The sequence below is a fragment of the Neopsephotus bourkii genome, unplaced genomic scaffold, assembly GCF_033783945.1.
Source record: "Neopsephotus bourkii isolate Nb327-2 ecotype Australia unplaced genomic scaffold, CSIRO-AGI_Nbou_v1 NB_126, whole genome shotgun sequence".
Taxonomy (NCBI): domain Eukaryota; kingdom Metazoa; phylum Chordata; class Aves; order Psittaciformes; family Psittacidae; genus Neopsephotus; species Neopsephotus bourkii.
The window spans coordinates 432,324-573,759 of record NW_026900643.1 but is presented as its reverse complement, the minus strand read 5'-3'; the positions used below and the strand labels follow the sequence as shown (position 1 = coordinate 573,759).

Below are 141,436 nucleotides of genomic sequence, written 5' to 3'. Positions count from 1 at the left end.
ACAGCCCCATGGCACCCAGGTGGCTTTGCAAGAAGCTCTGTGCAGAGGGGGCTGCCTTCTCTTGGGAGTGATGTGTCCCTTCTGTCCCTGCTCCGGGAAAGCTCCAGGGTCTCACAGCACCAGAGCAGCCAGGACAAACCTGGGCTGCCTCATCTCAGCCACTGCCTGCAAAGACAAGCAAAGGCACCCTCATAAACTTGTCTGGTCTCCCATGAGGTCACCACCTTAGACACATAGGATTCCAAACCTAAGGTTTTCCAGAGCGATTACACTGGATACAATGAGGTAAATAACTGAGGCTTTGCTAGGAGCTCGTAACTGCTTCCTCAGTGCTTCCTTAGCGCAGCTTTCAGCTAAAATACGCTTCCATTCAGGGAGAAACGGCACAACTTGGTGGGCACAACAGTGGTGCTGTGAGGGGAATGTGTGTGTTGGAGCAGGTTTCTAAAATAAGGCAATACTGTCACCTTGATTATGTATTTTTCTATATATAAATACAGAAAAGGATAATGCCTAGAAATAAAACGGTATTATTTTTAATGGTTTATATATATATATGCATGCATGGAAAGTGAGCAATTTGCATAGTTTTCAGTCCTAGGCAGGAGACAGCATTGAATGTAGTTTCTTTGAGACTTTTGCTTCGTCAGAAGACAATACATTACATATGGATAATAACAGTATGTAAAAAAGGACGTGTTCTTGTATCTGACCAGCTAACAAAATACTGATGTGTAGGATCCGATCTGTGGCAGAAAAAGGGCTTAAGCACACATCTTGATCACTGCTCTAGAGACTGCCCACGGATGGGTCCTATGCCTGTTGCTGGCATGAGAACAAGAGGGCTGGGCATCTGCATGGCATGGGACATGTTCTGATTGACTCCTGGTTCCGAGTGCTGGAGCTGAAGTGTGGTTGAGTCCCTGTGGTGAAGATCAGCCTCATGACAGAGAGCAGAGCCAGAAACCCCACAGATCCCCCTGGGGCTCAGCCATGTCCAGAGCCCATCAGCTGGACAGGGAACATTAGGGTGCTGATGCCAGGCTCTACCCTAGGCTGCCTCTCCCCAGTTTCTTTTCCCTGTTCCTCCTGTTCCCTGGTTCAGAGGAGCCAGGAGTTCAGCATGGCTGGGGCTTGGAGTGCCTCGAGCCAAAAACTCTTCTTTTTTCCCCTCCAAGTGGTGTGAGATGTTTCAAAAGAAAGGTTAAAACCTTGCCTTGGGAAAGTGTTTGAAGACTTGGGCCCTACTGGGGCTCAAAATATTGCTAATGGGGAAACCTATGAAAGCTGTCAGCTCCAATTAACATCTTCATTTCCAGGTAAAAAGAACTGAATATACGTGACCTGAAAGTCAGGGCCAAAGTTAATAGGGGCTTTGTTTTGTACCCCAACTCGGCTTTCTTCCCTGACTGCAGGGTCCTCACTTAAAAAACAACCCTCTGTCCTTGATAGTGTCTTCTGTTTCACAGGAATCAAATAAAATCCAGAAAACAACAGGAGTTTTCACCTCCTTAATGAACTTCCAGTGGGTCTGGTGAGGTCAGTGCTTGATGGAATTCAGAATGTGCCCTTTCCCTCAGCATGGATGGTCCCAGACTGGGTGGCCAGGAGGAGCCTCTGGCTCTTCAGGCTGAACTTAACTTTATTTTTCTGTGCTGTGTGTCCCATAACCCCTGACTCCCCTGTTATCCCGAATCTCTCCATCCTGACTTGCCATATGGTGCGGACAGTGGGAAACCTGGCAGCGACAGGGCTCTCCCACAGCTCTCCTGCACATCACTTGCAAGCAACTGGTACCTGAGGGCTCTTTTATATCACAGTTCTTTGGGAGTTGAACATCTTCATTTGTGGTGCATGAAAGCTGGGGTAAGGGTGGGGAGTGTGTGATGTAGCCTAGGAGTGAACAAAAGCAATTGCTTATTGGTGACAAACACTTTTACCCTCCTATACCCCATTTCTAGGTCTATAGAGACAATATTACCCCAGCCCTTGCAGAGAGAGAGGCTTTGGCATGGCAGGCGGGAGAGATGGGCCTGCCTGCACCATTTGCTCCCTGATTCCCTTTTCCCCCTACTGTTATAATTCTTTATTCCCTGAAATATGCTGCTCATGTCCAGGGATGGGAGCTGCAAAGAGAGGCGCTGCACTGGTGCTGCTCAGCCCTGGTGCAGGCAGCCTGGTGATGGTTTTCCTGCCCAGTTTCTAATCTCAACAGCCCAGGCAGCTGGGCTGAGCTGAGTTGTACTGTCCTTCCCTCTGTTTATTCGGTATGATTTTTCACCCTGAAATTTGCTGGGAGGCTAAGGCCTGCACAGCTGAACTGTGAGCTCTTCCTAGTGCATCCCCTTCCCCCCTCCCTGGTTTCCCATGGTTTTAATTGCCTGAGTAATGGCGCAGCTCCTGCCCCAGGGCAGGGATGCTGCAGAGCGTTTCTCTTTGACAAGAGAACAAAAATATCTCAGGGCCAAAAAAAGGCTTCCAGCGGCTCAGTGAGAAAATTACAGACATTTACTGGCTGTGGCTGTGAGGTTCACCACCAAATAGAACCTTGGAACACAAAAATGTATGATGAATGATGCTGCCTACCTGTGTGATGGTGTTAGCATTGAACCCCACAGCTTCAGAGCATCCCAGATGTGTGTGGCAGGGCACAAAGAAGGCAGGCAGGATTTGGACCTGCGCTGTGCGGGTCCCAGCAGATGTTGGCTTAACCAAGATGTTCCTTCTGTTCTGCGGGAGGGTTTTCCCATCCCACCTCTCACCAGCTGCTCCCAGCTGCTGCCAGGGAATGAGCGAGATGGTGGGAGCCAGCAGGGACAAACCTGATGGGAAATGCATCTCCCGGGCACAGCTGAGCTCGGCCACCCCTCAGCTGGGCAGGGGGCTCGGCTGAGACGGCTGTCAAGAGAAGAGCTGGAGGTGTGATGGAGGGTGGGCTCACAACGAGCGCAAGCTGCTGGGGTGTGATGGCACCTCCAGCAATGACAAAGGCTCAGTGAAAGTTAAGCAGCACCAGTTCCCCCCACAGAGGGGGCTGGGGGACCCCAGGATGGGGCTGGCTCAAACAGGAGCTGCCTCATGCCAGCACCAGGGCTCATTTTGCCTCCTTATCAGCATCTCTAAAGCCTCTCCTTCTTTTGTAGCCAAGGATTCCCAGGCTTCCTGCTAGAACTGGCCATGGGTCAGCACCCCTGGCCGCCTTTTTGGTGCAGGTCTCCGTGGCACAGCTACCCAAAAAGGGAGGGTAAAGTTTTGTGTTAACTGCTTTTGCTCTTCGGGGACTTGGTAACGCGGCTGGGAACTCTCATTCCTGGGTGCAAATTGCCAGAGACACTGCTGGCCAGAAGTAAGGCGCAGATCTAACAACAGCGCAATTCCTGTTGTGGTTCCTGTGCATTAAACTGGGCCCCCTTGAAGGCCCCAGAGCCAAAGTGCAGGTGATGTGAGAGAGAAATGCATCCCAACTGGCACCGTGAGCGTGAATCCCCTGGAGCCAGTGACTGTGAAGCTTCTTCGGGCAGATTGTTGAAAGAGCTGGTACTCCTCAGCTATACCTGGTCGCTGTCCCAGAATGAGGTCCCTGGTGCTGCAGTCCTGCTGCGTTGCAAAGTGTAGCTGAATTGGGTGATGTGCAAAACCGTGCAGTCCGGCTCCTGGGGTTACCATGGCAACGGGGTATTTGCTCATTTGTATTTCTTAAAAATTATGCTGGGCTGTTGATTGCATCGTTTGTGGAGCTCTTTGTCAGCAGGCCGATAGATCATTGTCTGTCAGGCTGTACCGCAGTCAGCGGTGATGTTCTTCAGTTCCCATTAGGAAACCTGCCTTGCTGGAGTGTGGTGTGTGTTGTAACTGCATCCCTCCTGCAGAAACACAGCATAACCCGTAGCCTAGGAAGTGTGTGCTGGCTTTGCTCATCCCCTCTGACAGCCATTGGTACTCATGGAGTTGCTTGGGATAGCACAACACCTGAGTGGCTTGCAGTGGGAGACCTTGCTAAGGACGGGACAGGGGAAGGCTTGCAGGAGAAACTTTCTTCTTGCACCTCTGTAGCAAAAGGACTTGAGTAAAATATCCTCCTTTGGCTGTGCATGGAAACCTGACATGAGGTAGGAAGGAGAGGAGGTTTAACTAACTCAGAGCTAGTGTGAGGGATCACCAGTCTCCTTGTGTGACTGGGGGATGAGGTGGGAGCTCCGTGGCTGGAGGAGCAACACCTGCCGTCTGTAATGGGAAGACTGTGGTCCTGCTCCTGGGGGAATAACCACTGTCCTCCACTTCCAGAGTGCATGGAGACTTTGAGGTTTGGGAAAATGCAAGCTTAGATCAAATGCTTCCTGATTTGTTGTATTGCAAAGGTATCACTCGCTGCAGAGCACTGGGAAAGGTTGGTGCTGTGGGGCTGGCTTGAATTTCCAGAGGTGACTGTAGAACAGCTTAGGGAAAGCTTCTTTCTTTTTTTTTGAATGCTGAAGACAAAATTAATTTGATTTGGATGCTGTTCAGATTCAATGGCCATGGGTTCCTCAAAGTCAATTGACCCACAGTCCAGGAGCAGTTCAAGAGCTCATTGTCAAGTATTTGCTTAATGGCAAAACCCCACTTACCACTAATTCCTCTTTTATCTCATTGATATAATCAAATTAGGAAGCAGGACATTGTGGCAGGTCTGTAGACTGAAGTTGTTTGTGCAGTTTGTCTGCGTGAGAACATAGTACCTCTGTGGGCTCCCAGTCTGCTTAGCAGTGCTGGCAACAGTGTCCATGTGGAGCGCACGGGCTGCTGGACCTCATGCTCTCCATCATGGCCAGCCTCCCCCATCCTCCCACCACCAGCCATGGGCTGCACCCAGCAGACACCAAATGTGAATGTCACAGGCAGAGAGAGGGGAAGGAAATGTCAGGAGTGAGGGTTAGAGCAATTAAATGTGGCATTTCATCAGTGTGGAGAGCAAGCACTCACAGGAAAGGGCCATAGCCTTTATTAATCTCCAAAGCATCACATGAAGTCATGGTCCCAAATAAATGCTAAATGCAAATGATGAGTGTATTAATCTAGTATGGATAGTTACCCTGGATTTAGCTGGGTCATGAAAGTGATTAGTATTTGGTAATAGCAATAAGAGTAACATCTCTCATGAAATTTTAAATGCCAGCTTTGTAACCTGCCTTTTTTCTGCATTGATTCCATCAAGTGATCTGCTGTAGCTGCCTATGGGACTGCTTGTAGCTTTGCACAGGATCCCTCCAATTCCCCATGCATACCTGGCCCAACTGAGGTTTCAGTGTTATCTATTACCTGTGCCCCACAACCACACAGGTAACACAGAGCAGCTCCCACTCTGGCAGTAATACAGGCAGGCTACTGAAAATCCTTGCTTGGATTTGACATTTTTGGGTGTATTCTGCATCTACAGTAAATTCATCCTTCATTGCACCTTATCCTGAGCTCCTGGGTGCTGCCTGCTGCATCTTATAGGCAGCAATTGCCAGGACAATAGCCACTGGTCTCCCGCAGCATCCTGGTGCTGCTGGGCTTGGTGCCTTCAACCCTGGGATCCCCAGGATGTGACTTTTGGGGAAGGACTGGTGAGTCTGTAGCTTTGGGTGGAGCGGGTGAGGTGATGGTGAAGAGTGCTTGCAGTTTGTTCCACTCCCGCTTTTAGCATACAGCCTCACAAGGCACAAAATGCCTCTAGGGGTGGGGTTTTTAAACCTCCAGTTTTAGACTGCCCATATCATCTGGCAGCTACAGCAATCGCATCCTTTCCTGTACTGCTTTCTCCATTTTTCTGGTTTAAACTGAGCAGACCCAAAAAAAGCTGCTGCTTTGTTCAGGCGGCTCAGTGCAGTGAATGACCCATTTTTCTTCCCGATGAGTCACGGATCCTCCTTTGAAAGATCTCATTATTAATATGCCATTTGGGGGATATGTCTGAATTTTCCAGCATTGTCAGCAGCCTTGTCTGTGCTCACTAAGGGAACCTACACAATTAATGGCATGTGCCAAATGGCTGCACCCTAATGCAACGGATTTAGTATCTATGTATTTTTAGAGGATATATTGCTTCTCTTGTGGGCATTTTTGGGTACAACATTCTTAACGCTTTTTCCTTATTTGAAAGTCGTTGCAATTCTTCTCACACACAGGGTAAGGGGATCCCTCCCCAGATGGTTTGTCTCACAAAAGAGAAGCAGAAGAGGACAAGGGAGCTATTTTGGGATGTGCAGAATGGTCATGGAGTAGGACTGCGGCTCAGAGAGACAGTAACCATCACTCCTCAACTGGGCTGCCAGGGCAGCACATCCCAAAGCCCTGCTCTTTGTTTTAACACAGAGCTTGTTCAGCTGTTGGAGAAAACAAACCCTTGTGGCAGATGCCCCCTGCAAGGGAAAACGTAGAGTCAGACAGGAGGAGAACAGTGCTGAGTTTATTTTGGGGAGAGGCCAAGTGCACTGTCTGGGCTGTCTCACTCCCACCTTGGATGTAGGCAATATGCTCTGTTTAAAATGGTACCTCTATTTACAACATGAAATATGTTTTCCCTAACATTTGTGGAGCTCCTGCCTCCAATACATCACCTGAAGTGTGACTTAAACAACAACTCAGACTATCAGATAATACGTTAGTTCAAGGGTAACAAATGCAGGTTGAAAGAAGATAATGTTCCTCCCATTTTCTGTTTGTTGGTTTCCCCTGAACTGCATTTTCAAAACGACTTCTCTGGAGCATCCTGCAAATGCTCAGTCTCTAGCAAGCCTAGTGAAAACACTACACCACATACACCCCTTCCCCCATTGCATATGCATGTTTAACCGTATATAAATACACACATAGATATTTATGTATTACATTACTATTATATCCTAACCATTTCATGTGCAAACAGCACATCCTCTCCACATCCCACATAGAATCATAGAATAGTTAGGGTTGGAAAAGACCTTAAGATCATCAAGTTCCAACCCCCCTGCCATGGGCAGGGACACCTCACACTAAACCATCTCACCCAAGGCCTCGTCCAACCTGGCCTTGAACACCCCCAGGGATGGAGCATTCACAGCCTCCCTGGGCAACCCATTCCAGTGCCTCACCACCCTCACAGGAAAGAATTTCCTCCTTATATCCAATCTAAACTTCCCCTGTTTAAGTTTTAACCCATTACCCCTTGTCCTGTCACTACAGTCCCTAATGAAGAGCCCCTTCTGTGCAGTGTAACCAGCACTGAGGCCTCTCCCATGGACATTTCTTCTGCTGAAGAGCCCAATTACATCATTTTGAAGTTCCAAGAGACATACTTGGTATGATTTACACTAAAACCTAATTTCAGGCTGATTATACACTGTAGGCAGTCACGGTGCGTATCGCCTCATTAGCCTGATTAGCTGGCTGAGCTGAAGGACGAGCACTCTGTGCTCTCCTCAGAATAGCTTATAGGAAGAAGGCCCAATACCCAATAAGGTTTCTGGCAGTAATGAACGTTTATGGGTTTGGGGATAATTCTGTTTATGGGGATTTTGTGATCAGCCAGGAGCTGGGCACAACCCTGTGGATAAGTGACCATTTGTGTGGCTCAGCTCTGCTGGGAGACTGAGACATCCCCCTGACTAGTTCTGCATACTGAGCTCTGCCTTTTCTTCTCTTCTCTCCTCTAATCCCATGCCTATCATTGTGGATGTACTGGAAATGACAGGTCTTTGCCGATTTTGGAGCTGGGTGTGTGTGGGGACAGAGCCTGGCTGCATTTCTGCCCTCCTCACCCTTCCTCACAGGGGAAAGTGGGGGTGTGCAGAAAGGCTCAGTACCCAGGCAGTTGTACAGGGGAGCAAAATTAAAATGATTGTAACCTGTAGCTTGGCCACTCATTTTAGAGGCTTTTCAGTTTTAAATGGGGCTGTGCACGTGTGCCTGTCTGCCCCGAGGTTCTCAGTGTGTGCTTAAAGCACCACTGATTCAGTGGACAAACACTAATTCAGTGCATTTAGCAATGGTGCTTGCTCAGGCTCCCTGAAACAGCACCAAGCAGCTTGAGTGTGCTGGGGGCTCTGACCCTTGTTCTGATGTGGGGGGAGCTGTGGGATGGCAGCTTACCAGGCACATTACCTCTGAGATGTGCACGAGGTTTCTAAAGAAGTAGGTGACAAGGAGCCAGGCACAGAGCTCTAAGGGCAGGTGGCACCTGCCTGGGAGCGTGCTGAGGATCCATCCCATACAGCAGGCTCAGCCCTTCATCTCTTCTGGGAATACAAGCACCAGCTTTCTGGGGGCAGCTCTTGTTGGTCCCCTCCAGCATGGTGAATGGACCTTGTGCTTGTCCATCCTAGGAAGCAAAGCAGAGGTGATTTCACATTCAGCTGTATCAGACAGAAACTGATGTCAGACTTCATTAAAAGGTGGGCTTGAGCCTGAGAAATAAAAGAGCCTCTGTGGTGCTCATTACCCTGGGGAAAGCATCACTGGGAGTCTGCATCGCTGGTGCCTCCTGGAGTCCCAGGCAGAGCTGGACAGCAGGTTTGACACCACGTGCTTCAGGGATCAAATCTTGGCTCGATAAACCAGAAATCCAATCTGCCTGATCTCTGGTCAGGAGGTTTATCCAGGCACTGCTTCGTCTGGAAGCCTGGGTGGGGATGGCTGTGTGGTGCTCACCTCTCACAGGTTCAGTGTCCTCAGAGAAGCTGTGGTTGCTGTAAGTTACTGTACGGCAAGTTATCCCCATGCACATAGCACGGCACATCTCCACTGCATCCCTGGCAGTCTCTGGCACAAGTATGATTTCCTCTGGCCGCTTTCTGAATACGATTTCGAGCGATAAGTGTGTGGCTCTGCAAGAAGAATGCTAATTAAGTGCCACTTCCACAACCGCAGGGTTAAATTAGTTTTGGCCATCACTGATGAATTATTGAACATTTGTACTCCTGGACGCGCTTTGTGATTTTCTTCAAATGATTTAGTCCCAAACCCAGAGGAGTCCCATTTAAATGGGATTTGCCCCAGCTTGTGCTGATGTTGCACTGGGGCCCACAGTGGTGGTGCTGATCCGGAGCCCTGTGTGCTGCAAATGCAGTCCTCAGAAGAAGTCACTATGATGTGTAGCAATGATAGATCATTTCTGAATAAAAAGATTAGGAGAAGTCAGGCGCAATGACGTGCTGATAATTCATCCATCCCTGCCCATGTCCTGGGCCAGATTCTCATTTCTAGCATGCTGGAAGGAACCCAGAGCAACTCTGTCAATGGCAGTGAAATTGCTTCTGGATTTATGTTTGCGCAGTTGAAACTACAGTATGTCTGCTATTTGGGCTAAATCTGCCTGTCATCATCTCGGGAGAAGTGAGACCATCCAGGACAGGAGAAGGAGCCACCTGAAGACTTTTTGCAAGGTATAATCTCTCTTAATTTACCAAGAGATACATGGTTTGCTGTGGGTATCTTCTGGCTTGGATTCACCATTAAACAATCAAGCACACCGAGCACTATTAGTGCAGCTCACATGGGTGAGACAGCCGGGATGGAGAGGAGCTCTGGTGGCTTTCCCGGGGTCCACGTGTCCCTACCAGGCACTGAAGGATGCAGGGGCCCATCTGCAGCCACGTGCTGACTTCATCACCAGATGGGTGTCTTGCCACACTCCCTGGTTTGGCACGTGCTCTCTCTGCCTCTCTCTGTCCTGGGTTTCTAAAAAAGCATTGCCATATGCTGTATAGGCCATAGGGGATGAATCATGGCTCCCTCTACTGAAATGAGGCCGTCTCTAGCTTGGATCTTGCAGTTATCAATAATACATGACCATTTAGGGTGATGAGGTAGTGGTGGGACGGCTGCCATGGGGTTGGGCCAGGAAGGTAGCCCTGAAAGAGCAGGGATGGACTCGGAGCATCCCTGGTTGAGTGCAAGGTCTGGTCCAACAGCAGTTGAAATCCAATGGGCTTTGCTGGGGCTTGAGCCAGACCACAGGGCTGGAGGTGTCCCTCAGCTGGGTGGAAATCCAGCTACTGCCCCTGTTTGGTGGGTTTTCATAGTGTGGGAGAGAGAATCCTGCTTGGATGGCAGGTTTGCCTCTATAATAGAAGCCTTGGCTTTCAAAACTTCACCAAGCTATTCGAAGCAAACTGACCCTGAAATGTCCTCATTCTTGTGGATTATGGCAGTTTTGATGAAATCCACTTCCCTTCCCTGGTCTCTGTGAGTCTGAGAAATCAAGTATGGGGTCTGAGGGACTGGGAGTTGGTGCTAAAGCTGGCCCTGAATTTCATCCCAAACTTGATCTCTGTGGGGATTGTTTTGTGTGCGATTAAAGAGGGGGGGTGTTTTTTTCTTACTATCACCTTCAAGCAGCCATGAAAGGCCAGGAAAAAGAGATAGGGCTGATTTATTTTCCAATTCCTTTGCCATCATCCAAATTATTTGTGAGCTGAATTTGGCCCAGTGGCATCTTTTTGCTAAGTGAAGGCTCCAAGATAAGAAGCTACAGCTTCTTGACAGGGCTGTTACAGGTACCTGTGCTTGTATATGCCAGGCTGTGTAGTGCTGTCTTGGCAGCGACAGTGTAGTTCTCAAATGTTGGGAATGGCAAAGGATCACCATTTATTAGCATTTTCTTCCTTTCGTACAAGAATTAGGTGAGGGGCTAGAGTTCTCTGGCTGGAGTAAACTGAATAGGAGTGGTTTGGATAAGATGCTGCAGGTGAGAAATTGCAGCTAGAGGTAAAGCAAAATGGGAGCTCCATCAGAGCAGGGATGGGGAAAACAAACCTGAAAATTAAACCTGATTGGGATCTCTCCAGCAGAGAGAGGTAAGTACATGAAAAATGAAACAGAATTAAGCATTCTGCATGGGAAAATGGCCAGAGTGAAAAATCCCTGTGAGATGAGGAGTACTGGTGAGCAAGGGCAGAAGAATGCAATATAGTTGTCAATGAAAGTGGTGATTGAAAACCAAAAGCAGTTTCCTCTCCAGTTCTCTGAACTGCCCTTGCAGTGATTTCTTCTAGTTAAATGGATTGTCCCCACTAGCTGATTTGGGGAACTGAGTTCTCTGCTAATTACAGACTTTTCATGGAGTCAAGTTCTGCACTGATTAACCTCATACCCCTTCTCTGACTTACCTGGCAATGACCAAGATGCAAAAGAGCACAGCTTCCATATGCCAGTCTGGGAAAGATCCCTATTTTCATTATAAATTCCCTTCTGCAATACTAAATAATCAGTTTAAAAATGGAGCCTAAAATCACTGTTATTTAGCCATGACTGCCAATGGCCTCTGCCTTTTTTGAAGGTTATTGATTGCTGCCATGGATAACAATTTTGCCTGCTTGGGCTTTCTCTCTCCCCAGGCAGCTGAGCTCCCAGGGAACCCATATTTATCTGTGGCATCCTTATACCCAGGGCATGGTGCTTGCCAAGGTGTCCAGGATGAAGTGTGGGGTATCCTAGGGAGGATGCAGCAGCTCCTGCAATGGTTGGTTCAACCAGTACCACTTGCCTTCCTGCAGAGAGCTGCTCTGCAAAGCCTGAAACGCTGCTCAGTGCCTGCCTGGAGTTGCAGCAATGCCACACTGTGATCTGAGAGAGGCAGTTTCCATCGCTTATAAACATCCATCAGAGATTAGATCTGTTGGTCTTTCTTCTTAGGAGAGCAGCTCAGCTCTCTGCTTTGTCTGAACACTTCAGCACAAGCTGGGCATCAGAGGAGCCTGTAAGATAAGTTACAGACATGTCCTGTGATAATGTTCACTCTGCTCCTTGCAGCACATCTGAAAATACACAGACAATATTGCACTCCTGTTTTTCTATTATGCTCATTTTGCACATATAATTTCCAAATGGCTCTGTGTGTTTGTTTTTTTCCATTAACCCAGACAAGGCATCCTTGAGTACCACCAGAGACTAAATGAAACGCCTGCCAGCATAAGCAAATCGAGGCAATGTTATGCCTGTGTTTTGCAAGAGAGATGATAAAGATCCTATTTCCATGGCAGGTCGCTGTAATGTTTGTTGCTGCTCGTCCCCTAGCGATGCTGCTGAGGTCATTCTGGGGCTGCAGGCCAAATTCAGCCTGGGTGGAAGCACTGGGCTCTCCTTGGCTTCTCAGAGGGTAAGGCAGTGCCTGGTGTGTCCTTGTCACTCCTGTAAGTGCTGGACCAGTGCAGGGACTTTAAAGGAAGCCCAGAAATCAGTGGGGCTGAGATATTCTATACATTGCCAAAAGCAGTTCCCAGGTGTCATAGAGGTTGCCCTGCTGCTGGAGACATCTTACTCCCAGGCTGGTAGCACTCCATGTTGCACCAGAGCTACCCCATGGTGAGGCTTCCCGGATAGCACAGAGTGACCTGGCTGCACAGCCCCAAAGGGGAGCATCAGCTTGACTTGCCCCAAGTGGGGCAGCAGCTCCCGCAGGGACAGTACACAGATGCTGGACCTTGGGCAGTGTCCAGCTCCTAGGGCTGCTCAAACAGCATGGAAAATACCAAGGAAAAGGAGGAGAAAGGAGATGACTTCATGGAGTTGCAGATGTGGCATCTGCCCCCATAGCCTAGGGAGCCCTGTAATGGAAACTCATCAGATCCGTGGGAAACCAAGGAGAAAACACTGAACCAAGCACACTCAGCATGTTTGCTGACAGCTTTTATTTGCTGTTGGTCCAAATCCCAGATTCCTTGTTTTGTAAAGACTGGATCTGGGTTTTTAGCACACCTTGCTCTGAGTGCTTGCGCTGGAGAGCAGCAGCTGGGCTAGTAATGCCCTTGCAGAGCAGAGGACAGAAAGTAGTCAGGCTTGATGAGCAGCTGGCACATGGCAGGTTTTCTGTGCTAAGGAAAGCATTTGATGAGTTTTCTTTAAGCAAACTGCCCTGAGGAAATGCTTCCCACCCAAGCTGGCTCCCACAGACTGCTGGAGGAGGTGGGTGCCCTGAGGGAAGGTCCTGCCAGCTCTGCTCTTCCTTCCTATAAGTCAAGGAGGCTGTGGGACAGTGGCATTTGCAGGTGAGGCCACATTGTTGCCCCTAATTAATGCTGTCATTAATCAGTTTTTGTCCCAGGTGCTTCTCCACCCAGGTTTCCCGTATTGGTGGCAGTGGGCTGTCTGCTGCAGGAACTCAAGGCAGAGGCTCCCCAGGGTGTTGGAAAGGAGCTACAGGTCTTCCTAAAACCCAGCCAGTGCAAAGGAGCATCTCTGGTTGATGCTACCATTCCAGCAGACACAGCTCACCTCAGAGGCTCTTCTTCATAAAAATCTGTTGTAATTAGAAGGTATTTCCCTCCCCAGCTCCCAGAATGACACCTTTCAATGTTGCTACTCCTGACTGACAGCAGTAAGCAGAGAAAAATCAGGTCAGGCTCATGGTTCACACTAAGTCTGCCTGTGGTCGTGGTCAGCGGCGAGTGGGGGTAAGGGGTCTGTCCCTTTCCAAAGCAGTGACCGAGTCTGTTTTCAGAGAAGTGAAGATTCTTCTCCTTCATGTGGCACAAGCTGACTTGCAGAGCCAGGGTAGCTTCCCTGCTGCGGGCTTTCTGGATCTGCTGGTTTGGCCCCTGGGGGGCTGGGAATGCTCTGCTCTGGCTTCGACCTTAATGCACAGAAGATGTGATTATCCTAACACAGCACGGCTCCTGTTGCGCCATTATGGGCTGCTGCGGATGGGCTTCTCGCTATGAAGTGGTTTTCTCTGGGTGCAGGCACTCACATTGCCCGTGGTGAGGAGGGACTGCCTCCTCCAGCCTTTCCCCTGCATTCAAGTGCCACAATCTGCAAATCTGAATTTCCCTGCAGCTCTCCACCTCTCTTAGTTCCTTCTGTTTTCATAGGAATTATGAAGCAGATCTCTGAATCAGACTTACTGAAATCAAACTTTGGTTTCTTCTGTTTGCATAATGTTGGGAATGAAGGAGGGATGGCTGTGATCTCAGGCAGTGGCAGCAGCCTTGTGGGATCCCACAGGAACCAAGACTTGGCCAGGGCCAGCAGGTCAGTGCCCAGCAGGCTCCTGGGGGTGTGCGTGAAAGAGGTCAGCAAAGTCAGACAAGAAATAAGTGCAGAGAAGGAGGAAAAAACCAAAGGTAAGTGGGTGGAATCCTGTGGTGGAATCATCACCTTGGGAAAGGCAAAAATCAAGACTGAATGCTTTCCCTCAATTTCTCTGTTTGTGTGCACTGGGGGCAGCTGGGACCTGCACCACACAGGGTGGAGGGGAAGCAAGGAGAAGGAAGAGTCATTCCAGGTGCCAAAATCTGGCAAAGGATGCTGCTGTTCTTATTTTCTTCCGCAAACACCACTCAGAAGGTGAAGCACAAATCCTTTCACTGACACCTAGCAAACACCTTGGATGGACAGCACAGCATCCGCTCCATGCTGATGGGGATGACCAGGCATGTGTGAAATAATTGCTGCTGCTCCTTGCCTGCGTGGCAGTGCTTGGTGGGAGCAAGGCTGGGGTTGCTGTACAAGGCACCATACACAGGCAGCAGCAGCATCATCATCCCTGCCCTGCCTGTGACCGCAGCCCTGCAGCCCCATGGCAATTAGTGTGGCTGTGTGCTGCAGCAGACCAGACAGGACAATGTCCCTGTGATGTGCATCGCCACTGGATTAAAGTTCTACACGTTTGCGTTCATTTGCAGGGAAGAGGGAGCTTTTGCAGCAGCACATATGTGAGGGAGTGCTGCCATCTTTTGGCTATGCAAATCAGGAGAGGTGTAGAGGAGTTACAGTGGGCAGCTTGTATTGGCTTGGAAAATGTTGCTTATGAACTAGTTTCCTCTGTGTGTTTTTACCATTATCCCCATTACCATGTGTTGTTCCCTTTACCGTGTGAAACGACCTTGGGTGCGAGGGGAAAGCCATGACCTGTGCTCAGTGCTGGCTGAGGGGACACTGTGGTAGCTCCCAACAGCCCAAGCTGAGCATCCAAGCAAGTATACTGTGTTGTGGGGCACCGGCATCCAAACAAAATGTTTTATCAATGTCTGGTTTTAGTGTGTGAGCCCAATAAATGAAGATTTTTCTGTAAATCTGAGAATTAACTATTGACTGATGGAAAGTCTCAGGCTTATCTATTTGCTTCAGTGGTGCACTGCGATGTCTGCAGTCATGTAATTAGCATCTTCCTGGGTTTAAAAATGGAGCTTACAACCAGCAAACACATGAGCACTCTATTTTATATGCAGTGTTTACTGTATCTGTATTGCCCAGGATTGGATGGCAGCTGCTACCACTGAGCAAAACAGGTTTCAGAAAGAAACGTCATAAAATGGGATATCTGGTTCCTTTCTGGTGAGCACCATCCAGAGCTAAGCATGAATCATTCCATCCATCCATTCATCCATGACCACAAAATCCACCAGTGTGATTTCTCTCAAAGAAAATAGGTTGTGCCATGTCAGATCCAGGGTATCATCAGCTGTAGAACATATTTGTTGGTATGGCAGCCTTTCTTTCTCATTTGTGTGGGTCTAAATAGCTCATCTGTGGTCCCTTGCCTTTGGAAAGGAAAAGAAACTGGAAATTAATGAAGAAACATAAGTGAATACTCTTGGCTGCCAAGGCTGGATATAGTGAACATGACCTGACGGCTTGTTTCCCACCTAGGCTGGGGCCAAGCTGCCACCCCTGCTGCAGTGTCATGTTTTTAACCCCATTGGAGTTGCTTTGTGCTGTGTGATTCCTTCTCTGGCCAGGAAGCATTAGCCATGGATGCTTCATTCAGCTCCATTGTGGCCACGGTCCTGCCCAATGGTGTGGCTGCAGCTGTGTGGTACTGGGTTGAAATAGCTCCCTGGGAGCTCACCCTGACTTAAACATCTCTTCTGGGGTGAATGCTTTTGGCAAACAGCCCTGCAAAAATAGCCCTAAAAAGCTATCATGAGCACTTGCTCTAGAGGTAACTCCTCCCTGTGGTGATAAAGCCAGTGTCTGAGAAGCCATGAAAGAAGAAAGAAAAATTGCCAGGGGAGATTACAGGGTCAAACTGCACCAGGTATTTTGTTGATGCAGATATGATCTATTTGAATGTGACATCTGTGACAGTGACATAAGCTGCTTTCCCAAATATAAAGGCTTTCAATATATCACTTTTCCAACACAGAAAAAACAAATTTCAGTGGTGCTGCACTGAAAGAAGGTGAGAGGGTCGGGGCAGGGACCTGCTCTGAGCTAACAGCCCATCACTGACAATATGAATGTTGAACTGGCGTGTTTCAGGCTGTTTTTCTTGCCTCTGCCCAAATCAACAGCAGTGAGTCATCAGGGCAGACAGCATCAGCTGCCATGGTGCTTGCAGCGGTTCACAGCCCAGGCTGCCGAAACCTGCTGCTTTCCTCCCAGACATCCTCGGCATAAAAATGACAATCTCTCAGTGGAAATGTGGTTTCAGGAGCCAGAGACCCTAAGTTTTATTTTCAGTACCAAAAGATGCAGTGCCCTGCTCCCACACTAGGATGGGGATGCACCCCAAACAAAAGATTGGGCAGAGCCTGTTTAAGCAGACACTGGGGAAGAAGAGCTATGAGATGGGCAGCCCCATGATTCTGCCTGGCAAATCCCACAGACACAGTTCCCCGAGGGTCTAAGTGTCGTGATACCATTGGGATAGTGATACGGGAAGTTTGCAAGTGGTAGCTTCGCCCCTACCTGCCATTTGGCCACCATGGCTGCTGCCAGAGCATCCCAGTGGATGCAGATCCAGTGTTTCCCCTACTGTATCCCAGCTCAGCAAGGATTAAAGCAAAGGGGAGCCACAGCACTGTTTTGGTCCCTGCAGCTGAGTGCCTGCCTCACGGAGACCCTGACTTTGGGCAGGGAATGGGGTGTTTGGCACCTTGGCATTCTGGCTCAGTTTGAATTTAAGAAAACTCCAGAGCATGTTCCTAGACCTGTAACTGGGGCTCCCCATATGCACTCACTTACGGGGAGCTGGTGTAAGGCTGGTGGGGTCCAACTCGCTTTGCCACCTGAAAGGAGGTTGTATTGGGGTGGGGGTCAGTCTCTCTCCCAGGAAACAAGTGACAGAACAAGAGGAAATGGATTCAAGTTGTTCCCGAGGAAGTTTAGATTGGATATTACAAAAAATTCCTCCACTGAAAGGGTTGTCAAGCATTGGAACAGGCTGCCCAGGGAAGTGGTTTAGTCACCATCCCTGGAGGGATTTAAAAGACACATAGATGTGGTGCTTAGGGACATGGTTTAGCGGTGAACTTTGGTGAACTTGGCAGTGTTAACAGTTGGACTTAATGATCTTAAAGGTCTTTTTTAACCTAAAGCATTCTGTGATTCCATGATCAGTGCCTGGGTCTCCCCATAGCCCTGCAGGTAGGAGGCACCGCTCAGCACCTGCTCTGCCAAAACTACCACTGCCCACCCCAAAACCTCCTCGTAGTGGCTCCAGGAGGGCCAGCATGGTGCTTAGCAAGGCAAGGCAAGCATCCTGGGGCGGTGCCAGGGCTCCATGGGCCATGCAAGCCCTCTCTTGCAGCCCTGAACATGCACCCAGCCAGGGACTGGGGAACACCTGGATATCTCCAGGAAAGCTGCAGGACGTGGATGTCACTGAGCAGCTTTTGCTGGGCAGCCTGATATGATTTAGAAGGAAAGCCTCAGTACTTAGAGTCATTTTCCAGGCTTGACCAGTGCAGCTTAGCAAAAGGTCAGTCTGTGGCTGGAGCTGACTGACAGTCCTTGGGGTGCAGGTACATACCCACAGCATCAGCAAAACCAATGAAACAGCTGGCAGGACCTGGGATGATTGAGCAGTTTGCTACAGAGGGAAGCATTTCAGAAGCTTTACAAGGTCAATAGAGATGCCCTTTTGCCTTGGAAATCCCTGTAGCCACAGCTCCTCTTCGCTTCTTGCTTGAGAATGGAAATGCAGTTGAAGTTAAAGGAGCAGAGCTGAAAGCCCTGCAAAAGCCCTGCCTGCTCAGGTCAGGCTTTGAGGAGAAGAGAAGCTTCTCTGCTGCCCAGGTGGCTCCCTGCACACAGAGCAATGGGATGGGGAAAGCGTGAGCCTGCATAATCACTGCTATTAATGCTGTCAGTCTCCAAAGGCATCTCCCTTGAACACCCAGCTCACAGATATCAATCGACCAGCTGGGCAGATTAGATTAACTGGATTTCTGCATCCGAAGCTGATGCTGATGCCCACTGATTGGAAACCACTCCAGAGCAGAGGCAGTTAAACAGGAAGGTGTTTCCTGTTCGTGCACAAGCTTTGCTCAAAGGAGATAACGATACTACTTGGTAAGAGGAGGCAGAGGAGACATGCAGCAAAGCTGAATTAGTAAGGAGTTTGGTATGCCTGTGGTCGTCTGATGGTTACTACAGCTTCAGGAATTTGCTAATAAGCTGTGTAGGACAGCTAATTATCCTGTCAGCCAGTAAGCCCAATAATAATTCAGTTTAAGCACCATTTACTTATTTGGAAGCCTGTTTGGCACTGACATCTCAATGCACTGCTGCAGTGCTGCACAGGCTGCAGGTAAGTAACCCCCTGGCTCTGCAGGAAGGGGGACTCACAGCCACCCAGTCTTTGGGGTGACATGGCTCACAGCCTCACATGCTGCTGCAGGAAAGCAAAGCAGGACACAACAGGAGGATTTGGGAAACAGCACTGGAGTCTGGGCAGTTTTGTCTGCTTGGCTTGTTTTTGTTTGGTTTGGTTTTCTTTGGGGGGGGGTGTTTGGTTTTGGGGCCTTTTTCATCCCACAGAACCCTGAAATACACCTCAAGGATGCAGCCAGAAGACAAGCCCAGGGCAAACAACAGCTTTCAGCTGGCTCTGTGGGGGCAGCAGTCCACAAGGGCCAGAGATAGCTGGAAAATGAAAACCTGACTTTTTAATAAAAGACTGTAAGCACTACAGAAACATTTGTCTCAAGCAGGTGCCCTGGTTACCCCGGGCCCTTCTTTCCTCGATCTTGCACTCTTCTCAGATGAGTATCCAAAGCTGAGCCCACTGGATGGGGCAGGAATAGCTGGAAAAGGCACTTTTTTCCACCTAGTTGGTAAACGTTTTAGCCTGTGGGGTTAACTGGGCTCTGAGTGACACCAGAGCAAATCTGAAGTTCATTTAATTTATTAGAGTTCCTCCAGGTGTAACGACCTGCAGAATTTGTTCCTGCATCTGATGAGGGATCCACACCCTGGCCAGGAGAAGGAGATTTTCCCCATCCCTGTAAAAGTTTTCTCGCCTGAGCCAAGAGGGGGAGGAGGTGGTGACTTACATTATTCATGAGCTGAGTCCTAATGAGGCTAATCACCAGGTAATGAACGTTCTCCTGTGTGTTGATTTTGGCTGGGATTGTTAGTTTACATCACAGTAGCTGGTCTGGGGCTGTGTTTTGGATTTGTGCTGGAAATAGTGGTGATAAACCAGTTGAGCAGTGCCTACAGAGAGTCAAGGCCTTTTCTGCTTCTCATCCCACCAGCAAGGAGGCTGAGGGTGCACAAGAAGGGGACACAGCCAGGATAGCTGATCCTGACTGATGTCACGGATATCCCATATCCTGTGGTGTCATGCTCAGTATATAGAGCTCAGGGAAGAATAAGGAAGATGGGGATGTTTGGAGTAGTTGGCATTTGTATTCATAAGTCCCCATTATGCCTAATGGAGCTCTGCTTTCCTGGAGGTGCTGAACACCTGCCTGACCATGGGAAGTGGTGAATGGATTTCTTGTTTAGTTTTGCTTGTGTGCATGGCTTGTGCTTTATCTATTAAACTGTCTGTATCTCAACCCACAACTTCTCTGATTCTCTTCCCCATCCCAATGGAGGGGTGAATGAGTGTCTGTGTGAGGCTGAGTTGCTGGCTGGGGTTAAACCACAACAGTCCTTTTGGCGCCCAGCATGGGGCTTGAAGATAATGACAGATTTGATTGGAATGTGCTAGGTAGAGTTTATTGCTACTACTGCTGTTTAGCTATTAATTGCCAAGCTGCTGTGTTTGCCACGGGGCTTGCTTGCCTTACTGGACATTAGAGTCCAGTGCTCGTTGGTGGCTGCTTTTTGCTTACATTGCTTGCTGTAGTGCTGCACTGCTTATCATCTTACTGTGCTGTGCCTGGAACATTGTGATAACAGGAATGGCCATGTGCTTGGGCTGGCAGACAGCCAGGGCATCCCTGCTGTAGTGGACAGGTTGGAACTACAGTGTGAATGCAAGCCGAAGGGACTTGACCTGTGGATGAGCCCATGTGGGAGCAGGACACCCCAAAGCATCTGCGCCTGTTGTTATGCCTGTGCTGCTGCAGGTGTACCTCTGAAGGGCTTGTGGCCAAAGGGTAAGTCCACATTGGTGAAGGTGCATCTCAAAGCATCTGTGGCTGTGCATGAGGTCATGTTGGAGCACCTCAAAGCGTTGGGTCATGGATAACCCCACAACAGAGCAGGGCACCCCTGGAGGGACTGCAGCCATGAATAAGGCCATGTTGGAGCAGGCTTACTTCTGAAGGGGCTGTGGCTGTAGGCAAGGTCCCAGTGGAGCAGGTGTATCTCTGAGCATTATGGCTCATGGATAACTCCATGCTGGAACAGCTACACCTCAAAGTAAGGTGTTTATCCACCACTTGTGGCTGTGGATAAGCCTGTGCTGCAGCAGGTATGCCCCTGAAAAGACCTTGGCCTATAAATAAGGCTTCACTTGAAGCAGATGCACCCTAAGGGACTCCAGAGTGGATAAGTCCAAGTCAGAGCAGGGGTGAGGGAGGGAGTTTATTGCAATATTAAATACTACAACCTGACCCACAGGGACATGTGGTGGGTATATCCTGCACTGCTTTTCCTAACACAGGGAGTTAGCTGAAGAAGCTGAAAACATTTCTTTGGAATACATTCCAAAATCAATTTAATATATGATGTCTGCTGGGACTGGGTGAGTCAGAGCACTGTGATGGGCCTGTGAATATGCTGCAATTTATTTGTGCTGAAGTTTAAGCAAGATCGATGGAGCCATAAAAACATTATTGAAGAGACTTCATGGTGGAACATAAAGCACAGTAACAGGCTCTTGGTTTTGTGGCATCCTTCCACCTCACTATGGGGTTGTGATGGTGGTAGGTCGTTGTTAGCTGGGTTTAGGTCCACGGAGAGCTGTGGATAGCTGTAGGTTGGGGTGGATGCCTGGGACTTGCAAGAGCCACCAGTGCTCTGCAAGGAGATTTCTCAGGAGATGAGAGACGGTTTGTGGAGCTGTACCCAGTAGAAGCTTAAGGTCAACCTGAGTTTTCTGGTTTAGATCTGAGCTTTTGTCAGAATTGGCCTTGAGGAAGAAGGCTTGCAAACCTGCTGAGGTCAGGGGCTAGTTTGGTGCGGAAACCTTGGTGGGAATGCAGAGGCCCAGGCTGATTTGAGTTTTTTTTTTTAAAGCATCTCATAAATAGAGAGCTTGAATCTCTTCCTGTATTCCTTGAAACAGTGATAGTAAAGTAGACCAGAAGTAGCCTTCTGGCTGCCTGGGATGAGCCAGGGCCATGGCAGGGAAAAGTGTTTTGGAACAGAAACCAGAAAATCCAGAACTGCTGCAGGTTTTGCCGAGTGTAACTGGTGCTCGGACAGTTCAGAGGTGGCTTGGGACTGTAGCAGCTCCTGGAAAAGGGCATTCACACTCCTACAGGAGAAACTGAACCCTGCTGCTGGCTGTGGTGCCTGGGAGAGTCTTTCCAGCAGCAAGCGACTGCAGTTAGGAAGAGAGATGCTTTGAGGGTCCAGGCACCTCCTGCTGAATCTGAGGCTCTTCCTCCACAGCCCTCTCCTCACCCCACTTCTCCTCAGTGCCAGTGCCTCTGCCTGCAGTGCTGTGCAATGAACCTCACCAGCAAACCTTGCTGGGCTGGGACCTGGAGCCGGCCCATCTGCCACAAAGGCTTTTGGAAGCAGAGCAAAAGAAATTGGATGGATGGGATAATAAAACTACAAAGGCTTATTGCCTTTGGTTTGCTTTTCAAAGATTAAGAACCTCTTTCAAGTGTCTTGGGCTTCATTTATCACTTAGATGTAGACCAGCACAGGCAAGTACATTTACGGTGCAAGATACCTCTAAAGGTCTTTCTTTATACTTCACAGCTGTGAGGTATCAAACCCTCAGCTCTTTAATGATAATTCAGTCCAAGAAAGAAATAAGGAGCACCAGCAAGTATATGTGGAGCTGTGCAACCACAGGCTGGGCATCCATGGGCCTCAGGGCAGCTCCACTTTCCCAGCACTCATCACACTGTCACATTGCCACCATGCTTCATCACGCATCAGGCTTCCAGGGGTGGCCTGGGAAGGTTAATGAAAAACCTGCTGTCAAATGTTCACAGGCTTCCAATTTTAGCTGAACCCTCTCCATTTGGGCCTGTAGAAAGGTTCAGTGGTGGCTGCTTCCTTGATGTTTTCAATGCCACATGTGCAGCCGACATGTACAGTATTTATCACTTGGAAATCTCTTTCCAAAATGCACTTCTTGCTTAAGGGCAAGAAAGACCCAGGACACACCAGGATTTCCAACCGGGGTATTTCTATTGCTGCTGGCTAAAAAGAGCTGAAGCAGAATCCTTCTAAGTAATTCAGAGTCTCCCTTTGCATCTGGGCATGTGAGTCATCAATGTGTTGACACGTACTCATTTTAGTAAAATCTGGTATTTGTTTCACTAGTAGTGTTGATGTATAAAAGGCATTGAAATTAAGTGCTGCATGTTAAAGATCAATTAGCTTCTACTCCCACTGAAAACGACATTGGTATTTGGAAGACATATGTGCACACCCACATCCCTGCTTACGCTTGCTGGGAGATTTATGGCCCTCTCCCCAGCTGCAGAGAGGCCATTTCCTCTGCAGTGAACTTGACACTTTGGTTTCTAGCTCTGCTCTTTCTCCACTTGAGTACGTTTGTGTGTGCAGGAAGGAAAGCCCTGGAAAGAGTGAGTACTGGCCAGGAGAGGCTGAGAGCTCCCTGCTGCTCTTCAGACCTCGTTGCCTTCTCACTGGGGCTTATTTAGGGTAACCAAAGGAGCAGACTTACATCATGTGTGTGGGCTGCATGTGGAAACCCATCACCTGATGTGAAAGCTGCACCTCTGGGGTCTTTAACAGCAGCTTAAGAGGAAAGGCTATCACAGGTACCTGCAAGGGAAGTGCTGTGGGGTCTGATGCAGAGGTTTGCAAGGTTGGTACCAAGGGCTTTATGCTGCTCAAAACCAGAAGAGATGAGGTAGGAGAAAGTATGCTAAGGGTGCCTGCCTGGGTTACCAGAAACACTGAGTTAAGGTTATTCCAGTCTCCACAGGCATCCCTATGTGGGTGTCATGGGGCCCTGCTGATTGCCGGGTTGCTCCTCTGCTGATTTGAACGGGGGGGCTCTTGCTGCTCTTTTTCTACTCAAGCAGCTTGTTTTGTCAGTTGCCTGTGGTCTTGGGGCACTCTTTTGAAAGAAAGTGTTATTTTGAGGAGCAAAGCACAACTCTTGGATGCAGTATCTAAAGCAACAGCCATCCTTAACATGTGCATCTGCCTGGACTTTCCTGTTCCTGTGGCTCGTGTTGCAAGGAGGCAGTTGTTCAAGACCTGTAAGTAACACACCCCTCCCTGCCCACAGCTCTCGGGGGAGCAGGCACCCTCCATCCCACCCCAGCCCTGCTGGAACCCGTGATGGTCAGCACGGGGCTCTGCTTGAGCAGACCTGGGCCAAAATACTCATGGGGAAATGGAGTCGGGGGCTCTTTTCAACCTGATAATTTCCTTGATGTTGCTAAGGGGACTGCCATTCCTCTCTCTTATGGACTTGGAAACATTGCTGCATAAAGGATATGGACACCTTTTCTTGTGTTTTGGCTTATATCCTCTTCCATCCCTGTGTAAAAACAGATACAAACTGAGTTTAGTACGGACAAACTACAGAAGTGATTTCAATTGCTGAGAGCAGGCTGGAAAGAGAGGGGCATGCATGCTCTGCCTCTCATTGATACCAGAGTTGTAGCTGTTATTTGTCATTTCCAATTGTGTGCATGACTTTGTCAGTTTAATCAAATCTCTCCTTTTAACACCAGATTTGCTCAGGGGCTTCTTTCCATTCCCTTCTGTCAGATGAGGATCCAGCAAGGGCACAGCAGGGGAAAGCCATCCCAATGCCCTGCAGCCTCCCCAGAGGGCTGATGGCCAGGGATGCTGCTGAGGGCGGGGGGGCTGCCCCAGGCTTTGGGTGCAGTCTGGGGCTGGCCACACAAAGGCAACACATTGGGGACCACCAGCAGCGTGATCCCTGCTGTGATGATGATCCCTGGGGAGACCCAGAGGAGCTGACCTGGTCATGGAAGGCTGTGAATGATGGCAGGGAGGCAGCAGTAAGAAACGTGATGTCACCGCTACGGTTGCTCGCTCCGTCTCGCCTGCTGGGGACTATTTTTAGCATTATCTCAGAAGTGCCTCCTCGCCAGGGTTTAGTTGCTTAGCAGCGCCTGGCGGGGCGTGATTTGGATGCGAGCAGGCGGTTATTAACGCACACGTGCAGAGATTACCTTGCGGCGTCCACACGGTGGCTGCCCAAAACCCTGGCAGCTCTCGGGTCCATGGGGCTGGAGACAAGGGGTTTCGGCCCCAAAGGCAGATCTCCCCTGTGTGCAATAGTGACAACCGCACTAGGACGGGGGGCTGCCTGCATGCTGTCCTGGGCTCATCCCTCCAGCACAGCGGACCCCTTCCCTCTGGGTTCGCCCTATTTGGGAACAGGCATCAAAAATGGGATTCAGGTTCAAAATACGCCTCTGTGGCACTTGGCAGCCTGCAGCCAAGAAAACATGGTGCACAAAAGATTGCCATGATGCTTTGTTTATTCTTCGGTGAGCCATTTTACTTTCAGATGATCTGTTTTCTCTGACATAGGTATACAATTGCATGTTTCTAAAACAGCCTACCAGGATCACTGGTAGAATTATGTTTGCTGTTAAGTCAGTGATACACTCAGTCAGCATCGGGGCTCTTGGAAGACAAAAGAAGTTATTTTCTCAAATTGAAAAGTTTAGTACTTAAATTATATCTGCTCAATTGGATTGAATCAGATTGCTGAGACACAGGTAACTTTATAAATACATTAAGCTGAAGGAAAAAAGTCTTAAGTTTCCATGCACTGATAAGATCCTTTTAAAGCTGGAAAATCCTGAAATGAGTTCCTGTAGGTACAAATACAGTACACAGACAGGACTTTAAGGGACTGGTTCCCAAAATGGCAGGAGCCCAAGCTGGTGCACAACTGTAAGCATGTCCCAGCTGATGGCAAAGTGATGTCTGCAAATGGAGACCACTGCAGCCTCCCAAAGTCAGAGCATTGCAGCTCTCCTAGGAGCTACTACAAAAGGTTATTTAGACAGCAAAGTTGTCCTTCAGCCTCTGTTCAGGGTTGGTCTTGCTCAGTGGCAGTGTTGGACAGTGCCTCTGGGATGGCCACTGTGCAGAGGGACAGTCAGCATGGCTCAGCCAAGGGTCTGCTCTAAGGAGCCTACATAAGGGGACAGACAGGCCTTGGAGATCAGGTGGCAAAGACAGGGGCTTTTGTGGGTGGGCAGAAAGAGACATCCACCACCTTAATGCCATCCTTGACCATGGTCTGGCCCTCAGTGCGCTCTTTTTGGGAGTGGTGTAGATCAAGAACTTCCTCAGCAGCTCTTCATTGGCACCTTTAATCCTATTCAAATTCCAGGATAGTGCAAATAATATCCCTGAAGAGTGATCAAAAGCTTGCATGTTGATATGGAGCAAAACTGGAGATTGCACAAAGTGGAAAATTGGGCATAGTCTGATAAACCTAAAAAGTCAGGCCCAGGCTGTGTGTGCCTACTGGGACCCATCCTATTCCTGTCTGCCCAGGACCTTCAGGGACATACTGTAGCTCCTGGTTCCTCCACTTGCATCTCCTCATCATGTATGACTAGATATGTCGAGGAGTGCATCCAAGCTGGAGAGTGGTGATGCAGAGCCACAGGTCCCTGAGCACGGGCAAAGGAGGTAGGGGGGAAAGGAGGTCTGGGATCTCCTCAATAACCCCTGCCTGGTTATCAGGGAGGACCATGGCATTGGAAGGACAGGTGTTGTTTCAGGAGTAACACTGTTTGTGAGACAGTTCTCCATCAGGCACCAGGGCATGAATGCTGCTGGCAAGAGAGGGTTTCTGTTGCATGTCAAAAGCTGTCAGGAGAAATCCTGCAGCGTTCAAACCGGGGATCAGATTCTTACTCAAGGGAAGTGATCTCTGGATATCATCCCCTGTTTAGTCCAGGGTAGGTTATGCCACTGTGTGTATTATGCCCAGGATCTCATCTGGAGCATCTCCACCTCTCCTAGGCAGTGGGTAGGGATAAGAGGTAGGAGCACTGGATCCCAGCATGAACGCCCTGCATGCATACCTGTAGTCCTAGTGATTTAGCATAAAAGGCAGCAATCAAGTATGATTTCAGCCTTCTCTGCCAGCTTGATTCACAGATCATACATTTTTAGAAAGCCCTCCTACATCCTTCATGCAGCTGAGAGCTATGGACAACCACTCATGATGAATGTCAGCCAATTAAGCAAGGTACAGGAATGGGGCAGTCATGTCCTTCCTGCTGGTGACAGTGACACCAAAGGCCTTCCTGGTGGCCTGTGCTAGTACCCAGCTAGCTGGCAAGCTGGAACAGAGCTCAAACAGTTTGAGGAAAAGTAACATACAGTACTGCACAAGAGAGGAGGCATTTTGGTCTGGCTGTGGTTGGCACCCTGGAGTAATCTTTAATCACTTAAAGATTAAATGGCAATTCCTGAGCTACTGTAAACTCAGCGTTTCAGAAAAACCATTCTCTTAAAGCATGCTTGAGTGATGGAGCTGTTTCCTCTCACTTGTTCCTCTTTAACCTATGTACAGTGAAGAATGCAGAGCCAGTTACTAAACTGGTTTTTCCTGACCAGCCCTGGGTCAAGCAGCAAAATGCAGATGTGCGTTTCTGTCATGGTCCCCAAAAGGCAATGGAGAATCAAGTATGGCAGTGCCTGTGCTCCTGCTCCTCTGCAAATACAGCCGTCTCATTTCCACCGTCTGGCACGTGTCCTGGCTGAATCAACCCAGTGCGCACCCAACTGTCTGCACAGGCATGCCCCGAGGTGATGCTGGAAAGGTTATTCCTTGGCTTTTTGCTTCTATTAGTCATGTCAGCACTTGTGCCTGTATCGATCACTTTCAGACACTATGCAACATTAAAGCATGGAGCTGAAGCTCCTTTGCCCGGGTGAGGCAGCATGAGAGCAGATCCGTGTGCTTTGCTTCAAAACAGCTAAAGCCATAAACCCGTGTGGCCACAAAACCAGCCCTCACCCGGCCTCTGAACGCTTTTAATGAAACACTTTCGGCATTCGAATTCTAGTTGCCTCTGGCTCGGTGTGACAGTGCCTTCACTGCCACCTGCTGCCAGCTGCTGTGGGCACTAGCTTCATTGCAGCCAGGTCTAGGCCTTGGGTTCTTCTTTATTGTAAATCGAATTTGAGCTAAGAAATACTATTTGGGAGGTTTAGGGCAGAGCTTTATCCTACTACTTGTTTGCTGGATGCTTTTTACTTCAGCAAGCATGTCAAGAGTGGGAAAGGAGTGTTAACATTTGTCACACGTTTGGTAATATTGCATATAGAAAGGTATATGCCAAACGTACATATGCCATTTTATAAATAAATGCTTCTGGCAAGGAAAGGCGTTTTCTACCCAATTATGTGGCCTTTTTGATGTAAATGTTATGAATGTGTGGTAATATTTGGCCATCTGCTGATGACAGTAAGAATTGCACTGGCATGGCTGAAGGAGTCGTGGCTCTGTGCCGCTTCAGGCAGGAGGAGAGATCACGGGGACCCAGCGCCCCACAGAGGTACTGAGATCTACCCCACATAACGAGATGCGGTGACAGCCTCACCCAGAGTTCCTGACATCATAAGAAACCCAAATTCAGGTTTGGGATCACCACCTTGCTCTGTAATAGTACCTGTGGGTGGCAACGAGCAGACGACCCTGCTGGTACATGGCAAGCTTTTCCCACACTGTTAACCAGTCGTTGCTTTCAGTCACTGGAGATGTTTCTAGAAATGTGTTTGCCTAAAACCAGGGTGCAGTATCTGAGTGAGAGGGGAAAAGGAAAGGAGCAAGAATAAAGGGGAGATGAGAAAAACGCAAAGCAGGAAAGGTCTAAATCAAAGAAGTCTTTGTGCGGTTGAGGCTGTGTGAAGGAGGAGACAGAGGTGGAGAGAGTAAGGAAAAAATGGTGAGGGAAGACTGGGAGACAAGAAAAAGGCAAAGGGAGGTTAAAGTGATGAGCTCTTCTTAGATGAGAGTTTAGGATCTGTCATCCAGGTCCTGATATATAGAAACTTGTTCCTTGAAAGCCCCCTGTGCTCCCCCTCTGTATGCACAGGCTGTGGGACAGAAGGCTAGAGGGGAAAGTGCAGGACTTCTCTGCTCCTGTCCAAACCCTGCCAACACCAGTGTTTCACACCTTCTTAGCTGATGGGCAGTGGGATGTGATACCCCTGCATGTGTGGGCTGGGATGTTTCAGTGCCCTTCCAGCTCCTGGCTTTCTCTGTGGACTGGGGAAAACTGGGGGTTCAGGTCTTGCACTCACAAGCTGGAGTCTGGATGGAGGAGCTGGGGCAAATGTGCTGTGTGCTGGGGTGACAGCAGGGATGCAAAACTGTGACAGCAGAGGTACAATGTAACTTTGCCTCGACTCCAGAACCGAAGGAAGTTGGTTAATGGTTTCATCACTGTTTTTTTCCTTTTATTCTCTGACACTGGCCACGTTTTGTGTGCCAGCACAGACCAGCACTGTGTCACCCTGGCCAGGGTGGCACAGGGACATGACTGTGTCACCTAGAAGACACCTGGTGCTGAGGTCTCCACCGTCCTGTCCTGCTCTATCCTCCTGACATGCATGTATTGCAGGGTATTGGTACTGTGCTTTACAAGAACGGGTTGTGTAAAGAGATGTGATTTTACAGTCTGCCCAGCAGAAGGCAGTCAGGTGAGCTCTGACAGCTCTTATCTCCTCCTCCTCCCATCAGAGGGATCTTTCAATTCTTATCCCTGCAACCCCACAAAAGGTACCGAGGAGGTGTTTTAGGAGGTGAAAAAGGAGGACTTGCTTTAAAAACCCATAGAAACATAGTGAGTCAGGAAAGGTTTCTAAAAGAGACAGATAGAATAATAGTACAGCCGTTTTCTTCTGATCTTTCCTAGACGTCTTAAATACATTTTTTTCTGCTGAATTAATCCTGAATATTCTCAGCCCACTCCCTCCAGACAGAGGGGTACCTGGCATCATTAGAGGACCATGTCCTAGAGCAAGAGCTAGAACTGGGTAAGGGAAGGTGACAAATACGTGGTAGGGATGCTGGATTAATGGAATTCAACAAGAGTATGGTCCCCAGGCTGGTCAGTGCTGAAAGCCTCCAGCATGAGGAGCGGTCCTTGGGTTGTGCAGTGCTGCTGGTCTGGCTTTCCTGGAGGAGAAGGAAAAATTCTCACCTGTCAAAAGTCATCCCCTGTAACCTCCCAGTGCCTGCTTCAGCCCTTTGGTTGTTCCACTGCTGCAATGAATTTGTGCCAGGTAGGAACTTTGTTGATTGCACCTCTAAAAAAGACATGTTTTTTTTTACTTTCATCTACCATGACTTTGAAAAACACTTCTGCATTTGACAGTCAGTGTATTCACTTGCCTCTGCCCATTGGCTTTCCTACTCTATTTTTCATTTCACATTTCTCAACAGCTCACCATAAGCTATTCAAGCTCGTACTCTTTCTGTGACAGGGCATGTCCTCAAACTGGAAACTGCACATGTTGGACAAGAGATGTCTGCTCCAAGGCTTTTAGCTTGGCTTTTTAGAAAGACCTGAACAATTTCCAAAATCTGGATCCAGCTGTGTTTCAAATGGATGCAGCCAAGACAGTATTAGGGAGCTCAAGTACAGCACTGCAGCACTATGATTTTGTTTCAGCTTAGAGTAAAAAATACATCTGATATATATATTAAAGAAATTTATGGAGATGTCATGCAGAAGAGTGAAGTACTTGTTGTAAGAGGTATGGGGACAAATTCCCTGTTAGGGGATCCTACAGGGGAGAGCTTGACTTCCAGGGATGGGATGCTCCTTTGGCTAAAAATCCTGTGCAATTCCTTCACTCTGTTAAGTGAAAAGCCATGTGCACTCTCTCTCTCTTACCACAGGCCTTGATTGTAAGTGAAAATCTTTCCACATGTGGCTGATATCTTTCTGTGGCCGATATCTTTCTGTGGCCTAACAGCATTCATAGCAATTGTATTCCAATTTCCTCTCTTATGTGACAGTTTAATAATATCCTGAGTGGCATTTAATGGTACTGTTATACTTGCCCCATCAGGTACAGAATGAGTATCGATCCCTTACAAAACTGGAGGTTGGGATATTCATGAAAGCTTTCTTTAATGCCAAGTTCATTGTTGATTTGTTTAGTGTTCTATTTTTATATCTTCTCTTTCAATTAAAGGAAAATCAACCCTGAATAAGAAAGTAAGGAGAAAAGGCAATTTCTGTGGGCTTATGTTAGAGTTCCTGACCTACACCCTCTTCGTCCTGCTTACCTTTAGCGCAGCTGAAGTCAAGCTGACATTCAACCCCTGTCGCTGTATCAGACTGGGCCACACAGATATTTTTGTATAGATATCCCTTACTTCAAGGGGAATATTTGCCTTCTGAAGCACCTGAGCAACCCCCATTGCCTGGAATGATAAAAGTGTGTTTGCTAGGAGGACTCCTTGAGCTGTATTTCAGGCTACTGCTCCCTGCTCCAGAGGTGGCTGCATTGCAGTAACAGTGAAAGAAATCCCAGGTTGGAGCACTGCAAGGTTAAATTGAAGCAGACATGGAATCGTTTCTTGCCATGAGACAAATGGTATTACTCACATTATGTGAACGAGATCTATCCCAGGACTTATGAAGACTGTCAGCTTTGCACACACAGATAAAAGGCATTAAGGAAATCTCTCGTATTTTTATGATGTGTTGTCTTTTCTGGGACTTGCCCATTTGCTGGGTTTATGCTCATGCTGAACACAGTTTGAAGCTCTCAGGTGCTGCGTATTTAATTGGCTTCACAGGCAGGCACCTCGCGCGACACAGGCTGTCTTGCTGGCAGTCTGAGAAATATTTTGCTATTGTTCTTTTTCATTTGGCACACGAGGATCTGCACACGGTGTCCAGGATAGCCAGGTCCAAGTCACTGATGACATCATGGCCTCTGGAAGAAAAACTTCCTCAGGGAGCCGGGACAGCGAGTGCAGCTTTCAGCTAACTACAAAGCAAATCCATTTCTGTTTTTTTTTCTGTAGAAAATGAAAAAGATGTTTAGAAATACAAAAGGAAATTATAATTACTAGCAGAGGATGTGTTAGATGAGCCCAAAGTTGATGTGATTGTACTTCACACTGTATCAGCAGTTGCATCTGTAGTGTGAGCCCCAGCTCCCAGTGAATTCATCCTCATGCCTTGGTGGCCTTTTCCCTCTTACAAGGGGCAAACTGGGGTCCAGATGACCTACCAGGATTCAGCAGCAGCTGACCCAAGGGAAGCCTCCTGTCTTGGGAACCTGTCACTTCCACTTCCTGCTGGGCCCATGGTTTCCCTTTTTTCTTCTTTTTCTTTACTTTTTTTAAGCTGATTGCAGGTAACAAATGGTAAATCAGCCTTTGCCAACACTGATGCAAATTCATCATTCCTCCTGGTTTCCAAGAAATGCTGAAAACTCCAAGGCAGGGAAGAGTCAGTTTTGAGGGAGAGGGGAGGAACACGTCATGAGCTATTCAACTGTCCAGGCAGATTTGCATTGTTCAGCTACTAACTGAAGTAGGGAGTAAAAATGGAATCAAATTTAAATTGCCTAAACAATCAAAGACCAATTACTTCCTTTCATTATAAGCAAGATGGAGAAAACAATGGGGTTTAATTTCAATAAAATCTCAACCAACTCAGCTACGATTTTTATTTAAAACAAAAGTGACAGAACTTCCCACTTTGCAGTACTCTCTGTGCCTGAAAATTACCATGCTTTATCTTCACCATACACAATAAACCATGGTATGGACTTTGCTTAATACTCAGCACCTGACTGAAAAATAAATCAGGGCCCTACACTTTGTTTTTAAATTATAATCCCAAGTCTGTACAGCAGTATCTGCTCTCAGGGCCAAAGTTCAGTGGGAGAACCCAGCACTAAGTTCAATGATGCCCTGTTTGGTTTGGTATTACTTATTAATTATATATTTTGAGACCCACCCAAGTATCGTAATTCCTTTACAGAGTACACAGCCAACTCAATCTCTCCCTGGAGAGGCTGAGGGCTCAGCAAGGGGGATGTGAGAGGGACCTTTGGGTACTCTGAGCTGGAAAAACTTACCAAAATCTGGGTAAACAGAAAGGGAAATGAGAGCAAAAGTAACAGCTGGATTAGTTGGCCACTGGAGTGCTGCAGGCTTGCTGGTGAGTGGCACAGCTGTAGAACAGTTTTGGCTCGTTTATTCCTGCTTTTTGCCTTTGTAATTGCAGATTATTTTTTGCTAGTATTTTTAGCATTGTTCCAGTTTGGTAGCATTTAACCTTGCTGCTATGATAACTGCTGCAGAAATTGTCATGAGGGAATTTATTCTGTCTTGGTGAATGCGTTTGTATAGCATGAAATAAAGAAGGCCTGAGGCAAGCTATTGAACTACAAGGAAAAGACAAAATATTGACTCACCAATTCAGTAAGCATCATTTGCCTAGTGTGCTGAATAAGGCAGGGGTCCTGTAAGAAAATTCTCCTTTGGCCATGCTATTAAGGAGTATCTTTTAAGGCAGAGAAACTGGAGGACTGGAGACCACTGCATGGCCTATAGTAAGACTAATAATTTTTGAATACTTGATTTTGCAGCATGTGACTATATAAAACTCATATATAATTCATATAGGTAGGCAAAGGAACTGATATGCCCAGACATATATTTCCAGTTCATGTAAATCAGTGGTAGTTTCATTCCTGATGTTCCTGGTTCCATTTATTCTCATCTTAGTGCTTGTTCCTTTTACTTAAGAGTTGCCCCTTCTGACGTCCTGAGTCACTTCAGAAGAGGAGGACATGGGGATCCAGCTTTAGCTTCTCCAGGCAGCTCAGTCCCATGCCTCGGTTGTTGTCAAGGAGACATATCTCTGGCATACATCTTCTCTGTGGTTTCTCTTCTTAGTATGCTTTTCCATTGCTATGGAGACTATCAAAACTCATTTAGCAACTCCCAGTGCCTCAGGAGGAATGTGTATTTCAAATTCACTGCTCAGAACGAGGAGTGTTGTTTAATTTTTGGCCTCTCACCTGCACTGTCCAGCCTGGCTATGCCAGGGACTGTCTGTGCCAAGGCCTTCTGGACCAACACAGCACAGTTCTAAGGGCAGAGCTATTAAAAGGTATCTTCAGTGGGGATGGTTTTGAAGCTGAGGCAAACCTTGCATGTGGGAGGTAGCCAAAGGCCTGCCCTGGCTAGTTGGCATGGCTCTCCAGGTCCCAAATCCTCTTATTCTCTAGTTCTTCAGCTTGTGTTCTGCTGAGTTCCCATGCCATTGTTATCTCTCGTAGAGACCACTTCAGATCAAGGATTGCATGTTGTAGGTGAAATGTAGCTTTGGATTCAGTAAGGATTTCATAATAATTTATTTTGAAGAGACACAATTACAGTAAGTCTATTAAGAGACAAGTCTCCAAACAGCAAGAGGGACTGAATTTGCTGGGATAAGAGCAGAAACAGATCAGAAATCTGAGAATCGGGGCAGAGAACACAGGTATGGTGGTCTTTCATGGATACAATCTGAAGCAAAACAGTTGAAACCAAGGAAAGTGCCTAACTATAATGGTGAAAAAGAGAGGGAAACCTATCTGCTCTTGGCCACCACTGCAGGGCAGGAGAGAGGGTACCATGCAGTGGGGCTAGCAGTGTGGAGATATAGAGTGAGATGGAATCTGTGATTTGGTTCAATCAGTTCCCAAGACTGCCAGCATCCTGATACTGCAGATGAAGTTGGCATCTTCCTCAGGGCAGTACCTGACTTTGCATCAGCCAGGTGGTAACACTTTGACTCCTAGAGAGCAGTGGGGCAGTTGTGTTAGAAGCAGCAGCATTCCAACAGTGGAGATGGCAACAGCAGGCTGGAGGAAACTAACAGTGTACTGGCACCATGCACACAAACTGCGCTGGGCAGTACAGAAGTACAAGCTTTACTACAAAAACCAAGACATAAGAGAAGTTATCATTTGGGGTTTACAACAGCTGGTACACAGAAAAGCAGTCACTGCTGGGCTGAAGGGACAGAAAACAGTGGGCAGAAAGAACACCAAAGCATCTTCCTCCTGAGATAGGAGAATAATCCTTGCAACCCAGTCCAACAGGGGCTCAGTTCCATGGGAAGACCCCTTTCAAAGTGGATACAAGTGAGCAGGCAAAAATTAGAAATAAACAGGGCAGCCTATAAAATAAAGAAGTTTCACGTTCAAGGTGGGAATTACAGCCCTGCTCATGAGCAATGTGGTTCATGCTGAGATGGTAGCTGAGGCTGAAGTTCCCAGCTCCCTGCCCTATTTCCCCACTCCAGTGTACAGTCTGACATATTAGCATAATCCTTAATTTCAGTTTGCATTAATATGTCGGTCTATACCCTGCAGTAACTCAGGAACAGATACACTATCATTCAGCTTCCACAGCTGGAAGGCCATAGGAGGGATCTGAGATGGGGATAGTAACTCCATTACCCTCCCAGGGTAAATCAGAGCCCATCCATACACAGAAATCTGTAAGTAGCTGGATAGTCTCCAAATCACCACCTAAATGCCACACAGAGCCATAAATATTCATCAGGTAATAGGAACAGCTGAACCCAACTAAAAGAATCTAAATATATTTTTAAAAATGAGGTAATTAATCAATTCAGGCATTTTACAAAAATGTACATAAAATTTACATATTTTGCTAAGGCGCATGATTTGTAATGAAGTCGAATTTGGGGAACTAAAAGGAATCACATATAACCTGTCACTTATGCAAATCATTCTCTATTCAGTGATCTTAAAAATCAGTTACATGTGAAGCTGCCTTAAGATGCTGACGTGCATCTCCACGATGTACTTGGCCTCTACATGTGCTGAACTGCAGCTGGTTCAGCACAGCTCTGCGCTGTGCCAGCACAGGAGGCACACCCTCAAAGTACCCTCAGCATTAGGAAGCCAGCATACTGCATCCAAAACATTCACGGGCCATAAGCAATAAAAGGAGGGAAATGCATCAAAAATCAACCCTGAACGATTAATCTCAGTGTACCTTAGAAGAGAGGGGTTGGTTTGTAATTTGCTTCAGTGTCATTTTTAACCTTATGAAGTTCAAAATTAAAAGGATATTTTTCATTCAAAATTAGGTGTTCTTTTTTTCAACTTGGATTCCAGATTTAAAGGAAAACAGTTATCTTGATCCAGATAGTATCTGTAGAAATATATGTGAAGGCACATACACACCATACATGCAAATGCATTTCAGAGGGGTACCTACACCCAAATTGCAATTACCTGTGCAGCTCTGGTTTGTACCGCTGCATTTCTGTGTCACTTTTTTGTCTCATCATGGGTTTTCTTCACAGCGTTTAAACACTTAGCTTGTTCTTTAGCTGTGTGCTGGTGAAAGTATACAGCCAGGATTTATGGACTTGCAAACATGTGATTATGGGGCTGGTGGACTGGGTCTGCACGCTTAGATCTAAACTCCATTTATCTGGAGAGTAGGTGTTTAACTAATGGGCACATCAGACATGGAATAAATGCAGGGCAGCTTCTAGTGCCAGTGTTTTACAAAAACATCTGAATTAATCGGCTGAGAGAGCAAAACACTGACTAGTTTTATGTTCAGTGAACAGAAATAATAAGAAAAAGCACCATGATGAAGCACTATCCTGGTGGATTACTTATTATTTCAAGGTTAATTTTAGTCACTCTGAATGATTGCTGCATCTGCAAGACTAAGTAACACGAAGTTCAAGGAACAGAGAGAATTAAGTACAAAACATAGGCTAAAACAAATCTAATTAATATCTCAAATAAGAACTTAGAGGAACTTATGTGAAAGACACCAATAAATTTATGTCACTTATCGATTACTTTCTAGCTGAATGATAGGCTGATCATGCTTGTTGAAAGGCCTCTGGGTTAAAGGATTGTAACACTTCTGTGTGCATTGGCTGTGTGAGCTGTGGTCTAAGAACAGCTGTGCAACAAGGAATCAGGCAAAAGTGTGGTATAAACTGTGGTCTAGGAAATACAATGATAGAAAGAAGAGAGAAATGTGCTCTGTTAAAGGGCTCATTCTGCTTCAAATAATGAAGCTCCCACCAACTTCAGGCTCTTGAATTCTTCTATAGCAGAATTATTAGAATTTTAACATTATGTTGTGCTCCAAGATCCCAACTAGATCAAGGTCCTACTGTACTAAACATAAGGAAAGATGTCATTTCTGCCTAGAAAGCTTTACAATGTACAGGGTTTTATATAAACATGTTTTTTACAGGAGGAACCACAAGTATTGGGGACTAAAAAGTATCAATTATACGTAAATCACAAAAAAAGGTAAAAGAACATGTCTATACATCCTGATGAGATCTTCTTTCTTCTGTTTATCTCTGATTAAATTATGGAGTTTTCTCTGTAAACATGAAAAAACTGAATTAAAAGAACTTTATGAAGGCTGCCAAAGCCAAAATTCAGGTTGACTAGGAATAACGTATGCTTCTTATGCACAAGAACACGTACTATTTTTTCGTCCTGGCCTGGAGATGAGTCAAAGCTGCTTGCTGAAGGAAGCTGTGGTTTGTGAGGCTGTTGTTAGAGAAACTGGCAATTGTAGTGATTTAGATAGGGTACAGGAAGATGATTTGGTGGTTACGATGCATGTATGTTATTTGGGAAATCAGATACTCTTTTACATAACGCTAGACAGCCTCCCACACCAAGCTTTCCAAAGGCTCAAATTAATACCAAATCTTCATGCTGAATATATCTGAAAGTAGAAAGCGATTTATTCTCATCTGATTCAGCTGGAATTGTGTCATTATTTCAATAATGGACACAGGCTTTCTCAGAAATAACATGCAATAACAACTATGCAGGTGCGATTTCAACCAAGTAGTGCCTGAGACCTCAATTCCCCATATAGAGACTTTGAATCCTCCTGGGTTTGCTCTAGATAGTGCCAGGTGACTGCAGCCACAGGGATGCTCATCCTCTGCAGTGCCAAGCAGAATAGCCATGGCTGAGCTGGAACAGAGCAACTCCTGCCGCTGCTGCTCCTGAGTTTACCCCAGCTTTATCCATACACCATGAGTGAAGGAGTCCAACTCATACTCTGATACTATGTTTTTTCTCACAAAGGCTAGTTATTGAGCTGTCACTTGAAGTATGACCCAAGTGACATCTCTAACGATATCATCAAAATCTTTTCCAGAGACTTCAAGGAAAGATAGAGAGGTAAGGATTTCGTAATGCTGAGACCTGAAACACTTTCAAAAACAGGTAGGAAAATAAGCCTAGAAAAAGCAGTTAAAAGTAGTGGAGATTAAAGCATAAATACCCTGTGGGAGTTGCAGTCACCTTCTAACTGTTAGACCTCTTAGACCAATCTTTCTTTTAATTTTCATAGCACTCCACTATCAGCAATAAGCACCAAACTGAGATAAATTAGCAAGTTGGATTCATTACACCATCCAAACAAATTCTCCTGGGCTTATTATGCCTTAAGGGCTTGACACTTTCCTGGCAGCCTCTTTCAAGTTGTCCCTTCAACAAACACGACATAAACTTGGGTCTGCAGAGCATGAAAATTTATGTGAGAGAGCAGCTATTTTAAGAGATGGAAATTCTCAGATTCACCAGAAAGGTGAAGTATCAAGTACATGATTAATTTGTCAAAAGGACTTCACAGTATAATAACCTACTGGCATCCATGGTAAGATAACTGCTTCCCGCTTCAACTTTGTCTTTTTCTGCAGTGCAGTGAATGCCAGCTCCATTCCAGCACTGTGTAACATTTCATAATACGCAATTGCTTGTGAGTCCTGATTCAGCTTTTGCTCTTGCAGGATGCAGTGCTTCTCATTAAGCTTCTGCCCAGGCTCTCCAGAAATAATGCAAGCAGCACAAATTTCCCAACAGCTGCCAGTCAAAACAGGGAGCTCTTGCAGCAACATGAACTAATCTGCAGCCACACTCCTTGGCTTGCAGGTAACAGAACATCTCGGGCAGGACCTTGGGTACTCATTGAACAGAGGGAACTGCTGCTTGTGGCACACATTTTATTCAGTATGAGTAAAAGCATACTTGATTCTTGGCCAGCACTGTCTACCAATCAGACATACAACTGTTCCACAAAGAGTCTGATTTTCAGAGATGTTGAGAATTTTTTTTAACTGAGTTGCTATGATGCTGTCACTTTGACTATGTAACACACTGCATGCAGACTGTGACTTTCCTCCAAGGCATTCTGTGTGGCTTCCAAAACTCGTAAGAGGATTGCTACAATTTCTGCTCTCCTGAAGACCAGCAGGGAAACTACTGCTTTGGGCTGTCTTGCCAATTTTACTCTGGCTGAGATTTAACAGGTGTAATATGGCTGATTTTATTGACAAAAGAAATTTACTTTCCTACCGTTTTTTCCTTGGACATTTCAATACCTAAATATTTAAAGACCTAAAACTGTTTTAGGCTATGTATTTGACAGCTCAAAGTAACTTAAATGACTACTTGCTTAGGGACTAGCCACTTAAATGGACGCGTTCAGTTTATATATTATATATAACTGTTGCTGGTAATATGTAAATGTTTAGAATATTTAAGGAAGCACATAGTTAATAAACAGAAAATGAAAAAACAGCTTATACACACAACCAAGGACTTCTGTAGTCTATGATGTAATAAATCTATAATGAATATCTGACAGGAACTCAAATATTTACTCATATATTGTACATAATGCTACCTTACCTAAGAGATGTAAAATGTCTTAAAGATGCAATAGCCTTAAAGAAATTCCATAGAGCAAAAATACAAGTTCTCAGAAAGCTACTGTATTTGTTGCACTTTAGCGGAATACTGTTCAGTAGAAGTTATCCTCTAAAAGACCTTGAGGAAATGGAGCAGATGGTTCCATGTCCTATCCCACTTAAATTCAAAGGGGGTTTATAAACACCCAGAAAAAGCAAAATATTATTTCCTTCAGTCTCTTAAGTAAAGAAAAGAAGGTAAAAGATGTTTTTTGTTAGTATTCAAATCACAGTGCATTTATTATGGAATTCCAAAATACCAGATTGACCTCTTTTTTTGCATTAAAAAGATTTTCAACACAAAACTGTAGAGTAGCTCGATATGCCTTGCTATTAGGACTATTTGTAAGTTGGATTTCTGTACTGATACACCCTATAGGATATGGAAAAATTCCAGTTCAGGATAAAATAAGGTAGACCCCTATATAGCCTGCAGCATTTGTCTGTGATAGACAGTATCTGTGCTCGGCAGTACAATCTACATAGATCATTACACCTGCCGACATTTTTAATGAAGAAAGCAGTAGGAGTCCTGCGGGACCTCCTGTGCATGCACTGTTGGCTGTGCCTGCACCACAAGTACAATATGTTCTGGACACCCTGGGCTCTCTATGCCTGCACAGATTGGCCATATGTCACGTGTGTTTTGAGTCTGCTGTGTTCAGAAAATAGGGTATGCGGCCACCCAACTGAAAATCTGGTAGGTTACTGATAAAAATAGGATTCTGCCATCCAAACAGTAGAATTGGCAGGTATAGGGAATAACTGTTCTAGGAATCCTTTCTAGTTCTTAAGAGGTATCCATCTGCAATATACAAGCTACAGGATCTTGGCGTCTGGTACTTCTCTGATCTAGTTAAATACTCTTTTGCTCCTTGGCTTCTACCACATTTCCAGAGGAGGAAATAGCATCCCTTTCCCTCTCATGGTTGGTGATTGTTTTTCTCTCAATCTGTAGCTTTGTTATGCATCAAAGCGAGCCAAGGGCCAAAAGTGATTTGTAATCCTCAGAACATGCTGTTTTTTCTAGACATGCTGCTTAGTAAGGAAATAAACTAGTAAGCGATAAAAGATGCAACATGGTGCTTACGACCCTGTTTCAGCACATTAAATGTATACAATCTGCACTTCATTCCAACTAAAAATAATGCTCAGATTAATACAGCTTTCTTTCATATATTAAATGATCATTACCACAACTTACAAAGTGGGAAAAGTGTGGTTCACAGTGTCTATCACTCCAGAGTTCTGCATTAGTATAGATGTGGACAGTTTGATGGAGTGGACTGAGCATACCCCCAGCAGTGAGAAGAGAGGCAGACCTCTGTGAATGTCATCCACTCATTCTGAGATGCAAAACTCGTTTTTCAAGTTCATATAGTTCTATTTTGAGAGGGTTCCAGATTTAGACATCTTATTTATTCATTTTTTAACAAGACTCAAGAATCTACAGCTCCGACTGATGTCAGTGCCAGCCACTGAGTATCCAAAATTGAAGTCGCAAACTCGAGGACAGAAAATCAGAAGGTAGTTTTGAAAATCCTGGCCTCACCTTCCCTGGGCTTCTTCATTCAGAGTGATGTCTGAATGGCCTTAACCATATTTGCAAAGTGGCTGTAACTGAGAAAGTGTTATATAAATAATTATTGCCCTATCTCGGAAATCTTGATGAGCATTTTCACTGTCAATAACATTCAAATTTCACGATATAATCATCCCTGTAGAAACAGACCAAGTATGTCTTCTTATTTGGCAGCTATAGAATATTTTACAGTTTTAAGGCTGTGCACAACAGCAGTTCAGAAAGCTAAACATCACTGATCCATTTTGCAGAGACAACTGCACTCGAAAGAGGGATCTGCATTATACCTCACAGACTGCACCAAATTCACCACTAGAATACAAGATTTCTGATACAGAATTTCCAATACCAAACACTAAATCAGGCAGTTGTTTGTCATAGTACGCCAGCTTTAGTTCTTGCTTTCCTTTGCTAAGTTAATATGAAAGGTAGTTAAAAATACATTCCTAGTATTACCTTGCCCCTCAAGTGATTTATATTGTTACTGTTGCGATACAACTCAGTCATCAAGTAAGAAAAATCACCTGGTACATCACCAACGGCAGGATCTGCTAGACTTTGTTGGAAAGGGTGAACAAATTTGCAGCAGGTATTCTTGCTACTCTTATAAACACATAATTTAGCTGCATACTGTGTAATTCTGAATCTTGATTATAAAGAAGGGAAAAAGATCTATAATGGTTCGTGGAATTGATTGTTTTTGCAAAATTGAATCACTTAAGATTCACAAGTATGCGTCCATTGAAACAGCCCGATGGGCACTGGGTCCTAGCACATTAAAAAGGCATTGTGTTGCAATGAAGCCTCAAGATACTATTATTTTGTTTTAATCCTAGAGCTGATTTTTAAATCTGTACATGTCTTACACACGTTGCTTATGGACTCTAAGCCAACAAGAGTGTACCAGCAGGATGGTGGCTGTCCAGGAGAATCCAAGGGAGGCAGCAGGATGCCATCTGTCTTAGCCAAGTCACCACAGGACCATGGCACACAAGCACAGGGGAATTTTAACAGTCCCCTTAGGTCTTTCAGTGGTCTCAAATCTAGGATAATGTAATTAAAAAGAGGTTTTCTGCTCAGGTCTCTTTGCTGATTATCTCACTAAGCTATTCTAATTTTTCACAACTAAGGAAATATTCTGCAGTCAGGAACTGGATTTATCAAATCAGCTAATGTAAGTTTCTGGTGTTGCAGGAAAAAATATGCTTGACACAGTCTTCACATTTTTGAAGGGGACAGAATACCTACCAAATTGAGGAGACTTTTATTTTACTCCCCTCACGTTTCCTGCCTTCCTGTTTACAGATAGGTTTTCCCCACAATGGGCATCTAGCAATGTGGTGACTGCTTTACATAGGAAAGTTATCTGGGCTTAGAAAGACATTAGTTCACTATTTTGCCTTGGAAATGCATTTTAGCAGCCGTGAGGAAGAAGGTAGGAATGAGAAACCTTTGGGGTTTAGTTAGTGTTTAGCGTGGGATTAGTATGCTTTTTGCTGACCTTTGCCAAAACATTAGACTTCTCCTTGGCAGTCATATATAGGTGACATGTTCCAGTGGTAAGAAACGTGGGAATGAGGATCTGAAGGACACAGCTCCCCACAGACACTCCAGCAACATTTGGGGCAGCACAGACCCACATCCTCCTAGCAAAAGGAGTTGGGCCCCAGACTCCTCTCAGGCCCTAGGGTCCTTGGTCCCCTCAGCGCCCAGGGGCCCAAGCTCCCCTCAGGACCCAGTGTCTGGGATCCTCTGGCTGCCCTCGCAGTTGGGGCAATGGGAGCCCCCACTTTCCCTCATGCTCTGCTGACGCTAGTCCCCTCGGGGCGCAGGGGTGCCGGGATCCCCTCAGTGTGAGAGAACCCCCACATCCCTTCACGCTGGTCAGCCTGGGATCCCCTGGCCGCCCCCACGTCCAGGTTCCCTCCACAGCTGAGGGGTTGGGACAGCACACGGCCTCAGGCTCCCCTCATGTCCCGCAGGCTGGGAACCCCCTCCCCGCCTCTCACGCCCCGGGGAGGGTTGGCGATGACGGCCGCCCGCTTCCCACCGCCCCTCACGGGTCAGGCCGCCGCTCGAGGCCCCCCGGTGCGGTCAGCGGCGGGGAAACCCCTCCCGCGGCTGCCGAAGGCGGAGCACCGCCCCCCCCGCGCCCCGTCCCCCGCCCTCCCGGCGTGCCCCGCGGAGGGGGCGGGCGGCCCATGTCCGTGATCCCGGCATGCCGTGCGGCCGGGCAGCAGCCGGAGCAGCCGCGGCGGCCGCTTCCCCTCCCTCCGGTGTGAGACAGCAGCCGCCTGCGGAGCGCGAGTGAGGAGCCGCCGCCCACGCCTCAGCTTCGCCTCTCGCCGCCGCCTTCTTCGCCCCTGCCCCGCGCCGCTGCCCGGCCGGCCATGCCGTCTCGGGCAAGGTAATGAGCCGCAGAGCCCCGGGGTCTCGGCTGAGCGGCACCGGCAGCAGGCAGCACTACCACCCGCGGGGCTGGAATGACTGGCAACCCAGGTGGGCAGGGCTGGGGTAGGGGGCGCGGCCTGGCCGCCTGCGAGGTGTGGGGCAGCGGGGTTCGGCGGCTGGCAGCTCGGCCCGGCCCTGCCGCCGGGCCTGGGGAACGGAGCGGGGCTGTACGGGCCACGGCAGCTCGGGGCGGCGGCGGCGGCGGAGCCACTTCCTGGCTGTTGGGCCTAGTTTGGGGCGGGCCGGCCGCCGGGCCTAGGCGGCGGGGAAGGGGTCGGCTGCGGCCGTGCCACGGCGGGGCGCGGAGGGGGATTTCCGGATCCGTGTCTGCCGGCGGGGCAGGGACCGGGGCAGGTCTGTCACCGCGCGGGGCTCGGCGGGACCCGGCCAGGGCTCCGAGCCGGCGGGTGCGGGTTCCCCTTCCTCCCCGCCCTGTCCCTTCGTCCCCGCGGTCAGCCTCGGCTCGGTGTAACGTACTGGGCTGATATCCGGTGTGTGTCCACAGGCAGCGGCTTCCCTCTCCCTGCGCTGCGCGGTGGGAGACGCTTCCCTGGGAAGCTGAAGCGCTGGGGGCCTGCAGCGGGGTGGAGACCGGGGAGTGGGCTTGATAGCCGTGTTCCTTCAGTCTAGTTCTCAGCTGGCAGTTTATCAGAGAACAGAGGCTGCAGGAGTACCCCTAGTCTTCTGAGGGTTAATAAAATAGTACGGGATTATTATCGGGTTTGTGTTCACCTGGGGAAAGTAGTTGAGCTATAAGTAGGCTGGGGTGAGAGCTTATACAGTGTGTTAGGTTTTAAAGTGTGTTTATACGTGGTAAGTGACATTCAGAGCCAGCTCACTTCAGTCAAGTAGAGATAGTGTATTTCAGGTCCTGACTGATATCTGGTAAATAAATCTGATGCTGATATATTTGCTGTACTGCTCAGCTTTGTTACTTTAAGAGTCTAAATTGTCATGTAGGAATTGTAAATAGATTTGGTATTTCTTTCTGGTGGAAGACTTGGGCTTTTTTAGTGTTTTTGGAAGTTTAACATAATATGGCATCCTGCTTTAAAACTTCCCACCAAAGACCAGAGTGCCACATGTTTGGGAATGTATTTACAAATGACAGTTGCTGTGTGTGTGATTTAGACTAGGAAAATTGGGTGGATGTAAAGGTAAATCTTCAGATGAAACAGATGTAACTGCAGTATTTACTGTGAAGCAAGCTTTGCTGTTGCTCAAACAGCAGCTCAGCCTCAAGGGTTAACACTAGAGGCTGTTCAGTTCTTGGTGGTGTGTGGGGCATGGTTGTTTAAGTTCTAATTTCTTCCATTATTGAACTGCTTGGTTTAATAACTTACAACTTGAAAACCTCCTTGGTGACCTTTTCTTACAACATCTGGATTTTTTGGGGGGAATTAATAAGTCTGATCTCTTTATTACTCCTTAACTACTACCTTGCTTCAGATTTCTGGGCTGCAGCCTAACTCTTGATCTTCCAACCTGGAAGAAATTGGATATACATCTTCCATCTTTGCAGTGAGGAGCTTCTATAAATGCTTTCTGGCTGGGGTATATTAATTTGTCACATGTTCTATCCTTTAGCCTAAAAAATTACATCTTGCAGTGTCTAGGAAGTTGACCTTTTCCAATACAGCATTGTCTTCAATAGGTTCAGTTGTGTTAGGGGGGAAAGGAACAGTGTAGCTGCAGAAATGCTTTGCTTGGTGATAAGCTTGGTTTAAGAAGTTACTGTTAGCTTGATGTCTGACTGGTCCATGCCCCATGATGTAGTTTGGTGCCTCCTTAGCTCTCAAGTACAGCAGCTGTAAGCTGGGCTGCTAAAAGTTATCCCAAAAGCCACAGCAGGAAATGAAAATCTGAAAGCACTAGAGGAAGCATGGCAAACAAGCGTACCTTCGTAGCATGGATGGGGCCTAGTTCTGTTTCCATCATGCTGTGTGTTAGAGCTCCTGCTAAGAAATAGGTAACACCTCTTCGCTGGTCCTGTCATTTGTAAGGATTTAACTTTGTCTTTTCCTTTAAATAATATTAATCTGGTGAGAAAGCCCAGGAATCAGGAGTGTTCACACAGTCCCAAACACAGAGCAAATTTTCCCTATATGCTATGCTCAGTTTTTTTAAATCTCAAGAAGATAGCTTTGGTGATACACAACATGTGAGTCTCCATTAAGATCTCACAGAGCTGCGCAGCGATTAAATCAGTCTTTGTTGTTTTGGCTGTAACTGATTTTTTAGAAGTGATTCAAGTGCACGGTAGGAAGATCTGTTACATAAAACTGGCAGTGAGTGTTTCTTTTTCGTTGATTGTTTTGAATGTGCTCTTGGACAAACCCCACAACACAGAATATACCCACTTATTCTTCCCTTCCCCTTTCTTTTCTGTTAGTTTCGTTTACCTTAGGTGATGTTGCTGGTAAATGCTTTCTTGCAGGGTGTGGAAGAGGGAATGCACGTGGCCAGAGTAATGAAAACTGCAGTAATGGTAGTTGTTTCAAGTTCCTGAAAGGGAAAGAAGGAACTACTAATGCACAGGTGTATCATCAGATGGATTGTGTTTTCAAGCACACATTTTTGTCTGTGTAAAGAGAACTAGATTGATTGTCATTACTAGGTCTAGATTACTCTCAATTTTTAATAATAATAATCAGCACTGGGACTTGGGGGGGGAAACACTGTGAAACTGAAAGCTGGAGCCCACATTCTTCTTTAAGGGAGAGTAGTTTTTAATTGCAGTCTGATTTTTTTTTTCCTTTGTACCTGCATGAATACAGTAATATCTGTGAGATGCACATGAGCTGGTTTTCCTATAGTATGTGTATCGACAGTGTATTACAGAGGAAGCAGTTGTCCTAATATATATGGGCATATTAGTTTGTGCACTGAGGTGTACCGGACCCTAAATTAACATCAACACTAAAACCTCCTGGGTAAATGTTGGATGTATGTGATAAAGAATAGTGAGGTTGGTTTTTTTTTGGGAAAGCTTGATAAGATCTTGTTCCCCCTTCTTCTAATCTTTATGGCTTTATAGACTTTTACTTCTTTTTTTTTTCCTTTTCCTTTTGTTTGGTAAATTTCACTGCATTTTCCCTGATCTGACTTTTGGGGGAAAAAGATAAAATCATATCAGTGTGTAGGTCTTGCATGTGAGCAGAGTTAATTCGGTAGAGTACTGAAGGCAAATTACATACTGAAACAAGCAATACTTCCCTTTGATAGGGAATGCAAGTTTCACGTGCTTAGGTGGTGCTAAGCAGGAGCGTGTGTTCAGAGTGGCAGGTTAGCAAGTGCAGGGTGCATTATGGCTTTCTTATTCTTAGGCAGAAGTGAGAAAAGGAAGATAAGATTTTAATTAACAGGACCTCTCCGTCTCTCCTGTCATAATGTAGGTTAGCAGGGGAGTATACAGAAAAGAGAAAAATCATTTACCTCTGAGAAGTTCCAGAAGCACCTTACTAAGTTCAGTACTGAAATTCGTTCCTGAAAATAAAATGTATTGTTCTCATGCAGTGTGAGTGTTATGAATTACTAATTTCTGTTGGCATGGTGCCTGCCAAGCCAAGTTACCGCCTAGGTCCCCATGGGTCTAGACATGATGAGACAAGACAATGAAATATGTCTCCTCTTCTAGGTAGCTTACAACCTAAGCAAGAGAGCGGTATTGGCTGGCACTTCATAACTGAGGACAAGTACCCCGTCTTTAATTAAAGACAGGACAGGAGGCATTGGCAGAGAGCAGAGAAACTAATCAGAGCGAATGGGCTAAGAAAGTGATGGGTAGAACAGTCCCTTTACATGGCTGTAAAGGGCAGAGATACATTTTACAGAAGGCAAGCACTAGTTGTTGTGGGTATTGTCTGTTTATAATGCTGGATTAGCACATTGAATGACAAGCAGAGTGACAGTGGAGGAGACAGACTTTAATTCTTTTCCATTTGCATGTACAAGGAGCAAAAAAAATGTTTGTCAGAAATCAGCTGAAATCTTAGTTTGAACAGGTCTGTAACTGAAAGATCTGAAAGCTGACAGCATAGAGGTGTTTGAAGATGCCACTGAAATTAGTTGAGAATGGGTGTAGTGTTATGAAGGATGAAAGTTTGTAGGACTTCTCCATGTCGTCAGGGGTAGTTGAGAGTGGAGTGTGCAGTGAGAGGTGCATGGGGGCAGAGAGATGGAGAAATAATCTGTGATGTTGAAGGCAGTTTAGAAAATGAGATACGATATTAATTGTGAGGTGCCATAATGAAGAGGTCAATGGAAAGCTTGGGAAGAGATTCAGTGGACTGCGTGGGAGGTGCTGAACAGGAATGGGTTCAGCTCTGAGCTGGCAACAAGTAATATTTGATCTCCTTTCACATGTGAGTATGTTGAATACGGTGATAAAGTTGGAAAGCTATGAGATCAAAAAGGGTTTTTGGGTTTGGGTAGAATGGGGGAGCCTAAGTTTGTAATGTGAAAGCTGTTGTTTTTAACGTGAGGACAGAGGAAAATGAGATGTGAGAAAGATGAAATAAGGTGAAAGTGTGTCAGTGGGAACCAGAAGGAACTTAGAGAAGAGAGTCTTCCATATAAGAGCCGTACTAGATTGGACCAGTGACATAGCTAGCATATTATCCTGTATCCAGACATGACTATCAGAAGATGGCTATGGAAAAATAAGGACAGGATGCATATGTGATACACCTCCTAACATTCCCTCCCAACATCCACCACAGGACAGAAGGAAACTGGTGAGCTACTGTGTAAGAAGGGAGTGATGCAGAAGCAAGAGGTGACTTAAAAAACTACTGTGACTTCAGGTAGTTGTCCAGCAGTGGAAATGGCAGAATTGCAATAGGAAAATAGTTGTTATTTTACTCGTGGGAAACACTAGTAGGCTACTTCCATTTTCACTGTGCTCTTGCAACACAGAAGTTGAAACAGAAGTAGGCTTTGAGGTGGGCTCAGCACGCATGGGTGGGCAAGATGGACCAAGTGTTGATAGAAGAGCATGGCAAAAGAAGGCTGTCATAGCTCTGCATGCCAGTGGAAGAAAGGCTGAAAACTTGGTTGGAAGCTGTTGAGTGGATACAGCAACTCTAAGTTTTAAGTGTTTTATTGATGAAGATTTTAAGTAATGAAGAATTTTTCTGCATTATAGCAAATAACCTTGTTAAATAGAGCAATAAGCCTGGAAAATTGACTGGCTTGAACAATAATACAACTCATATGGTGGTTTTCTCAGAATAAATCTTCCATGTAGATTCTGTACTTGGAAATAAAATTAAGTGATTTGTGTCTCAAAATAATATCCATATGGCAGGGTCACTCTGAAAGAGCTGCAGATAATAAGTAGTATACACCAGATTGTTTGTAACAAGTTTCTTGGGTAAAAATTCTTAAGGCTTCCATTTAACAGAAAAAAACATGATATATTTTTGATTGACCTATTTTTCTTAGAGACTTTTTTAAAGCCAATTGGTCCATGCTTTCTTCAGTCATACAGGTTAGCTAATCAAATCAGGCTGATGCTTCTGATGGAATGAGTAGACACCTTTGAAAAGTCTAGCTTTCCTTTTGTATGTGCGTCCCCCACAGAAAGAAAAGTTTTTGGTTTAGGGAGAACTAGTGCCCATTTCTGCTTATTTACGTAGGTGAATTATTTTCTTTTTCTGATGGATAGAGGCACATTAAAAACCACCCTGCAGAAAACTGAATGCAGTCTCTTCTGTATAAATGATATTGCTAAACCAGGGTATGCAGGAAATTGGTGGTGGTAATCAGGTAGTCTCCCACCCGGAACCAGGCACAGATGAAAACTGTCATGAGAGCTCTTGAAGTACTTTGTTTAGTCCCCATCAAGGAGCTTTTCAGGTGGAAATAAATCAGAGTAGCATCGTGAAGTGGCAAATACACTTTTGCAGCTACAGTATAAGGTAATCATAGACATGTTCATCCTTTCAGTTTCCCATTCCCACTTTGTCTAATATCACATTTGTATTTCAGCTTATCTGTTGCTAACATTGTACCTTGTAGTTTTATTAGTATACAATGTTTGCTTAGGTCTGTGACTATGTCAAGGTATGTAACTGACAGATTTGTTGTTACATAGACATCTTTTGAAAGATGATGCTTTAGGTCTGTGACATAACCTGCCATCTGCTTGGCACAATGTAATTAAGATGCAAATACTGCCGTGTGAACAGATAAAGGCTCTCCTGAAATGCAGGCATGAGTTGGGGTAGCTGGGAGTACAGTTCTTCCCGTCACCATGTGGGAGGGCTGCAATGTACCTTAAAGGTATACTGGAGGGAAGTTGAAAAAGTAACTTTGACAAGTACCTGTCCGTAGAGTGGCTGCATTTTGAGTTCTAAGTAGTAGTCTTTCAAAATCATGGGTACATTACTGACATGAAAAATGGTATGTTTTTCAGAAACACATCTGAAAATTCAATGTGACAGGTACTCTGGTTGTGTGCCCAAGTCTTGACAAGCCCACACCACGAACTCCCAGCATGCTGAGGCAGGAGCCTACAGTGCGGTTTGCTTTCCACCTAAGACATAGTGTGCATCACTGAACAGCTAGAAATGCAGAGGCCCAAGAGGTGGTAGGCTCTGCTTTTGGTGTGAATCATACTGCAAACTTCCTTTGGTTCAGAATCCCCCTTCAAAGATGTATGGGTTTAGCAGCCAGTTGGGTCATGAAACGTAGTCCTCTGGAAACAGTATCTTTCTACAAAGCAGTTTTTTCTCTGCCTCAAAGAAGGGGTGGAAACTGCTAAATATCTAAGTTACGCATTTATTATAGTGGGAGCAACATTTTCAGTGGGAACTATTGTGTCTTGTTTTGATACATAGGACAACAATTACACATTTTTAATAAAATTGTGCTTCCCTTTTAGTCAAGTGATGAAGTGTGAGCAGGTTAGCCTGCTGAAAGCTGTTCCCAAAGACAGAATGAAACGAGCATGTGGATTTTCTCAGGGAAACAATAGGCTTATGTATTTTTACCACAATGGAAAATTTTCCTAACTGTTCAAAGGCTGTGCTGCAGGAAGGGAGGTTAGCTGATGAGAACACGTGTACTCCTTCAGTTGATTGGGTTACACAGAACAGTCTTAAAAATTGTACGTTTAATCAGTTTGCCTTCAGACTTAATGCTTGACAATTGGAGATGGTACAGTCTACAGCACGTTGCCTTGAAAAAAGCAGTGTTCTTTGGGGAGGTACACTATTAACCCATCAGTTCTTAAATTTATCATTTGAAACTTTGTCAGTCTGTTTCATTGAAAGGCTAAAATAATTTTAATCCTCTGTAATAAACTCCACTGCTCCTCAAAGTGAGCTGGAAGTCTGCTCTTTTACAGCAGGGAGAAAATCTGGGGGCTCTAGCTGACCGGAAAATTTGCACACGGTTTAGGCACATTTAAAGTTCATATCATTTGAAGGTATGGTGCAGAACTTTACTGTTCAACATTACTTAGGTGAATGATGAAGGTCCAACTGTATAAGTATTGCTGCAATCCTAGTTGACTGTCATAAGCAAAGATTTTGCCTCTTGAGTAGCATAGCCCATTTTATAAAATAGGCCAAGCAGTGCTCAATGACAGTAGATGTGATGCCACACTGAATACTGAGCAAGAAAAAGTCCTATTGTGTGTATCTAGAGATTAATTTGCTTATAGAGCAGAAAGGAATAATACCTGCCAAACAGACCTGGTGTCAACCTTTCACTGTAAGAAAGGGCAAAAGCACAATTTTCTTCTTTGGAACCTTGTTTTAAATGATAGTATATTGTCTTTTAGTATTCACATAAAATATGTGTGTGTGGGTGTTTTCTATCCCAGTTGGCTTTGCGAATATCAACCCTCATGGTATTACTCTTCCAGTTTTACTGAGGGCAAACTGTTTTTGAAAATAGCAACTAAACAGTATTTAACTCCTTTTCCCTGAATTTGTCTACCATTTCTAGTCACAGTGTTCTTTTGAAACCTAAAAGTGAAAGGTTTCTTCCCAAGAACATGTGGTGTTTGTCCTTGCATGAGTTGTAGTTAACTTACAAGAATAAAAAGGAATGAATGGTCTGTCCTGCTTTTTCTTAAATAATCAACTGAACTATCCAAAGACTAAAATAAAAATAGTAGGTCTTTAAAGTTTGCTTAAAGGAGACGGCCTCTATAAATAATTTCAACAGTGTGATTCCAAATATATTTGAGTCAAACAAAATTCTGTGGATGTTTCTGTTGGATGAGCATTGTTTCACTGGTTTCGATGTAAAACCTCCAGTACTGCTTATAAGAATGTGTTTAAAGTAATTGGTTGAATGTGGGTTCCAAATTTTCGTGTGTGCATGTTTCATGTACTAAAGTTACTGTATGTTTAAAAATGATATTACATAGGATATCCAGTGAGAGTTGGTTCCATAATTTTCACGTTTTTCCTTAAAAGCTTATCCTGGGATATAAATCAGTTTTCTAAGATGAGTGATTTTAACTTAATATTGATTTCTTTTTAACTCTGGTTTCATCTGCAAACATTTACTCTGAAGGATAACAACTCTTAACTTACATTCCAGGTTTTGCCACAGTAAAGCCCATTCTTCCGTTTTGCACTTTTTGTTTTACAAAAAATTAATGTAAGATTCCTATATTGATTACCAGTGACATGTTAGTGATACCTCCATTTAATAAGTGGTTATATTGCTCAGTAAGGCCCATAGCATATTATGTACATGTTCATGTGTGGATTAGTAATGACTCACAAATGGTAGACACTGTATTGCGTAGCTGTGATGTATACCTGTACATAGTTGTGTATTTATTTTTCACTTTTGGGAAGTAATTTTTCTTTATGTAGGCCTCCAGCTGGAAGGAGACTTGATAACATTCTGAGAAAAGGCACTGGCCCGCTAGAAAACATTTCTTTTGCATGTTACTGTGATGAGTCAATTGAGTGAATTCTAACCCCAGTGTGAATTTGGGGTCTCTTTTTAAGCAACAGGTTAGATGTATTTTCCTGTGTCAAAAAGCACATTTGGGATTGTCATTTAAGCATGTTGCATTTATAAATGAATGTGAATCCCGCTCCTGTTATACCCCTACATAAAAAAAAATATTTTTCTCTTTATAGAACTGACAGTGCATCAGCTGACCAGGACAATTTAAAATACTCTTCATCCAGAGATCGGGGCAGTTCTGCCTCCTATGGATTACAACCCTCAAATTCAGCTGTGGTGTCTCGACAAAGACACGATGATATCAGAGTCCACACTGACATACAGAATGAAGAAAAAGGTATACAGATTGCTGTTTCATGTAAATTGCGAGGGGACATTCAGAAAAAGGCAGTAAACTTGAAATGGTGGAGATAACTCCCCCCTTCCCCCTCCCCCCCCCCAAAAAAAAAGAAAGGAAGAAAAGGATAGTGAACTGATAAAAGCTCATTGCCATAGTATTGCTGTGCGGAGAGATTTATCAGGGATCAAAGAAATGTGGTTGATATGAATAGTGAGAAAAACATGCAGTTGCATTAAGAGAAGAATGTAAGAGAAGACTTAATACATTAGCAGAATAAGCAGTCTTCCCCTAAAGAACAGGATTCTGGATGTGTTGGTCTGCAGGCTGTAATTTCTTCCTGAATGCTGTCTAGTGCTTCTGGTGTTGAAAATTGACTGCTTGACTAATCTGACACATTACCTACTGCAGCCAACTGGAATCTTTGTTTGGAATAAAATCTATAGTTTCTCATTAACGGGAATTTCTACTTCTATATGCCTCAGTCAGACTTCATAGAAATCATATGATGGAGGGTTAATACAGACTTTTTCCTTTTTTTTTTTTCCTTTTATTTTTTTTTAGTATGGAAATACATTGCTTATAAAATAGCTAAAATTCAGAATCATCTCTCAGCTTTATTAAAAAGAAGTCTATATTCTGATTTTTCTTTTTAAATTCCTAAATACAGGTATCAAATAGGAGGATTTTTTGCATGCAGAGTCACTTTTTTGACTATGTAAATCTTAAGGCAGGCCAGACTCAGAAATCTCACAGGAGTATCAGTGTGGGAATCTTTGTTCAGGAACAGAAAAAGCATTCGCATTCCCCTACTTCTGTCCTATAACTACCTATAAAGAGCTGTTGCATCTTAAGGGAAGTTACAGCTGGGTGTGCTGCTGCAAATTTATTTTTTATAAGAAGTAGGTGTTATTAGGACGCAGGAGCATGAAACAGGTACTTGTTTGTCTGCATACCTTGAGAACCTTAGGATTTGGTTAACTTTAACAGAGAAACTGCTCAGAAAGTGAGTATATTTGTCAATGTGCCTGCTAACACGAAGAGTTTCGCTGTGTTTCACAGACTAGCATAGTAGGTTATTCTTACGCTTCGAAGTATGCTAGTATTTAAAGAATGTACTGGTAATACATAGTGAAATAGTAAGTTTCAGCTAAATTTAGCAAGGTAGTCTGTAAAGTTGCTGGGAAAGTGCCATTTGAAAAGAAAAATGCACCTATCTCTCCCTGAAATACTGTATCTTAAAATGCTGAGCTAGCAGAGACATGCCCTATAACTATGCTGTTTTGTTCAGGTGTGACTTTGAAAAGAGATGATTAGGACATTCTGTACTATAAAACTAAATGTCAGGTATTTCTAGTTCATTTTTATTTTGGCAGAAATTGATAACCTTACAGATGCAGAATAGTTTCTTTGTTTACTAAGATTTTTCAGTTAATCAGTTGCAGTCTGCCACCATGGAATTTTCGTTTTAAGAACTTCTAGCTTTTCTCTCCTGGATAATCATGTGCTGTAAGTACGCAGAATCCTTGAGAAGAGGTTCCACACATCCCCTATTCCCCTTCCTCCCTGTTTCTGATACTGATAATAAAAATGACTTCTCATTTGATAATTTCTAGAAGTTGTTCTGGTTTGAAAACCTCCAAGGATGGAAGGTTCTATAAAACCTCCCTTAACAGCCAGTCTAGGGCTTTGCCCCTCTGCTGGCAAATAATTGTTTTCTCATATCTTTTGAATTTCCCTTGCTGTAGCTTGTGACTGTTAACTCCTGTCATTTTGCTCTACACCTGTAAGATTAGTCTGGCTGGTTTTCCCTTTTTTATTACTACGATTTTTAATAGCCCTTCACAGCGTAACGTGGAAGAGGACAGTTACACCTCCCCCCTTCGTCTTCTTTACTCTATAAAACAAGACACAGGAGTTAAAAGTTTTAAGTTTTTAAAACTAAATAGAAGGCTCTTGGGATTTTACTTCTCAATGAGATATTCACCCTTCCTGCAACACTTTCCTCCCGTTTGATTTGTAACTAAAGTGCTTAGAGTCCTTACTGCTAAAAAGATACTGCACTAGTATTTGTATGCCGTGGTATCTGCATTTTTATGCTAAAATTATTAATAGTGACATAGCTGATCATATCCTTGTTTGGCCTCAGATTTAACACCTAAAGAGAAGTTAATAGAATTTGTATATGTCAAGAATTTAAAAAACTTTTTATACCAGGAGATAACTGAAGAGAGTTCTAACATTTACAGCCTTATTGCTGAAAAAAAACCCACTTTTTAAATTACTGTAAATGACAGTTTGTTTTACATTGTTGCCAAAGATGTACCATTTACATGTCAAGTGGGAGAATATAGGTTTGTGTTTAACTCATTTAAGAAAATGACAAATATGCTGTAGCAAATACTACATGCCTTTGCAGAAAACCAAAAAAGCTGGGATATTTTTTGTGCTCAAATATAAAGTAACTCTTAAGAACTCCAGTAGTATATGATAGTCTGATTTTGATAGTTGGTGTCTGTGGTCTGAATGCATGATTAGCTGATGTCTTCAGTTAAACTAATTTCTTTGTTGCTTTGAATTTTAGTGGTACACTTCTGTTTAGTCATAATTCTTGTTGTTAGAAATAATTTTCTTCATAGGACAATGTTGGTTTGTTATGGTAAAATAATGTTAATGTGTCATACGTATTAGTTTATGTTTAAAAATTGGGTTTAATTTTATAAATGCAAATAACCACAGATTATCTTTACAGTAATTGTAACTAATTACAACTGAGACTCTGGACAGGATTTTCTGTAATGGTAGGATAGTCCTGTTTGTTTAGAAATGCGAACTTCTACCAGTAGCTCACAGCTTTTTATCAGAAGTTTTGCTTTCAAGATGATGTTCTTTACATCTACTAAGGTCCAGATTCACCCTGATATTTGAAATCATTTCTTTTTAACTATCCTGTAGGCTGCCTCTTTTTACAGAGACTCTCCTTTTTCCCAGGCTTTCCTTTATAAACTGATGCAGGTGGAACTGTGGAAATACCGTTCCTGAAAGAAGCCTTGCATATCTTTTGTTGTTTTGGGTTGAATTTTACCAGTTGATTCTTCCCTGTCTCAGGCAGGGAGGCAGTTTAGAAAGCCTGCCTGCACAGCTGCCTTAGAAGTGATCTGTAGTACATTGAGTGAGGTATTGGGCAGGCTCAGGGGACAGTTTCACTTCTCCACAGTACTGCACAGGAAGAACCGGCCCTCACAGTGGTGTGGCAGACTGGAAAAATCTTTGGTTTCAACATTTAAGCATATAAAATCTTGTGGGTCTAGTTGTAAAAATAATTGAATTGCTCAGAATGACACTTCTATTGCTGTTTTTTATTGTTACCAAAGATATACTATGTGTATTTCAAGTGGGAGAATGTAGGGTTGAGTTTAATTAAAGTATTAGTGTGTGAATATATTGAGTGTTGTATGTTTAGGGAGAGTTGTTCAGTCTGTACAGAAAATGATCTGTGTTTTTTCTTAAAAGCTTTTTTTTTTGTTGACCATTTTACTGAGCCTGTGTGGTGAATTTATAACAAAAACTTGAGTAAATAATTATTCTGCGTAATCAAAAGGGTTTGACAAGAAGGGCCCTGTAAAACACAGGGTCAGAAGTAATAATAAGAAAAGCCCAAAATGCAGAAAGATCAATGTTAAACTTTATTGCAATGGAGATTTTTTCATATGCTTCAAAAAAAGACTGATAGATTCTGAGTATCTGACCTCTGGAACCTTACAGGGTGTAACAAAAAACATTTCTGCATGTGAGAGTGAAGAAGGTGGTAGAAGTTAGAGCTGCCAATTTGCATATGAATTGAATAACTCATACTACTAAATATATGGTCTGATTGCCTGTTCTAATCTCCTCTGTTTTTTTCCACAGGTGGCTACAGTGTCAATGGAGGATCTGGGGAAAATACTTATGGTCGGAAGTCGTTGGGGCAAGAGCTGAGAGTTAACAATGTGACCAATCCTGATTTTACCAGTGTTCCGCATGGGAATCGTGCTTTAGCCACAAAAGACATGAGGAAATCACAGGGTAAGGATACCACAGATTTTCAGGAAAGAAGGACCTCTTTTGGCAACATACCTTGTTCTGAAAAGAAGAACTAGATGATCTTAAGGTCCTTTCCAACCCTAACTATTCTATGATTCTGTGATTAGGCAGTCTATATGGATTTTATTTTTTGTGGTAAGTGATTAGATGATGTTGATGGAAACTGTCATCTTGTATTTACTGTTCCTGTATTGTGACTTCCTCCACACATTACGCAGATCTCTCGACTGTACAGCTTATGCTGTCAATCTTTCAATTTTGTTTAAATAGCTTTTGAACCCTTATACAGGTGAGCCAAATTTGGCAAAGAGATCAAGGGCCTCAGGAAGAAGGTACTCTTAGATCTGTTGAAAATCAATACCTGAGTAAAAACTTGTTAATTAACAGGTCCCTAGTGTGGGAAAACCTGCAGTGGTGAGCTCAACAGTTATCTGTTCTCCCTAGCCTGCAGGTCAACTAGTCATCAGATCATACCAGCTGATTAGTCAGTAGATGTGCACTCCTGAACCAGCCACAATTCATGCTGCCTCTTGCTCAGCTGCGGATTAGAGGCCAGGAAGGAACTGGAGGCATCATAAGAATGTGGGCAAGGTCTTGAGTTGTAATGAGAGGAAATCTGGAGTTTCAAAAGGGTACAAGAATGCTGGGCACATTTTTGAGAAAGAAGGCTTCACTTTATCCACTATTTGGGTTTAATTTATAGGGTGTTTTTTTTAAAAGCAAAAGTTTTTCCGAGGGCTTTTGAATTAAAATAGAAACTTAGTTATGACTAAACACTGTCATTTATTGCATCATTTAGTATAAGTGGTAGTTGAGCCGCTGACAAAAACTGTGACTGCTTTATGCCATGCAAGTTATATACAGACATGGTGTTTCATCTCAGGAATTAGTATTTCAGAAGATACAAGTGAAAGAAGAGTAAGTGTGCTTTGCAAGTAGAAGAACTGAGGTGCAAGTGGTGACATTACTGTTGCAAAAGCCCGATCCTTGGAATGGATTAAACTCAAGACTTTGTAATCCCATTGTGGCATCTTGATATAAAAATTATTCAGTCCTTGTAGCGCCTTGAATTATGTCTACATAGAAGAAATAGGGAATTGTCTAATAGAGAATTATGTGTAAACAATATTTCTGGTAGTGGGCTTGTGCATGAATTTACTATTAATAGCAGCAGAAACTGTTCTCCTATGTATGAGAGCACCTCTTTAAGCCTTAAAATGTTAGGAACTATAATTTCAGATGATTGAAGCTGCTGCCTATGAGTTCTGTGTTTCTGTATGTGTTTGTGTCCTCTGGATGTTGGTTTTCAAGAGTTTCTCGTTTTTAACTGGGCTGTGTTTGTGATTGTAGGTTTTGGCAAGCCATTTTTATTTTTCCTATTGTCCTCAAAATACAGTGGGATTATGTTACAACAGGATCTTTTGTATTTGTTTATATTTTCTTGTTTGTTTGGTGTGAGCTTTGAGCAATTTTTATAATGGCTGTCTTTGAGTTAGCATGTGGCTGAGACCTTGCTGATATTTCATAAATGGAAGTTAGATAGGTGTTTATTAGCTAGTGCTTTGATTTTAGTATAACATCAGTTGTGCTCTTGGTTAGCTTCTTTTATTTTTAGGTTATGATTATGGCTCAACAGACATCTAACATTTACTCTTTTAGGGAGTAATGCCCATGTTCATCAGATATTAACTGGATGCTGCTTTTACTAGAGAGCTTTGAACAGTATGTCTTGTTCTAGCAGCAGTTAATTGTGTGTTTCGTACCAGTAGCCTTGGTAGTGGTAGCTTTATTTACGCAGTCCTGGTTTTAGGATTTTTTTGTATATAGAACAGCACAACCATATTTCAAAATAAATTACAGCTTTCCCTGAAGGGATTACAAACAAAAAAATAAATCTGAGAAGACAACAGTAAAAAGTTGCAAGTTATGGATTTAATGAATTCAAGGCTTTTATTTGTTATTGACTTTTCATCTAACACTGAAGAGTCAACATTATAAGGGATGGGAGGGAAAAATAATTAGGGACCTTACAAAGATCTAGAATACCTTTATTAAAAGTTATTTAGTAAAACCAATTTTCAGTGTTTTCCAAACCACTGCATCCTGGTTTGCCTTTCAGGAGCAGTATGTAGTGACCTAATCCCACTGTGCCAGTGTAGCTTCCCATGTGCTTGCTGAGTGGCAGAGATCAGTGCAAACTGGAAGTGGCAGAAGTGATGCATACTGTGCATTTCAGGTCACTGTTAGTGTTGGCAGAGTGCAGCTGTAGGAATATTGTAGAATAGATTTTTCTCTTTCTCATGAGGCACATCTGTTATCTTGGAAAGGAGTATATGTTGTGGCAAATGCATTGAATTATTCAAGGACAGATTCAGATTGCTGTTTTGCGAAGCTTCATATAGAGACAGTCTAACAATGAAATAAGTTTGTGTAGATTTGGATCAGCTTAAGCGTTCAAAATACATTCAGTAGTGCAGAGCACAGTACTTGCCTAGCAGAAGAGTTTTCAGATGGAATTATTCATGAATAGCAGTTGCACTTTTTATTTTGTCTGCTGTAGTCTGTATTAATTTCCATTGCAACCAAGCTTTAAAAGAGCTTCCATTTTTATTTGCATGTGTTTTGTTTCTGAACTATTCATTAGAACTTTCAAAAAAAAAATGTTTTTCCTGGTCTGGTGATCTGCTGCTGCCCAGGTTTTAAGGAGAATGGTAGCCACGGTACAGCCCCGCACAGGCTCCATTCTTCGTGGCAGTCCTTTTTTCAGTTCTCACCAAATATTCTGGGTGGGTAACTGCACTAGGTCCATCTTTCTGGAGCTTTGCTATGTACTGACTATTGTCAGGCAAGCCTTGGACTACACCTTCTAGCTCAGCTCTGGGCAGAAATAAAAGGAGATCTTCAGATGCAAGTGATCATGTATCAGGAACTGTAGGCATTAGTCTGGCACCATCACTCGAGAAGATGTCAGATACTTGCTTCGGAAGGTGTCTTTGCTGATCATGATTCCTTTCTCACCAGACACATGGCTTTTTGTCCCCTGCTTAAGACTGTGGTTTCCCCATAAAGAGGCTTTATTCTTCCTAAATGGATACATATGCCTTAGTCTCTTGTAAAATCAATAGCATCTTAAAAGAAGTGCTTGTAATACTTGTCACATAACATTTCATCATGTCTTGTGTAGTTGTGCTAGCTAGGAACAAAATGTAGATTTGACCCTTCAGACTTACTATTTTAATGTTTGCTAAGCCTGCCTAGTTCTTCAGGATGTCAGATGTCTTCAAAATTAATTGCTTAAACTGATGCCTGGCAAGAAACAGATTATCAAACCTATTTTACTCATACTCTCTTTTAAAAAATAAAGACATAAAAATAAGTTTGAGAATATTCTTTATTATCGTAATGCAGTAGATATGCTCTTCTGTAGAAGATGTCATGACTTATAAGAGTTACTGGTCTGTGTGTGGATTCATAGGATTCTGTAACATACAAGGACGCAAAGGTTTTTGTTTCTTAAGTTTCTTTACAGCAACTTACTACAAATGACCACTAGTAAAGGAAGTATATACTTACAATTAATTGTTTGTATGCACACCTATACATACTTTTCAGAACCCTACTGGTACAGCACTTGCCAGATATTTCCCAGGATTGGGGCAAATTGGTGACAAAGTCTCACTTCAGAGATGGTTTGCATCAGCCTGGAGTCAGTCAGGCATTCCCAGTGAGGGTCTGGTCTGTCCAGGAGATTTGCTTAGTGAAGTCCTTGCAGGGGAAGCTTTTGGAGAGAAGCTTCATTTTGGGTAGAAAGTGAGGTATGTTTATCCTGTTGGAGACATAAGGGGGTGTAGGGCACAACGACCTGGAGCCACCAGTAGCTTTTGCTAACTGCTGTTTTTCACCTGGAAGCAGGCAATAGATGGTGCTGTTTTCTGTTTTCTCAGACCAGTATTTGCTTTCTCAATGTGTTTTTCCCATTTGAGCAGCCAATAACTGTTGCTTTCCAAGGGTGTCTTCCACACTGCAGTCTATTTTTCACGTGTCCAGACAGTAAGTTCTTGCTGTTTCTGCGTTTGTCCTTATTCAGGGTATGTTGGGATGTCTCAGGTTCCTCTGCCCTTCAAGGATGCTCCAGGTTCCCAGGCCAGGTTCTTGGGCTGGCAGACATCATCTTCTGTCAGTGTTTTTTCCATTATAACCTTCCCATTATAAGCAGGTTGCCTTTATGGCTTTATCCCAGCGTAAGATTGATGTGTAACATACTAGCGAAAAGAGCTGTCTGTAGTTGTCTTGGTTGTTCGTATAAGAGTCACGGTGACTAAGAAAATCTCATCGTGTTCCATGAATTCTCTAATTTTAATCATCATGAAACATCTAATGTTAAACTTCCAACAGAAACTTCTTTCCTTTTGCAAATTAGGGAAATGAATTATTCATATGAATTCAGTGTAATTGGTACCTAAGGGAACTAAATCCAGGGGTTTGTGTAGAAGTAAAACAGTTCTGCTTAGTTCTGGGTGAGTTCTACCCAGGTACTGGAGAGTCCACTGGAAGAAATTAAAGATTTAGGTAGGTAAATTAGATTTTACATTTAATTTTCCTCGTATTAGCTTTAAAATAAACCAGGTTTTATCTTTTTTGCCTTTTTTTTCCTCCTGTTATGACTTTTCAAGTGCACAAATACATATTTCAGATAATACAGATCTTACTGATCAAGTACTGCAGACAAAAGAAATAAATGCCTTTTCTTTTTCAGAGCGATCGTTGTCTTATTCTGATGAGTCTCGACTGTCAAATCTTCTTCGGAGGATTACTCGGGAAGACGACAGAGACCGAAGACTGGCTACCGTAAAGCAACTGAAAGAATTCATTCAGCAACCAGAAAACAAACTGGTAATTTCTCGTTTTATAAAGCTGTATTTTTAAAAAAATCTATGTATTGGGATATGTTTGTGAGGAATATCTTACACAAAGAATTTCCTTCCATAACAAAGCATATTCCTGGATTGCATGTCCTTTTTCTGGCATTGAGGAAATTATTTTTTTTTGCTTGATTACTTGCGACATATTGCCTTAAAGCAGATTACTGAATGCATGAGCTGTAGGAATAAATATTGTATGCATTCTTTGACTGGTCTTAGCAGTATCTTCTGGATCCTTCAGCAAGGAAATAGAAAACTAGTAAAATGTGTTGTCTTGTTCAAGAACTGTTTCTGTAGTTTAATTTAAAAATAAGCAGATATTTAAATAGTCTTGTGAATAGCTCATCTTAGAGTTATTCAGCTTTCGAGCTGAACACCTTTGTATGTGGACTCCCTTTTGTGGGAGAGAACAAAATGAGTCTTTGTTTTCATTACATCTTTGTTTTGTTTTTTTTTTTTTAATGGGTTGTTGAACTAATATCCTCAAGTGTTTCTTAAGGGTTTGGTGGGGGAGAGTATCTTGCTGTGGATGTATGTTTTACACTACTTAAGTGAAGTATTTATTTTGTCTGACACATTTTACCCCCACTGTTTTGGAGAGCTTAGGAATTCTCCAAGTATTGAAAAGGCAGGAAGTGATGGTTTAGTATCCTGCCACTCATTTACTGGCAATGCTGTGATTTTTCTGTTGTGGATAATGTGTCTGTCCATATTTATAAGAAGTTGGTTCATTCTGTCATTATATATTGATTAACCAGTGTTAATTGTGCTCTTTTTCAAAAGGCATGATAGTCAAATACTGAGACTTTTATATTCTGTGCACCTAGGCATAAGCAGACCATGTGCAATCCTAGCTAATACTTCAGCTTTCCTCTGCAACAAAATCCTTGTTAGCACAAGTGCAAGTTAGTACTGTGGAGTAAGTGTGTTCCCCATTTTTCTTTTTATAACTGCATTTTATTTAGGTTTATTGGTATCTCAGATACTAGAATATTAATTCCATTATGTTGCAACTCAGTGGTAGCAATCTTTGTTAATGGTCAGAATGATGTAAGTTTTTCACTGAGAAATTTTTTTTAAACTTCTTCCAGTTTGGTAATGAGAATAAGATCAGATGCCAAGTTAATAGCCACCGTGTCAAGTCTAAAACTATAATGGACTATAATAGTAGTATAAAATAGCAGTAGCTCCTGCAGTTCTTGACACTGTGAAGTGTAGCTTCATTCTCAGGGTTGAAATGTGTGTTACACGAAGTGAAGTAGTAGAAGTCACTAGCCAGTTTCATTGTCATGTAATGGCATCGTGCTCCAGCTTCTAGATTGTATAGGTACTTCTCTTGTCTCTTTTGTGGATACCAGGCACATTTTAAAAACATCTTTGTGAGTTCTGAGGGGCCAAGCACGTGGACTTCTTTCCAACTTGTGCCTCCTGCCCCCTGCAAAAGAGTGATGTTGCTTAAAACTTGGCAACAAAAACTAGATATGAATTTTTAACACAATAGAGATGTTATCTTGCTGAAGAAAAGAGAACAAACCTTTTTATTAACTTGTCAAGAAAGCTTGTTGCTAATGTCTTAAGCAGTTGCAGCTAGTGTATTATTTTGCAACTCGACTCACTAATGTGGAGAGGGTTTTTTTACTGCATGCTAGGAAAACAAGTATTTCTGGTTATGTTTTCTGAGAAGCACTGGTTCATCAATAATGCTTCATCCCCCTAAATAATAATCCATTTCTCTGAAATTCAGGTTTGCCTCAGGAGAAATTTTACTACTTCAGATAGTATTATCTGATGAATTAAATATTTAGCTGACTCAATTGGCTATTAGTATAGGCTACTAGGTCTTCAATAGATGCTGCTGATGAGCTGTAGCTCATCAGTATGACATGTAGGATAATATTGCAGTATTGCTTAATATAGTTCATCCTAGTCTGGAATAGCCATGGGAAGCATAATAGCATTCTATTAGCAAACAGTAACATGGTTGTAAAGAGTATCTAGTTTGCAGAAGTTACCGTGCCATTATTATGCTTATGGCTTTTATGTATCTCATAGGTACTAGTTAAACAACTGGATAATATCCTGACTGCCATTCATGATGTACTCAATGAAAGGTAAGCTGGAAAAACAAGGCTTTTCTGAAGAGGGAAAAATAATGACAGTGTTAGGTTTGGATTTCAATATGGAAATGGAATGGAAGGAGGAAAGGTTGAAAGAAATTCATTTACTAATTTTGCGTGGATGTGACATTACAGTAACAGGACAGAACTGCAGGAGAGAAGAGGCATATCAGCAATACTGTTAAGACTGTCTAGAGTATACGTAACACAAGAGAATTTGAACGCACACCTGTGGCTTTTATGTTGTAGGTAATACAGAGTCTGCCTTAGTGATGTTTAGTCACCTGGGTGTAGTAGTATGCTGCTGTGGTTGTCTAACTGGCAAATTGACTATCATTTTTTACAGCCTGATCTAATTGATTTATGTGCAACTAAAAGCATATGTAGAGGGAGCTTTTTGGTGTTCACTGTTACTACTACGCAAAGTCATCTGTGTGTTAAGAATTTTCCTCTTTGGATAGTGTGTTTGAAGTAGAATAGCCTATTCATTGCATATTTTTATTCAGGTTGCTTCATTTCATAGAAATAATTGTTTGACAGGATTTTTCAGATTATTAATTTTCATTTTAGCTTCATTGCTGCTGCCATTAGGTAGGAGAGAAGCAACTTCGTTCATGCATGTATTTTTCTGCTTTAGAAATGTTCTAATTTGTTCATTGTTTATTCTGCTGTCATGTCTGGAGATTCCACTTGTTTTTTGTCTCCCAAAATACAGTAGCAAATTGCTGCAAGAACTGAGACAGGAAGGAGCTTGCTGTCTTGGACTTCTTTGTGCTTCTCTGAGCTATGAGGCTGAGAAGATCTTTAAATGGATTTTTAGCAAATTCAGCTCATCCACAAAAGATGAAGTTAAACTTCTTTATTTGTGTGCGACCTACAAAGCACTAGAGACTGTAGGAGAAAAGAAAGCCTTTTCATCTTTAATGCAGGTAAGACTACAAGTTAAAACAGGCTTATTAATGGTTTTTCCAGTGCAAGGATTGAATCAACTTTTTAATTGGAATGAGTGATAAGGCTGTGTTGACATAATGCGTAAATATAATTACAGCTGGGAGGGAACTTTCTGACTGCATGGGATTCTTTGGTTCTGATAACATTAGAAAGGAATGTCAGGTCTTTGTAGGACAACATGTATTTTGATGCAAGTTTTTGGTATATATTGCAGATTTAAGAGGAAGAGTCTTGTTGAGAACAAAAAGAGAATTTGGGTAGAATGTTGCACAAACCCCAACCTGATAATTGCTTTGTACTACCTCTTTTTTACAATTTCTAACTTGAATTGTGTTCAGATCTGAGAGGAAGTAGGATGTGTGCAGACAAATCTGGCCCCTGGTTCTCGTTCTAGGGTCTGTGATTTTGTATGTAGAACACCTAGGTCCAGGTCTGTGCTCCAATTTAATAACTACTTTACAGAGCCAAAAAGCTTCAGCAGGAAAAGCAGGAACTTAACTGGTTGGTCTGTGTCCCTAGTACTAGAACCTGGGTCTGCTGTATTTCAAGCAAATGCCCACTTTAAGTTATTATCTTCATGCAGTATATGTTATGCTTTTTACATTTTTCCTTCCTTCAGAAAGAGTATTACAGTGTTTGTGATGAGTTGAAATAATTCACTAAAAAGTGTTCAACACTGAATAAATCTGTGTCTAACACCGTAACTCTTTTGCACGCTGTTTAAAGGAAGTGAAATGCCTAGTGGCTTTGCTTTACTTTTTAGCTTGTAATGACCAGCCTGCAGTCCATTCTAGAAAATGTGGATACACCAGAGTTACTGTGCAAATGTGTCAAGTGCATCCTTTTGGTGTCCCGATGCTACCCACACATTTTCAGCACCAATTTTCGGGTAAGCTTACTTCATACTCTGTATCTTCTTTCTCACATGGAAATGTTGGTTCAGCAAATTGGGTAATTAATCTTTCTTCAAAATTGCTTTCTAGGACACAGTGGACATACTGGTTGGGTGGCATATAGATCACACTCAGAAACCTTCCTTGACACAACAAGTGTCTGGTAAGTCTGGCCAAGGAGTCACTAATGTAGTACCCTCTGGCTTGCGGATGATACGGGTTTACTTACATGAGTCTGATCCTACTGACATAGAAGTTAACGTGAAACCAAGATGAGTTTCTGGCTACGTAACAAGAGATTTTGTTTCTAATTTTTTTTTATTATAATTGCATTTGCCATTTTATGCTATAGCTGGAAAAATTGGATGCTTTATTCGGGCTAAAGTCAAGTATTATTAACTTTTTAACAGTTGTAAATAGGTTTATAGATCCTAATATATTTTCTCCTGTGTACTTCTAGAAAATCTGTGGTAGATACCGTACTGGCATTTAGGAAGCTGGGAAGCTTCTTCCTATAGCTAGAGGAGTTGTCTTGGAGTTGTTCACAGCAAGTCTGTTTGTCTGTTTCCTTACCACAGCCCTAGATTCCATCATTAATGTTTAACTGCTGTGGGACAGGACTGAACCTCAAAACAAATTTGTCAAAGGGATGAATGAGGGAAATACAATTTATTTTAAAAACCACATGTTAACATTTTGATGCAGATGACCTTCTCTTACCTTAGCAGCTTTTACCTCAGCAATATGCAACTAAAATTTAGTTTTCATGTTACCTTGTTCTGCTATTTTAATTGCCCTGTTTTGGTTTTTTTTATACAGGATGGCTGCAGAGCTTGGAGCCCTTTTGGGTGGCTGATCTTACTTTTTCCACCACGCTCTTGGGTCAGTTTTTAGAAGATATGGAAGCCTATGCTGAGGTAAACAAGGATCCATGGTATATACCAGAGTGAACTATTGCAGATTTCCTGATAAATCTGTAACTGTGATTCTGATGGATGTATCACATTTGTGGAAAATAAAATTACATGGTTTTCCTGGGGAAAAGAGGATCAAATTACCGAGTGTACTAAAGGCATGTCCAATAGCAATTGTACACAAATCCTCACGAACTACTTGCATAGGATCATAGCCAGGCTTTCAGCCATTGTTCGTTGAGAATAGGATGATATAATAAAAACAAAAACAACCAAGTAGGAACGCCTTCATTTTTAAATATCTGCAGTAAAGACATTTCCCAGTCTTTCCTGGGTGTTTTCTCTAATCGTCCAGCTTCAGAGTTTCTCAGAAGTAGTGAGGGTTTTTTAATGCTTCTGGAGATTAATGGTAAACTTGTCTTTTTACTAAAGTAACAAATTATACTGTGCAGGAAATAATGAGGCAGGATCTGATAGAGAACTAAAGTATATTGATTTAACATACTTTGTTTTGACTTTGTAACCTTTGCTTAGGTAACAAGAGTGTAAAGTTTATGTGACGCTGGCATTAAAGGAAGAGTGTTGGATTTTAGGGAGCAGTGTTGCTTTTTTCTTCAGGTGCTCATATGTATATATGCTTCTAACTACGTCATGCTGTATTATATGTGTTAGTGTGCAGTTCTTATCAGTGCAATTGTACATCCAGCTTAATCTATTTCATTCAAGGTAGAATAAATGATTCTATATTGTTAATGTACTTGTATACATAAGGCTTCTGATGGTACAGCTTGAATTAAGATGCACAGGCCTCTTTGGCATTGTCAAGCACGGAGAAACCTGTGTGTGACTGTAGGCAGAGAGTTGAAAGTGATTAGTCAAGGGCAGTACGTTGCTGCTTATCAACTTGTCTGCTAACTGGACAATGCGTGTATTCTTAGTCACGGAAGAGTTTTAAGATAACACATTAACTCAAATCATGGAGGAGGTGGTTCCTCCATGTGTGTATTTACCTCACACTGGGGTAGACCAAGGATATATCTATACTAATGATATCAGTACGTCTGGAATGTTCCCAGGCACTGATGCCAGCTGGCACGAAGTAGCCTGCCAGTAAACTCATGATCTCCAGATCAAGGTAGCTACATGTAAACAGTGTGATGGGAATGGCCACTCGAACGTTTTCACTCCAGTTTGTGGGTGGGAATTGTTTGACAGAGTGGTGAAAGTGTGCAGACAACTGTACGTGCAGCAGTATGAATGATCATGTTGTGGGGGCCAGAAGCATCATGAGTCTCTGCTTTAATTTACAAGATATGGTCTGAGCACTCCATTTCAGTGGGTAAACTAATGAGCAGAATCTCATTACTGCTCTGTGGCTTGCTCAATGTCATTGTGTGACTCTGTCCCATCTTCATATATATATATAAGGTTAGAGATGCTGGATAAATGTATCTATAATATGCCTGGAAAATAGATAAAATATTTTCAGTCTCATATTTTGATCTTTTATGTGTGTATTATAACTGGTAATGATGTGTACTGAAATAGAGAACTTGTGTGCCCTAGGACCTCAGCCACGTGGCTTCTGGGGAATCGGTAGATGAAGATATTCCTCCTCCTTCAGTATCTCTACCTAAACTGGCTGCACTTCTTCGGGTTTTCAGTACTGTGGTGAGGAGTATTGGGGAGCGCTTCAGCCCAATTAGAGGACCACCAATTACGGAAGCATATGTAACTGATGTAAGAATACAGTATTTCCTTCTGTTTTTCTTTGTTGCTCACATGATTTGTCACCATACAATGATGTTATTCGCTGTCGAGTTTGTTTAGGTTTTGTGACTCGTATGTGAATATGTATATGCTCAACTTTGAGCAAATGTATTTTAATTAAATGTTAAGGTATAGATTGTGGTAGTGGTACGTGGGGGTAGTATATAGCAGAAATCAACTTTTTTAGGCATTTTAACTTCACGTAGCTAGGTTTATGCTTTTGTTACGTCTTTGTACCTATGTTACCTTTATTCAGATTGCTCTGACGCTATGAAAGCAGGGTTCATGTTATGAGTTTGACTTTGTAAAACGCAGGGGCCTTGTCCATGCTGAAATTGTATCTATCAAATCTGATAGCAAAGTCCTCCTTTTGTGAAGTATGGGATGGTATAAACTTGGAATAAATATTATATAACATGCTAAGTAGCTGCTATACTTCTGTACCAGAAAGTGTAGAGGGATGGACGTTAAATGAGAGAAAATAAAAATAAAAAAGTAAAAATATTTGCAGTCAAATTCTTGTTGCTGCTGTGCTGCACAACAGGAACTTACACCTTTGCAGAGTCTCAGGTAAGTAAGTGTGTGGATTTCCCAGTTAAAGCCAAAAGAGTTATGTAACTTGTCTCTTAATCTGCAGGGGATTCTTGTGACAAAAGAAAACTAGTCTGTCTTTTACACGAGGAGTTCTGTTGACATCAGCTGCAACTGAACAGAATTCTGAATAATTAATTCAGTTTTTCTAGGTCTTTTCAGGCCTTTAACTGAGTAGGAAACTAGACAATTGAAGGTTTGTTTTGCCTTATACTTCTGAAGTGTAGTGCCATGATGCATTATTCAGAATATTGTATTGACGGAATTTACCAAGCTGCAGATTAGGTTATGGGACAGGATATCAGATAGATGTGAATATAATCAAATAGCATGCAGCCTTTGTCTCTTTTTAGTGGATCTTAATTGAGGTATGTTTTTAATTTTCCAGGTTCTATACAGAGTAATGAGATGTGTGACTGCAGCAAACCAAGTGTTCTTTTCTGAAGCCGTACTTACTGCTGCCAATGAGTGTGTTGGTGTTTTACTTGGCAGCCTAGATCCAAGCATGACCATACACTGTGACATGGTCATCACATATGGATTAGATCAAATGGAAAATTGTCAGACTTGCGGCACTGATTATATCATTTCAGTCCTGAATCTGTTGACACTGGTTTGTACATGTTTTTATTATTGTGGGGTTTTTGCGTTGGAAAATACTATTTTCTAAGCAACCTTGCTTTTCTTTTGTGCATATTAGATAAATATTTACAACTCTTCCTGACCACAGACAAGAAATTCCTCTTCTAAATGGTTGTAATCTCTAAAGCTTACGCTGCTAGCTTGTTTATGCATTTTTCTTGTTGATAAATTGTCATGTAGTTTTAGCCTGAGTGTTAGCATTTTGTATTTTTGGGTTAAGTTTTTGGGGGGTTTTGGTTTGGTATGGGTTTTGTTTGGTTTTTTCTGTCTGGCTTGACTGTTGAACAGTGGCACTCTCTGGCCTCTGCAGTTGACAATAGCACCTGATGAGTTTCAGAATCTTAGTGCTTGGTATGTTCTATTTATCTGCTTATGCCATGACCTGGAAAATCAGACTTCTTCAAAACATAGTTCTGAATGTACAGGCCACAAACTCCTAAACCCACAAGGATCTAAATTAAAAAAGCAACTTTGTCTCAGGTGTGCTACAAAACCCTGAAAATAACTAATTCTCTGTGAGCTAATGTTCAGAACTATTCATTAGAACTAATTCTCTGTGAATTTAAATGTGACTTTGGGAAAGCAAATACTAGATACTTGCATTACTGCGAAGCAGGGTTTTTTCCTAGATGTAGTGTATACAGGCTAGAAAAGCAGTATTTTATTTAGTCTTTAATAATCTATTCTAATAAAAATTAATTCAGGTAAAGATATTTACGGTTTTGATTTTTATCTCCAGATTGTTGAACAAATTAATACAAAACTACCCTCATCATTTGTAGAGAAATTATTTATACCAGAGTCTAAACTGCTTGTTCTTCGTTACCATAAGGAGAAGGAGGTAAGAATGACTTCTGCAGGTGTTTTACAACAGCCTTTGTGTGTTTCCTGGAATATATTAAGCTGTTCAACTTTGTTAATTTTAAATATATTTTTTATCATAGCTAGATATCTCTGACACTTTTGGAAAGGCAGATGTAGGTAGTTCTTGGTTTTGGCATTTAGATCTGATAAGGAATTGGTAAGCTGGCCATCATAGCAGGTAGATAATTCCTTAGTTAATGTGGTTTTCATACTCTGTGTGTTATATGGATGATCCAGAAAGTAATTAATAGGCTTTTGTAAGTAAGTAGTGTTTAATTACAGAAAACTAAATCAGATTAGGCTGTTTATAGGTAAAGAAGCGTAACTTTAAATTCTACAGTGGTGATAAATATATTTTAGGATTTTATGATTCTCACTTATTACTGTAATTATTTTATATTCTCAAGGTTGTTGCAGCAGCCCAGGCTGTGTACCAAGCCGTACTGAGCCTGAAGAACATTCCTGTTTTGGAGACTGCTTACAGGTTGATTCTAGGAGAAATGACCTGTGCTCTAAATAGTCTTCTCTATAGTTTACATCTTCCTGAGGCCTGTTCTGAAATCCAGCATGACTCTTTCAAGAAGCGGATACTCAATGTGGATAATGCAAAGTTTGTTGTTATATTTGACCTCAGTGCTCTAAGTACTATTGGAAATGCTAAGAACTCATTAATTGGGGTGAGTAAACCTACAGATAAACCTTGTGCAATTTTTGCTTAAAATATACCATAATGTATTTCACCATGCATGCACATATGTATAATTAAAATAATTGGTGTTTTTTTTCCTAGCTTGGTCATAGAAAAACTTCCAGTATTAAAACTTAGGTGAAACAAAATGCGTGGACTGTATCTCTGGTGCATAATGAAACACAGTTTTTAGGGAAGAGCATCTTGCTGGGGTTGTTAACGGGTTGAGTCCGATTGTCATAGTAACGTCTTTTTGAAAGCCAAGACAGATGAAAGCAGCTTTAGTGGTCCTTTGCAAGTGTCAGCCATGTGAAAACATTTATTCCAGATCTCTCCAAATAAAACAAACTGCTTTTAACAGTGTTTAAAAAAAGGGAAAGAAAGTAGTTACAATAAAGGCCAGAGAGTTAAATTATTTCCCATGGGAAGAGGCAAGCCACAGTAATTAAGGTTATGGAAACTGTGTTTAAAAATAGATCCTATTTATTATGTTTCTTGCTTATGTTGCAATTGTTTTATAGATGTGGGCCCTTTCGCCGACTGTGTTTGCACTACTGAGTAAAAATCTGATGATTGTTCATGGTGACATAGCGGTTCATTTTCCTGCTGTCCAGTATGCAGTACTGTATACATTATATTCACACTGTTCCAGGTATGAAGATCAATAATTCATCAGTATTTTAAGAGCAATAGGATGGACTGGTTTGAGTAGAATATAGTGTTGGAGGGATTAATTTAAATAGGCTTTTACAGTCAAGCTTTTGTCCAAACTTCCCTAATCAGTTTTTGCTTTCATTAATTGCAGGAAGTCTGTATCTCAGCCAAGAAAGCATATCCTGGCTTAAAATTTGGCATTTTATTCAAAAGCAGATTAGAAGTCTTGTGTCTGAATAGAGATAACTCAGGGAGAATTCTACTGAAAGTAAATAAGGGAAGATTATTTACTTATTTTGCTTACTTTGAGATCTAGGACAGGTAATGAAATGTAAACAGTAGATTAAAACATTTTGAACCTTACTGCTACCATATGTTGGCAAAGTAAGGGAACTAATTTAACTGTTACTCTGTACATTTCTTGGGTTTAAGGATTTTTCACGAGGCATTTGGTATCAGGCAGAGTTAAGACGGGGTTACTGGGCTGCATGGACTGATGTAAAATTGTAGTTTTGTTCTTTTAGTCCAGTGATTAAAATATTTGGGTTTTGACATGATGTGGTTACTCTGTGAGTATACATTAACTTCTGTTACTGGGATTTTTTTGTTAGTTTTGGGGGTGTTTGTTGTTGTTGCCTTCCCTCCCCCCAGTACTGTAGGAGGTATCCCTAATCTGGGAGTGGGTTTATATTGTTCTTCCTTGCTTTTTCAGGCACGACCATTTCATATCCAGTAGCCTCAGTTCTTCCTCTCCTTCTTTGTTTGATGGAGCAGTTATAAGTACTGTAACCACAGCAACAAAAAAGCATTTCTCAATCATACTAAACCTTTTGGGGTTACTGCTTAAGAAGGATAACCTTACTCAAGACACCAGGTAACCAACATTTTCTTACTAATAAGGAGTCTTCCTCCCCTTCACAGTAAAATGTCTTAATTCGGAAATCAGGATAATTTTCATCTTGGCATAAATTTTAACCAGTCAAGTATTTGGTTCATTTGTTTGTGGTTTCTTACCTTGGAAAAAAAAATTGTTAACAAAATACCTGTGGAAAAAGTAGCTGCTCATTATTTTATGTGTGAAGACTAGAAAAATTGAAACCATCATAAGATCTATACAATAAAAGCAGAGCTATCGGACTTTACTGCAGAAATGGTTTTGCTCACTGAAAGTACCCTTGTACAATAGTTATAATCTTCTATTACCTAAATGCTGTGAAAGTTAGGGACCTTTTTAATGTTAAGAAACCTTTTGTTTAAAAAATGAGTGATATAATACTCATCTGTAAAGTGACAGTTTAAGTTACATTGAAAGGTATCTTTCTGTAACTGTATGAAATGATTAATACTTTTGTTTTTTGAAGGAAACTACTTATGACGTGGGCTTTGGAAGTGGCTGTTCTGATGAAAAAATCAGAAACATATGCACCATTATTTTCTCTCCCATCTTTTCATAAGTTTTGTAAAGGACTTTTAGCAAACAGTAAGATATCGCATATTTTTACTTTACCATACTTTTAACATGTCCTCTACATGGCATAATTAAGTACATAATCAACCTGTCATATACCACTGGTAGCTGTAACTACTTGTTTCATTTACGTTAGGGATGTTTTCAGTTTGTATTGTACAAAAACTTACACTGTATTTCTTCTCAAATGGGTCTCTACCTATTACTTATGCAAACAATTTTTTCTCTTAAAACTCATGATTGTGAAACTGATTCACCAAAAATGTCAGTGGTGTGCCGAATCTTACTTGTAAGGTTGCATTTTATATTATCAAAAGCAGCAGAACTATAATGTGATGTGCTGTTCTGAATTTCAAAACTTGGAAATACGGGAACTCTAATGCTTTTAGTAGCATACTTCTAGCAAAAGCAGTAACTTTTCAAGGCCAGGAGTTACTAACTCTACCTTCGGGTTTATTTAAATATATTGTGTATAATCTCCATGTATGGACCATAGAAGGATTAATTTGTCAGCTGCCAGGAAAGGCCTACAAGTAACACATAGCACAAGAGACGTTTTGTAATTAAACATGTACTTGTTATAATAAAACCAGTCAATGAAATCAATAGAAAAGTATTGCTTAAAGCCTGTGTCTCATGCCAGATATGCTGTTAAAACATCTTTAAATGTTCTACCAAACGAGAATAATGCAGAAGTTATCTAATTCTAGCAAGAATAACTTTTTTTTTTCCCTTTTAACTCCTTAATTCAGCCCTTCTGGAAGACACGAACACTTGTCTTCAAGCATGCAGTAGTCTCCATGCCCTGTCTTCCTCCCTCCCAGATGACCTTTTACAAAGGTACTTGTGCTGAATTCTGTATTTTACTTTAGTTATGCTATTGTTGGAAACGTTATCACCTCTTTCTTTTTGATTGCTGCAGGTGTGTTGATGTATGTCGTGTTCAACTAGTACATAGTGGTGCTCGTGTAAGGCAGACTTTCGGAAAACTTCTGAAGTCAATTCCTTTAGATGTTGTGTTGAGGTAAGTTGTTCAGATTAGCTTCAATATAGAGAATGGTTGGGTTCTTCAGTGACAATTATCTAAAAAATAATGCCAGCTGAATGTTATAATACTGTTTTAAAATAAAAAAGCATGAAGTGTCTCGCTATCTGCTCTACTGTGTTACAGGTTTAAGAGTGGTAGGTAGTACACAAAGTAATTAACAAGTGTGATACAGCACTTCTTGCAGCAAATATGAAATTAAGTTTAACCATGACAAGTGCAAGGTCCTACAACTGGGTCGGAGCAATCCCAGACACAGCTACAGGTAGAGCAGAGAAGAGATTCAGAGCAGCCCTGCAGAGAAGGACTTGGGGGTGTTCGTTGATGAGAAAATGAACATGAGCTGGCTGCAGTGTGTGCTTGCAGCCAAGAAAGTAACCGTATCCTGGGCTGCATCAAAAGGAGTGTGACCAGCAGGTCGAAGGAGGTGATCCTGACCCTGTACTCCGCTCTTGTGAGACCTCACCTGGAGTATTGTGTGCAGTTCTGGTGTCCTCAACATAAAAAGGACATGGAACTGTTGGAACAAGTCCAGAGGAGGGCCACGAGGATGGTCAGGGGACTGGAGCAGCTCCCGTATGAAGCTAGGCTGAGAAAGTTGGGGCTGTTCAGCCTGGAGAGGAAAACGCTGCATGGAGACCTTGTAGCAGCCTTCCAGTATCTGAAGGGGGCTTATAAGGATGCTGGGGAAGAACTGTTCATTAGGGACTATAGTGATAGGACAAGGGGTAATGGGTTAAAACTTAACCAGGGGAAGTTTAGATTGGATATAAGGAAGAAGTTCTTTACTCTTAGGGTGGTGAGGCACTGGAATGGGTTGCCCAGGGAAGTTGTGAATGCTCCATCCCTGGGGGTGTTCAAGGCCAGGTTGGACAGAGCCTTGGGTGACATTGTTTAGTGTGAGGTGTCCCTGCCCATGGCAGGGGGGTTGGAACTTGATTATCTTAGGGTCCTTTCCAGCCCTAACTATTCTGTGGTTCTATGAAATATGCTTGTAAGTTCCATGTTATCAGTATTGTGTCCTGCAGTTTGCCTCAAAGACATGAACTCTTAAAGCACTTGTCTTGATACTAAAAAGTATACTTATTTCCAATCATTGTGCACGTACATGTATGTGTGCATGTGCAACTTCTTGCACAACCTTTTTATTCAAGTACATTACAGCATGGTTTGTTTTGTTTTTTTTTTTCCCCTTGTCCCTGCAGTAACCGTACCCACACAGAAATACAAGAAATTTCTTTGGCTTTAAGAAGTCATATGAGTAAAGCTCCAAGTAATACATTCCACCCACAGGATTTCTCTGATGTCATTAGTTTTATTTTGTATGGAAACTCTCACCGAACTGGGTAAGAACTTCCTTTAAAACTGAAATTCATGGGTGTTGAAATCGTAGTAAACAATTTCAAGCTGTATTTATTTTAGAATTACATGGCTTTACATTCGGTCATTTTTTTAAATACTTCATAAGTATTTATAAATATCTTTAAATACACACCTTTCTGCATATTTGCCTATGTACATTGCTGCTTGGAAATAATCCTACGAGATTTGTTGGAGAGCAATAGGGAGCTGAAGTGTGTGCAGTATAAACTTGCTTCCACATGAACTTGTGTTAATGTAATGATGTTTTCTTTCAGGAAGGATAACTGGTTAGAAAGATTATTCTATAGCTGTCAAAGACTAGATAAGAGAGATCAACCAACCATCCCTCGCAATCTGTTGAAGACTGATGCTGTTCTTTGGCAGTGGGCTGTTTGGGAAGCAGCCCAGTTTACTGTTCTTTCGAAGTTACGAACCCCTCTGGGTAGAGCCCAGGATACATTTCAAACAATTGAAGGTAATACAAAAGCTATAGTTCACTTTCATGGGATTATTTTTTTTTTTCATGTGAGGCTGCTCAGTGATGAACTTCATGTCCAATGCCAGGAGCACAATGATGTTATTTTTCATGGATTTTAGATTTTAGCATGTTCTTGACTAAGGCATCAAGACATGTAATGGCAATAGAGTGGTTGTATAATTGCTGTAAACTTCTGAGAGGTTTTCAGATAGCATTGCTGTGCCTTGACATATTTAAACAAAATACTGTCTGGTAACTCTTTTTTTCCCTATGTTTTGGTAAAATGTGTGTAGGTATTATTAGGAGTCTTGCAGCTCACACATTAAACCCTGACCAAGATGTTAGCCAGTGGACTACTGCAGACAATGACGAAGGACACAGTAGCAACCAGCTTAGGCTTGTTCTCCTTCTACAGTATCTGGAGAACTTGGAAAAATTGATGTACAATGCTTATGAAGGATGTGCCAATGCCCTTACCTCTCCACCCAAGGTTGGTTTATCTTACAGTGCTGATGTTACTTGAAACAGTCTACTGAATGAGCAGTGTTTTTGAGGTTTGTTTGGTTCTTAACCGTGGAACTTCAGCAGAACTTCTCGAACAAAGTTTGAGACTCTTAATTCATCTGGCTTTGGCTGATGCCTAGAAAAATATGTGAAAACCAGGATTTATTTCTGGACTACCAGCTTGTATAGTGATGCAAATTAAGCAAGTCTGTAGTACCTCTAATTTGTGGCAGTCACTTACTTGCAGATTGTCAACAGTCTTGTTAAAGGAACACAATTATTTGAGGCTTTAAATTGCTTTTTGAGGGATATAATAATTATTTATGTCCAGCATACCCTTTTGTGTAGTTCTTACTGCGAAACATTCTTCACTGTTGCAGTAAGCTGTTGTATTACTGCCATGTCAATGCCTGGTAATTACATAATTATAGCTGGTTCATTTCAAGATTTTAAACTTGCTATTAAGCCTGGCCAGTTGCATGCTATGCATGATTTCAGACTGTCTGCATTAATAAAATTAATGATGCAGAATTTTACCTCTTTCTTGATCTCCCAGTTGAAAACTCAACTGGAGAAAAGACACGTGTCCTGACTTTGATTGTTATAAATACTAAGTAATTAATGTGACTGTTTGGATTCATGCAGAAGAATGGTATTGTAAACCTTACCTTTTCTGTCTTTAAAGGTTATCAGAACATTCTTTTATACTAATCGTCAGACATGCCAAGATTGGCTAACACGGATTAGACTTTCCATCATGAGAGTTGGATTGTTGGCTGGCCAGCCTGCTGTGACAGTCAGGCATGGCTTTGATTTACTCACAGAAATGAAAACTAATAATAGTCTCTCTCAGGTACTCTTTTCAAACTCTTTGTTTGTAAAATTTCTAAACTATTGCAGAATATTCCCATGGTATTCCAGAAGAACTAAGATAAGGCAATCAACAGTTATTAAACTAACTGGGCTGTAAAAGACTGTGTAATTTAAAGCCACCTTTTAAACTCACACTTCAGTGTTGACAAATTTTTGTGGTTAAGTGATTCTGTACGTTGGAGATTAGGATACACTGTATGGATATGGTGAAATACTATACTTAAATGAAGGCTGTAGTTCACTCACAATTTGTTTAACAATTTCTTAAAAGTTTCTGCTTAAACTTTATGAAACTGCTGTTGTGTTAGTGTGAGGCCTTCCCAAGCTTGTAGTAACGTAGTGTCTTCCTTTGTTGTGTATGAGCAGAAGGGGGATGTGATGTGAAGGTATCCTTCCTCTATAAGTAACTAGCAGATTTATGAAGGGTGGGTTGAGTGGATAAAGTGGTTAAACCTACTTAAAAAGGCTGACTAGTTTCTTCAGTACATTACTTGATTTGCTTAAATATTTTAACAAAAGTGGTTTGATGGGTAATTACTACTTCCTGCTTCTTTATGGCTTCTCATACTTATGTAGGTATAGACCATCATGTAGTGGTAGCTACCTGTTGACATTTACGCTGTGGTTTCACAGCGTAGACTCTTCCCTTAGCTCCCCTGCTATTCCAAAAGCAGTTTAATGGATGGATATGCAGAGCATTTCACTTGTAGATGCATATGATGAAATGCTGCTTTACCATTTCCAAGTACTTAACTATGTATATAACTGTTATTTTATATGAGATTTGCTAAATAAAGCTTTTGATTTGATTTTAGGGAAATGAATTGGAAGTGACAATTATGATGCTGGTAGAAGCATTATGTGAACTTCATTGTCCTGAAGCTATTCAGGGTATTGCTGTTTGGTCTTCTGCTGTAGTTGGGAAGAGTCTTGCCTGGATCAGTTCTGTAGCTCAGCAAGCAGAAGGGCGGTAAGTTTTCAGTTAACTGGATGTTACAAACTTGGATACGTTTTCCTTCTTACATTTAGTTCTACATCTGAATCTTCCACATTGTGATGTGAATGAATGCTACTGATCTAATTTCCTTTTCAGTTAGTTACTGTGTCTTTCAGAGATACCCAGTGCATCCAGCATTTCTAGATATTTTAACTTTTAGCTTTAACTAAATTAACAGGATTTGAATATAAATGATATTCCTAAGCTGGTTTTCCCTTAGTTTTTCGTACACAGCACTACTGTTTTTATATTGTGTTTAATTTTCCATTGCAAAATATTAACTTAAATGTTTTCTAACGAAGTTTCTGACCAATGTTGTGATCTGATACCTGCCACAGTCTGCCAAGAGAGGGACTCTGAGGGAGATGCTTTGCAGTTTTAATTCAGCTTTGAAAAAGTGGCTTCTACGTCTATTGAAGTATAATCTTTGGCTGCAGATACAAATAAGTGGGTCAATGTTCCAGATAGGGTATGCATTCATTTTAGTGTTTTCATCTCCTTAAAGGAATGCATCCTTTCTTTCCTGTGAAATGAAAAAAGGGACCCCTTTCATTATTTACTTATCATGTAGAAATCCCTAAATAAAACAAAAAAGTAGGGTTTTGTATTTGTAATTTTCTTTCCCTCCTTTTGTAAGATTCCTTAAAATAATATGCAGCTTTATAATATGTGGGAAGCTTCTCAGAAATGTCAAGATAAGGTGCGCATTGTTGCCCTAGACCCAGTTATACAATCATCTATTAAATGATGTGTAGTTAATTGATATTCAGCTTTCCTCATCTATGTAAAAGTTGACAGAGAATATAAAACTAATTTATCTCCTTCAGTCTGTACTTGGTTTAAAGTTGGCATTAAAACCTGAATACAAAACCTCTTATGTTCTGCTGTAACTGAAAATTTAGCTGGTAAGCTTGTATTCAGTGCTAACCCCCTTCTTTTGCTGAAGGTGATGTGAACTTTTTGGGTATGGTGGTAAAGGAATGTTTAGGATATAGTCTTTACCAAAAAAAGGAAAGGTTCTGTGAAATGCTGACTAAAATATTAAAACATTTAAGGTTTGAAAAAGCAACTGCGGAATACCAGGAGCACCTGTGCTCCATGACAGGCGTGGATTGCTGCATAACAGGCTTCGACAAAACTGTTCTGAAGTTGGCCAATTCGAATAGCGTGAATAATGCCAGTCCAAAGCATTCCTTGAATGGTCAGTATTCCTTTCTTTTTATGAGAAATACAGTTTTGTAACTGTATAGATATAAAATTAGAACATCCAGTGATATAGCCATGGTAATGATAGTGTCTAATTCTTAAATCTGAAAACCTGTTTCTGCATACAGTTAACTGAACCACTTAATGTCACTTGATCATAGAATGGTTTGGGTTGGAAAGGACCTTAAGCTCATCTAGTTCCAGCCCCCCTGCCATGGGCAGGGATGCCTCACTCTAGAGCATGTTGTCCAAGACTCTGTCCGACCTGGCCTTAATGGCATTGAAATCAATGTTATGTGTAAATATGAGGGTTTGCAGTATTGAGGTCTAGCTGAATTTAACAAAAAATAATAGGTAAAATATTTTGTATCTTACTGATTTGGTTCTAAATTATCTTAGCTCATCATAAATTAAGGCTTAGTATTTATGATTGTATCATAAATTCATTAGGGACTTGGAGTTTTTTAACTACTGAGACTTTGTTTCTTCTTTGAAAAAGGGACCTTTTTTGTTCCTAATTTAATTCTTCTGTTTTCCTGGTTTGATACTTCTTTACAAATATGAACTATTTCCAAAACCTCATTTGAAAAAGTTCTGGTTTTTTATAAGAAAAAGAAGTAGAATAAGAATACTGCAGATGTTGTGTAACTTTTTGAGTTTTTTACATTAGGTGGTTTTCTTGAGAAAATACATGGAAATTACATTTGTGTGATAGAATTGCCATTTGAAAATACATAAGTATAAATATATATTGAAGCATAACTACTTTTTTGTTTGTTTCACAGGAGAAACTAGAAAAACTGTTCTGACTAAGCCAAGTGACTCTTCACCTGAGGTTATAAACTACTTGGGTAACAAAGCATGTGAATGCTACATTTCCATTGCTGACTGGTCTGCTGTTCAGGAATGGCAAAATATGGTCCATGACTTGAAGAAAAGCAATAGTAATACCTCGATCAATCTGAAAGCAGATTTTAACTACATAAAGTAAGGATATAATTAATTTTTTCAACAGTATCTTAGAGTTCAGTATCTTAGAACTGGAGTATTACAGTTGTTATGGATTGTTAGAAGCTACATGTCTGAAATAGAGGAGTGATAAGAAGAAAGCTGTTTTTGGAAGGCGGGGGAATGTTTTCCTTCATTAATGTAAAAAGCATATTAAGGAGGTGGTCTTGGCTGCTTTAATTTTTTCTTTTTTTTAATAGCGTTTAGAACTGTAACTTTTGTGTGTATTTCCTAAGCCTTGATATTTGTCTAGTTCATGAAAAAGTATCTATCCTTGAAATAGTCCTTCAAGGTATAAGGGTCCTTTCTGTTTCATTTGGCAACTCCGTTACCTTCCACCCCAGTGCTATTGTTATTAAAAATTGTAAAATCCTTTTTTGCTGAATTTCATTACTTGAAACTGAAAGCATAAAAGGAAGCTTTTGAAATCTAGCCTTTCAGGTCTGAAAAGGCGGCTGCTTCTGAGAGAGAATAGGGCAAGCCTTTTTCTTACTGCAGTAACCCAGAGTGCTGTGCAGTTAATCATTAGGAAAGTGAGTGCTTGTCGTGGATGTGAAAACATGTCATTTCTGAATGTTCGTGGTTTTGTAAACTGAAGCTGCTGTACTTTTGATAAGCATCACTGTTGCAAAGGTCTGCTGCACTGTACTTTTGATAAGCATCACTGTTGCTGGTTTGAGTTAGTTTTCATCCAGGTAACTTCTGGAAGAAAGATATTATATCATTAGAAAAATCCTGTAAGGAGCCTTTGAGGATGCATAGCACTTGGACTCTTACATCCCTGACCAGGCCATGCAGAGACTCTGTAGTAATGAGGGTCAAAATAATTCATCGGAAAGGGGAGTTTTCACATGCTGAATAGATTTGTTTGGGTTTTCTGGTTTGTTTTGGTATTTTTCTTCTTCCTTTTCTAATGCAGATACTTGGATTCAGTGGATAGTAACAAGAATATAGAATCTTTGAGTTTTCTAAGCCATGAAGGCTTTAAGCTTTCAGTGCTTTTTTTTTGTGTAGTTCTGTAAAAGTCTATGATACCCAAATTACTTCCAGCGGGGAAAGAAAAGTTAAATTTGCAGTTTCAGGCTGTTAAGCAATATAATTTTGTAAAATCTATGACCTGAAGAATATATCAATGTGTAAACTGAGTGTTGAACTGTTGTAAATGTAACCTGAAGAGTTGAAACCACGGCCTCCTGAAATTCTGCCCCAGAACTTGCCTTTCTATGCTTGGTGGAGAGGGGAAAGTTTTGGGGGGCTCTTTGCTTGTTTTTAAACTCTTCCAGTCAACCTTTTTCTTCCTGACTCTATGATGGAAGAGTATTATATGTAGTGTAATGATAATATGAAAAGCTTTGTACCTGGAGAGGTGTTTTCCTTTCTCTTTGATATTGAATGTATTCTTTTGGTGCAGTAATATTGCCTTTTATTGATCTATGTGAAAAATTGAGATTGTTTTTTTTTTTTTGCTTAGAATTAATCATAAGTATTCTGTAGGATTTTGAGTAGGCTCGAGTCTTTTTTGCTGCATAAGATATTTAGCAACTGGAATTGAAGTAAGAAACGTGAAAATAAAACTATTAACATTGAATTGCAGATCTTTGAGCAGCTTTGAGTCTGGACAACTTACTGAATGCACTGAACAACTAGAATTATTACCAGGAGAAAATATCAACCTACTTGCAGGGGGATCCAAAGAAAAAATAGGTATAAATGCTTAAGTTAACATTGCTTCAAATACAAAAGTAAATATTTCTTCATGCATCTGTATCTATAAATGACAGACTGAAACTTCTTCTGAATGCAGTTTATGTGTTCAGTGGACTGACTGTAATCGTTATGAATTGAGCTTCAAAGTAGACCTTCAAATTAAGCTTCAAGAATAACCACTTGGTAGTGGTCATTCTGTATGTTGATACAAGTGTGTTTTCTGGAGCTAATGTGTTTGTTTATAAGTAATCTGTCATCAATTTCTAGTATGAATGAATACAGAAATACATATTAAATACATATGTTTTAAAAGTTCTTTTTCCAAACTTTCTTGCTGTCAAAAAAGAATTATCAGATGATGTTGTTTTGGTAAAATTTGGCTGTTCTAGTTGGTTTCAATTGTTTAATTCCCATACAGACATGAAGAAACTCCTTCCTAATATGTTAAGTCCTGATCCAAGAGAACTTCAAAAAGCAGTTGAAGTACAGCTTTTGAGAAGTTCGGTATGTCTGGCAACAGCTGTAAACCACATAGAACAGGAGCAAAAGTGGCAGTCAATATCTGAGTAAGTTGAAATGTGCTATGAATGAGTGAATGTTCTGTACTGTGAAAAGTTGTTCTAGTTTGTTAAAAGCATTGCATACCCGACTTTGCAGATTATGAACTTCTTTGATAAAGTACTGCTTCTGGTCAGTTTAACAACAAAATGTTATAGTGCAATTTGTGTGCGATGTTGCAAGATTTTTCTTGTAATATCTTTTGAAGATGGTGAATTTGCTTTTCATTTAGCAATTTTGATATCACCGTTTACTCTTTAAGTGTAGATTTAAACAAACAAAAATGACTGTTGTGATTCTTCTATTTCAGAAATGTTATTAAGTACTTAAAGCAAACATCACGAATTGCCATTGGACCTTTAAGGCTTTCCACACTCACTGTGTCTCAGTCTCTACCAGTGTTGAGCACTCTTCAGTTGTATTGTTCTTCTGCTTTGGAAAACACTGTGTCCAACAGGCTGACATCAGAGGTATGTCTCTGTTCAAAATCTAAATTGGAGTAATGTCTTTCTCTGTATCATGAAGTATTGAAAATAGAACATACATTAATTACTTTGACAGTTGTTAATAATACTGTAAAAAGACAGTTTTCTGATGGGCCTTGACCCTTTTTTTTTTTTTTTTTTTTAGATTTAAATCTCAGTTGGATTTCTTTTTATAGTTATAAATATTGTTTATAGTTTATATAGTAATATAACTCTATATAGTTATAAATATACCATATCTTTCAATCAACAATACTTTAGTATTTCTGAAGTTTTACTGATAGTTGCTTTTTAGAGAACTGTTGATATTTCTTCTCTAAATACATTTTAAAACTTATTCCTACAACACACACTTATAATTTATTTGAAAATAACTTTAAATATCTATCAAAAGACAATCGCTGCAGCAGTTAAAAACTCCATGTCAAACTTCAGCCAGCATCAATGATCTAATTTCTAATCACATAGTTTAGAAAACAGTTCTGCTTGATTTTGAGCTGTTCTTAGCATTGTTCTCTCAAATATAACATGCCTCTATAGGGTTGTGTAACATATTTGAAATAATGCTTCCTCTGCACTAAAATGGTCTTTGGTTTTAAGAAGTGAAAAATACATCTCAGTAAAGACGTCTCTGATGACAGCTATGTGACTTCCATGCCTCTTTCAGGACTGTCTGATACCTCTCTTCAATGATGCTTTGAGGTCATGCAAACAGCATGATGTAAGGCCATGGATGCATGCACTGAGATACACAGTGTACCAGAATCAATTGATGGAAAAACTTAAAGGTATATAAGCTTTCATTTTAGTGTTATGAAAGATAAATGCAGAACTTGAATGAAAATCTGCTGTTGACAGCAGCAGTTGTCTTTTTTCTATTAGATGGTTTACTTTTTAAAAGCCAAGTTTGAGTTATTTAGGTGTCTTGCTCTACAAACAGGGGTCTCAATTACTACTGTAATATAGACAGTGTTAAAAGGAATAAATATTCCAAAAAGATTAGCATCTGTGTGACCCAGGTGCAATTATTGTTTGTTTAATAATTTTGTTTATGATGCCTTGCTTTCTTCAGAGCCAACAGTCCCAATTAAAAGCCATCTAATGGAGCTGGGCTTAACAGCAGCAAAATTTGCACGGAAGCGAGGAAACATTGCCCTAGCTACACGACTGCTTGCCCAGTGCAGTGAAGTTCAGCTGGGAAAAACCACTACTGCACAGGACTTAGTCCAGCACTTTAAAAAATTGTCTGCACCAGGTCAGATAGATGAAAAATGGGGTCCTGAACTTGATATTGAGAAAACAAAACTGCTGTATACAGCAGGTGAGTATTTGCTAATTGTGTTGTAGATACTCGAGCTTCCTGTTCTTGTAACTAGACCAGTTCCCCTGACCTTAAAGAAATTGTAATAGGACAGTACAAGTAGGAGCTGATATCATCCTATTAACTGTTGTCTCAGTCTGAAATTTCACAAGTCTTTTTTTACTTGTCATTTTTAACTTCAAAAGAGAATATAGTTTATAAAAATATATTGTTACAAGCTGTATCTAAACATGGTGAAGTTCAGGAGAAGTGTTTTGAATAAAGTTAATGCTCTAATGAAGATATGCTTTTCATAATACGCAGGTCAGTCAACACATGCCATGGAAATGCTGAGTTCTTGTGCCATATCCTTTTGCAAATCTGCCAAAGCTGAATATGCAGTTGCAAAATCTATTCTCACGCTGGCTAAATGGATTCAAGCAGAATGGAAAGAGATTTCAGGACAGTTAAAACAAGTATATAGAGCGCGACAGCAGCAGAATCACAGTGGTCTCTCTACTTTGTCTAAGAACATATATAATTTGATTGATCTTCCAGCTGTCAATACACTAGACGAAGAATATCCTAGGATTGAAAGTGAATCTACAGGTAGATTTGTTCTCCTTATTCTTTTGTTGTTAAATTAGTTACTGACGATCCCCCCTGAAGGATAGCACCAGTTACATTGATAGGAGTAAGAGCTCCATTACTCATGTACTTGTTTTCCTAAATGTATGAACAGTCTGTTTTATGCAATAGGTAACTGCAGTTAAAAACCCCAAACACCTTAATAGTGATATTTCATTTTTTTTTTCACATTTTTTCTCATTCAGGTGGTGGTGGCCTGAAAAAAGAAACTGGAATGTGTTTATTTTATGAGAAAGATAATAAATTTTGCTTTGCTTTTGTCTGCTTTCAGCTCCTGTGTTTGCTAAAGCTTGAATGAGATCTTTCAGATCAAGCATTGACAAGATTTGTATTTTGAAGGCCCTGATATATGTGAAAAGCAGTTACTTAGTTCTTCTCATGATCTTTATACATCATTTGAACACTTCTATTGACACAAAATGTAGTCATATTCCTAATATTCTGCTTTCTTCACATGTCAAAGTTCTTTGCTTAAACATGCGTTTTATATAAGAAAACTTTGTTCCTCTCATGCAGAGTCAGAATTCTGTTAGATCTGGTAATGGATATTAAGCAGTAGGTGCTTTCTGACTTGATGGTGAAGAAAATAAACACTAACACGCTGCCCTAGGTGCTTCATAAGTCTGGTCTCTGAAACATCTTGCTCTGTTAGACATCATGAGTTCCTGCCTAAGTTACATCTTTCTGTGAAAGAGAAAACAATTGTAGACTGTAAGCAGTGTTTGTTAGCAAATGAAAAGTGGTCTTTGTTCTGCAGCCACTGTTAGAACTGAAAGATATTTGCATTTAGGAAAATTTTACACTTTTGGGCATTAACTTGACTGAAAAAAATACTTAAAATGTTTTGATGTTATTTTCTATGTTAAGGAAATTAGAAGTAGGTTTTACATCATAACATATTGCTCTGTTTCTCCCATTACAGTAAATATTGGAGTTGGAGAACCTGACTTCATCTTGGGACAGCTGTATCACTTGTCTTCAGTACAGGCACCTGAAGTAGCCAAGTCTTGGGCAGCCCTGGCTAGTTGGGCTTATAGATGGGGCCGGAAAGTAGTTGATAATGCCAGGTAAATTCATCCTAATGTTTAAATCTATACAACACAACTAGTTTTCTTAAGATAAACTGTAGCTTTCTATTTATGTTTACTGTTCTTTGTGGTCTGAAGTCACATGTGAGCAGAGGACTGAGTATTTTCTGTATTACTTGCCCTCTGTAAAAAGTTATTCTAATTCTGAGATAAGGATGAAGGTTTCTTCCTTCAAGAAGTTTTATATATACAGTCTTACTACATTCAGTAGCTCTACAAATATTAATTTATTGGGAATCAATAATTCATCAAATGTTACAGTCAGGGAGAAGGCGTTCGTCTGCTGCCCCGGGAAAAATCGGAGGTTCAGAACTTGCTTCCAGACAACATTGCAGAGGAAGATAAAGAGAAAATCTATGGGATTCTTGGGCAGGCAGTGTGTCGTCCAGCTGGGATTCAAGTAAGTGTATATTTGCCTGTTTCAGAAATGTTCCACCTCAGAATGAACCTTACTTTTCCTCTACTTGTGCTTCATATTAACTCTTGTAAACATTTTGAAGTTAAAATTTGGACAACACTAGAGTTCTCCGAGAAACCATCTGTTAGCTAAATGGTAACACATCTGTTCTATGGACTGTGCGAATGTTATCAAGTAAAGCAGTTGCATGACAAAAACTACATTAGGAACTAATGTGGATTGTAGAAGTGGTTGGAGGACTTGATCAAATTGTTTTCGCTTTATTTGCATGTAGGATGAAGATATGACTCTACAAATCACTGAAAATGAAGACAATGAAGAAGATGATATGGTGGATGTTATATGGCGTCAATTATTAACAAGTTGTCCCTGGCTTTCAGATCTTGATGAAAATGCAACAGAAGGGTTAATTAAAGTGTGGAGGAAAGTTGTAGACAGAATCTTCAGCCTGTATAAACTCTCCTGCAGTGCATACTTCACTTTTCTCAAACTCAATGCTGGTCAGGTTAGTGTTAGTACTGATGAGGACATGCAGTTACAGACTTTTCTAAATGATTATGTGAACTATAAACTTAGCTTAGAGAAGTAATTCTTTCTTTCAAGGTTCCACGTGATGAAGATGATCCAAGGCTACACTTAAGAAATACTTCTGAGCAAAGCACTGATGATGTTATTGTGATGGCAACCCTCAGACTGTTACGACTGCTTGTGAAACACGCTGGAGAGCTTAGACAGTATCTAGAGCATGGGTTAGAAACTACACCTACTGCTCCTTGGAGAGGTGAGTATGTGTTACGTAGTTGTTAAAATTAATCTTAGTGCATTTACTCTAAATACAAGTGAAAAGCATTGCATTTTCATAAAACTTTTATTTAAGCCTGATGGAAAGAGAGCCTGTCTTATATTAAATAATTTTATTAAAAGTGTTGAAGTCTGCTGTGCGTTTTGATCCTAGGACAAGAAAGTAGCAAAGATGCTGGTCCCCTTCCTCCCCTGCCTTAAGACATTGAAAGGAGAAAGGAGAAGTAGCTTGTGGAGTATTATATTACCACCTTGAAGTGGGGTGCAGGGGGTGCAGGGGAAGGGTGTTTCCTAGCTATGTTTTAAAATGAAGTTAAGAGAAAGAGATATGGCTAAAGCCAGATGTGTCAGAAGTAGTTGATTGTCACTACACTACTGGTTCTGATTGCTCAGGGGCTGTTACTAACTTCAAGAAGTATTAACAAGATTTTCCTGCGTTTTGAAAAATGATGCAACAGCTACAATGTGCGAAACTCAATTCCTAGTGCTTGGCTAAGGGATTTATACGTTGTGTCTGATGTTATCTGTATTTGAATAGCAGAAGGAAATAAGCTATTGCTTATACTTAAAAAAAGACATTTACGTTCTCTCAAAGCAAAACCAGCAGACTTTTAAAGATAAAATATAAAATTTCTGCATCATTTGAGGTGAAATGAAACGGGTACACTTTCTTTTCCTGTGTATGAAGGTATTATACCTCAGCTGTTCTCCCGCCTGAATCACCCAGAAGTGTATGTTCGTCAGAGTATTTGCAACTTACTGTGTAGAGTGGCTCAAGATTCTCCTCATCTCATACTGTATCCTGCAATAGTGGGCACCATTTCCCTTAGCAGTGAATCCCAGACTTCAGGTATGGAGGAAAAATATTCAAATACACTTTAGCTAATACATTTTTACATAGTGGATAAAAGGATATTGAATTCCTTTTGTTTTCCCCACTAACTCTGATACGTTCTGTCTTATGTGGGACCTCACTGATACCTTTCATTTGATTTACCAGTGTGGCAAATAAGTGTTTTCAGTTTCATCATTGTGTACTTTGCTGGTACTTAATGTAATATTGGGACCTGATGTGAAATGAAGTGTTGATTGATACATCTTTCAAGGCCAGAGCAGCATAGCTGATATTTTAACATCTGTTCTTAATTTAGGAAACAAGCTGCCTTCCGCCATCCCTACTTTGCTAGGTAATATTCAAGGAGAAGAACTATTGGGTGGTGAATGTGATGGAGGGAGCCCCCCAGCTTCTCAAGAAAGCACTAAAGATGACACAAAAGTTGGATTGAATGAAGATCAAGCAATGATGCAAGATTGTTACAGCAAAATTGTGGAGAAACTGTCTGCTGCAAATCCAACAATGGTATTACAGGTAAATAATCCAAATGTATGCTACTTGCGCAGTTATTTGAACCACAAAATACATAATTTGTGGGTAGACCTATTGAAAGCTTGGTGCATCTTGCTGTTAGGCAGTCATCTTTTTTCATGTTGTGTATCTGCAGTAAGTCTTAATACTCCTAGAAGTGAGTGAATCTTAATTTGTTTTACACAGGTTCAGATGCTAGTGGCTGAGCTGCGCAGAGTTACAGTTCTTTGGGATGAACTGTGGTTGGGAGTTTTACTGCAGCAGCATATGTATGTTCTCAGAAGGATTCAGCAACTGGAAGATGAAGTCAAGAGGGTCCAAAACAACAACACTTTACGGAAGTATGTCTTTTTTGATTAATTCAAGTGATAATTGTAACACATATTTATTCTTAGGGAAGCATACTCAACCAATCAGTACTGGTGTTGCTCCTTAATTCATACTGTCCTAGCTGCTTCATGTAAGCCAGTGACTTTATTTCAAGAACATTATGATGCTACAGCTAGTACTGTAATCAGATGAAAACCAACAACAATCTATCTGTGAATCCATGGTGGAATTTCCTTAGCAATAATATGTTGGGAACCAATGCATATTCAGTTATGAGTTATGAGATCCTGTGGTTCTCATTTCCAAGGTCTTTCTACAAGTCAGCTGAAATGAGAACAAGCACACTGAAGAGTATAACCCATTTGGAGTAAACAGAATGTCTTAATCTGCTTTTGAGTTTCAGTGTTCAGCAAATTTTTTTCTTCTTCACCTGGGTTCTCCTGTGAATGGATCTGTGGAAGAGGGAAGCCATTCACTGGGGTCTCGGCTAAGCTTAAGAGTGCCTCTTGAATTCTTATAGTCAGGACTGACATGGAATGAGAGAACAGCATGATCTGAATATCCCTCTTCTTTATAGTGTGGTACATCTTCAGGCAGTAGTAAAGAGCTCTTTAATAAAAGGAAAACAGTTTGTTAGAGTAGGTTGAGCTCTGAGCTTCTCCTCAGGGTTTCCAGTGGTGAAGAACCCAGTTAAAATGTTTCAGTTATTAAAAAGCCCAGAAGGGGGTGAGGTGTGGGGAGTGTGGCTCAGAGGAACATGCGTTCAGTGTGGAATGAAATACTCTTAATTTTAGTACAATCATCCTTGACTTCATTTTAGAGATATAATAATTTTTGTGAATTCTTAAGTGTCTCATTTTCAGTCTTATTTTATTGCTCTGCTTATAAAGTAACGTGGTTTTTATGGAGTTTAGAGGAAATCTTTGTTTTTACTAGAGAGGAGAAAATAGCAATCATGCGTGAAAAGCATACAGCTCTGATGAAGCCCATTGTATTTGCTCTGGAACATGTACGGAGCATCACTGCAGCTCCTGCAGAAACTCCTCATGAGAAATGGTTTCAGGATAACTATGGCGAAGCAATTGAAAATGCGCTGGAGAAACTTAAGAATCCTTTGAATCCTGCTAAACCTGGAAGCAGCTGGCTCCCGTTTAAAGAGGTACTCTGTGCACAGGCAATACAATGTAGACATGCTCAGCACTCTTGCTGTGCTGTGTGCTTGACCTGTCTCCTTAGCATTCTCTTGCCACATCAAAATTAGTCTGAAACTTTCTCTGCAGTCGCCGCAGGCCTGCTAGAATTGCCTCTGAAAGAAGGCCTGCTGGCTGCCTGCAGTATTGCATTTCTACCCAATGAAATTGTTCTGTTTTCTTCAAATCTTGCATCTTCTTCATCTGGGATGCTGTCAGTTTTGGGGACAGATGGCTTTATGGTTTTTAAGTGCTGTCTTTCTGAAACTATATGCCATTTGGATTTAAATTTTAACATGTTTGGTGTAGTTCTCTGGCTCTGCAGCAAGCTTCCAGTGATCAACCCTACCCAAAGACTTTGTTTTTAATGATGTGATCTTGTCCAAGTTCTTAATTGGTCTGAGGAGAAACAAAATACATATTTACTTGGATATCCGGGGCCATGCTGGTGCTTTTAAAAAGTCTTGCTAGATACAACTTACGTTTTACACACAAATAGATGTTTTTTTGTAATTCCCCTTCTGCTTTGCAGAACAAGCAGATATGTAAACAGGAGGTTGCTGAATGCTGCTGCTTTTGACCACAGCTCAAATATTTATAAATGCAGGAGCAAACATCTTAAGGAATCATTGTGACTTTGGTGCTTATCACCAGGCAGGGTATCTTTGCTGCATAAAGGATGGGGTTTTGTTTTTGTTTATTTTTGTGGGTTTTTTCTTTTTGTTGTGTTTTTTGTTTTGTTTTGGGGTTTTTTTGTTTTTGTTCTTGTCATCTTCATCCTTAACTGTAGCTAGATTCATAGGGTGGCAAGGATGCTTTCTAGAAGGTGACCACCATTACATTTCTTTTGGTGACAGTTTTTTTCTACTGCTAGCTCTTAATGTGAACATCTGCCTAAATTAAACTTCTTTGGAACAGGTTATGCTAAGTTTGCAGCAGAGAGCACAGAAACGAGCTAGTTACCTTTTACGCCTTGAAGAAATTAGTCCTTGGTTGGCTGCCATGATGAACACTGAAATAGCACTTCCTGGAGAGGTATCGACCAGAGACACAGTCACAATTCATAGCGTGGGCAGCACCATCACAATCCTGCCTACTAAAACCAAACCTAAAAAGCTGCTTTTCTTGGGCTCAGATGGGAAGAACTATCCCTATCTCTTCAAAGGTAAGAAACTGAAGTTTTCACTTGTAAGTTACTGTCTCTTGGTATAAATTAAACTGTAATAAAGCTAGGAATCCACATGCTTGCAGCTTGTTTTATCTGCCTGCCTGATACAGAGAAACAGTTGTTTTGAGCCATCTGCTCCCTCTCTTCCCCCCACCCACTTCACCATACATTTTCAAGGGATTTTGCCCTGTGAAGCTGTAAGTCAGGTGTTTCGTGTCTTTTCTTTAGCAGGGTTGCATCAGAAACAGTATTTTACTTGCACACTGATGGGATTAGCTGGATGCACTTTTCCAGGAGTTTAAGGTAGCACACAAAAGAGAACTTCAGAGACTTTATTCCTTTCCTGAAAGAGAAAGACCTATTCATTATGTTAGTAACCTCATCTGTAGTGCTCACAGAGTGAGCCATCATAAACTGGTGATTCTAGTAGGCAAATGCTACATAAACACTTAAGTTTAGGCTGAACAACTCATCCTTAATCTACGTAAGTTTTAAAGCTGTTCATAGTCTGAAATGAAGTAGGACTTCAAAAAAGGATGAATTTTTATCTAGAAATTAAATTTTAAACAAAACCTATCACAGGTTTGGAAGACTTGCATCTGGATGAAAGAATCATGCAGTTCTTATCAATTGTGAACACAATGTTTGCTACTATTAACCGTCAAGAAACACCGAGGTTCCATGCGAGGCATTACTCTGTGACACCTCTGGGAACAAGATCAGGCTTGATCCAGTGGGTGGATGGAGCTACACCTTTGTTTGGTCTTTACAAGCGGTGGCAACAGCGAGAAGCTGCGTTACAAGCACAAAAGGTAACAACTATGTTTTATGCCAGCTTGAACAATTCAGAGGAAAACACTTATTCTGATTTGCTTTCCAGTTCTCCATAACATTGTCTTAAAAAGATTGTGGTTTTTTTATAGTAACCCAGAATGGTTCTGTATATTCTTATCTCTTGGGATTTCACTAGATGTCAATATGTATTTTCATATATATATATACACATACACACAGTATATATTACATGAATATACTCTTATATGATAATTCAGGGAGAATTGGGTTTAAACAAATAGAGTTAATTATGATTAAAGTTATTTTAGTTCAGTATCTCATTCTCTCATTCTTATTTGATTCTAAATGTGGGGTTTACAGTTGCATTTTAAAAAATCTCCTTCATAAATTGTACGGTTAAGCCAAAACAATGTGTTCTGTTCATTTAGGCTTTTTAACTATTGAATTTTGAAAGAATTCTGAGGTTTAAATCATCCTTGGTAGAGGAGTTGATTTTTTTTTTTTTTTTTGTATTTCATTCTCACCAAATCTGAATTTGGGATGCTTCTCTGTAGTAATGAGTTGTAATGGGTAAATTACAGTTTTTATCTCTTCTAGGCTCAGGACTCTTACCAGACTCCTCAGAATCCTGGAATAGTTCCTAGACCAAGTGAACTTTACTACAGTAAAATTGGACCCGCTTTGAAGGCAGTTGGGCTTAGTCTTGATGTGTCACGTCGTGACTGGCCCTTGAACGTAATGAGGGCTGTTTTGGAAGAACTGATGGAAGCAACTCCCCCAAATCTCTTAGCTAAGGAGCTCTGGTCATCATGTACTACACCAGACGAATGGTGGAGAGTTACACAGGTGAGTTATAGCGGATATCTATCCCTTTGAAAGGTTGTGTTTTTAATGGGGTGAGGGGCAGCAAATGCCTGGGATGTGTTCAAGCAATGATACTGTTGAGTTAGGTGAGCTGTCACTGCTGAAGTTTCATGTAACAGGAAATGTTGGCAGTTGTACCATCTGAAATAATATAGCTCTATATTATTATACTGGAATTACCAGCCTATGACATGAAAACTCTTGTAAGATATCAGGCAAATAGAAAACAGCTTGGAATAAGTTGGGTTTGAATTGTCTTACGCTTACATTTAAGATAATGTTTTAAGATGGTAGTCAGTCCAATGTGTTGGCAGAGGATTCCCACAAATAATTTTTTCCTGAAACTCTCTTTAAAGTCGTATGCAAGATCCACTGCAGTTATGTCCATGGTTGGCTACATCATTGGTCTTGGAGACAGACATCTGGATAATGTTCTTATAGATATGACTACAGGAGAAGTTGTCCACATAGATTATAATGTTTGCTTTGAAAAAGGTAATTTAAAAAATGCTATATGTTATTCAAATAAAAGGTTTCCCTTCTTGCTAGTTAAGAGAAACAACTTAAATTTTTGTCTTAAAGGGAAAAGCCTTAGGGTACCAGAGAAGGTTCCGTTCCGGATGACGCACAATATTGAAACAGCACTTGGAGTGACAGGTGTAGAAGGGGTTTTCAGGCTTTCTTGTGAACAGGTAAGTTAGGAAACATGCGGAAACCTGAAGGCTGTCATTTGCCAGATGCTATCCTAAAAGTTTTCTATTACACATTCTGGTACTGATTTATTTATAAAGCCTTTGCCTTTTCTACTTTGATTTTAATAGGACTTCGTGTAGAAGGCTAGCTAGAATACAGTCTTTAGTTTTAGTGGTGTTACTACAGGCTAGCTGCATTTGTACGTACTGTGGTGTTCTTCCTGTGTTTGTAGTGGTTAGAGCAAAGTTACAGCTTTCTGTTACCTACTCAAGTACAGTATTTTGCATTTAAAATCCCACTGTTCTATAAGGGTAATTTAAGATCAGAATGGGTCTTTTTAAAATATGGTGCAGGTCCTTCATATTATGCGGCGTGGGAGAGAGACTTTGCTTACGTTGCTTGAAGCTTTTGTTTATGATCCTCTGGTGGACTGGACAGCAGGAGGCGAGGCAGGATTTGCTGGAGCTGTCTATGGTGGTGGTGGCCAGCAGGCTGAGAACAAACAAAGCAAACGAGAAATGGAAAGAGATATTACACGTAGTCTGTTTTCTTCAAGAGTGGCTGAGATAAAGGTGAGTTTACTACAACAGTTTTCTTTTTTATAACCAAAGTAGACTGTATGCTTTCACTACATTTAGTTGCATCTTCAGGTACAGGAAGACCCAACATTCATTGGTGATCATTTATTAGGAATAGTTTACAGATTTTATTGAGCTGAATTTAGTTTATATCAAGGAAAGTGCTTATATGGAACTTGCAAATACTTAGTTTTCATTTTCTGTGTGCTTAATACTAAAACTTGTAATATTTTTCCGGAATCTAAGCTAGATAGAGGAATAAAAATAGAGGTTTAGAGAGCATCTACATGTCTGTTAAGATTTAGTGCTTGTAGCACTTGTAACACTGGAGGTAGTCCTAGATTAACAAGATAATTGAAGGGTTAAGTGCTGCCATATATTACTTTCTCTTACCTGTTTAAGTACAGTTGTATAACGTCTGTGTCTTGGTTATAGGTTAACTGGTTCAAGAACAGAGATGAAATGCTTGCTGTACTGCCAAAATTGGACAGTAGTTTAGAAGAGTATCTGAACCTGCAAGAGCAGTTGACAGATGTAGAAAAGTTACAAGGAAAACTACTGGAGGAGATAGAATTTCTGGAAGGTGCAGAAGGAGTGGATCATCCCTCCCACACACTTCAGCACAGGTACAGAGGAGCCAGGAATCCTGTCAGGAATCTCACAGTCCAATACAGTTGGTGATTTAGTAATGTACTTACGAGTTAAATGTTCAAAATACATATATATGGGGGTGATTAATAGCTGGGTACAAGCTATTCTTGAGTAAGCAAGTCACTTCCTGTACATAACTGCTATTGAAACTGTTTTCCTACTGAATAATCTTATTTATGTCCTGTGTATCATACTCCATCAGTATAACCTGTGCTAGTCTATATTCTACACTTGATCCCCAAGACAAAAATGTTTTCATCTAGGCTTCTAGTTCTTTATTTTTGAGTTTATTTCAATTGATCAAAGATTTCAGAATTGCATGACTATGCACATGCATTATTTTGTAGGAAAATTAATTATTAACACTGTTGAAGTTTTATGTAATTGGGGAAAAGGCGTTTATTTTCTGATCAACAAAGTAGTTGTTCAATATTGTTTTCTATTCAATATAGTTAAGTATTTTTTTCCTTCTGGTACTTACTTAATTCTGTGGCTTTAATAATTCAGGTATTCTGAGCACACACAGTTGCAGTCTCAACAAAGAGCTGTCCAGGAAGCAATCCAGGTGAAGCTGAATGAGTTTGAGCAGTGGATAACACATTACCAAACTGCTTTCAGCAATTTAGAAGCAACGCAACTTGCAAGTCTTCTTCAAGAAATTAGCACACAAATGGATCTAGGTATAAAACAGTGTTTGTGGGTTTTCTTAATGGTTTGAAAATATCTAGAGTTTAGTATCAGGAGACACTATGAGTATCCTCCAATTTAAAGGCAAGGACCTAGGGTAGCCTTCAAAGGGTGATTTATAACTTTCAAGGCTTCTGTGCAAAGCTGTCTGAAGGACCTTGTCTATCTTACCCTTGCTGGGCATGAGATTATTCTCTTACCTTGTGCTCAGAGTTCTCAGTGTGAATTCTCATTGTTTTCTTTATCACAAGTAAAAGAATACTTTTCAAAATGTGTCAGTGCTCAGTGTTTGTATGTTATAAAACGTGTGTTTCAGAGATGCATCTTAATTTTTAACCATCTTTCTTAAAAGGTCCTCCGAGCTATGTACCAGCAACAGCATTTCTGCAAAATGCAGGCCAGGCACATCTCATCAGCCAGTGTGAACAGCTGGAAGGTGAAGTTGGTGCTCTTCTCCAGCAGAGAAGATCTGTGTTACGTGGTTGTCTTGAGCAACTGCACAACTATGCAACAGTAGCTCTTCAGTATCCAAAAGCTGTGTTTCAGAAACACCGAATAGAGCAGTGGAAAACTTGGATGGAAGAACTCATTTGTAACATGACAATAGAGCGTTGTCAGGATATCTTCAGGAAGTAAGTCGATAAATAATGGATTGTTTGAAGAACTTAATTTTCAAGTTACTTTGGGATTTTAGTTTTCCAATTAAAACAAATACTTCTGTGAGGACTGATCTAATTAGAAAGCAAGACAAGATTAAGATGTAATTCCAGAAGTTTGGAAAAAAAATAAAAGATGAAAAACTGCTTTAAAAATACCATTGCGGAGTTTAATCTGTGTACTGCAAAAAGAAAGCCAAGTAACATTGCCATGAAGAACTACTCTTGTGGCTTTAGGGTAGTGATATTTAGGGGTTTTAGAAAGTTATAGTATTTAAAAATCACTTCAGTAAAGATTTTTTTAATTTGTTAAAGCAGAATTTCAAGCAATTATTTTTTTTCTAAAGTCAAAAGCATTGGCATTATTACTGCTTGGCTTACAAGATCTAGATTATATTTGAGCATTTACACCAAAACCCGTTTTCTTCCTATTCTATTCATTCTTTGCCCAAGGACCACTGATTGCCTTCTGTACTTGCAAATAGGTGTGAAATACGGTGCATTCTAGGACTTCATGAAAGTGTCATTAGGGTGGCCGTCAGCTTCTGTGCTATTTAGAGTTGATATGGAGTAGGTAATGTGGCAACTGTTCAAAGGCAGAGTATTTTCCAGAATAGAGAGCAGAAAGCAATTTGCTAGCACTTGAGAAGGGAGAACTTTGTCATTGTATTTTTGCTTTACAGGTATGAGATGCAATATGCTCCTCAGCCACCTCCAAGTATGTGCCAGTTCATAACTGCTACGGAAATGACTCTACAGCGTTATGCAGCAGATATAAATAACAGACTTATCAGGCAGGTGGAGCGTTTGAAACAGGAGGCAGTTACTGTACCTGTTTGTGAAGAGCAGCTGAAAGAAATTGAACGTTGCATAAAAGTTTTCCTTCATGAAAATGGGGAGGAGGGCTCCCTGAGCTTAGCAAGTGTTATCATCTCTGCTCTTTGTACGCTTACAAGGTGAGTTGTCTCTTGTGAAATTTTTTGATATGTGCTCATGTTTGAGACCACATAGAAGGAATAGTCAGGTGATGGTTATGTGGGGAATGCAATAGCAGGCAGATTGTCTAAGTGTCGTAATTCATCTAGGCGAAATCTGATGATGGAAGGTGCAGCGTCTAGTGCTGGAGAGCAGCTGGTTGATTTGACTTCAAGAGATGGAGCCTGGTTCTTGGAGGAGCTTTGCAGCATGAGTGGGAATGTTACCTGCCTTGTGCAGTTGCTGAAGCAGTGTCATCTTGTACCCCAGGATTTAGATATTCCTAATCCACTTGAAGCATCAGAAGCTGTTCACTTAGCAAATGGAGTATACATCTCACTTCAGGTGATGCTTTTGTGTTACTTTTCCTTTCCTAATCCCTGAACTTCTAAGGCTTCAGCTAAGCCATTCTTAACATCTTCTTCCTTAAATGGCCAAATGTTTGCTTATGGTGCTGCTGAGATTTTTATTTTGTTGGACCTTAGTCGTCTTCATTGCTGTGTTTGGCTGAGCTGAATAGGCTTTGCTACTGCCATTTACGTTGGTTGAAAGAAACCATTTTGATCTATATCTGACAAATTGTAAAAACTGCTGTCAAGTGACCATAATAATTGTTAGTATCTGATTTATAGACACATCAGTTTTGTTTTGCTTTCAATCTTTTATTCTATTGCTGGCAGTCCAGAACAGTTTCCAAGCTGTTTAGTCTATGCTCTGTCCGTTTTCTGCTCCTATTAAGTCTTACTTATTTTCACCTAAAAGAAGTGGTTCAAAACAAATTCTGAAAGTCTGTTTTACAGGCCCCTGTCTCCAAGATTGGGAAGGAAAAAACTGGGTTTATAATTTTGTGGTTTAGAAATGTTTCCACCTTAACCAACTAAACAAACAAAAAGACATTAGTGGCAGATTGAGTGAAATACCTGCTGAAGACTCAAATGGTTTATAAACTGTGGCGGGTGGAAATAGCTTATTGAGGCTCTTGGTTCCACTGTTGTGTTTGACAAATATTTTCCTACCAACCTGTGTAAGCACATTGAGATTTTTGTCATGTTGTTTTTTCACTCCTCAAAGTATTAACACTTCGGAAACATCCTGCAATTTCACTGCATTGCAGCTGAGATCTTTCACCCACATTGTTTTCCTCTCTGTGAGCTCTTAGGGAAGATGTGTAGCTCACTGAGCAGCCAAGATAACTGATCTTTTTTTTCCTTTGTGTCTTGTCTCATTTTGGAGACAGAACATACTGGTTGGTTCTTTCTATAGCTGCCTTTAGCCCTCTGGTGCATTCTGCTTGCAGGAAATTGCTTTATGCCATTTAAGGTACTGATCTTACCTGCATTGATTTCTGTGGCATGACTAGGACTCAAATAATCACTGTCTGGCAAGATTTTTGATTATTTTCCTTGCCTAGTGCAATCAGTTTTAACAAATCACAAATTCTGTAAATAATTTAACCTACTCTTTTAAAGTTATGTAATGGAAAGAGAAGCTACCTAATTTGATTAAATTGATTTGTGAAGTGTGATGTCTGTACCACTAATGCTCTGCTGAGAATTGCTGTATGGTACTGCTGATGATGCAGTTAAGGTAGTTGTTGCTATATTATGCAATTGTCAAACCTTTGGGTTTGTACAGAGTGTAATGGATTCCTGATTTCTTTCAACTTAAAAACAAAAAGTCGATTTTGACCCTTGGTTGACCACCATCATGTTATCTTTCAGAGAATATCTACTACTAAAATGAGAAAGATGCTGTATATGATACTTCTTGAGATGGGAAAATTTCTAATGTTTTCATGCCTGCTTTCCAACAGGAGCTGAACTCGAACTTCCGACAGATCATTTTTCCTGAAGCACTTAGGTGCTTAATGAAAGGGGAGTATACTTTAGAGAGTATGCTCCATGAATTAGATAATCTCATTGAGCAAACAACTGATGGAGTCCCTTTGCAAACTTTGGTTGAATCTCTCCAAGCCTACTTACGAAATGCTGCCATGGGACTAGAGGAAGAAACACATACTCATTACATTGATGTTGCAAGGTAAATCACTTTTTAGTTCAGGTGTGAGAGAATGAGGACTGCACAACATTAGTTTGGCTGAATATTATTTATTTGATGTACAGGCTTTTCTTGTCCAAGAAAACCCTTAAGCGGAGTGCAGTGTCTAAAGTGCACATTGTCTCTCTATGTGTTTGTGCACTTATTCTCAGGCATGCATAGACATACAGAACTATAGCAAGTTACATTTACATTTGCCTGAAGTTGACTTTTGGTAATCAACTTTGTTCAAAACACACAGTTGTGGTTTTATGTTTGAGGTTAAGGGATGCTAAAAATAGAAACTGGTCCATTAGTTTGTGGGAGGAACCTGGGAAAGGAGAGTTTGTAACTATGGAACTTCTCCATCAAGAGGTTTGATGAGCAGCTTTTGCATGATGAATTGGTGACTTCATTAAAAAAAACACAACAAAACAAATAAACAAAATCCCAGCCAAACAAAGAGACTTGTGCATCTTGTAATGTGGAACAGTACCTTTGTATAGAAGCTCTTGGCAGACAGCTGAGCCAATTCAAAAGCTTCCTGCTACATAGAAGTGATCTTGAAGCTTCCCTTGTGCCAGTTATGGTGGCTCCATCAGTGCTGCAAGGAAGGCTGCTATACCAGTTGAAAACTATTTACTTTTTTCTCTTAGGTTAATTTTCTTCCTGGTTTACCCATGGGCAAGCCTGCTCAGCCTGTTAGTGAAGGGTCAAAAGTGATATAAGGGAGGGAGAGGATAAGACCAACTTTGAGGAGCAGTAAGCTGTTAAACAGTCTCAACTGTAACTGAGACCTCATCCTCCACCTTTTTACCCCATGGTGCATTCAGGCATTTACATGTATTATGTTTTAAAACCAGTACTTGATTTTAATGACGGGAAGATATTTACGTCACTTATTGTCATAACTTTAACATGCTCATAGGAAGTATAGTTTGTATCATCTACCTGCATTTTAAGTTAGCTTTGTAGCTGGTCCTTTAATATAATCCTGTCTTATATGGTATCTTTAGCTGTTCTTATGAGGCCAGCATTAAGATTTATGTGGTAAGTAGAGGTGTAAGAAGAGCATGCAGAGATTTCACCTTGTTCAGATGCATCTTCGTTCCAATCTGCTCTGGCTATTGGATTCAAATCCGTTTAAGAAAATCCTACTTATTTCTTGTAGGCTAACCAAAACCATATAATTTTCTCTTTTAAAAGAGTACTTCATGCTCAGTATGGTGAACTGATTCAGCCAAGGAATGGTTCAGTGGATGAAACCCCCAAAATGTCAGCTGGGCAGATGCTTCTGGTAGCCTTTGATGGAATGTTTGCTCAAGTGGAAACTGCATTTGGTTTATTGATTGAAAAGGTATGGATTTGTTCTTTACAAAGTACTTTGAGTCAGGAAGATGAAAGCTTTGCAAAAACAAACTATATTCCCTTTACATTTCTCAGCTAAACAAGATGGAAATACCTGTTGCTTGGCGTAAGATTGACATCATCAGGGAAGCCCGCAGCACCCAAGTTAACTTCTTTGATGATGACAATAATCGGCAAGTTCTAGAGGAAATTTTCTTTCTGAAGAGACTGCAGACAATTAAAGAATTTTTCAGACTCTGTGGTACCTTCTCTAAAACATTGTCAGGTAAAGAAATGTTACCACATATTCAGTATTGCTTTGTCTGCTTCTCATAGAGTGATGGAATAGTGCCTTTGAGAAGAATGTAAAATGGTCACTTCTGCTGTCACTTACCTTTCATACATGGCAAGCATGCAGAAATTTAAAATTAGCTCCTCTAATCTTGCTATGTTTATAACAAAAATATCATGTATTTGCTTTAAAAGGTATCAGTTCACTTGAAGAGCAGAATGCAGTAAATGGACCTGTTCAGATTGTCAATGTGAAAGCCCTTTACAGAAACTCTTGTTTTAGTGAAGACCAAATGGCCAAACCAATCAAGGCTTTTACAGCTGACTTTGTGAGACAGCTTTTAATTGGACTTCCAAATCAAGCTTTGGGACTTACTCTGTGCAGCTTCATCAGCGCTTTGGGTGTTGATATCATTGCTCAGGTAGAAGCTAAAGACTTTGGAGCAGAAAGCAAAGTTTCTGTGGATGACCTGTGCAAGAAAGCTGTGGAGCACAATATCCAAATTGGCAAGTTCTCGCAGCTGGTCATGAACAGGGCAACAGTATTAGCTAGTTCATATGATACAGCGTGGAAGAAGCATGATCTAGTGCGCAGACTTGAAACCAGTATCTCATCTTGCAAGACCAGTCTTCAGAGAGTACAGTTGCATATTGCCATGTTCCAGGTAAGGCCACAATGCACAAAACACATTTCTCTCCAAATTGTGTCTGTGGAAAGTGAGCTTTAATTACTGTGAGTACAAGAGCTTCTTTATTTTGTTTGATGAGCTGTAGAATATTTTAATGGACTTGAAGTATTTCGGTTTTAAATTACTCTGTCAATGTATAAGGAAAAGAGGTGTTATAGCTTAGCTTCTTTTAAAGACTAGCTGCTGTATAAGATTCAAGTGTGGAAGGGTGTACGTTTGGAGTCAAGGAAAAAATTGCAGGTATTAAGTAATTTACTAGAAAAGAAGTCGTTTACTTGCTTTCTTGCTAGCAATGTTCTTCCATTCTTCCTCTTTTTCAAAGAGACTATGACTGAGGAGATTGCTTAAAACAGAGGTTATGCATTGCTGAGCGTCATCTTGCACCTTTCCTTTTAAGTTTTAATGCAGTAACTCATCTTGCTCCACTGTTCGCCTCGTGACAAAATATAAATAGTAGTTGTGTCAATTCTAAAAATGTTCCTCTGGGGCTTTACATAAATGCTGTTGTGCAACTTGAGCTCTATGCTGGTATCTAGTTGTGTTATAGTATCATTGATCTTCATTTTGTAGTGATTTGGAGGTTAAGGGAAAGGCTTTCTCCATGTCAGTTAATGAACCAGTTAACAGATTGGTAAGCAAAATTGTGTTTGTTTTAGTTCATCACAAAGGAATTGTTTCTGACTATTGATGGGTTTTTTCTTTAGATCAGGGAAATGTGTGTAAAACACTCCTAGTAAGTTAGTGACTGATTAATAGTATAAATACCCTGCTGCTTATGTAATTCAACACTAACAATTTAGGACTTCTAAGCATGCTGGTATTGTCTCACATTTAGCCCTTTTAAAATGCCCTTACTTATCAAGTATGCCAGAGTACTACAATTACTATTTGTGAAGCGAAATATTTTGTGCTGAGAAGTATGGCTGATCAGGTGTTCCCGTTTTTTCCTTAAAGTGGCAGCACGAAGATCTCCTCATCAGTCGCCCACAAGCTATTTCTGTTACTCCTCCACCTCGTTCCGCAATTTTAGCCAGCATGAAAAAGAAACTTCACACGCTCAGTCAGATTGAAGCTTCAATTGCAACAGTCCAGGTACTGTTACCTTTGGGAGGTTTGTTCAGCAGCGCATTGGAATGCGACGTAACGCAAATGGCAAAATTATCTCCCACCTGTGGGTTATGTTCTCTCTCTTGCTGTCAAAGCACAGATTTAGTGGTATTTTCACTGATCTCTTTTTAAGCCTGTCTGATGTATACTGGTACATTGCTTGATTTTTTTGCTGTCTCAGACAAAATATTCTTTCTGAAATATCACGCAGTTTGTTTCAAAAGTGAAAATATGAGTATGTGAAAGTACTTTCTCTTCTGAAGGCTGATCATGCTCCTGTTCTTTAAGTTTGTCTGACCTAGATCATCATTATTATCTTACCAAGTGTTAGCAGCTCCCTTTGTAGATCCAGGCAATCAGTTATTTTGTGTGTTAAGGTTTCTGTGTGCTGTGGCTTGGCTCAGCTTTTTAGGCTTTTGAGTACCAGTAATATAGCATGTGTAATTGTTTAAATAATGCTTAGCTTCTTGAATTTTTGTTTCCTTTTTAATTGTGAAGTTACTGTTTGTAATAGTTTTTTGAAAATTATTTATAAAATAATTCAGGACTTCTATGATTTTATATAATTTTTAGTCTAGAAATGTGATTACTTTCAACCTGCTTTTGGTTTGGTGGGGACAGAGTGTTCTGATGTGTTGTAACCTAGACGGGTGACTTTATTTCCATAACAATCAAATCCAGTTGTGATGTGTGCTGAAAATAAACCTTTAAAGAGTATAAGATAACATTTGTCAGTCATGAGTGCCACATTCTCTTCTATATATGGGTGTAAGAGCATGCCTGCATGTGATACATGCATAATTTTTTTAAAGTTAGGCAGTTAGGCTTAAGACTATATATCTGTATGGATTATCTATATCTGTGTATGTGTTTTGGTCACCAACATAGGAGAAACTAGCAGCACTTGAAGCAAGTATTGAGCAGCGTTTAAAATGGGCAGGAGGTGCTAATCCTGCACTGGCACCAGTCTTGCAAGATTTTGATGCCACTATTGCTGAAAGAAGAAACCTTGTACTGAAAGAAAGTCAAAGAGCAAGCCAGGTACTGTACAGCAGTATGGTACTGTTGACTTTGTAAGTGTGTTTACTCTGCATTTCCTGCTTGAGGTTTGTGTAGAAGACATTCTTCCTCCTCAGCATCTAAAGAGCAGACATAAATAACCAAATACTTCTGGGAATTTCACTTGAAAACTGTTATGTATAACCTCTGGGGGGGATTGCTGCAGGGTTGGATGACCCTGAAATGATACTGCAACAGAGTAGCTTTACTGTTGTATTTAAAATTGTCCCTTCTAAAGGCATGGAACAAATGCAATTTGTGTAATAGACAGTTTAAATGGAATAATTTTTCTCACTTGCTTTGATTTTTCAGGTCACTTTCCTCTGCAGTAATATCATTCATTTTGAAAGTTTACGTACTAGAACAGCAGAAGCCTTAAATCTTGATGCTGCATTATTTGAACTTCTCAAACGTTGTCAACAGATGTGTTCTTTTGCATCGCAGTTCAACAGTTCAGTCTCTGAACTGGAACTTCGACTACTTCAGAGAGTGGTAAGTAAAGGTCAAAGCAAAATATATAACACTATAGAATCATTATAATCACGAGTTCCCAATTTTGACTTTCATTCTAAATGTTATATATCCTTCCTAATGGGTTGTGCATTACAGAGTTTATTCCATCAGCTGCTAAACACTTGGCAGTAGCATTCAGACAGTAATTGAATTTTATCTTTGGATACAGATACAAAGGTGTTTCTGCTATTTTTAGGGCACTGGTCTTGAACATCCTATTGGCAGCTCTGAATGGCTTCACTCAGCTCACAAGCAGTTGACCCAGGAAATATCTACACAGAGGACAGTACAAACAGAAAGAGAACAGCAAATAGAAACAGTTTGTGAAACAATTCAGAATCTGGTGGATAGTATTAAAACTGTGCTCACAGGTCATAACAGACAACTTGGAGATGTCAAACATCTACTGAAAGCTATGGCAAAGGTATGCCTAAAACTTCGTTAAGTTATTCCTCAAACCTCTATAGTTCAAGGAAAAGTAACACTTTAATGGTGTACTTTTTAAAGTCTAGAAACAGTGAAATGTGTTTATGCTTATGGAGTTCAAGACATAAAATTCATTTCACCTCTAAGAATTTATAAAGCTTTATTTCTAGAGCTAGGACGATCAGGCTTTGGCTGACTTAAACCTTTCCTCTCATTCAGGAGCTGAAACATCTTCTTTTGTGTTTACAAATCCTCTTGGGTTTTAATCAGCAAAACATTTGATCTTTTACAAATGTTTTACAAATTCCTTGAAGTGTAACTACTGAAAATTATGGTTCTTTGTAGTCAAATAAGAGGAGCCGCAAAGGTTAAGAAATGCTCAGCTTTATTCTCTTAGCCAAAATATAATGAACAGTTACCCTTCTTTCATGTCTTTGTTACAGGATGAAGAAGCAGCTTTGGCAGATGGTGAAGATGTTCCCTATGAGAATAGTGTTAGGCAGTTCTTGGGCGAATATAAATCGTGGCAAGATAATATTCAGACAGTTTTGTTTACATTAGTTCAGGTTATGGGTCAAGTCCGCAGTCAGGAACATGTTGAAATGCTGCAGGAAATAACTCCCACCTTGAAAGAACTAAAAACACAGAGCCAAAGGTAAGAAAGTCACCTTCTCCTGGGAAAAGGCATGCTGCTTGTCTGTCTACCTGTACATGGCAGAAACACAGCCAGCACAGGATACCTACTTGGTACCTTGTCTGTCTTAGAATTCATTTCGAGTCTTAGAATGCAGGAGTCTTTTTGCAGGGTTTGACTTGACTGTCTTTTTGAGTTTTCAGTAAGGCAAGTAGTTGCATGAATATTTATCAACTCTATTGTTTCCTAGTGTCTACAATAATCTGGTGGGGTTTGCATCACCCTTAGTCACGGATACATCAAATGAATGCTCAAGCCCAACATCAGCTGCTACATATCAGCCAACCTTTGCTGCAGGTAATACTTGAAAAAGTACAAACATTCAAATACCAGGAATGTATACAGAGAGGAGGTCGTAACTTTTAAATCTTGAAATACAGACAATCTCGATAAGATTATGAAAGCCTATAAAATTAAAGCTATTGACCATGCAATAGTGAATGAGTGATTATCCTAGCCTTTGAATAGCCTTTTGAGATCTGGATTCACTCCGTAAAGCCCAGAACACATGGAACACATTGTCACGTATATTAACTGAATGGTGATTTGTGTTGAAACCAGTACTAAAATGTATGGTGACCTTGAAATCAGTCCAGAAATCCTACAAGGTCATTCAAGCAAAATGTTCATGACTTCACAGTTAAAACCACAAATTTTCTCATGAGCATGGGTTTCCTTCTATTTAAGGATTATTCTACTGTCAATATTTGGGCTAAGCACAGGTCCCTGATTTCTGTCAGGAACAAGAATTGCATTTTCTAAGTGCCATACAAAATAATAGAATTAAATGTTTTGCAGTGGAACAAACCAAAACATCTTGTTGATTAAGTGAAGGAAATCAGAAAACAGAAAGATTGAAGAGAGGGGAACTGGTACAGAGTTTAAAATACAATTTAAAATGCATTTGTACACTAGTACCGATAGCTGCATTTGCTACACTTTTATTTGTGCTTGTTCTTGCATCTATAATATATTCTTGAATAACTCCTTTACAGCTGTACGTAGCAACACAGGGCAGAAAACTCAGCCAGAGGTGATGTCGCAGAATGCAAGAAAGCTAATTCAGAAAAATCTTGCCACGTCAGCAGATACTCCTCCGAGCACAGTCCCAGGAACTGGCAGAAGTGCTGCCTGTAGTCCCAAAAAGACAGCCAGGGACCCTAAAACAGGCAAAGGTAAATATAGGGCTAAAAAACCCCCAAACAAATAAAATTCAAAGCTTTAACCAAAAAACCCATCACTGACAACAGCAAGAAAATCCCCAAACACCTCAGTGGGCTTCTGTGCAGGAATGTAAAATTGAATAGATTTTATTTTTTACCTTTAGCTGTGCAGGAAAGGAATTCATATGCAGTTAGCGTGTGGAAGAGGGTCAAAGCCAAGTTAGAGGGCCGAGATGTGGATCCCAACAGGAGAATGTCTGTTGCTGAACAGGTGAGTTCAAAATAGTGAAGTTCCAATCCTAGTCCTCACTTTAAATATTTGATAGAAAGCACATGTGTGTGGATGCTGAAGTATGCAGTTTAAAATCCTACTGTGAATGGGGCATCCCTTCCAAGATATGTGATTTATATTCCAATGCAAATCAAGGTACGCTGTTGCTTTCTTTTCTTTATATAAATCTACAATACAGAAAACAAAAGCATTTGATAAACTTAAGAATTGAATAAAATTGCCTTCTGTATATCAGTAAGCTAACAAATGTTATGCAGCTGTTGATACCCAGGCAGAACATGAGATCTGTACCACTGTCTAAAAGACAGAACTTGTCTGTTTTTTCTGGCATAACACAGTCGCACCTGTGACTCTGGAAGGCTGAGTCAGGGGACCCAGATGGCTATGTGAATGTGAGAACATTGTGACTATCTTCAAGATAGGGGCTGTGAATGAGATGTATGATCGTGGTCTGCCCCTGCAGTATAAATTCCTATTTTTTACGTGGTTTACACAGTTATGTTAGATTTACAGTTACTATAGATCTCTTCTCACTGAAATTCTGTATCTGCAGGTGACTCAAATTTTAAGATTGCTGAAACACTTTAAAAAATCTGGCTTATTTTTAATTACTTGTTTGACCTTTTTAATAGGTTGACTTTGTGATTAAGGAAGCAACTAATCTAGATAACTTGGCTCAGCTGTATGAAGGTTGGACTGCCTGGGTATGAGTAGGGAGAAAGCAGATCAGTCTGGTTCAGCAAGGTCAGACATCCACCAGAATCAACTCGGCCTCAGGCATCCATAGCCGCACCACAGTCGGTGGTGATGCATACTGGGGCTTAATCTGAGGAAACCTAGGAAATCTCGGTGCACTGGGAAGTGAATCCTGCAGGATAGCTGCACTCAGGGATACGCTAAACACAATGGTCTGCAACCCCCACAGTCAAGGGTGAAAGCTCACCGCTTGAGCAACACGGTTTGTCTTTCTGCTATGGAAGAACTGCAAACGTGTCTGGGGGTTAGCTGCAGAAAGAAATCGGGATGCTACAAACCGCAGAGTGATTTGGAACTCAATTCCACCTGACCCTGTGAACACTTCAGGAAACACCGAACCCTGGTCAAAGGAAAACAGAAAAAATGGGGCCATGAAGAAATCACAGCAAGGGAAGATTTGATGCATTCAGATTCTTGTTACTCTTGTTGCGTGGCAACAGTGCTGGTTGAGTTGACCAGTTCGTATGGGAAAAGGCTACAAAATGTACACTTCAGAAATGGACTGAAAGCGAAGAGCTGTACATCAGATATATGCCACATTGGAAGAACTTCTGAGATAGAAGAAAAAGCCTTTGTTCTCTTCTCCCTTTCCTCTTTCCTTTCTTTCCTCCCTCCCAGCCTCCTCTTGCATATACCCCTCTTGGCTTATTCTTGTAGGTTAGGCGTACTTCCAATATACTTTTCATTTCAATCCTTCTACTTCACAGTTTAGTCAAATTTACCAACTTAAATTTCATTTGGTAAACAAATTTTCCAAAAGCACTGAAAATACGGAACATCAGTGATTCCTTAGGAGTTGGATGGTCAAATGCAAAGTGTAATTTTGGTTATTTTGAAGTCATCTGTGATTCTATTATGTACAGTTTCTCCAAATTGTCGCTGTGCATTTAAAAGTAATGAATCCTACAGGCATTTGATTTAATGTGCACTTCCCTCTGCTTGCAGTGTACACTTTTTTTGTAATTCAAATTGTCCCTCCAATCTCATTCTACTGTGATTGCTGTAGTTTCTTTCGTACAACGTAGCTAATCCAATGTAATCTTTACCTTTTTAAAAACCAGGATAGAGTATCTAGTAGAGTTTTACATTGTTGATGACAGATAAACAATAAAGTGATGTTCTGGTGGAGGTAGAGTGATATCCTTTTTGCTTCGCTTTCCTAATACTTTTAGTTCACACTTGTAAATTACAACGCTTCAGTTCCCAGGGGTATATGTATAATCCAAGAAATGAAGGACTCTCCAATTTTTGTTCAACTAGATCTGTAAAGATATCTGCAAAGTAAATTTCCTTTGCCATATTACTTCTGTAGATGGTTGTTCAATAATGCATCCACAGTGAATCTTCCACCAGTTTTCTGCTTGGTTGGGTGTTTCAATCAGTTCTGCACTCAAAAGTGTGATTATGGTCAGAAAAGTCTCTCTAAAAATGGCATCTCCTTACTTAGATCAATGTCCTGCTTGTCTGCCAGTTGTTTTCAAGTGGGACATGTAGGAGAAGGCAGCTTCCTTTTCTTAGAGCAAATCAGCCTACCACAACTCAGTAACAGCTGCAGAATCTTGCAGGTGCCGATAGCTAAAGCGGAAGCGCACACTGGTGTTCTCAACCCAGGTAACTTTGCGTAGCTACGCATAAAATGTTTCTCTTCTGTAAACGTGGGGAGTTCACTATGCACAGTTGCTGAAAAATGACAGACATGGGAAGATTCTTTATGCCACTTCAGTCACTTTTCAGAATAAAACACACTTTAAATACAGCATTTTTTCAATCAAAATACAAGTATTAAAGGATTTGAGCCAAGCCTGCTACTGACATAAAATTCATTTAACTGAATGGATTTGCAGCAGTTCATCTGAGTAGAAAGCTTGGCTAGTAATTTCGGGATGACATAAAGTAACACCAGGCAGAAATAATAGCCAAACTTGTATTATTTTCAGTATTTGCACTATGCTGACTGCTCTGCCTCCTCAGTAGGTCTTAGAATTCACTTTCTCCTCTGTTGCCAATTTTTTGTGGACATGCACCTTGAAGTGTGAGGATTTCCAGCAGACACATGGCCTTTTTTGCATTCTGATTGCCTGATTAACTCTATGGAAGTCACAGGCTTCATATCTAACGATACCCATGCAAATGCATTCCACTGCCATTGCTTCCTGAACCCTCTGCCATCCACGTGCTGCGAGAAAGAAGGTGTTTGCATGTTGCATTGAAGAACATTCGTATGCGGGACAGGACACTTGACACTGTCAGTTCTTTTTACTTTTCTCCAGTTAAAAATAACCTCACAAGCAATCTGGAGCACCATAGACAAGAGTGTATTCTACATGCTGTTTTATGTCTTGGAAGCTGGGGGGAAGGGAGGGGTAATGCACTCACCTGTGGCTCATGTATTATACCTCTGCTATCCAGAAATGAAACACTTGTGTGGAGATGGGTTCTTACTGCGTAATTTAATAAAGTTTTAAAAAAAAGAACATGTATCCATAATTTCCTTGTATGCAAAACTACTGTGGTTGTGAAAATTATGGGGGAGAATGAAGTGTTCCCACAAACAGATACAAAGTAAAGCCCAAATGGAGTGCGCCCGCAGCAAGTTTGCCGATGACACCAAGCTGTGTGGTTCGGTTGATATGCTGGAGTGAAGGAATGCCATCCGGAGGGACCTTGACACGCTTGTGAGGTGGGCTGATGCCAACCTCATGAGGTTTAACCATGACAAGTACAAGGTCCTACACCTGGGTGGGAGCAATCCCAGACACAGCTACACGCTGGGCAGAGAAGAGATTCAGAGCAGCCCTGCGGAGAAGGACTTGGGGGTGCTGGTCGATGAGAAAATGAACATGAGCCAGCTTCAGTGTGCACTTGCAGCCCAGAAAGCCAACCGTATCCTGGGCTGCATCAAAAGGAGCGTGACCAGCAGGTCGAAGGAGGTGATCCTGCCCCTCTACTCTGCTCTCGTGAGACCTCGCCTGGAGTATTGTGTGCAGTTCTGGTGTCCTCAACATAAAAAGGACATGGAACTGTTGGAACAAGTCCAGAGGAGGGCCACGAGGATGATCAGGGGACTGGAGCACCTCCTGTATGAAGACAGGCTGAGAAAGTTGGGGCTGTTCAGCCTGGAGAAGAGAAGGCTGCATGGAGACCTCATAGCAGCCTTCCAGTATCTGAAGGGGGCCTATAGGGATGCTGGGGAGGGACTGTTCTTAGGGACTGTAGTGACAGGACAAGGGGTAATGGGTTAAAACTTAAAGAGGGGAAGTTTAGATTGGATAAAGGAGGAAGTTCTTTCCTGTTAGGGTGGTGAGGCACTGGAATAGGTTGGCCAGGGAGGTTGTGAATGCTCCATCCCTGGGGGTGTTCAAGGCCAGGTTGGACAGAGCCTTGGGTGACATGGTTTAGTGTGAGCTGTCCCTGCCCATGGCAGGGGGATTGGAACGAGATGATCTTAAGGTCTTTTCCAACCCTAACTATTCTGTGATTCTGAATTGGAGCATGATTCTACAGATTTCTAAATTTGCATAGCTAATGTTGAAGCAAGACCTTACCTGCTGAGGCAGTAGTGGGACCATTAGCTTTTGTGTGCTGACAAGTTTTTTCTTCATAGATTTTGACAGTGTGGTCAATTGGCACAGTCTTGGTTAAATCCAAGATGCAGATTCTGTGTGTGCATCTTGCATATTAAATCAGATTGCATTAGTTATGACATTCTTTAAAAGACTGTTTCTTCTAAAGATAAGGTTACTCTTTTTTTACTCATGCAAATGAGCCATTTGCATTTTTTCTGCAGTAATACAGAATTATCTAAAACAACATAAATCTAGAATCAGATCATTGTTAAATACGTACAAACTGGCTGAATTCAAACCATTCACTTGATGCCCAGTTTGCGCCTGATGTCTGCCTGCAGTAAATGCCAACCCAGGGACCATGCTATAAAGTCATTTCTCAAAGTCACATTCCAAGTAGGCTCATCAGTTTTAAGCTGTTTTCCACTCCCAATTATACAAGCTACTGGTTGACTTACTGTTAACCTTTGAAAATCCATTTACTACTTTACCTTCTCTTCCCGGTCCCCTTCTGTAATGCCTAGGTGTGAGCAGTGCTCTACCAAACGCGTTGCTGGGATGTGCTAAGTGGGAGTCCTTATGTTATTTTGCTGGAATAATGCAGTATCGAGTTAATGTAACTAAATTGGAACGTGTACAAGTTAAGAGAAATGATATTGGTACTTTGCAGCGGCTCCATGATCTGGATTTGCTTTGCAAAAGTTAGTTCTGCCTTCAGAATTAGTCTATTTAGGTTGAAAAAATAGATAATATGTTACTAATAGCTGTAAGAGACTTGATTCTCCTATATAAATCAGTCAAGAGTCAGAGGAAGCTAGTTCTTCAAGGAAGAATGAGATGACTGTAAAAGGCCGTGCAAGGTTACCATGCACAGGCAGGGTGGTGTTTCATTGCACAGACCCTGTGGGTGACACCACACAGCACTCTCCACTCTCCAATAAACTGACCAGTAACATTTATCCTGTTGCCAGCTGCGGGATGTCTGAATGGGAAGCACCACATAAAAACATCCCTTCAGAAATACTGGAGGGGATTGGAGATGTTAAAGCTGCATCTTTGTAAATGCTGTATTCATGAAGGTTTCTCTGCTTCAATTATTCATCAGTGTCCTGTGCCTGGTACATCTGGTGATTCTGTTTTAGCTCACTCAAATACTTACAAAGTTTTGGGGATTTTTTCCTCTTTTTTTTTGCAAGCTTTTTCCTAAAATTAACAGACATTATACATTTTACATGATACATTTATACATTAAAGAATTGGACTAGCAAAAAAGTTTCAAGATGACACCTGCCACCCATCTTTTTGTTTCTTAACACAGTTCCTAGTTACGTGCATATATTTTTATTTAGTGGAAAATAATTATTTCTGAGTAGACTCAACGTTTTAAAGAATTGAAAATACAGATATTGCATAAAACTACTGTTGTATGTACTTAAATGCATAACTGATTAGAACAATTTTGCCATTCATCAGACTAATGTTTTGTGAATGGCATAAGAAAGTTTGCCATGCATTTGTTGTATTAGGTGTGATGAATGGGTGGAGGTTTAATGTGAAATCTGTGTCTCTAACTGCACACAGCAATTAAACTGCTCCTTTTAGAGATGCTTTGAAGTTAGCTTGGGCATTTATGTTTCTGTGCATCTGCTAAGTGAAAATCTCAGCAAAGGAAGAATGCATCACATTAGCATGACCTGTGTCATACATTAAAACATACAGAAAATAATTGGATTTCACAGCTCAGGTAATGTATGGGAGGTGATGAATAGGTTTTTCCACACTCTTGAGTTATTGTGATTACTATTCTCTGCCCTCTGCATTAGGGCTCTGATTTTAACAACCAAATTTATAAACATATGCATGCATATGTGTGCACACAGCGCATTTATTCCCTTCACATTGTACTGCAAATGGCCTGACTGCTTAGCAAGGAAGGAGCCCCATGCTGTCCTGTTCTCTGCAATGCAAGCACCCGTCTCCAGTGATATTTCTGGGAGGAGAGGGCATCCTGTAGTGCCCGTTCTTCCCTCTGCCCCTCCAAGTGATGGAGGAACACTTACTATGAGGGAACCGCACCTCTGTGAACCCTCTAGGGTAGCAGAAGCTGTAATGGTAGGCTGGTTAGGGAGCTGGCATTTGAAAGACTGGCTGGAAGATCATGAATCTGACCATGGCTGGGGGTGATGGAAATACCTGCTGTTTTCATGGGTAAGTGCTGGGTTTGTGGTCAGAGTCACACAGATGGATGAAGCCAGGAGCTGGCTGATTGCATTGAATAGCCAGAGAAGTGGCTTCTGCAGGACATTGCGGATACCCCTAGAAACAGCAGTGCATCACACTTCTATGTCCGTGCTTCCTTAAGTCTAATTGGAATTATTGCTGGCATCGCTTTCTTATGAAATTAGCTTTTTTCAGCTTTGCTGTGGTAAACTTCCAGATTTAGAGGGTGGCCTCCACCATTTTTAAGTACAACATGGTACACAAAACTACTCTGAAGAGCACATAAATGAATTTGGAAGCCGTTCAGTAAGCTATATTGCTTATGAGATCTTGAACGAGTGTGAAAAGCACCTTGTAAATGATCAGACTCCTCAGTACACACATGCTTTTGCTTTTACAGTGTCATCCTAGTCCTTTTTTACCTCTCCATCAAGCTGGGGAGCTGGGTTGGAAAAGTATTGCACATTTGGTGCCAGAAATGATAAGGCGTTTTCTTTGTCCTCAGCTGGGAATCTCATGCATGGCATCCTGGGGGCTGTGATCAAGCTCATTGACACGTGTGCCTGAAACATTTAGAAAGCTGAGTCAGAAAACATTTATACCCTGGTGCTTTCCTCCTGTGTCTATCCCTGTGCTGCTGCTCCTGAAATAAGCAAGCGAGCTAGGGACAGAGGTTAATTATCAGGGGTAGGTCAGGCAGTGGCTGGGGATGGAGAACCTTCCTCTACAGTCATCTCACCCTTTTCCTGTGCGCGAATCTGGAAGCCTTGTGCCCGGGTTCTGGTCTGCAGCTGACGCCTCAGTCATGTGCAATACAGGAATACCTGTGCTGGAAAACAGGTATTTTTAAGGTAAAGGGTTTTAAGCAAAACCTTACGTCAAAGAAAGGTTGTTGGCGAGCCCCCCTGGTGCTGTTACTTCAGTAATAACGGGCTGTTGGTTAGCCTTGAGACATTCTCGACCTGAAGGGTCTGTCTCATTTGTAGGACGCGTACACTTACAGTGTATGTCAAGAAAAGGGAACATATTTTTATACAGCACACCTTTTACTTATTTGCACCCCAATAATCACACGTTCGGGTTATATGTGTCAGGTTTATTTTTACACGTTCATGTACCGGCGGGGCGATAACTGCCACCGCCGCTGTCAACGGCTGCCTGCTGGCTCGCTCCCCCCAGCCGAGGCGGCGGGTGGGCTTCCCCACAGCCCCACAGGCAACGCCCGGCCCCGCCTCAGCCAGGCCCCAACGCTCGCTCCAGTCGCATTGCGACGGAGGGAGGAGGAGGAGGCGCGGAGACCCCACGCTGATTGGACACCTGTCGCTATTTGAATCCCACCAGCCAACCAGCTGCCGAAAGGGCGCGGTCGGAGCTCTGGGATTGGCCCGTGCTGAGTTTAAAGAAGGCCAATCAGGATGTAGAGAAGAGCCGCGGAGGCTATAAAAGGCTGCTGCGCAAAGTGGCGCACGAGGGCGCGGCTGTTTTGTGGGGCTGTTTGGGTGCAGAGCAAGATGGCGGATGATGACAACAACAGCAGCGTCTACCAGCTGGTGAGGGCGGGTGGCGCCGGGAACACTCGTCCCTTCTGCGGCGGGGAAGGTGCCTTGTCTCCCGGTGGCTGGGCAAGGGTTGGCGGCTGCTCGGCCCTGCTCGTGCCGGGGGAGGTGGGGGAGCCGGGCCTATCTGCGCCGCAGCTGCCGATGGCCGCCTCGGCTCCCGAGCTTGTGAATCGCAGGGGTGCTATCTCACGGCGCTCGGGTTTGCTTCTCAAAGCTCTCGTAAGGGATCGGTTTGTGCCCTAGGGCCTGGCGGGGGCTGGGGTTGGCGAGGTTGCGCTGTGCGTGTGCCTGGGAGCGGGCCGGAGCTCATCGTAATACCTGGTTCTACCTGATGTGCAAGGCTTGCGCTTAATATTCATGTCTCTGTTTTAGTACTCTTTGGCAGTGTTGCAAATGCCTCAGTGGTGCAGGAGACTGGTGGGAGTTGGATTATTAGCTTCAATACGTCATGGGTGGGCTTGAATACTTTAATGCTTAAATAAATACAAGGATATGTATATTGATTGCTGTTATGGTAAACGGCTACCATGGGACAACGGCTGTGAAAGCATCGGAAGGGTTGGAGAGGGGCAGCTTTTGATGGCGTTATTGATGGGTGCTGCACTCTGCAGCAGGGAGTCGCACAGCCTGGAAGATGACCAGGAACCTGCTAGGAGCAGGGGGTCAAAGGGAGGTTCGAATTTAAGCAGAAGCAGTGTGCAGAGCTGTATTGTCAAAAAAACATAAAGGGGTCTCTCTTTCGGGTCTCTTGAGTTCATATTCTCGGAGACCTATGTTGTTTGATTAATGAAAAAATACTTTTTTTTGATAGCTGGGCCCTGGAACAAAGGTGGTGTTGGCAAAAGCTGATTCGTTTTCTCTGTGTGGCCCAGTGGGAAAGCAAATTATAATTGTGGCCTTTAAGGCAGGCAGACGCTGCTGTTAATAATGCTGTTATATTCCAGCCTGTTTTCCATTAAGTTTTCTGTTAGTTGTGATGTTAAAAACGGACACACAGAGGTAATAAATAAGAAAAAGTTTGTTATAAAATGTTTTCTGGAGAAATGCAGCTCCCCCCCCCGCCCATGTGATGGTTTGTGTCAATAACATGAAGCAGACGGGAGAAACTGGAAGGTGTTCAGCAGCATGTCAGATAGTTTTCTACTTTTGTCCTCAACTGAAGTTTCAAATAGTTTCCAGTAGTGTCACACAAGAAAACTGCTTTACCATGATAGCTGCACTCAGCCGCCCTTGTTATTCTAGTGGGGTCAGGCTTCTCAGCTGGTTTAAGTGACAATGAAACCTGCTCTAGATGTGTACGGCACATGTGCAGGTCTTGGACAGTGATGGGTTCTGCTTATGGCTACCTGAGTCTTCTGATCCCTGAGATACACCTTTTTACCCTGAGGGGAAACTATTAAGCTATGTTAAATGTGGAGCACCTCGGGTGAACTGCTTAGTAAGCTGATGCCAGAGCAGATAGGGCCTCCTTGCAGATGTCTGGGAAGGAATAATTTATGAAGGGGGTTTGGAAGCTGCCTTGTCTTGGGCAACCTGTGGAAAAACTTTCTGTGGAGTCCACTTGCATTCAGTTGGATAAAAACTCAGAATCCACAGTTATGTTACCCATCTTCGACATAATAAAAAGATTGTGTTGGGTTTCAACTAGAAAGCTTCAGTTTAATGTGGTACAGTTGGCTTTGAAAATGCATACATTTAAAGTAGTTTTCATGTTGTAATTTTCCAGATGTTGACACTGGAAACTTCAGAGGTTTTTGTATAGACTTTAAAACTTTCTCCTAATCGGGGGAGGGAGTATGGTAAATGGGAGACTGGGGGGAAAACACCTTGGCAAAATCTGGGAGGAGGTATCATTTGGTCTAATAACATATGCTGCTACTTGTTATGGTCCTGACTATTTTAAAGGATCACTGCGGTGATGTCATAACTTAGTGCAAAACTTACAACCTTATTAGTAATGAAGTTATTCAGAGCAGTTTGTGACTTGGGTCTTATGACTTTTTTTTTGTTTTAAGTTACTTGGAGTGTGGGAATTAATTTGGTACTCTGATTAGCAATAATAGAGTTTTCCCTTTCTGTGTAGGCTGCTGAAACTGCAAGCTTGGAAGAGCAGTTGCAAGGATGGGGAGAAGTGATTTTGATGACCGATAAAGTTCTTCGCTGGGAGAGAGCCTGGTACCCTCTGGCGCTGATGAGTGTTGTTTCCTTCTCTTTTCTGTAAGTAACTTGTGAAGGGAGCCTAGAACACCATTGTACTTTCATGGCTGGCAGCAAGCCTACTAAGTAAATTAGTAAGACAGTTTTAAAACCTGAATAGGAAGGCTTTTACTCCCCACACATTCAGAAACAGAACCCGAACTTTGTTAAAAATAAAACCTAAACCCTTAAATATTGAGACCAGGAAGTAAAATGAATCCCATCCAGCTCAGAGGGAGGGGAGCGCTTTCTGTGAAAGCTGTTTGCCAGAAAAGGTTGCTGTAGTTTTTACCACACTCAGCTTTATGTCCTTCCTCAGTGTGTTCATATTCCTGCTTCTTAGTGAAATCTTGTTTCCTGCTTTGGCTTTTTCCCAAAACCAATAGCAATATCTTATGGAGAGCTTGTTTCCATAAGGCAGGCACAGGTTTGTTTACGTTCTCTGTCCTTTCCTTTGAGAAAGGAGGAAAAGGAAGGACTGCAGGTACCTTTCAGTCAACAGTATGGGAGGATTCCCCATCCACAGGTTGGAGATACAGAACTGGCTTGCTGGAGGCACTTGTACATGCTTTTACATTATGTGGTAGTAGTCAGGCTGACCCCAACCTGCCTTGTACAAATAAGTGCCCATGCCAGCTGTGCAGTTTGCCAGTTGCTTGTGGCTTTGGAGTAAGGAGAAGAGGGGAGTTACAAAAATAAATGCTGAACCAGGTGAGGCAGGGGATAATCAGTCTTCTAGCTAATCAAAATTTATGGTCTTCAAGGGAGGTGAAGAGGATGGGAACCAAATGAAACTGAAAATTGCATGAACTTCAGGGTACAGGTCACAAATGCTGTGATTGTAGCAGAAAAGATCATGTATTGAGTAATACTTTGAGGAAATAGAACTAATTCAGATTCTGAGTTGGTACTTCATCAAAAATAAACTTGAACATTCAGCACATTTAGCACTCTGCAAAGCGTATAGAAAGGTTATCCCTACAATGGACTGTGTTGTTTATTACTCCAGTGTTCATAAAGCTCTGTTAAGTGCAAATAAGTAGCATAGGGCACAGCTGAGCATTCAGAGACACTTGTGAGATGAGCTGGTTCTTGTCCAGTATACATACTGCTGTATTTGAGTGATGCACACTTACTACATGAGAGCACAACACTGTCCTAATGGGAGATTTGTGGCTGCCTGTCCAGAACAGGTTTGGTTAGCTCTCACAGGTGAGACGGAGCAAATGACAACCCATAGTGGATCTGATTTCTGTGACTTACTTAAGAACCAGCAAGATGAGAGGTTTCATTCTACCTGATTATTTTATATGTTCACTCACTCATCCCCCAGTCAGTGTTGAGTTCACTAGGTGTCAGCTTCTAAGAGAGCAATGGTGATGAATTTTTACTTCTACCAAAGTTCATGTTGTGCTTGCTGTATTGTAGCATTTTTTTACCTAACACTTAAAAAAAATAATAAAATTCTGCTTTTCATCTGTATTTCTCAGTAATAGTGTTGAAATACTTAAATATCTTTTTATTAGTGTTGGAAGCCAATTTTGTTTTTATGTTGGGCAAGAGGGTAGGTCTGCTGTTTGCAGTCCTGAGCCAGTCTGAAGAGGTGCCTAAATATGTCTTGTATTTAGCAGTCTGAGATTTGAAAAGTCATTTGTTGTCTTCTTTCTGCAGGATGATCTACTACTTGGACCCATCAGTTCTTTCAGGTGTCTCCTGTTTCGTTATGTTCCTCTGTTTGGCTGATTATCTTGTTCCGGCTCTTGCACCTAGAATCTTTGGCTCTAACAAGTGGTGAGGAAATAAATGAATTAAAACAGCTTCTTGAGTGTAAATAAAGTATGAACTTCATAAAATTGGATGTCTGACTTACAAATATCAAATGAATACTTTGTAGAGTCATGGTAGTAACAAATCTGCAATCTCCATAAAGTGTGAAGTGAGAACACTAGTAAAATGTCGTTCATTCTTATGTGCTTTAACTAAATTTTGAGTTAGAAGTACGAATTTTACTATATCTGCTTTAAGATGGCTAGTGGATAAATGTTCTTCTCTAATAATGAGCTAACATAAAAGCCATGGTGATACAGACTGGTTTCAGGTGTGTATCACACTGGTATTAGTTTTAAATCAGTGATCTATTGGTTTGAATGGGGCTGCTCCTGGGGAGTTGATTTGAGTGTCAGTGTACAGAAAAATTATGTGGGCAATTGCATTACAATTCTCAATATAGATATGTATAAAACTGAGTGAAGCAAATGCTGGGATATGTACCAGGTAACTTTTTTACTGATGGAAAAATACCATGGGAGATTTTTTTAAATTTCAGATAGGATTTTGAATTCTTATTTCTGGTGGTTTTTGTTTTTTTTTTTTTTTTCTTCTTAACAAAAGGACTACAGAACAGCAGCAAAGATTTCATGAAATCTGCAGCAGTTTGGTGAAATCTCGTCGCCGGATTGTTGGCTGGTGGAAACGTCTCTTCACACTGAAGGAAGAGAAGCCTAAAATGGTATTGAGTGCCAGGAGTTCATCTCTCTTGTCTCAAGGTTTTGTTTTTCTTAAGTGTGGCAGGGGACATGATTTGAAATACCAGTTTATTCAGACACGAACCAGCAGTTCTGGTATGACTTAATGCCAGTCACACAGCTTATTCAAACCTGGAGTGGCAATATACATGACTTTAAACTTGCAGTACTGTGCAGTTAGGTGCATGCCCTTGATCTGTTAAGATAAAGCTGAACTCTGCTGCTTTGGATAGTTCAGTTTTTGGAAACACAGCTTGACTCCAGTGTACACAATGTCAAAAAAATACCAGATCTTGGTGATGTGTCAGCTTAGGTACGTGAACTCTATTTAGTTTACTATCCTGAAAGCACCTTCAGGTACTGCGTGAGGCTGAGGTTGTGCCAATGGGGATGGCACAGTCTGACTTTTTAGGGATGTCTGGACAGAAAAGAACTGCCATACCTTAAAACTGATGATCTGAAAATGATGAGAACATACAACTGTAGACTCTAATGTCAGTTTTAACAAGCCTGTGCATAGCATCGCATGTGGAAGAGTCGAGCTTCGTTAGTTCTGTATGTTGAAGTGTTGCTGAATATTGAAGGGAAAGGCAGAGAATTCCCAACAGGTTTGTGATAACTGTTCCCTTTTCATTTTTTTAGTACTTCATGACCATGCTTTTTTCTCTTGCTGTGGTTGCCTGGATTGGACAGCAAGTTCACAATCTCTTCCTGACCTATCTTATCGGTAAGTGTGCAGCATGCAAAACAAGTAACTTTTTTGCTGGCTAACTGAAATGGTGTGAGGTGGGTAGAAGCAATTTTTGATTGAGTGGTGATTTTGCGTGGGGGGTCTTTATTTATTTTTTAGAGTTACATTTTTCTGTTTAATGGCTTAAGGGAATCGCGGGAATTGCAGGTGACAGGAGCTTGTTAAAGGACTTAAGTAATTCCCTTTTTCTTTTTTTTCCCCCCTCTCTAGTAAGCTTCCTGTTGCTTTTTCCTGGACTCAACCAGCATGGGATCATCACAAAGTATGTTGGAATGGCAAAAAGGGAGATTAACAAACTTCTCAAGCACAAGGAAAAGAAAAATGAATGAAGACATAACTGCTGTTCTTCACTCTTGTAAAAGGTTTCCTGGGGAACAGTTTTGAGAGTTATTGTATAATTTCAGTAGAAGTTGTATTGCTCACTGGCTTTTGTTGTTTTTTTTTTACTGGCTCCCTGATAAAGTGAAAATGTCAGTGTAGCAACTTCTGGGGGTTTGTGTTTCTTGCTGTGCTGACTGGGGTTCTGCAGCCTGTGGTTAATCTTGTGTGAAAGATCCTGTCTGTTGATGTATGGAGCCTGTTCAGTGTCTTCCCCAAACTAGGAGGCCCTGTGAATAAACGCCCCACTTGACTATCAGCTGAATTGTAATGTGATAGCATTTCTGTAGCTGTTTTCAATTCACTGATCATTAGTGTGTGGCTACAGGAAGTATGAAAGGCTTAAAAGTTCTGAAAGCTAACTTTTCTTGGGAGGTTGTGACTACTGATCCTTGTGGAATGGGGGACCATTAGCTGAGTAAGAAGGATGATAGCTGAGGGTGCAAGAAGGTGATCCCATTGTCTCGCTGAACCTGTTTGCTTTTTTTTCTGGCTGCATATACTGAGAAACTTGTTGAACAGGGGTCTGGAATATAGAAATCTGTAGTTCAGTCATTTAGCTGTAGTGTAAACTTCAACTTGTTGCACTGAGACTGTATGAAAATGAGTTAAGGTGTGTTACCTTAACAGCTGATTGTTTGAAAACCTGCTGTTATCATGGAGCCATGTAGCATGTTTGGTTTTATAAATGTTGTTGTCTGTAAACAAAATCAGTTGAATATGCTAGGGTTGTCTCTGTAAATAAGCCTGTCTGAACTGTTTGTGCTTTTCTATGACCTCTCCTTCCTTTTTTAAAAACTGAACTTTTTTTCTTTAAACTGCTAAAACCTGTGTTAATATTTTAAAAGTTTACTGTTCTAAAATGAACTCTCCTCAGTGTCCATTGTAACTGTTCAATAGGTAAATACAGATTAAAGAGAAACTTCCGTAAGTTCTTCGTTAGTTTTCTTTGTGAAAAATACATCTTTCGTTCGTGAACTGGAGCTGGAAGTGTTTTAGTGCTGTAAGCACTTGTACTTGCTGTGCACACCTTGTGTTTGAAACAGCTCTCTGGGAAGAGCAGAGCTGCTGTCTGCTGTGGCGGTACGCTGGCCGCTCCTGCTGCAGAGGGGAGGGCTCATGTCACCCGTGGCTGACTAACACCGGTAAAAGGGGCGGGTGTGGGCACGTTGGACCGAACGGGTGAAACGTGCTGCAGATCAGGACCGCGGGACGTGCAATCCTCTGCCTCCGGCTGAAGCCGGCGCCCGCCGCGCCCAGACCCCCGCGAAGCGTCCTGGTTGCTATAGGAACCTGGGCAGCGGCGTCGCTCCGGAAGTGCGATTCGGAGCTCTCGGCCAATGAGGATGACCACACCTGGCGCGAGCCGCCACCGGACTGGGACGCCAAATCTCGCGACAGCTCGTTTCGCGCCGAGCGCCACCCGGCTCCCATGGCTCTCCCATAATCCCGCGCGGGTGCCCGGCCTCTTCCTTTTCCGCCATCTTGCTGCACCGGTGAGTGGGGGATGGCGCTGGGTCCCGGTTGCTATCCGCCGCCTTCCGGCCCCATCCGAGCACCGCGGCCGCCTCTGACCGCCTCGTCCGGGCCGCGAGGGTCCGCCCGACCCGTCCCGCCCGTTTTGAGCCGCCGGCGCGTTTCCTATCGCGCTCTAGAGCCCGCCGAGTGGAGGGTGGGGGGAAGTACCTTCTTGCCTGTGGCTCCGCTCTCCGCAGAGATGCGGGGCGGGAGCAGTGGGGAGGGGGCTGGCGTGGCAGCCAGGCCCGGGCCCGGCTGGGCAGGGCTCGGGGGGACTTCACCGTGGAGTCTGTGGACTTAGGCGAGTGAGAACCGTGATGGCTGGGAAGAGGTAGCGGCGGGCTCGGGGAGCGGGCGATGTGCTGGGCCCTGGGAGAGGAGGCGGCCCTCGGGGCGGGGGTCTGGCTGCACTCGGGCCCTGGGCAGCAGTTAACGACGTGTGCTCGTCTGGAGTCCTTGGCTCAGTGGTAAAAGCTTCATGTGCTGCAGGACTTGGCCGTCTCGGGAATGGCCCTGTGGCCCCTGTGAAGGAGCACCGTCATGGCTAGTTGTGGCAGTGCTCAGGCTCTGTGGCAGGGCGACAGTACCAAGGCATGTCGTGGTCTGTGGTAGTCTGGGGGCTCTTGACTTTATCACGAGAATTAAAGAGTTGTATCCCTCTTTTCCTTCTCAGAGTGCTGTGTTGTGCATGCATCCTGCAGGGTTATTCCGGATAAGCAATCTGAGCAGTATCTGTTTAATAACAGCTATGGACTAGTTTTAGAACAGAGCTAATACTGCATAACTGTCTTTTAAAGTGCCAAACGATCACCTGTTGAAGGTGTAATACCCATGGAATGTTGTCTGGATGGTGGTTTTAAATGTTTATGTGTGCATGCTGATAAAGCTAAGTTCAAGTAAGTGTGTCAGATTCCCTGACTTGTCATGATAATAGCGAATTCTCTTGAGACGTATGTGTTTTAATCTGCTTTTTAGCCTAAGAGAGCTTTTTAAGGTTTAATGTCACTTCCTGTCAGTGTTATGTCTTTTAGGTCTAAAATTAGGCTTTTAAGAACTGGTGCTGCTCAGCATTTCTGTGCTGGAAGGCCGGTGTCCATAACTGCCTCTCCTCTTCCCTGCAGGCACCATGGTGCGCATGAACGTTCTAGCCGATGCTCTCAAAAGCATCAACAATGCAGAGAAACGTGGGAAACGTCAAGTTCTCATTAGGCCGTGCTCCAAAGTAATCGTCCGGTTTTTAACTGTGATGATGAAGCATGGTAAGTGCAGAGTGTGCAGTGCTGGCTCCTGTCATGGCTTCTGTGGGTGCTGTTGTGTTGAGGGGTTTTTTGGTTAAAAGCAAATCAAGATGCTTGAACTAGTTTTGTACAACGTAGTTAGATTAATGAGTTATATTAATGTAGCTGAATGTTACATGTTTGATTTGTCTGTTTCCTCATCTTCTGTAGGTTACATTGGTGAATTTGAGATAATTGATGACCACAGAGCTGGGAAGATTGTTGTCAATCTCACAGGCAGACTCAACAAGGTAGGATTTGTCTTTCTGAATTCAGTTCTCTAGAAACATGTCTTAATTTATTTTAATTACTTGTGTCCTCTGGTTCTGAAAGGGAGGTCGTATTTATGGGATCCATGTAAATGAGATAATATGGGTGTTATCAGTGGTTATCGAATGCTTGCTAAGTTTTCTGGATTCATAATGGTATGGGTGACTAGTTAAGTTTCTTTTAAACGCTGAATATGTCAGATACGTTTTCAGGGAAGCCTGCTTGCAAGTGTGCTGTGTTTCTCTCTCTTTAAGGGTTTTCTGGCTACCTAGTGAGTTCCCACTTTCTTTGATGTTTAAGGTGTCTAGAAGACTCTCTTTAAGAGATAGGAACTGAGCTGCTTTCCGGTTGATGTTTGATACCTGTAAGTGCTGAGGATTCAAGCCTTTCTTCTGCCACTAGATGGGCTTTGCTTGTAGTTGAGGGAAAGTTGAATGTTGTGTTAATGTTTGCTTTTTAAGTTCTGGGCATCTGAAGTATTTGTGTGTGTTTTGGATTTTTTTTTAATGCTTATGTCTCAAAATAGTGAGCTGTCTAGTTCTGTGGTGACTTGCTGTGCACTGTGGTTTCCAGTTAAGCTATTCAAGTGAGAGGTGGCTCTTCAGGGAAGAAATAAAAAAGATTAGATATTAGGTAGAAATTCCTTACTGTGAGGCCCTGGCACACATTGCGCAGAGAAGCTGTGACTGCCCCATCCCTGGCAGTGCTCAAGGCCAGGCTGGACAGGGCTCGAGCAACCTGGTCGAGTGGAAGGTGTCCCTGCCCATGGCACGGGGTTGGAACTGGATGAGCTTTAAGGTCCCTTCTGACCCAAACCAGTCTATGGTTCTATGAGAACTACTTGGTCAGGACATGGGGGCTATCTCCATGACGAAATTGCAGGTGAACATTGCTTGAGTGTAACATGCAGACTTCTGAAGCCACTCAGGTTCCTAGTGGTGTGTATCTGTAAAATAAAGTATGTCAGATTTGAGTATAGTGTTGCCTGAACTCATGGCATGATTTTGTAACAGATCTGGAGTGCAGCTGGATAGAATGTTTATCTCAAAATCTGCAATAAGGGAGCAGTTGTTTGGTTCAGAAGAATGGCCCTCAGTGCAGGAAGGTGTGCTTCTGTTCTGTTCTTGGGGAGTTACTAAGGTAGTTGGAGCCAGTGAGGTAACTGGAGGCAGTACTAGCAGTTGATTAGAAGTAGAATATCCCTGAGCAGTCACAGGACTTCTTATGGATCATACAGGATACTTAATAATCCTCAGTGATTTGTAGTATGCTTTTGTGCTCTCCCAGGTTTAGCCGTTATTAGTTTAGCTTCAGCAGTGTAAGTGTAAGTCACTCTTAAGTGAAGAGGAGGAGGTTATGAGGAGGCAAGGCTGCTCAGGAAGTCAAAGCTGAGTAGTTGTGAGAGAGTCTTGACTTACCTGAGTAGAAGTGCCTGTGTATATTGCGGGTAATGGAACAGGCTTCTTAGTACTCTGATCTTTTGCTGCCAAAAATACTTTAATTGCAGTTGTTAAATTCCTTTATCCGGTGAATGGGAATGACAGATGTGCAAATCCAGTTCATAAAGTTCTTCAGTTTGTAATGGAGTTCTGTTTTACAGTGTGGTGTAATCAGTCCCAGATTTGATGTTCAGCTGAAGGATTTGGAAAAATGGCAGAACAACCTGCTGCCTTCACGTCAGTTTGGGTGAGTATGGAGAGGAAGTTAAATCCCTGTTGTATGTAAAAATGTGGGTGTTTTTTCTTGCACTTTTAATACATTTTGAATGAGGCCTGCCTGACACCTTTCCTCTGTCATCAGTCTGGAGGTAGATACCAGTCTAAAAATCAGTCTTCCATATAAATGCTCTTTTTAACCCATTTTAAAGGGCACTAAAACTAAGCAAGGCCCTGGTTTTGCTTGGCTTTAGTAAGTCCTGGTCTCACCAGTTCTATAGTTTACTGGGAAAATGGATCTTACACGATCCAGTATCTGAAAGGGGCCTACAAGGATGCTGGAGAGGGACTCTTCATCAGGAACTGTAGTGATAGGACAAGGGGAAATGGTTTTAAATGTAAACAGGGGAAGTTCATCTTAGATATAAGGAAGAAGTTCTTTACTGTGAGAGTGGTGAGGCACTGGAATGGGTTGCCCAGAGAAGTGGTGAATGCTTCATCCCTTGCAGTATTCAAGGCCAAGGCTGGACAGAGCCTTGGGTGAGATGGTTTAGTGTGAGGTGTCCCTGCCCATGGCAGGGGTTTGGAACTATATGATCTTAAGGTCCTTTCCAACCCAAACCATTCTGTGATCCTATGATTTTAATTGTATTAATGGCTATATATAGAAGGTGGGAGGAGTGATGTAAATTACCAGGTCAGTGGAAGTAAGTTTCATAATAGTTTAAATTAAACTTCCTGATTGTGTATAAATTGAGTAGTATCAGGTGATGAGAGACTAGAGCCTCTGTTAAACAAACCTCCACAACATAGAAAATCTTCCTGTTGTGCAGTGTATTTCACTTGAGTCAAATACTGGGAAGGCAGAATAGTATTTGTAGTGGTGGGACAAGAGGTTCTTTGACCTGGAGCTGTATGGGTGAAGTAGGCTGATAATCCAGATGTTGGCGTTAGTAGTGGCAAAGTCTGCTTCACGTGTCAGTCTGGATCCAGGTGCTCATCTAACCTCAGAACGTGGAGAGGCAAAGTGTTCTGAGTTGAGGAGCTGTCTGCCACAGTGGCAACTCTACCTGCTCTGAAGAAAAATGTCTTTGTAAAACAGAATTAGGTTTTGTCTAGAAACTCTGCAGTTGTTGCTGCTACAAGAGCTGAATACAGTGGGAATGTGCAAAAAACCATCTTGCTGAGACACAAATATTTGGAGAACAGAAGCCTATAGGGGTTTCTTACACGCTGCAGAGTTGTACTTGTGAGAGGAGTTAGTTATAGTCTGATAACCTGACTTTACTTCCATTAGGCCCTTTCTTAGAGAAACAGAGGTTGCTGTTGTAATTAAAATTACAGACAGGAATACAACATGACTGTACATACAGAAATGAAGTTAGTGTTGTCAGCTCAACGTGAGTGGAGGACAGAACCGTCAACTGAACATTTGTTCTTTCTTCACAGGTACATTGTTCTGACAACCTCAGCTGGCATCATGGACCATGAGGAGGCTAGGCGAAAACACACAGGAGGCAAAATCCTGGGATTCTTTTTCTAAAACTTGTAAAAAAAGAGGATACTAATAAATTGTTCGAACGGACTCTGGTGTTTCCAGTCGGTATTTTAATGACTTCAAACACTACCTGTGCTAGTGTTTGTAACAGACAGCTCTTCAGTAGTGCTCAAGTTCCAACTTCAGAGGACGTTTGGGTTCCACACCATCCCCGATCACAACTTTTATTTCTGTTAACGGTATAACCTACTTGTAATGGTTATAACCTGTGGGACAGTTACAGGTTGCTGTGCAGAATGACCTCCACAGGGAAGCTCTTGCGCTAAGCTATGTACCCACTATTATGCCATGGGGTCACCTCTCAGGTGCTAAGTATGTGTGTCTCCAGTTACATATGTGGGACTCTGTAGTTTCACTTGTTGGTGATAATAGAAGATGCCTTGCCAGAAGGTATTTCCTGGTTATGTTTAAAAAGGTTATGAGATGTAGGACTGTAGGATAATTAGGATGGTTGAAGCTTGATTTCAGATCACAAACTTGTTCCTCATCTTGCAGCTAAGGAGTACTCGACAGGTGGATTTTTTTCTCAAGACTTCTGCTTTGAAAGTCCTTTGAAGCAGGCATTTTGAATGGGGTAGTTGGTGTGCAGCTGCTTTGTATGTTTGAATGAAGATGTCACTAGGAGTTTTTAAGTTTCTGGAGTGGGACAATAAGGATGCGTGAGCTTGCACATATTGAGTATTTAGCATTGAATGAGTTGTTGCTCTTTGTTTCAGGCAGCTGATGGATAAGAGTGTAATGTACTCAACACAGAAAAATCAACACCTTTCAAAGCAGTACAAGAGCAGGTGACTGGGGCTGAGGAGCTGCATGCAGATGGTGTGGAATGGGGATCAAGCTTCTGGGCGATTGCATTGTCCTTTAGCAGCAGCTGGAAATGCCTTGCTTTGCTTTGTTTGGAGTCTTTTGGGAAGGAGCCAACTGAAATGTAGGAAGCCTGTTTCATCATGCTGTGAAAGCTTTTGAATTGGTGGTTCTCATGATAACAGACAGTTGGAAACAATTTTCCTTCTTGGCAGTATGCCCTGACTTGTTGATACCTATAGTTGCTCAAGTCAGAGGGGCTGTGCTGGGAAGGTGACACAAAGAGCCTTGGGGTGGAAGTGACTTTCTTCAGGCAGTAAGTATTCCTAACTATGTAACCTGTTGCAGGGCAGAAAAGGGGAAGATGTCGCTGCTGGACAAATAGATGTTGACTCTTCGTGGACAAGTAGCACAGTCTCACCTGTGGTGGCTCTTCCCTGAGGAGCAAGGAGCCAGCAGCAGAGCTGTGCAAGTGCTCACGCTTTGTGTTCTGGGGTGCATGCCAGCATCCTGTAACAGGGACTTGCACCATGACCGAGAAGATGAGGGGAATAATAGAAAGAGCTACTTTACCTGTTTTGTCTTGGTCACCTGCTGTTTAAGGTCACAGTGTGTGGATTGCAGGTGGCAGCAGAGCATTCAACTGTGATCAGTACAGTTCTCAGTTTGATTTGAAACAAATCTGCTTAACTGAAGAAAAGGATCTGTATATTAACTTACAAAGAGTAGTTGCAAAGTCAGAAGTCTGCCTTGACCCCTTTTTCTTGTCAAATGAGCTCTTTTATTACTGGGTTGTGGGTTTTTTTGTATCATTAGTGGAGATAATTCTGCAGTACTAAATGCTGATGCACACCTAAGCTATTGTATTTCTTGCTCAGAGTAACTCTGAAGATTCCACTGTTCCATCTTGACTCAGTCCAGAATAGAGGACAAGTTTCTGATACATGGTGGAAGAAGGTCAGTGGCACTTTAAGGCTTTCTTTAGATGAATTTACTAGAGCTTCAAGTTCCCTGCTGGTCCAAAATTCATGTTTTAAACCAGTTTTATACAGGACACACACATCAGTTCTGAACCAGTTACCTGTGTATGTCCTTCCCCACCACAGAGGCTTTGAAGTGACAGTGATTCCTGATACTCTTGAGTTTAAGGAGCACTTGGGAATAGACTCTTAATTTATTTCACAAGCCAGCCCAAAGACTTTTGTAGGATTATTAAATGGAAATTAGAGCTCCAATGTAGAAAGAATGACTTGTAGCACGCAGCAGGAGCTGTGCATTTTTCACAGCACAGCTAAAAATGTGACTACTTGCTGGCTCACTGCAGCTGATGTGAATTCAAGGGGATCTCTGAGCTTGTGCCTCACTGATGACAGCCTTATTCCTGGGCAACTGGTGATGAGATCCCGGGAACTCCTGAAGTAGGATATGGGAGCTGACACACAGGACTAGGATTAGGGTGTGTACCCTGCAACACAGCTGCTTTGCAGAAATTCGTGATTCTCAAACATGTTTAAATCTGAAAGTGGTTTGTCGGGGTTTTTTTAAGCCCCAGTGCTGTTATGTGAGCTGCAGGATGTGCCTTGGGAAAGCGGTTTATAGGTAAAGGTTAACTGTCATTTTGGGTAATAAAAGGATTAATAGGGAGAGGTGAGAGTGGAAGCTGAAAGAGCAGTACAGGTTGCAACTGGCAATGAAGGCAGGGTGTTGGTTGTTTGGTAGCAGTGGAGCAGGGGCAGAATGCTGGTGGTGGAGGAGTTCCCAATGGGACAGGGGCAGCTGACCCTCCCATGAGGAAACCTGTGAGGGTGGGTGGCTCCTCAGGAGCATCTCCGCTGCAAACAACCACTGGAATTACCAAGCTTTCCCTCTGGTGCTATCCTGGATACCTTCAGTCTTAACACTGAATGAGTCTGGAAGTGGTGTGTCACCTCCATACCCTTCCAGGTGTAGAGAAAAGCCTCAGCCTTTAGGCTGGAGGTTTGCTTCTGCTTAAGTCAAACCTCAACACCTAGGTTGTGCTCACACAGCTGCTTGCCTGGCTGTTGTGCTGTGGGGAGGCTTGTTGTGTTACAGTATGGATAGTGCATGGTGATGCTGAGCTGCCTGTAGTCCCCTCTGTACCTGCTTGGCTGATCACAAGAAGGTCAATGTCAGTAATCCTAGTCACAAGTGGTGAAATGGGGTCAGAACTTGGTTTGAGTTATGAAAAGTGTTAAGTAGCTGGGATAAGGTTGCTGACCCATCTGTGGGGTACAGCCTGCTCTCACTTCTCCTGTCAGATACATGATCAGTACTTCCAGATACCCGTTGCTCCTTATGCCACTGTTTGAGAACAGGATGAAACATTGTTCAAACCGCATTAAGGAGTATCTATTTATTGTTGCAGAGAGACGTTGTCAGCAGATGGCAGCATCCGACTTCGAGGGCGATCTGTGGGAGAGGCGTCCAGAGAGGCTTTGGCGTTGCTGCTGGTCTCCCTGCTCCTTGCTAACCACCCTGACTTCTCCCGTACTCTGGCTCACAAAGAGACTTTTTTCTGTCTTTGATGCAACAGAGCCTGGTTTAAGATAATATGGGAGATGAGATAACTGTGGATCTTCAAAATACCCCAACAGGGTAAGAAGCCTGGTGCATGACAGTGGCTTCACAGGAAATACACTTTCTCCTTCTCATCCTTTTGTTTGTTTTGCACAACAGGTAATTGAGTCAGCTCCGTGTGTTTTGTTTCTCAAACTCATGCACCAGTTACTTGCACCAGAAATGCAAGCAGTAATTACACCTGGATCTCCAGTGTCCAAACAGTTACCTTCCTGTCTCTTTTTGCCTACCAGACTCTAGATGAAAGCCAGCAGCAATAGACAAGGATGTGTGCGGTGGTGTGGCAGAAAGGAGGGAGAGAAAACAGGCTGAAGTGGTAAGCGAGGCTTTAGAACTTGCGCCAGTGGATTTTGCACTGAGTAGTTATTCCACAGCAGTGAAAGAATGAAGAGATGCTCATGGCTGGTGTGGGGTCCTGCTTGCAGGGAGCATGGTGATGTGCAGGTCAGGATGTGCAGATGAGGCTGATGGTAGAGGACAGAAGACACCATTTGTTTGTAAAGGATCTGGGACTGCCCAAGCCATTATTTTGGGGGTTTTAATTAAAATTGCATGCTCTGAAATAACAAGATGTTTTGTGTTGTCTAACGCTATTTAATTTAGATTTAAGACAAGGCTATTGTTCAGTGTCTTAATGCCAGTTAATGCAAATATCAGGCTCCCAGTAAATATCTGGGTGGATTTAATCACAGTTTAGTCCAGAGAACTATTCTAGTAGAGCCAAGGAGTTTCAACAGCTGGTGGCCTCTGTTCTTGCTCCTGCCTCTGAAGCTTTCTCTGCTCAAGAGCTGCCACTTAACTCACGCAGTTCTTTTAAGAAAGAGAAGTATCTGGTTTTCGGTTCACCATCTCCTTGCTCTGGTACGTTGTGTTTTGACTTCCAGCTCATGACCTGGATTAATTTGGTCTTGTTTATAACTATTTATATAGAGAAAGAAATGCTGACATACCAAGTGATTAGAATAACTGGGCAGACTTTATTGCTTGATACGCAAAGGTGCATCTTCTGCTGGGGGAGAAAAGAATCCATTGACCTTGTCCTGTTCTCAGGCAAACCAAATGAGGAAGTCTGGAGGCATAAAACTTCCTTATTTTCCAGTTGATCCAGTTTCATTTACTGTATGAGACACATAAGGGTAATCTCACCAAAGCACAAGAAACAGACAAGAACATGTACAAAGAAATGTTGTGGTTCTGGTGAAGGTAGTGAGAGTTTTGAGCTTTGCTAGGATCACCCTTTCTGTAATCAGGTTGGCCTGGTACCTACCATTACCTAGTTGTACCCATGGTTTTGAAAGCTGTCCTGTTCTTGATCCGACTATGCTGGGTTTAGCAATTTTCCTGCCCACTGTGTGGCTGCTAACATGGACCTGTGTGTATTTATATAGGGAGCACAAGTTAAAATCTACACTGTTGGTGCATTGGGAAGCACAGGACACCCCGTCTCATCATTCTTGTGACTGGCTTGAAAACAGTGATGCTGTTGATGCAGTTGTGCTGGTGGGTTGGACGTGTGCCTTTGCTTTGGGATTAAAAGGGCAGCATTCAAGTTCCAGGTCTAGCTTAGTTCCATTTTATTTGAAGTTTTATCTGCTAGTACTGCAGTTAATCATTGTGCATGCATTCCAGGAGCATCGTCTGCTTTTGGACAGGCTGCCCTAGCAGGGTATGTGACCCATCTCAGAAGTTCTGTCTTCCAAGGAGGTGCTTTTCTTCACAGTTTGGGGGTGGTGTGTGAAGGCAAGCCACAGAAACAGACTGTGTTCCTGCTACTCTATAATCCATTGCTATTCCCTCTTGGGCCTTACTTATTTATAACCAGGAGTCAATTTGTTTCATATTTCATTCATTTTATTTATTGTTCCCACTCTGTGAACACATCGTGCTACACAGAAAACTGTTTTTCCAGAAGCTTGCAATCCCCTGCCTATGATCTCTAGATGTCTCTCTTGCCCTAATGTAAGAAAATAAGAAAAAGGCAGGAGTAGCAAAATACTTGGTATGTGATCTTGGATAGAAATGTGTGTGTGCAACACCCTGCCGTCTTCATCTTCCCAGCTAGATTAGAGCAGGATTTGCCCCTTCTATTGTGGGGAAGAAATGTGGCATAACCATTCTTGTTGTCTTCCACTGATGCAAGTAAATTGTGCTTTCAGGCTATAAGCAGGAAGGAACAAGGATTATATCTGGGAGCAGGAGAAAAGCAAGTGATGAGTGAGGTCAAAAGAAAAGCTGCTGCTGAAACCCACCTCTGGGGTACTTTCCCAGTCTCATTAGCTCTATGGATGGAGCCTAATTGGTATTTGGTCCACTGTTCTGTGGAGTTTTAAAGAGAAAAGTCCAGGGACATCAATGAGAACTTTAGGTTTTCATATCTTTACAAACCAGGCCCTTAACTGTACAAATGAAAAAGAGAGAAAATGGAAGGATTTTCTTTTCCTTTTCTCCCCACACCTCTGCAATTCACATGGATGGCTGTCTCCTCACTTGCAATAACATGCCCAGCTGTATTCTTGCATAACAGGATCCTCGACATATAATCCACAAGTCTGCGTGGGCTGCTAATTAGCTCTGGCCTTCGTTCAGTCCTTTGGATTCATTCCTTAGCGCAGGAACATCAGCCGCAGTGAAGTATCTGTGCTCCTGAGACTTGAAACCATTTTTACCTGACCAGGGTGGGCTGTGGGTCATTGCTTCTGTTTATGTAGTGTGGATTGGCCCGTGGACCTGCCCCTCTTGGGCAGCAGTTAAAGCCTTGCTGGTTTCCCACCACCAGTGGAGGATTTCTGACTCAGTCCTATTTCCAGTTTAATGTGAAAAATGGTTATAGTTCAGCCCAGGTAGCGGGAGTTTGAGCTTGGTGTGATGCCTTACTGTGCGTGTGAAGCGCTGTCAGGCAGATGATGAGACGTGTGTCATAGGACCACTAAATTCACCTGCTACCTGCCAAGCAGACGTTTGCTCTGGGAAGGAAGCAAAAATCAGGAGAGTATTTTTAGCTCTGAAGTACTTTTCTTGAATGACATTTAGTCCTCACCAGCCTTTGATGAGCACAGAAATAATCCCTCAAGGGAGCAACTGAAGGTGCCTGGATCGGCTGCCGGCAGCTCCCACTGTGGCTGTGGGAGCACCAGGGCAGCTCACGGTGCAACAGTCTCCCACAGATACCAACTAACACAGGTGCTGGGTGAGCATGAAATGCAGGTGGGGTGTTAGGGAGCTGGGGTACAGGAATGTGTCTGGGCATGAATGAAAATTACTCTTGAGCCTGTTTCCTCATAGAGACCCAGTCCTACATTGCACGGCATGGAGCTGAGAACCACAAGCCCATTGCTCGCCAGGAGTCAGCCCTGTTCCCATGCTCAGGTGGGAGAACCCATCTTGCAAACTGGTGAATTACGAGCCCAGTGCTGCTAGGTGATGGTTCCAGAAATAGAAAGGTACAGTGATAGCAGACAACGCTCCCTGATAGCTGAAATTAAAAGAATTAAATTGTACAAAAGTGTGCTTTAATTGCTAACTCTCTCCTGTCTGCTTAAATCACTAGAAATAAAGGTCTCCTCTTTAGTGATGAGCAATTCCAGGCAGAACAGACATGATGGGGGAAACATGTTTGGAATAAATACTGATGTGAATGACACTTATTAGCTACAGTGTGGCATATTTATTTCTCTCTAGTTAGCATAATAGCACAGCTTGAAATGAGAAGGTTCCTTACTCATGTCTGTGTGTGCGTGCATAAAAATAACAATGGATTGTTATGGGCAGAATGCAGATGATTTTCCTCTCTCTGCAATTAGCACTGACATTTGGATGGCATCATTTGTTGTGGGAGATGAGTGAGTGGCCGAACCATGGCTCTGCTTTGAGAGAACCCTTCCCTTCCTTGCATCAACCAGGAGACAAATGAGACAACAGCAAAAGAGGCTGACTCTTCTCCCCCTTCTTCATGCCCAGCAGTTGCCTGCTGTGGTGGCTCTGCTCTACTTTTGGGTGCCTCAGTGAGCTGTGGCTGCAGTGGGAGGGGAGTGGAAACATCCCAATTATCTCACAGGAATTTAGTTGCAGATGTGTTGGTGGTGGGGTGAAAGCTTTATTGTCTTGTGAGGAGTTGGGTGCTCCAAGTGGAGATTGGCGATGGAGATAAGGTTCAATGTGCAGGTTCCCTGTCTTTCTGCTGGTAGGAACATGCTTATCATCTTCTTACCCTGCTTTTCTGTGCTTGTGTGCTGGGTGCTCTCAGGTGCCGCCATGCCTGGTGCTTTTAGCTGTGAGTGGTGGTGGAAGCTCTGCAGGGAGGAGCTTTTGCTCACTTGCCCAAAGCCTGCTCCATCATGCTGGCTCAGTCAGGGTCTGGCAGCCTCCTGCTGCCCTGCCCCTTCCCAGTTCGTGGGGCTTGGGGTTTCTTACCCTTAGAGAATTGCTTCCCACTTTGAGTGCCATTTCTTCCCCAAGTCTCAGGAAGGAGTGAAAGCTTTGCTGAGGGTGTCTGTGTTGGGCAGACACTAGCTGCCAGGTGGCACGGGGTGAAGGGCCCCCTCGCAACAGCTTCTTTGAGTTGTTGCTGTGCAACAGCAGTAATATCTCTCATCTCTTATGCATACATTTTAATATAAGAACATTTGGAAATGGATGATCCTGGACTTTTACTGTCCTGTTTAGTCCTTGAGTGAAGCTGGCTGGTGGATTTCAGAGCTGTTTGGGGAAGGGAAGAGAACTGGGAGGACAAAATAAGGGACTGTGTGAGCTCTGTTTCCTTAAGAAAAATCATGAGACATTTCAAATGAGGGGCCAAGAAGTTCTCAGGTCAGCTGTGAATGCTGAGTACTGTCTCAAGCTGTCTTGGAAGCCTTTCCATTGAGGGGAATAATTATGTTGCAGCAAAAGTATTTACTTGCCAGGTATTTGCCTGCCTTATTTGTACTGTATTCTTCCACTGCTGAAATAGAAGATGAAAAACCTTAAGACATATGCCTGGGAGTAACCAACTTTCCATTCTTTCTAAGTTCACTTGATTGAGTGCTCGGTTTAGAAATACCATAAAAGTGCCAGCCCATAGCTTGAAATTCTCATTACCAGGTGTCAGGCTGCTTATGACGTTCACTATGGGATTGTTGAGGGCTTTTTTTCCTGTTGGTCTCCTAATGAAAATGCCAAAGGGGGGAAAGCTATTACAAAAAATAAAAAATGCTGCTTTGATTGAAAATAAAACTGCTGAGCTGGCAGTGGCTCTCAGTAGTGCTTGCTCTGTTGTAGTGACCTGACTATTATTTCACAAGCCTGTGGGATGTTGTATAGTGTGAGGGTCTTGTATGGGCACAGACCTGCTTGGAGGTATTGCGGAGCTGAGAGATGAGCAATGGAGGAACCTGACAAGTAGGCAGGGAGGAAAACACTCAGATGCTGAGGTTACAGCACTAACTTGGCTGAAGGCAGACAAGTGTCCCATGTAGGGCATGTGCGTCAGGGTCAGCTGAGGGAACAAGAACCTTGTTGCACTTTTTGTGATTGCTGTGACAATGTGGGGACAATGTTTTAATGTTCTTGCCTTCTCTTACAGTTGCCTGCTCCACCAACTTTGGGTACTAGTGCAATAAGTGATGTGAGAGAGCTTATTGTATGCCCTGTGTAATATGTGTGTAGGACCAGCGAGGCCACTGTGGACCTGTAAAGGTGGCTGAAGAAGCAGCTGAGAACTGGTGGTCCAAAATGTGAGTAGGCAGCAACAGTGCTGGGAAGGATAATGATGGAGAGGCTGGGGAATGTGTATATCCTCTGTCTGAAAGGAGAAGGAAGGTGTTTTTCTGAAGATGTTATTCATGGTTGGATATTCATGTGGCATCTTCAGGAGCTTCCTGTCCTGGAGAAAAAGACGCTCTGGAGGGCAGTCTTGGCTAGGTCCAACTCGTACTTTTGATGGCATCAGGATCTGCTTTAGTCCTGGCCTTCACCAGTGCTTCCCTGCTGCCCAAGCATCTCCCAGTGCTGGCAGCAGAAGTGATGGCTTGAGGATCTCCATGTTATACTGGATAATGTGCTGTTAAGGATGGAGGTGTCACAGCCTGTGTACTAGCATCCGAATGTGCTGGCTGTAGGGAAGCCTGTGATCCCATTGCTGTTTCTCAGGGAGTCGTGCCCTGGCTGTCCACAGACAGAGGTGCTCAAAGATACTGTGGTACCAGTGGGGAGGTCACAGTGCCCCAGAGCTGCTTGCATTTGTGGGAGGTTTCTGTGGTTCTCTCCAAGATTCAGCTGATTACTTCTTCAGGCCTGCCAGAGGCTGCAGTCCCCTCCTTACAGCGATGCTGGCACTTTCCACAGCAGGGAAAGGGAAACTTGGAGACGTGGCAACCAATTTGCAAATAATAAAACACTTAAAGCTATATGAAAAGCATCTTGCATGGAAAATCAGACAGGGCAGGAAAAACAGCACTTACCATCAACATAATGCAGCTGAGAACTCTTTCTGAGAGATAATTATCTCTGACTCCAGCAGTAAAAATAAAGGACAAAAGCTGGAAGATGCCAGAAAGCACAGTTATGGGAGTGAATCTTGGTGAAATGAAAATTAAAAACACAATGAAAGGCATAGAATCGCCTTAAGTAAAAACAGAGCTGTCTGCCTAGAACAACAACTGAGATTATATGGGAAGCACATGGGGGTGTGGGGAGCTGGGCTGAGCGTGGGGCTGCAGCAGGGTTAGGGTTGGTGCTGTGCCAGTGCTGAGCTGTGAAGGAAGGGAGGGGAAAGAGCCCTTGGCTACACCTGAGAAAGATGCAGGTTTCAGGTGTCCCTCACAGTCTAGGAGACATTCAGGTTCTTGCTTTTAGCACCCAGTCTGAAGGATAAAGTAATTTATGGTCTGTCTGAAGGATAATGGCTGATCCTGGCCAGTGCCTGTTTCTGCCTGGTGAAGCTCATTGTTGAACTGCTGACCTTTAAATGGACAGCATGTGCTGAACTGGCCTTCAGCAAATCTCAGCGAGGCTCACATTTAAAGGTCTGTGCGAGTCAGTCCTCATCCAAAACTCAAACAATTGAAGGGAAGATTTCCACTGGCACAGATCCAACCCCCACCAGGCTGTGATGGCTCAAGAGGCAGTGCTGCCAGCTGGACCTGGTTGGGAGCAGCTCATGGAGTTCATTATTGCCCCTGCTATGTGAGAGCATGGTCTTATGCAAATCAGAGCCACAAAACTAGGCTGTAAATGCTGCTTCCCACTCCAAAACATCATTTGGAGGCCTGCATTTAAAAATAGGTACCACTTTTTAAGTGCTACAGGAGATGCAGAGCCTTTTATCAAAGGATTCCAACGTATGGTGTGAATATCTGTGTCTTGTGACTACTTCTGGCTGATCTTGATGGATTTGTTATTCTAAGTATCATAAAAATCAAACTGCTTTTTTCCACACCACCAAGAAAGCACCTGGAGTCCTTCTGCTCCCTATCGACAATGGCACACAGGGACTTATGCATCTTGTCTGCTCTGCTGCTGGCTGCTCTCCTCCAGAGATGCAGAGGAGTGTCTCCTAACTATATGTTAATCACATTTTCAAAGCTTCAGCTGATGTTAAAGTGATTCAGCCATTGCCTGAACTCACATACTTCTGTTTGTTGCCTTTTGTGTGCTGTGTGCAGCTTTTCATATTACTGTGCCTATTTTTTACCAAAATCATGGTTTGGGAGCTGCTGTAGAACAAAGGCTGGTTTTATCCTTTCTGAAGACCTTTTGAGTTATCCTTGGCCCCAGTCACCTGAAATACTGACTTGTGCACTGTATTTCCCTCTGCAGGCAAAGAACAGAGGCTGGAATAGACTTTACCTTTATCAAGTCAAAGGGCTGCGTGACCTTCTGGGAGGAAAAAAGACCTGGCAACCATCATATCTGATGCTTCCACCCTGGTGTCCATTTATGACCAAAAAACTTCTTTATAGGGTATTTTTTTAATTAGGTTTGCTTGCCCTTTTGTTTACTCGTTTGTCTGATGGGACTGTGCTCGGTAAATATCTTTGTCCCTCTTCATGGCTCACTGGTGTCTCACACAGCACCCTTGGGTCTATACTGAGTGTGGGTTTTCAGCCCTTGTGGCCTCTGCCCCATCAGTCTTACATGGAGCCTGCTAAGCTGAGGAGAATGGTCACTTCTCTGCAGATGGTGTGAAATTGGTCCTTAGTAAAAAGATGCTGCATGCTCAGCCCAGTGCATTATCTGCTACTGAAGAAACATTCTCAAATCCTATCACAGAATAAATACGCTATATACTTTTATGAGCAAGGAACACAACAAGTGATTGACTTAGCTTTTCCTGGTTTACCAGGCACTGGTGAGGACCCCAGCTTGGAGCCTGGTCCTGGCTGGTGGGGTTCATTGGGAATGAAGGGGAGGAGATGGGAAGACCCAGCTGCGCTTTGCTTGACCCAGCTGATGCAGCTGACCAGGGCTGTCAGCTGGGGCAGGTCGGGGTAATCTCTCTGCAGAGGAAAGTGGGGTTTTGGGTATCCCAGTGTAGGAACTGGTGCTTCCAAAGCCAGGCCTATCTGTGGCAAAGCAACACCCAGGTTTTCTGCTCCCAAAGGCAATGGAACAGCAAGGCCTGGAACCATCTTGGCCTGGTGTGGAGGAGCCAGGCTGGGGGGCACTGGACTGCCCTCCCAGGCATTTTGGGATTTCTCCCTTTGCCAAGCTCCTATCCTGGTGCCTTGTCCTAGATAGGCCAGGCACCTGTGTGCTTCCCGGAGTGGCACCTGGACATGGACAGAGGCTCTGCCTGTCCATGGGTTCCCTTTCAAAAGCTGTGGTTTTCTGTGTCACACATGGGAAGGGAATGGCCTCCTGTGGTACATCCAGCAAGCATCACATTGCTCTTGTCACCATGTTTCTGAAAGCGCCCTGCTGCTCCATTTCTCCCTCAGCCTCTTGTGCCTCCTGTAAGTAGTCCGGTCCCTGGCAGGGCTCAGCTCCTGGCACACTGTGTCTGTTAAAGCCACACAGCCGTGCCACCACGCGTGCCAGGAGGGCAGCTCTCCGTGGGGATCCTGCCCCTCACCGCAGCCTGGCCATGCAGGGCTGCCGGCGGCTACGGCCCCACAGGCCGGGCCCACTCCATGTCTGCAGCCTTGTCCCGGGTTCTGCCGCCCCGCAGCTGCGAGGGATTTGGCCATGCCCTTCCCGAGGGGCTGTGGAAAGCGGGCATGGAGGGCGGCTGTGGGGGTTACAGCTCCCCTGGGCTCTTTCTGCTGGGTGGTCTTTTGTTTTTCAGCCGCGCTGTCAGTCCCTTGTGTGCCCCTTCTCCCCAGCTGCGAGGGCTGCTCCGGCCTGCCACCGCCGAACCTGAGTGGGAGCAGCGTCCCTGGAGGGCAGTGAACGGCTCCGGGCTGGGCTCCCTGCGCTGAGGTGAAGCACAGCGGACATCGTGAGAGAAACTAATCCCGTGCAATTCAAGCTGGTGGAGGGTTTGTTCTGTGCTCCCTCTCTTCCCTGCACTGCTTTTTACCCTCCTCTTCCTCCTCTTTAATCCCCTCACTTTTCTTGGACTTAGCTTTTTATCTTGATCTTCAAGGACCAGTGCAAAATGTTCCCACAGCTCAGGAAGCTGACCAGAGTTGCATTTAACTTATTTAAATATTTAGGGCTGAAATTAAAGCAAAGGGAGACAAAACTGGGAACAGACCAAAGAATCAGTGCATGTGTGTGTATGAAGGAGCAAAGGCAATGCTTACAGATACACAGGGAAAATAAAACATGGGGAAGAAGACAGAGAGCCCAGTCCCTCTTTGTTGTTGTATCAAACACACTGTGACTAATGGCGATAATCCCCCCCCCCCATCAGTAACATAATAGAAGAATAAAACTAATTGTCATCTGCCACCCGCAGCTTCTCTTAAATAGTTCTTATGTATTGAGTTCAGCTGTCAAAAGGAGCTGCTTTCTTTATGGTCTGCAAAATGCATTTCAGTATGAACACAGCTCCATGCAAAGGTCACCCCATCAAAAATGTTTTCCCTCGGTAGTGAATATAACAGCATTTTGCAGTCTGTTCTCACCATTTTACTTGATATTTCTTACATGGTAGACAGCTGGAGATTAAATTCCCTTTGATGGGCAGAATTTGAGGGAGAGTGTTTTGTAGTGTGCTTTGGGTTTCCCCCTCCTCTCTTCCATGCTCTTTAATAGCTACTTATGACAGGTAATATGAGCCTTAAAAAGAGCTGGAGACAGAAGAAAATTACCTATTGTTTTTCAGATTGGCTATTGTTCCTTAGGTTACTAGTGTGTGTTCCTGTATGTGTTAGTGTTTTAATGGTAGTTTGGTTCCTAAATGCTTAAATTACTCTGTCAGTGTTTCCATTTACTTGACACATTCCAAATATGAAAAGACTTTGGGAGCCAGCCTACAGAGCGAGGGAGACCACAGCGACAGTAAATATTGGTACAGACAATAGGCAGAGGTCAGACAGCAGCAGGAGGGAGGGTTCCTGCTGATATTTCCACAGGAGAATCAGGGTAAGGTGGTTTGAAGTTGTAATTACAGGTGTACTCATGCAGGGGTGCCTGCTCTCCGTGTGTGCTCCTAGACCTGCCTGTAGTGTAAGCTGGTGGGGGAAAGAAGAGAAAGGTCTGCTTGTGTCCTGCCAGGCATCTGAAAGTGGGTGTTACCTCTTCAGGGATGTAACTGGCATATTTCACACATGTTTTTACTCCAACTTTGCTGTGCTTGGAGTTGCAGAGGGGAACTTTGGAGAAGGCTTTATTGGCCTCCAGAGGGAATAGTTTCCTCTGTTG

The 141,436-nt window shown here is 42.3% G+C and overlaps 3 protein-coding genes and 1 long non-coding RNA gene across 8 annotated transcripts; all 4 read left to right on the top strand.

The window, feature by feature from the left end:
• Positions 1-42,934: 42,934 nt before the first annotated feature.
• On the top strand, positions 42,935-108,904 carry SMG1 (SMG1 nonsense mediated mRNA decay associated PI3K related kinase). 4 transcript variants are annotated; one of them, XM_061366843.1, is made up of 63 exons: positions 42,935-43,185; positions 52,251-52,414; positions 56,324-56,479; positions 61,254-61,390; positions 63,472-63,530; positions 64,252-64,465; positions 65,251-65,376; positions 65,471-65,543; positions 66,200-66,297; positions 67,861-68,034; positions 69,044-69,268; positions 70,037-70,138; positions 70,569-70,838; positions 71,371-71,501; positions 72,216-72,377; positions 72,865-72,983; positions 73,724-73,811; positions 73,894-73,995; positions 75,222-75,362; positions 75,654-75,853; positions 76,150-76,346; positions 77,046-77,213; positions 78,049-78,203; positions 79,286-79,431; positions 80,222-80,423; positions 82,039-82,148; positions 82,570-82,717; positions 83,020-83,179; positions 83,862-83,982; positions 84,267-84,515; positions 84,819-85,103; positions 86,065-86,209; positions 86,492-86,630; positions 86,923-87,153; positions 87,252-87,429; positions 88,138-88,299; positions 88,601-88,818; positions 89,002-89,156; positions 90,082-90,304; positions 91,254-91,500; positions 92,086-92,315; positions 92,896-93,144; positions 93,519-93,657; positions 93,745-93,854; positions 94,209-94,427; positions 94,869-95,059; positions 95,592-95,764; positions 96,124-96,403; positions 97,111-97,383; positions 97,513-97,747; positions 99,216-99,442; positions 100,646-100,796; positions 100,883-101,072; positions 101,273-101,742; positions 102,721-102,858; positions 103,762-103,914; positions 104,245-104,424; positions 104,642-104,869; positions 105,315-105,526; positions 105,756-105,862; positions 106,561-106,740; positions 106,893-106,999; positions 107,653-108,904. In XM_061366843.1, exons 1-63 carry the CDS (start codon positions 43,097-43,099, stop codon positions 107,728-107,730), a joined length of 10,989 nt encoding a protein of 3,662 aa, XP_061222827.1. In that variant the 5' UTR covers positions 42,935-43,096; the 3' UTR covers positions 107,731-108,904. The 4 variants fall into 4 exon arrangements, with proteins under 4 accessions (XP_061222827.1, XP_061222836.1, XP_061222846.1 ...); XM_061366862.1 differs by lacking the exon at positions 42,935-43,185 and adding an exon at positions 43,425-43,491; XM_061366859.1 differs by lacking the exon at positions 42,935-43,185 and adding an exon at positions 53,706-53,761 and having other exon boundaries at positions 52,278-52,414.
• A 6,134-nt stretch (positions 108,905-115,038) lies between these two features.
• ARL6IP1 (ADP ribosylation factor like GTPase 6 interacting protein 1) lies at positions 115,039-121,013 on the top strand. 2 transcript variants are annotated; one of them, XM_061366831.1, is made up of 6 exons: positions 115,039-115,112; positions 117,205-117,338; positions 118,989-119,108; positions 119,709-119,826; positions 120,485-120,569; positions 120,804-121,013. In XM_061366831.1, the coding sequence occupies exons 1-6, from the start codon at positions 115,074-115,076 to the stop codon at positions 120,920-120,922; spliced, it is 615 nt and encodes a 204-aa protein (XP_061222815.1). In that variant the 5' UTR covers positions 115,039-115,073; the 3' UTR covers positions 120,923-121,013. The 2 variants fall into 2 exon arrangements, with proteins under 2 accessions (XP_061222815.1, XP_061222806.1); XM_061366822.1 differs by lacking the exon at positions 115,039-115,112 and adding an exon at positions 115,119-115,340.
• Positions 121,014-122,310: 1,297 nt separating this feature from the next.
• RPS15A (ribosomal protein S15a) lies at positions 122,311-127,276 on the top strand. The gene is made up of 5 exons (XM_061366810.1): positions 122,311-122,467; positions 123,611-123,748; positions 123,938-124,017; positions 125,637-125,722; positions 127,141-127,276. Exons 2-5 carry the CDS (start codon positions 123,616-123,618, stop codon positions 127,232-127,234), a joined length of 393 nt encoding a protein of 130 aa, XP_061222794.1. The 5' UTR covers positions 122,311-122,467; positions 123,611-123,615; the 3' UTR covers positions 127,235-127,276.
• Positions 127,277-130,774: 3,498 nt separating this feature from the next.
• LOC133219466 (uncharacterized) lies at positions 130,775-134,291 on the top strand. Its single transcript, XR_009727451.1, has 2 exons — positions 130,775-130,967; positions 133,459-134,291. It is a non-coding gene; the product is annotated as an uncharacterized LOC133219466 (long non-coding RNA).
• The last annotated feature ends 7,145 nt before the right edge of the window (positions 134,292-141,436 follow it).

Excerpts from the sequence above, each read along its gene's own strand:
- SMG1 (XM_061366843.1), top strand. The coding sequence starts at position 43,097 with ATGAGCCGCAGAGCCCCGGGGTCTCGGCTGAGCGGCACCGGCAGCAGG. Across the intron at positions 86,631-86,922 it reads GTCGTCCAGCTGGGATTCAA|GATGAAGATATGACTCTACA; the intron begins GTAAGTGTATAT and ends ATTTGCATGTAG. Across the intron at positions 102,859-103,761 it reads CTTCAATTGCAACAGTCCAG|GAGAAACTAGCAGCACTTGA; the intron begins GTACTGTTACCT and ends TCACCAACATAG.
- ARL6IP1 (XM_061366822.1), top strand. The coding sequence starts at position 115,263 with ATGGCCGCCTCGGCTCCCGAGCTTGTGAATCGCAGGGGTGCTATCTCA. Across the intron at positions 117,339-118,988 it reads GTTGTTTCCTTCTCTTTTCT|GATGATCTACTACTTGGACC; the intron begins GTAAGTAACTTG and ends TTCTTTCTGCAG. Across the intron at positions 119,109-119,708 it reads ATCTTTGGCTCTAACAAGTG|GACTACAGAACAGCAGCAAA; the intron begins GTGAGGAAATAA and ends TCTTAACAAAAG.
- RPS15A (XM_061366810.1), top strand. The coding sequence starts at position 123,616 with ATGGTGCGCATGAACGTTCTAGCCGATGCTCTCAAAAGCATCAACAAT. Across the intron at positions 123,749-123,937 it reads AACTGTGATGATGAAGCATG|GTTACATTGGTGAATTTGAG; the intron begins GTAAGTGCAGAG and ends CATCTTCTGTAG. Across the intron at positions 124,018-125,636 it reads TCACAGGCAGACTCAACAAG|TGTGGTGTAATCAGTCCCAG; the intron begins GTAGGATTTGTC and ends TCTGTTTTACAG.